Genomic DNA, 110475 nt, shown 5'->3' with positions numbered 1-110475 from the left:
TCTTTTCTTACGAATTTGTTTTCGAGTCATTAGTCGATAGTCATTACGATACAGAGAATAATCCAAATTATTTTATTTGGTATAGTTGAATGTTCCACTTCTCTCAACCGCAACAACTTGAATCAACCCGACCAAAGAGAACCTTCACTCAATATAAATCATCTATGGATGAGTGAAGATATTACCATCAATTGGACGAAGATTCAAGCACAGTACAACAAAGATCAGTCAAAAAACTTTCTGATTTCAACACTTCCTTGATCTGAAAGCGCTGATCTGAAGAGCGAGCAAAAGGATTTAAACAAAAAGATATATTTCCAAAACAAATTTTTCACGAGGACGGCTCGACAGAAATCATATTTTTTTTTTCCGTCTGTTTACACGAACATATTTAAATAGGGAGAATTACTAGTTTGACCCAAATTGAACAGTTAATTGCTAGATTAGCTCCTAAAATTTGAGGGTCAGTTGGGTTAGTTTCATACCAAAAATACCCTTTTTTGCTTTGTTAGGAAAAAAACAAAAGTCAATATTACCCTTTATAAAAAATTCCTGCAATTTCGTTTTTTTTATTTATTTATAAAAGTCTGCCATACATGTAATGGCAGACTAATTTGTAAGTGGCAGATTTATTGTTGATGGCAGTTTTTTTTTGGTAGACTATTTTAGATGGCAGATTAATTTGCAGAATTTGACGGCAGATTTGTTTTATATGGCAGATTTATTTGAAGTGTGTAGCGACAGATTTTTCATGGACAGCAGATTTTCTTAACACGACAGACTTATTTATAAAGTCATGACAGATTTTCATTGTTTTAGAGGGTGTTATTGGAAGAAGTATTTTAATGGATTTCACTTATTAGTGGATTTTAGGATTCTATAGCTTTTTAATGCATTTAACGTAGATTTGTTGTCATTACTAGTGGATTTGAATGACATTACTAATGGATTTGAAAGTCATTACTAGTAGATTTTATTATTTTTGAAGTTAAAAAAAAAGATTTGAAGAGGTCGTGTTTATAAAAACACTCATGTACCTTAATTACTTTTCTGATAAGCACTTGCAGCCTGGGGAACCAAAATTCTCATCCGTCACAAATGGAAAAGTAATATTTAAGTTTCGACACCACAGAGTTCTCAAACTAAAATGAGCAAATAAAATAAACCTGCAAATTAGTAGCTGCGTTGGAAGCTTGTTTGATAAAGGTATTTTCCTCTGCAGTAATATGGTTGTATACACTTTTTTTTTTTTTTGAAAACCCTTAATTATATTAAGATAAACTCAAACTCCAATGAAGGAGGAGACGTAACAAGAAACAACAGTAGACTGCAGTACAAGATGAAAGGAAAATGTGAGAAACTTGGTCTTTTGAAACCCGATAACCACAATGATACCGTCGACTTCATTGCTTGGCCATCGACATTGAGAAGAAGGATGAATTCTTTGCAATCCGAATAATAGGCCAGCCTTAATACACCCGACGCTAAAGCCACGCTGATCGCCGCCTTCAAAGCAGTGCCTCTGCTACTAGAACAGAGGAAACAAAGGGTCTTGAAAATGATTCTTTCTTGATTGTTGCCTTAAGTGGATCCTTTATGATCCACCCAGAATTGCAACCAATACTTGTAGCCATGTCCACTCGATGAGCTTCTATCTTCTGTGGTGGTAGCTGGATTGATTGGGTCTTTTTGACACAGAAGTTATCTTCCGTCAAGCCTACACCTCCACCCAACCTGTTTACAACACAAGAAACACCAACGCTAATATTCGGGACTAAGCCCTTAGCCGCAGAAACAGTTAAAACAAAGCTAACAATAACCTCAACACAAGGCAAAACGGAATCACCATTAAGGTGATCCGAGGGATAAGCTGAGCCGTTCAAATCCACACCAAAGCCAGGAACATTAGCATCCACAGACTGTCTAACAGGAGACAATACACCCATTTTAATAAAGCTTTGATCAAACTCGATAAAACGAACATCCTCATACTGTGGTAAACAAACTTTGCGAGCCCTCATAATGAGGTAATAGGGAACTAACAGAAGGCAGTATCTAGACCATTGCATCACAAGCAAGTGGGTCACAAAGAACATACCTTCCGACGTCATATTAGGGGAGAAGGGAGACCGTGAAAACCGAAGCTGCCATTTGATAAGAGAGTAGATCTGGGACCTTGTAAAAGCTGAAGTCTTGACGAAACCGGACCATAATCTGCGTACAGCATGAGAGGAGGCCCATGGGAAGGCTACAAACGTATCACTGTTGGACCCGATAGGCTGAACCAAACCTAACCATCCCAACGAGTTCACGACGAGAGCAAGCAGGCCGAAGTCTTCTAAAGAGTCACTCACCCTTACGCCTAGATGAAGATACGCGGCGGAGGCAGAAGCGGAGAAAACCTCGGAGAGGGCTAGAGATGGTGGCTTGGCCGGTAGAGGTGCAGTGTAAGTAGCTTGTTTGATAAGAGTATTTCCCTCTGCAGTAATATGGTTGTATACACATTCAACATAAGTAATAAAACTAAAAAGATTTGTGAAATCCTCTAATTCCTAAGTATGATGCAGTGCAAGAACCTATAACACATATACGAAATATAAAAGAGCAATAGCTAGAAGAGAAAAATTGAAAAATCTCATATGTATCACAACCTTTTTTCTAACTAAATACTACAACAACAGGTCTATTACTGAAAATCTCATATGTATCACAACCTTTTTCTTGGTTGAACATCAAATCATGTAAGTCAGAGGGACATAGTTTATATTTAAAACAGAGCATAGACAGAGCATGGCATATGTCAAGGCCGAGACTGAAACCAGACGAGGAGGGCGTCATCCAGTTTCGTTGATCCAGCTTGGCTTAGGGATAAAATACGATGTCTGACCATACGGTCAAGCTGAGTTATAAGCTGAGTATGAGATAGAGGGAGCTCACCTTGCCGCGTCTATTTCTTTCCTTCCAAATAAAGTAGATAGAGGCCTGGAGAGTATAACGGAGGAGGAAAAGTGTAGAGCCCTGGTAAGTGAAACTGGAGGCCAGCAAAATAATCTCCGTGAAGCAAGTCGAAAAATGTGGATGGATGAGCTTCTGAATCAGCCCTTCCCAAACTTGTGTGGAGAAACTGCAGTCAAAGAACAGATGCGATAGATTATTTCTTCAAGTACAGGAAACATAGCTTCCTCTGCATCTAAAGACATGCACTTTGTTTCATCCATATTCCATATGTTCCAATCAAATTCAGCAGCTCTTTTAGCGTCCTCTGTCTCGCGTAATCACAGTCCATTGGTAATTTTTTTTAAAAAAACATGAAGAAACAAACTGATGAAACAAGAAAGAGATAAACCTGAAGAAAGTCTCTTGATCAATATAACGACGATGACGATGACGATGACGAGACGACGACAACGACAATGACAATGACGAACGACGACGACGCCGACGCTGACGCCGACGACAATAAAGACGAAGACGACGATGACTATCGATTTTTATCGGGAGAGATACTCATAAGAAGTATGAGAGAGATGAAATACTTCAAAAATTGTTAGGATTGTGTTTGTTCATGTTTTGGATGTAAAATACATTAAAATCTGAAGTGAAACAAAATCTATTAAAAATGGAATAACGGCGATTTTACAAATGCTTTAAAATCATCTAACAAATGTTTAATCCAATAACAGCAGATTTTATTGTATTTTCTAAAATACCTAATTGAATAACGCTGAATTTTGAAATCCATCAAACTCCATTAAAATACAAGGTTGAATAACACCCTCTTAGTCAAATTTCTAGGAATTTTGTGACAGATTTTTTATGATTGTTGCAACAGTTTTATTTTTCACTTAAAAAATCTGTCACATTGCGACAGATTTATAAACATAAAAATAATTGCTAGTTTGACATCTAGTGGTGACAGATTTTTTTTTAGTTATGACTGACTTTTGGATTGAAGGGAAAATCTGTTGTTTGATAACAGATTTTCAAAAGTCTTTTTAAAATTGTTATATTGACCCACATGCACAATATACGTTATGGCAGATTTTCTTATGTTATGACAGTTTTTTTTTCTTACTAAAAAATCTGCTGCTTAACAACAAATTTATTATATATGAATACAATGATAACAGTTTTGTTTTTTGTTGATATAGTGACAGCAGATTTGTTATCTGTAATGACAAATCTATTATTTCGCGTTTGATAACAGACTTTTTATAACAGATTTTTTACAGAGTAATGACAGATTTATTAGTGCCTTTGGTGACAGATTTTTTTTTTAAGTTAAGCGACAGACTTTTGTAGCAGTTGCCATATATGGCGAGAATCTAGGGTTTACCCTTTTTTTCTCTTTTGTATCGTGCCTCCCCTCCCCTATATCGACTGAAATTTTTTTCTTTTTTTGGTTCATCTTATTTATCCATAAATTCCTTCTTCTTCCTCTCTAATATGGATTTAATCATGCTTTCTTCCTTTTTGGGGTTCATAATCATACCAAACAGGTTTGCTGGTTTGGAATTGTTAGAAAGTATCAAACATATATGAATAAAACAATTTCAAAGGTTCTCTTTTGTTCTTAGTTGTAGCGAAGGAGAAATAAGAAACTGAATGTCGTTTTTTTTTGTTATGTTTCAGTATTATTAGTTTTATTTAGTATTTAATTCTATATTTTTTATTTCCAGTTTTAATTTTTGTTGGCTTTTTGGTAATTTAAACATAACATTGTGTCAATCTAGTTTTTCTTTAAAGGAGGATGTCAATCTAGCAATATTTTTCCAATTTTGTGTCAATCTGGTCTATTTTTACATTTAAATATGCACAATTTTCTCATGTGCTGAAATATAACCAGATGGAATATTTAAACATATTTTTTTGTTAAGATAGTCAAACACGTATTCTTTCTCATTTTAAATTCTTCTTTTCTTACGAATTTGTTTTCCAGTCATTAGTCATTACGATACAGAGAATAATCCAAGTTATTTTATTTGGTATAGTTGAATTTTCTGTCCTTCAACATGGTAGTTGAATGTTCTGTCCTTATTGTATAACTCGAAGATTTTCGCGCATTTGTTTTAAATACTTTTTTTTTTGTTTTCTAATTTGGCATAAAGGAAACGGTGAATGTCGAATTAAATTTGAATTTTGAAAATGATTAGATATCATATGTGTTATATCATATAGTTGTATGGATATCTATTATCGGTCCATTAGTATAAACCTTAAACCCTAATATTGCATTATTATAATATAGATCATATATATATATATATATTGTATCCTATGGAACAGATAAATAACATGATAACTATTCCCCTAAACCTCTTGTTTCTAACAATATGTACATTTATCCTATAGTTTCTATACTCCTTTTGTTACAAAAATATAATGTTATATTTAAGAATATAAAGAATGAATACAATAGTGGAGTTTAAAGAGTATAAATTATCCAATTTTAAAAAATATTGTAAAAATTTAGCTAGACATAAATTTGCATTATATTTCTTTTGTTATTCATAGCAGATGTGTTTTTCATACAACAATATTGGACCAAACAAATAAGGAGAAGATTTGTTAAAACAATACTGGATTTTAATGCTTTTTAAATCTTAAATAGACTTTTACATGTCATTAATTTGTTTATAAAACTTTAACTCTTACTATACTAATGTTCCAATGATTTTGAATACATTTTATATAATTGTAACACGTGTTGTATTATTTTATTTATTTTTATTTTGTTTTGACAAAGGTTTTGTTGTATACTCACCCCGTTTTTTATTAGTTATCGTTTAAGGTTGTTTCACACAAATTAAAAAAAACTATTAATTTTATTGTTTTATCTTTTCTTAATATATTTTTCTAATTCTTTTATTGGTCAAAACATTAAAATAATTAGATAAAATTGAAATATTTACTAAACATTTGCATTGTAAATCTAAAATGACACAAAATTTTAACTCTAAAATGACAACTAATAAAAAACGGAGGGAGTATCGTTTATAAAACACGTTCGCGTGAAAACTCACGTCATATGCAAACAAACACGTTATTCTTGACTATGGAAACATTACATGTTTCAATTTTTTCTTCTGGTTTCATAGCAAGATGGTGAGAGATACACAATAAACAACGTACAAAAACTTATAATTCTATTCCGGTCCAAGTATTCATATATGTTTAATCAAGAGCATAGTTTATAATACTACACAAATTAAACATGAGTAATGAGTCGAAGACTCGAAGTACTCGGGACTCGGGATAATAAGTAGATATGCTTGAGTTTTAAAATCAACGAAGCTTTGACCTCCTTATTTGAAACCTCATCTCTATAAGAAAAATGTGTGTAATCCCCAGTGTTCAAGCAATCGGTATAGGCGGCCGCCTAGGTGCCGTCTAGGCGCTAGGCATTCAGCAGACGCCTAGACGACCGCTTAGACCGTATAAAAATTACATAATATTATTTTAATATATATTTATATTTTTAACTAAATATATTTAAATTTTAAAGTTATATATTCATATACATATTTATAAATGTTCAAATGTTATTAATCTAAATTAAATAAATGTATTTTTACTAATTTTAGTTTATAATTTATTATTATATATTTATTTTAACATATATTTTATATAATTTTATATATAATATCATATATATAATGTTTTTTTAATGTAAACGCCTAAACCGTCTTAAAACGCTTAAACTCCGACTAGTCGTTCTAGGCGCTAGGTCACCGCTCACATACCGCACTTTCTTGAACACTGGTAATCCCTAACTTCTACCAAATTATAAAAACCAAAAAAAAAAAAAGATTTCAGCAAAATGAAATAAAATAATTCGGGGTTGAACCTGTTTTCTTTTCTTGTTCTTCCCTATTGGTAGGTACCATGTAACTGAGACTCCAATTTTGATTTATTCACGGAGATAAATCAGTTCTTCGACCATGAAGTCGGGATCTCAACCGTCGCAATCCGTTCTTTTATGCCTTAATTCCTAGTTGACGCGATCTCTCCATCGAGTTGTCGTCGTTCATGTCAGTAACTTTCATTTCTCTGATTGTTGTGCTCACAAAACTTAGAAAACCACAAATGAAAATCCAGCCAGTGTATATGAAGCTAAAGCAAGAAACAATACAAACTAAAGGTTCTTCGGATTGAGAAGTGTTTGGGATGGTGGCGACGTTGATAAACTTTGGTGCGAAGAACAATAAAAATGATACACATATATGGTTTACTAGAAATAAGTAATATTTTTATCAAAAAAAAAAGAAATAAGTAATATTTGTGGATGTAGAAAACGAAGAGGCATTAGTCAAATGATTCAGTTAATGATAACACATTGAATTTGAAAAAAAAAACGTATTATCAATAACTGTAATGAATTTTACTCTTTTTTTTAAAAACAAATACTGTAACAAATATCAATGAAGAAGCGCGAATTGTTAATTCAGTTCTCGAAAGAGCCATGGTTTTTTTTTTTTTTAACCATTGGATCAAAATTGGCCGGTTCATTAGCCAAATTCCTACATTCGTAGGAATCAGGATGTGATGATGTCTTCTACAAATAGACTTACCTCCTGCCACTGCACTAATGTCACTTCACAAGCTGCAATTTTCTTAAAATTAAACTTGAAAATATTGATATGGATAGTTTGAGAAGCCTCAATTAGCCCCTTTTATTAGTAAGTAAACATTTTGGTTATGATGTTACACATGAACAAAAAATATTAAACAATACTAAGATAGTACCCGTGCTACGCCGCGGAGAGAGTTTTTGTGTGTTTTTGTTTAGTGTTTTTTTGTTTGTTGTGTTTAATTTTAATTACTGTGTGTGGTTTTTTTTTTTCTTTTTTCTTTTTATTATGTGTTGGTTTTTTTTTTTTGTATGTTTGTGTTGGATTTGTATAGTGTTGTGGTTGTGGTTGTTTGTTTTGTTATGTTGTTATCCAGAAAAAAAATTGTCACTGCACACCTGATGGAAGGTATATTTTGAATCATAGTATTTTAGACGCATCAGTAACTTAACAATATGTGAAACCATGTTAGTCGTACTCAGTAAACTAAGCCTGCAAAGGTGTCTCATGACGCATCTTCGTTACAAATCTAGGAGAAAAACATTGAACATATTTCACTGAACATATATGAATGTGAAGGCATCACTGAGAATCAAATCTTTGGGACTTTTGCCGTAGCTAACATTACACTTTTAGAGCTACAACTTTGAACAATATCACTCTGAGTGCAGAACTACTTCGGGTTGATTTTAGTTTTTTTATTTTCTTATTTTTTTGTCTTGTAATTTTTGAAATAATATTTGTTTTTACGTTATTCCTTTTATTAACAGTATGAGTTACACTTTGAGTGCAGAACTACTTCGGGTGTTCTTTCTCCTTGCTAAGTGCCAATTGTGAATTTGTGATATATCTTCGATAGGATGAAATATTGCTGCAGGAGTCAGAAAGACAATGGTGTGTTTAGAACCTTCTTCTTTCATATTAATATAATTTCAAGTCTTTGTGGTGTTTGTTTGTTTGTCAGTTTGCTACTATCATGCTCTTGTTCATATCATCACATCCAGTCAAAGTATTAATTAACTTACTTTTGTAAGCCTTAGCTTTGCTAGTTTTTCAAACAGATTTTTATTTTCTGATACTTCAACCTGCTACTTATTCTTATTTTTTTTTTATAGTTTTCCTTATACTTAACTTGTGGAGATTTATCTTGTACTTTACTCATGGTCTTATGGGCCTGAACTATGATCATTGTGGAGATCGCTCCTTTCTATATTGCACAGTTTCTAGAAGATCCGGTGAATAACCTCCGTAACTGGACTAAATCACTCTTCTCAAATCCTTGCTCCAGCTTTGCCTCTTCCCTCCACGGAGTCACTTGCAACAACTACAAAGTTTATAAACTCTCATTAACAAACCTCTTTCTCATTAACAAAGACTTAATTATTGCATTAACAAACAGTTACAACAAATTCAGAAACACTAAAATGGTATATCACAAGAAAATCTGTAGGTTATTGTAATCTATCACAAACAGATATTGTAATGTATATTGTTGAAACTCAAAAGGGTTTTTAAAGCTAAAGTTGCAGATACACTAAGCTAAAGTTGCAGAGACATTCTAAATGCTTTAGAGTTTTTTAAAGTCTTGCTTTTGTTCTCATCGATCAACAAAAGCTTCACTTCTTTTTTAGACAATCCAACTTTCAAAATCGCACAAGTCTTCTCCAGCAATGCTCTAGCTTCTTTCAAACCCAAATCAGTAAACAGAGAGATAAATATATCACATTGGTAAAGTCACAACAAAAGTGAAGCCACCAAGCTTAAGAAGAAGAAACTAACCACCATGAAAGAGAAAAAACATGAGCAAGCTTCAAAGCAAAGACGCGTGAAGGAGAAGAGCAAACAAAACGCTGAAGCCGCTTGAAAGACTTATTGACTCTTCTCTTCACCACCATTCATAATTTCAAGTTTCAAACACATAGCTTATATCAAAAATTTATCTCAAATTCACAGCTTTGAAATCTTCCTCAATCCCCCAAAAGTAAAACACATAAAAGCATAGAATTTTGTTAAATGGAAATTCAAAGTAGAAGAATCATAGTTAGACCAGAATAAAAATCAAGCACCAACATCGTCATCCGAACTTTGTGCGATTGGCGGAACCGACACGTCATCGTTGTTACCCTTCTTCACCCACATCATAGCCCGTGTGGGTATAGACGACTAATCATATCTCTAGTTTCGGTAATAACCTTGTCCAACATGCTCTCCCTTAGACGTGTAAAATCTCTGAGTGTCCTCTTTCACCGGATTACTCTTCTTTATCTCACTTGGATCTCCTCCAATTTCAAGTGTCAAACACATAACTTATATCAAAAATCCATCTCAAACTGAAAACCTAGAAATCTTCTACAATCCCCCAAATTAAGAGACATAAAAGAACATAATTTTGTTAACTGGAAACAAAGGTAGAAGAATCATAGTTAGACAAACTAAAGCAATCACCGTACGCTTATGCGATCGTCAGAATTGTCAAGAATAAGAGTTTTAATTGAGATGCGCAGAAGAGAAACAATTTTGTTAGGTTGAAATAAGAAGAATAAACTAACTTCTGAAATTGATTGATGAAGAGGAGAGAATTATTACGTGTCCACTGTGGCAATTTGTAAGATGATCTGTATTATTTATTTTAATTTAATTGATCAGTTATTTTAACTGATGTGTCAACACCAGCTTCAATGTTGAGGCTGATGTGTCAGAAGAGGAGAGCAACCCATCCTTCTTTTATTGTATTGATTGTATCCTAATAAAAAAAAGAATCCGTCGATTCCATCGCTGCTCTAATATATATATGTCTAGCTAGGAGTTTACAAAGGTGAAGAAACAAGAGAAAAAGAAGAAGATAGCAATAGAGATGGACTCTCACTCTCCGGTATGTTTATCTCTTTCTTTAATTTACTGTGATTCGAGGGCTATGAGTCTATGACTCTTCTTCTTTTATTGTGAACCAAACGTTTTGAGCCGAATCTACATCACAATCTCATGGACAAGGGATAAGAGTGGTCTTAATTGCCTTCCAAGGGAATTCGAAGTGGAGTTTTAGTTATTCTCTCTCTCTAAATCAATTTTTGTTCACAGATTTTGGTGGAAGAGAAATCGAGTGCTAGAATCTTGACATTAAACAGACCCAAGCAGCTGAATGTTCTGTCCTTCAACATGGTATTGAATCTTTCCCTTGCTGTTCCTTCGTCTCTTTCGTGCACTATACTTACATATTGGGATGAATCAATCTTTTCTTAAGATGACTCGGTTACTGCAACTGCTCCTTGCATATGAGGAGGACCCTAGTGTGAAACTTGTCATCCTAAAGGTAATATCATCATATAGTACAATAATAGTAATCTACATAATAATAACGATTAGTGTTATTGTTATAAATTAGCGCATAACTTTGCCACAGGGTCAAGGAAGAGCTTTTTGTGCTGGTGGTGACGTTAAGCCTGCTGTTCGTAACATCGTACAAGGTATATCATTATCATCCTCCTTATGAGTTATGACCTTTTGCTTATTTTCACACTCTTTCTCTATTTTACGTTGACTAGGAAATTGGAAACTCTCAGCTGATATATTCGCTGAGCTATACATGCTCAACTATGTTATGGCCACGTATAGCACACCTCAGGTCTCAACATACACACTATTCTTTTAGTGAATTACTCAAAGTATATAATAAGCTCATTAATTCGTTTTGAAATTATAGGTTTCAATTTTGAATGGTATTGTCATTGGAGGCGGAGCTGGAGTCTCCGTCCATGGTCGATTTCGTATTGCAACTGAGAACACGGTACGTGTTCTTTACTTGAACATGTACATAGATGGATAGGTGGATAGATGCTGAGTTTGCCAAAAAAAAAAAAAAAAAAAAAAAAGGATAGATGCTGATTATTGTTCCCATATCTCTTGAGCTTCTGCAAGGATTTTGCAATGCCTGAGACAGCTCTAGGTCTCTTCCCAGATGTAGGCGCCTCCTACTTCTTGTCAAGGCTCCCTGGATTTTTTGGTAACAAAACTTATTTGCTTTTTTGCCTTATAATATAATCTCTTAACTAATATTACAGAAATACAGTAAAACCTCTATAAATTAGTAATGTTGGGACTAAGATATTTTATTAATTTATAGTTATATTAATTTATCTATAAATTAATAATTATTATTTTATAGTGTAAATTAATAATTATTAATTTATAGATATATTTTTAATTGTTTATTTTTAAAAAATTATGAATTAAGAAAATTTTAGCAAAATAAGATTAGAATTTTGGATATTGTAATATTTATGGTATTGGAATTGAATTTGAAATATTTAAAAAATATTATTGAAAATAAATTACAAATACTATAGACAAATTCACTTATACACATGACATACATAAATTCAAATTTATAAATAAGAATATCAATTGTCGTATTTTATTAGTCTATCAAAATATCAAAATATAAATAATGTATATTTAGAAATTGAAAACTTTAAAACTGTGACAACCCGTCCCGTTGACCCCACAAGAGCACGAAAGCGAGGAAGAAACAACAAGGGAAGGAATCAATACCATGTTAGAGGACAGAACATTCAGCTGCTTGGGTCTGTTTAATGTCAAGATTCTAACGTTTGCTTTCTCTTCCACCAGAACCTATGATCAAACTGATTAGAAAGAGAGAAGAAATGGCCGTCGGCGATTCACAGTAAAGAAGAGTAAACATACCTGAGAGTGAGAGGCCATCTCGACTGAGACCATTTTTGACTATAAATTAATATTAGTATCATCTAATTTACGTGATAAATCATATATATATATATATATATATATATATATATATATATCTTAACTCCTAAATTTTTTTAGGTATAAATAGTATTATCTGTACAACACCGTTTTCGAAAACAATCAATTCATAGGTTAGGTGTGTACATAGAATAGAAGCCAAAATACTAATGAACATAAGTTTGGTACTTTGGTAATCTTGCTCACAAAATTTCAGGTCGGATTAAAGTCATAGCAAAAGAATAAAATAAGAGATGTAAAAAAATGAGAAATTGAGAGGACACAAAATATTTTAACACGACTTAGCCAACATGGTGGAAACAAGTATAAAGGAAGACTCAAATGATCGTTAAATTAAGACTCAAATGAAAAAGTTGACAGATAGAAAACAAAGACTGGAAAAATCCGTGTTTTGCTGAGTAGATTTTTTGTCGTATATATAAAAAATAGTAATTTGTCACGAGGGCGACTCATTAGAAAACTATATATTCATCTGTTTACAAGAAAATATTTAAATATACTAATTTCTCATGTGCTGAAACATAAACTATTACATACGAATTAATGAACACAAAAAAAAAAAATTAAAATTATCGAAACCAAAGAAACAAAAAAATATTTCTCCCTTGATTCCATCGCTGCTCTGTTATATATATGTATAGGAGTATACAACGGAGAAGAAACAAGAGGAAAAGAAGACGATAGCATTAGAGATGGACTCTCAGTCTCCGGTATGTTTTTCTCTTTCTTTATATTTATTTACTGTGAATCGACGGCTATGATTCTTATTGTAAAACCAAACGTTCTGAGCCGAATCTTGTACATCACAATCCCATGGACCGGGGATAAGAGTGAAGTTTTAGTTATGCGATCGCTCTAAATTAAATCAATTTGTTCACAGATTTTGGTGGAAGAGAAATCGAGTGCTAGAATCTTGACACTAAACAGACCCAAGCAGCTGAATGTTCTGTCCTTCAATATGGTATTGAATCTTTCCCTTGATATTCAGCTGTTTCGTTGTGTCCCTTACGTTCACTACTTACATATTGGCATGGAATCAATATTTTCTTTAGATGACTCGGTTACTGCAACTGTTTCTTGCGTATGAGGAGGACCCTAGTGTGAAACTTGACATCCTAAAGGTAATATATATCATCATAGTAATAAATTTATTTAATTAGTTTCTTTTTTTGTTATTAGCGCATAGGCTCTGAATAAATTTTTCCAACAGGGTCAAGGAAGAGCTTTTTGTGCTGGTGGCGACGTTAAACCTACTGTTCGTAACATCGTACAAGGTATATCATATCTACCTATGACAATCATTCTTTTTTCCTTTTTCTTACTTTCACGCTCTTTTCTCTATTTTACGTTGACTAGGAAATTGGAGACTCTCTGCTGATATATTCGCAGAGGAATACATGCTCAACTATGTTATGGCCACGTATAGAAAAGCTCAGGTTTCAGTCAACATGCACACTATCCTTTTTAGTGAATTACTCATAAGTAGTATATAATACCATTAATTCGTTTCATTAAGGTCATTAATTCGTTTTGAAATTATAGGTTTCAATTTTGAATGGTATTGTCATGGGAGGCGGAGCTGGTCTCTCCGTCCATGGTCGATTTCGTATTGCAACTGAGAACACGGTACGCATTCTCTACTTCAGCATGGGCATAGATGGATGACAAATAGTGATCCTTCTCGCTTTAATATGCTGATTATTAATTTTCCATATCTTTTGTTTCTCAAAGGTATTTGCAATGCCCGAGACAGCTCTAGGGCTCTTCCCAGATGTAGGCGCTTCCTACTTCTTGTCAAGGCTCCCTGGATTTTTTGGTAACAAAACTCATTTGTTTTTGCCTCATAATGAGATGAAAAAATTGCTATCGCAATTTAATAAAGAAGATATGTCAACGACATCATATAATCTCCTTATTAATCTTAAAGAACTAACTAATTACCATTACAAATAAAAATTACTATAACAATAATCTTTAGGAGTAAAAAATACTACTTATATCTGCAATTTAAATACATTCTAAAAATGAAAAATATTTTAAAGAAATTTCAAAAATATTCAATAACTAATAAATTGCACAAAACAAGATTTTCTATCTTACTTAGCATATCAATTTTTTATATTAATCATTATATTTCACCTATCATCTTTGTTTGATTCTATTTTGTGAAAATAACAAATCATTACATCATCCATATAATTAAGAAATATTTTTTCCCTGCATATGTCATGGTTCAAATTAGAAAATTAGAGAACTAATATAAATTATTTAACCTATAAGAAAGAAGTATTGCATCAATAATTTATATGGAGTATGAAAATAAGTGAAAAGTATAAAAACAGATTACCAAAAAGTTTTTTTTTGAAGAGTATGAAAATTTACTTTATGTACATCGAAATTCGAATATTTATAATCAGTTTCATCCATTGCTTTAGTTGAAATGCATAAGTATATAAAATAAGATAAATATTTAAATTTTTTTAATTTGAAAATAAAAAGTATTTTAATTTAATATTTGTTGAAGCGTATGATAATTATTTACCAGACCACAGAAATTATAAATACTTTAATTTGATTTTTTTTTATAATTTAAAAATATTTTTTATGATGAATTGTTTTTTCTATTTAAAATTTCAATTTGATTATAGAAATTTTGTTTGTAAGAGCTCACACAAATCATATAATAGAATAAGTTAGAATAGAGGCAGATATAAAATTATGGATAATTTTCAAAAATAACTTTTTTTCTATGTCACTTTACAAAAATACCCTATCATGTTGTTTATTTTCAAAAATACCATTTTTCTATATAAAAATGATTAAATTCTAAGTCCTAAACTATATCCTTTTAAACTATAAATTTAACATATGTAATTGTGTAAAAGAGATCAAAAATGAAAATTGTCGAAAATGGTATTTTTGAAAAAAGTATCTTAAAAGATACATTTCTAACAAATTCTCTAAAATCATATGGTGAAGTACTTTAAATAAGATTTGACACCTCTAAATGTTTGCAAATTTGATTATTAAACTTTCTCATTTGTCCCAATAATTTCCAATTGGATGATGGCATAAATTTAATTGTAACCATTATTTACAAATTGTATAATCAATCTAGTTCAACTATGTATAATTTAGTATACAAAAATAACTAATATAAGATACTTTTGTGTTTAGAACATATTACATAATTATACCTATTTATTTTTTAAGAATTATATTTTCCCTCATATAATTATAACTAGTTTTGAATAAACCTTAACTAAACTTAGAAACAAAACAAATATTATACGACAATATGGTATTATAAAATCGAATAATATACAACAAAACATAGTCCAACTAAAATAAATATTTAACAAAAAAAACACTATAATTCTATCACTTCTTTTTCAAATATAAAATTGAAGAAAAAATCAACGTGTGTTCTAGCACATATCATAAACTAGTAGTAGAATATAGCGGCATGCATCATGACGAGTATAGTGGCATCCCCATAAGCATATAACACCTAAAATGCCGCGTGTTTCTGCCTCAGCTTTGAAAGTGACAACAGTTACCTCTTTTATATTCAATTGTAGTATTTTTTAGTTAAAATTATTTTTTTAATTGCAGGTACCATCTATTTATGCATATAATATGTTTACTAGTTTATTTTAATTTGTAAACATATCCTAATTTTAGAGAAAAAGACATCCTAATATAAATATGGGAATTTTAATAGATTTCTTTAAAGAACTTCTACATTGATTAATGATAATATCCGTATGGTTATTAAAGCTTGTGTCGAATTGACGATCATATCAAGTAATTAATCAAGGGCACGTTTATGGTTTAGGAATTTTAACTTCAGGGCCGTCCTGTTGTACATGTCCATAAAGTTCGAGCTTATCTCCTGTTATCCTTACCTAGTTACCTGTCTTCTTTGATCAGGAGAGTATGTTGGCCTCACAGGAGCTAGGTTAGATGGCGCTGAAATGCTTGCTTGTGGTCTTGCAACTCATTTTGTGCCTTCAACGGTATAAATTTACTTTGCATACGTCTTTATTATATATTCCTAGTCACGGCCGCAGGCATAATAGACAATAAAGGAAAATGAGATATTTTTTTTGTTTGTTGGGAACTAATGGGGGTATAATTAACAGCTAGTGTTGCAAAACTAATTCTTGTGGAATTTTAGTTGAACTAGCACAATGGACATAAGAATTCTCTGTAAGATCTTGAGACTTATCCCTGATTGGTACTTTTCTTGCCAAGTACTATTTTGACGTTTCTCTCTGTCAATGCATGTCCTACCCTATATATAGTTACATGTCTTTGGAACAATACTTCCAGATGCTTATTTTCTTTGCTTTGATTACGTTGACTATATTGTAACTTCAGTATGGATAACCAAAACGTGCGGTATGTCAATTTTTTTAGAGTGTCTATTTCCTCCGACATTATTCCCTTCAGATATTTTTTATCGCTACTACTGTTGAGCACTATTCCCGTCGCCAAGAGGATCGTTATTTAGTAAGGTTATTCCTTTTGACAGAGTTTGACCCTATTAGAAGCAGATCTTTGCGGAGTTGATTCAAATGATCCGAACTTTGTCCCAACAATTCTGGACGCATACACTCAGCATCCACACCTTAAACAAGATAGTGCTTACCACAGGCAAGTGTGAATGATATTAATTGTTTAATTTCACTCTTTCTAATTGTACCTGAGTTTGCCGAATACCTTATGTCGGGCCAACATTGCAAAAACATATTTGTAGGTAATGCGCTAAAATATTTTCTCTGTTATTTACATTCTAATTTAGTACGTTACATGTTTTATAAACTTTCAACCTTGTATTGGTATCAGCTTTTAGTTTGTGTAAACTATTTCTTATCTTTCCGGTACTTGTTTTTTTTATACGTAGGTTAAATGTTATTGATAGGTGCTTCTCTAGAAGAACTATCGAAGAAATTATATCTGCACTTGTAAGTCAAAATAGCTAGTATACTGATTTAATATCCTAATTTACCTTTTGACGAAGCACTTTACCATCGTATATTCGTATGTGTTGGTTAGGAGAGAGAGGCCACTCAGGAACCAAATGATTGGATCTCAACTACCATTCGTGCATTAAAGAAGGCTTCACCATCAAGTCTTAAAATCTCTCTTAGATCGGTTAGTTCCAGAATGTTTCACACGCAGTGATGGGATAGAGCTAATTTAATTTTGTATATAAATTTCAGATAAGAGAAGGAAGATTGCAAGGGGTGGGACAGTGTCTTATTCGTGAGTATAGAATGGTGTGTAATTTGATAAAGGGAGATATAAGCAGAGACTTTGAGGAGGTTTTTTCAGCTTTTCTAATTTTATCTTCATCCTGAAACTGTCTTTATTGTAGACCATAATTACAAAAAAAACGTGTATTACTTATGCAGGGGTGCAGAGCCATATTGGTAGACAAAGATAGGAAACCAAAGGTTTGACAAATCTCTCCATTTAGTACAAAAGAACTAATCCCCTTGTACTACTACTAAGCCACCACTTCGTGGGTTCCAAATAATATTTGTTGTTGTGTCATATTTTTTAGTATAATCTTGTATTGTTGAAATTATAGTGGGAGCCAAGGCAACTAAAGGACATGAAGGACAGCATGGTAGATCAGTACTTTGAGCGAGTGGATGAAGAAGGATGGGAAGATCTTAAGTTTCCGCCAAGGAAAAATGTCCATGTTTCACGAATCATAGCAAAGCTGTGATGAAATGGAGAAGGGAATCTATGAGACAACATGTCAGACATTAAACCAACGACAAAAACAGAGCAAAGAGACCAAACCCGAAATACCAAGATTTATAAGTCTTCGACCAGCCAACTCTTTTTTTTTGTTTTTTTTTGTTTGTGTGGCGGCGAATAAGATTGGACGTTCTCTATTTCCTCTCTCCGACGGGAATATCTAAGTGTTTCAATTATTGTCCTTTCTGTAATTTCCCTACATGTATGTAGGAACTCGAACTTGTAGTTCCAAATTCCCTAGTTAACTGTTGTTCGTTTGTGCACATGACTGGTTTGTTTATATATTTGGTTATGCATCTAGGAGCTCCATGTGAATGCATTTGATCTTTTTGCTTTGTTTATATATTATATCAAAAAATGGGCATGCCTCTATCTTAACGACGGAAAGCGATATTCCAATATTGTTGAGTTTTCTCTTATATTACAAAGTGTTAAATTGAGATCATAAAGCAGGTTAATTATGTATTTTTCGTTAAAATCTACAAATCGTTGAAAATCGCCGAATTTTGTTTTTTCTCGCAAAAATTGTATATTACTGTTTTCTTATACAAACAAAAAATTGTGGAATACCTTTTTTCACCGAAACAAAAAAGTTGTGGAATTTTGGCAAAAGTAAATAGACTCGTATGCTGCATCACCGACACACAGAAGTCTCGGCTCAAGCATGTGGCTTATGGCCTTATAGTATTATTTTTTGGGTGAATTTGGGAGATGACCAATATCTGATAAGTTGTTAAGAATATAGCACATTAAACGGAGAAATTAAGTGAATGACAACAGTCCATCGTAATATTACCATTTTAGGTCTAGGTGGCTTACACGCGCTATGAAGGTGCCAGCGAGAGGGAAGACGTGGCAAGCTATTTGGGTAGGTTGCTTAGTGACCAAGCTTAAATGGAATTATGTCAAATCAGTAACATAACCGAGATAAAATTTACAGTTTGAGTTAGCAGTTCCCTAATACGAATATCACAGTCATTTAGCCCATAAATAGTGTAGACAGGTCGATTTCTATCTCCACAAAATAATATAGAGCTGCGAATGGTATGAGCGAGGGTAATAGTAGGTGGACAGTGGAGGCAGTTTGCAGAGGACTTAAGGTGAAAAGCTTCTTTTTAACCTTATACACTTATTGCATGTCTTTAATAGCTACACAACAAACCTGACTGCCATGTCCAGATCAGCCTGTTTGTTCCTTTCCATTTCGATCTGTCTTATTCCAAATCCTGACCAAAATTTAATAATAATTATGATCCATCTGTCCAGATCTATAATTTTTCTATTTTTAAATGTAGCTGCTTTTAAATGTGGTGTATAAATCATTCCCTCTGATACCTTCTGCCCTTGTTCTAGAATCACTCATTTATGTAGCTTGTCACTTTGTTGTGTAGATGTCAGTAAAAGACGAAGTTCGAGTTATTTTGGGGGAGTGGATTCAGGTTGATACTGCAGTGTGGAACTTCAAACCAGAGACTGCCCCAGGCAACAATTTTGTTAGGCTCCGCGATGGCATGACGTAAAAGCAGTTGGTTGCCAAGGTAAAAGAGAAACTAGTCTTGCATGCTCATGAAGTTGTCACAAAGATGTCGTACCAGCTCCCTGGGTGGTTTGAGCTCGATGAGAATGAGGGAAACGGATCAGCGCCTCAATATATAACAGACGATGAAGAGGTGGGTGTGTTTATACGTATGCGGCGCTTCATAGAAAAGGTTGACCTTTGTGTAACCGTTGTCAAGAAAACGCAAGCACATGCACCTACTCCACCGAGTCCTGCCAGGCATTGGATGCGATACATGTCTGCAAATGACGATGATGATTCAGACTCTGATTCTGAAGACATCTACTGGCATGAGTTTGCACTGGACGCATCACTTCGGTCAGACACAACGAAACCACACGCACCCAAAGCCGCTGGTACAGAGGACATCGTTATGGCTTCAGTTCCTGCAACAAGAGGGAGAGGGATAATAATAAGTGAAAGAGGAGATACCATCCTTCAAGCCAAACCCACTTGTGGTAGCCGTGATAAGGGAAAAGCTGTTGCGAACGCAAATGGAGAAGGAACAAGCAGCGATAGTGATGATAATGACTTTCAGATTGTCCCATTTACAAAACCAAACGACCCGATGCTAGTTGAATGTAGCCAAGCCAGGCCACAAGTGACAAACGTGGCCTCTCATGACACGCAACGGGGACCCCCTCTGTACCTACTTCAACTGGGAGCACGAACGCGGGCGGTGATGAAATTGAAGTTAACTCTTTAACAATGTGGGGGTGTGTTGAAGAAGCATTGCACAACATGTTAACATACATGAGTGACGACCCTGCATTGTTTTGCCGTGATGCACCACCTGTATTTAATGATGGAAAAGGTGAAGGTAATTCCCATGTACTTCTGCAATTCATAAACATTCAAAATTTTACTATAGTGTTGGTGTAACAGAGATTTCGTATAGATGACAACATTTAATGTATGTCTTAATATCCAGGTGTTGAGACAGCTTTGGAAGAGATACAGTATGAAGGAGACAAGCTTTTTGTGGGACGGGTATTCAAAAGTAAAGCTGACTGCAAGATAAAGCTGGCAATCCATGCTATCAATAGGAAGTTCCATTTCAGGACCAGTCGTTCAACACCCAAGTTCATGGTGTTGAAATGCATTTCGAAAACTTGTCCTTGGCGTGTGTATACAGTCAAAGTCGATTCAACGGAGCATTTTCAAGTTCGTCAGGCGAATCAAAAGCATACGTGCACTGTCGATGAGAGGAGAAGCTATCATCGGTTGGCAACAACACAAGTAATTGGAGAATAATGCAACACCATTTTGTTGGAATCAAAAGAGGCCCGAATGCAGCTGCAATTCGGAAAATCTTACTTGATGAGTACCATATAAGTATCTCATATTGGAAAGCATGGCGTGCACGGGAGGTGGCAATGGAGCTGTCTCTAGGTTCTGTCGCTGGTAGCTACGCCCTACTCCCAGCCTATATTGGACTCTTACAGCAAACCAACCCCGGCTCTCTCTGCTACACTGAGCATGTAGATGATCCCCATGGTGCTATGCGTTTCAAATATCAGTTCATAGCTTATGGAGCTTGCGTGAACGGGTACCAATACATGAGAAAAGTCGTAGTTGTTGACGGTATATCAATGAAGGCGCGATATGGTGGTTGCCTCTCAACAGCCAGTTGCCAAGATGGAAATTTCTAAATATTTCCCCTAGCATTTACCATTGTCGACAGCGAGAATGATGATGCGTGGGAGTGGTTCTTTCGCCACCTTTCTGCTTTCGTCCACGACACAACAGAGCTGGTTTTCATATCGGTCCGGCATGCTAGCATATATGCGGGAATGCGAAAGGTAAAAGTACTTCAACTTATTGTCCAAAACCAACGTCCAACTATATATAATAACCAACGGTTCGGTGTATCTTCTACTCGCAGGTCTATAATCAAGCACACCACTCTGCGTGCACTGTTCATTTTTGGCGCAATGTACGTCACCTATACAAGCCACAAACACTAGCTGGCCTTATGTTTGCAGCAGCGAGAGCATTCGTTGTAGATGACTTCAACAAGAAGTTCTTGGAAATTCAGAGGGTGAACCCTGGGTGTGCAGCATATCTTGTCGATATTGGTAAGTCCAAAATTTTTTGGAGGTAATAGAATTTGGTTTTTACCCAAAACAACTTATATAATACATATATTATGTACACTCCGAGGGGAAGAGGTACAATATTATGGACAGCAACATTGCAGAATCGTGGAACCAAGTCATCAAGGAAGCAAGGGAGTATCCACTCATATGCATGCTAGAATACATCCGGACAACGGTGATGGAATGGTTTGCTGTCTGCAGGTCAAGAGCTGCACGTTCTGTTTCTGTTATAGCTCCAAAGTGTCGTAAGATTGTTGATGAGAACTTTGAGAATGCTATGGCCATGGCGGTGAGGCCAATAAGCGACTTCGAGTTCCAAATTCAGATCAGAGCTGGTGAATGTTACACCGTCAAATTGGTTGAGGGAACTTGTTCCTGTAATGAGTTCCAGTGTCTAAGCATCCCTTGTGCTCACGCTATCGCGGCAGCGACACGCCTTGGTGTTTCAATTGAAAATTTCATTGATGTTGCCTACTATGAAGAGACAATAAGGCATTCCTATGAAGAGAAGATAACCTATTCCATCTGTGGGTGGAAACTCTTCGGCAGGATCAACCTCTAGCACAAGGGGCGATCTTAATCCACCATTTACCCGGCGTCCACCAGGGAGACCCAAGAAAATCAGGATTTTATCTCGTGGGGAGTTCAAGGTATGTTCTGAATATAGTAGCACATCTAAACAACTATGAGTCCAATAGTCCCCTTGGTGCAACTCTAATCTACTTACCATTTTATTTTATAGAGACCTCGCCGTAAGTCTACAAGGAGATGTTCACGTTGCTGCTGCACTGGGCACAACAAGGCATCTTGCAAAAATGCCATCTAAGTAATCTGCTATAACCATGGGGTTGGGATTAGGTGTTCCCCGGAATTTTTTTGGAATGGGCTAAATAATGGAAGGATCCAAGGTCGGAAAACGCATTGATGTACATAGTAAATCCGTTTGGGGTCTAATTTTGACACAAAATACCATCGTATATAACTAGACAGTTATATACCTTTGTATTTTGATGTATAGGTGCCCCAAGAAATGTATAAAGTAATGTCTGGTATGAGGAAGGTGTATGTATGTAAGTGCTGCCCATGAACACCATAGTTTGTTGTATGTGAAATATCAATGGAAACCCCATGGTGGCTTTTTGTATTTAAATGTTCTTAGAGTAATTTAGTTAAATAACCATTACCAGCAGGGGACACTAAACCCTACACGATACTATATTGTCAACCCAGACAGAGAGGTAAGAAAATAATCGTCATTTATTAGTAGCACAAGGGCAACAGTGACAACGGCTCAGTAATGGTTGCCCTGTTTAAGACAATAAACCCTACATGATACTGTTGCCTCAACCCATTGAAAGGTTGTTTTTTGTATTAAATTGTTCTTAGGGTCATGATGTTCAATACCCAAAACCAGCAGGGGACACTAAACCCTACACGATACTATATTGACAACCCATTGGAAGTGTGATTTTTTTATTAACTTGTACTTAGGGTCATATTGTTCAATAACAAATACCATCAGGGGACACTATACCCTATACGATACTATATTGTCAACCCATCCAGAGATTTTCAAAAATTGCGGTAATTTATCTGTAGCAGTTGAATCCAACAGTATGTGATTCCCGTTAATGGTTACCCTATGTGAGGCACTAAACCCTACATGATGCTGCCTACACAACTCAATGGAAGATGGTTCGTCTATTTGTAAGTGATTGATTTTGTGTTGCTAAATGGTATAGAACTGTATATAAATAGTATGGATTACATAGAAATACAAACTAAAATAGAATGGAACAATCCAATTAGTACTTCTACTGTAACGAAACGGTTCTAAAACCCAACAAAGGCAAATACACTGACACGAGGGACCATGAATTAACGTTAATTCATTCAAAATGTACCAATACCAGCAAGGGACATCATATTGGTACTCAACTGTCATTGTCTCTTTGATGGAAAAAATTACAGCAATGGTTATGCTGTTGGTGAAAACGTCTCATAGGCACCTATAGCATACTGTTTTGCAGCCGTTTGAACCTGTTCCTCATCAAGAATCCTATAATAGGTGGCTAGAGAAGATACTGCATGAAGTTCAAGCAGAAGTAGTGATGCGATCCCAACCAGAGCTGCAAGTGAACAAAACAACATGTTTAGATCAATATAAGTCACCAAGGTTGTAACTTGATGGAAAGAAGGGACATGTATTACATACCCGTGAGGAACAATGGAAAGGAATGCTTGGTCTTAGTATCGCCATCGGATCAAGTCCCACCTGAGTAGCTTTAGCATTCACCACGTACTTGCGGATAAGATACGGTAGCATGACAGCAATATGTTCCAGATATTTACTGACCTGTTGGTCAGTTAAGCATGATCTGTTGCAATCAAGGGGCGCGAGGCTTAAATGCCATAAAATGAAAAAAATTAATCCGGCGTGCCATTTTTTAGTCTGGATGCCACTAAAAATGCAATTTTCCCGAAATACCCTTAATGAATAGTACAACTAGTACAACTAAATGATAATAGAACAACTGGTACAAATGATATATAAACAAAACAATTAGTACAAATGGTACAACTTTGATATATTATGACCAACGGTACAATTGAGATATAGTAGGACAACTGGATACAACTGAGATATAAGAGGACAACTGGATACAACCGAGTGATAAATAGGACAACTGGTACAATCAAGATATAATAGGACAACTGGTACAACCAAGATATAAAATGGTACAAATGTTACAGACGCAACTTTTACAATTCTAAACCCTAGGGCTGCCAGATTCACTAATTCGTTTCTTCTTGCTTCATTCACTATTGTTATCGCCGATTCTTTGCTGTCAACCTTTCACTACTCCTCCGTCGTCAACCTTCCACTACACCACTTCCTCTGCCGCCAACCTTCACTACTCCTCTTCACCGCTTCCGTTGCAAAACACAGATCCGCCGTCAACAAGCCGTCTTTCACCGCCGGATCTGAAGCGAACACAGATCCATCAACGACTAGGATCTCATCACCTTTCTTTACTCATTCATTTGATTTCATGTTCATCTCTCTCGATTTCGTAATCTTCTTCTTTGTTCTAGATCTAATTTTGTTTCATTTGGGAGAAAAAGACGTGTTTAAAGTCATTAGGTTAAATGAATAGAGTAAGGAGTTTTTGGTCTTTTCTATACTTTTTAATTTAAAATAAATTATAAAATAAATTATAAACATAACGCTGGCATTCTAGCTCTTATTACAAATTATGGCTTTCTGGACATTGATTCCAATCAAGGACCATGACCTGCCACGATTTGAAGTCTATAACTACAGCAATCCAGTGTTGCCTTTCTATCTGCATCGGGCTGTATAAGATATCCACTTCCTTCAGCCATTTAGGCCTAGTTGTCATAGGTTTCTCGGTTGACTGAGAGAAGACAAAGTCTACTTTATCAGGGGCTCTTACGAAGCTATTATACTGGCGGTATAACTCGGCCAGAAACGAGGCAGGGACAAAATCAAAACGTTGTGATGGGTCTTCATCTCGACGTGTCTGGATGAACCTAACCAACAAATCTGCTCCCTGTTTAAGAAAGAGGAAAAGATGAAATTATCTTATAGCAATACAATTAGTGAAATAATATATATTGTCTGAATAATCAACTAACATACCGACTCATCGAGAAACGCGGATGATTCATAAATTTTGAGAAAATCAGTGTTCTCGGCGACGATCCCACTTGTCAGTTCGTATGATCTGTACACGGTAGGAACAATGTGTTCAGTTATAAGATAATACACGTTAGTTATTATTGTACACTAAGGTGGTAATGCATACTGGCTTACCTAGCCTTTTCCATCGTGCGCAGAAAGCCATCAACAACCTTTGCATCTGGCGTAGAGAATGCAGCGAAATCACCTACAAGCCGCATGGGCAATGAGTGCTTGGCTCCATGCGGCGGCAAGGCACTTGCTGACTTATCCGATTCAGTTCAACGCTTCTTACGGCTTTTGTAGACTATATCAGGTTTGTCCTGATTGCTCATTGAACTTGTATTTGGAATATCACACTCAGGAGGGGTAATGTCTGAATTACCACGGATGCACAAGCTCATTCGGGTAGGTGTTTGTTTTACATGCGATGCAGCTTTACCCTTTCTAGCTGACCTCCTACAAGAAACGTGGAATCCAATATCCGAATCTTGTGTTAGGTCAACAATAGCAGGCGGCGAGTTGCAGTTCACTTTGGAATGAGTTTGAGCTGCACTTGATCCCTGTTAGATGGGCATAACATGTTAGCATCAGCACAAGACATAAACATCAGTCATCTCGCAAATGGGTCTACCAAACCAACTTACTCTTTTTCTCTCATCCGTAGTAGCTTCTTCAGATATCTGTGTCAATCCAATCAAAAATGTTGGAGGATCCATATCCAAGATGTTGCCAACGTTACCAGTTGTTAGTTTGTGGTTGGCCGAGTTATCTGTCACCTACTTGTCAGAGTAAAGAGCATCACCATAGAATTTAGAATAGCAACATGATTAGAAGTTTAGAGCCACCTTAGTTAGTATGCTTTGACACCTACCTGCGAGTGGTCAACTGAGGCAAACGTCCCATTCACGTCAACTTTGGAGCATGGCGGAAAGGTGTTTGTTCCCTACAACATGAGGTCAACATGTTACACATAGTTTACGATATGTCGGTGGAAACCAATTTTTAGAGTACCCAAAGCATACTTACACTCCCGGTTTCCAAAGGTCGTGCAGTCTCTTCCTGGGTCAATCCAATAGAAAACGACGGAGGATCCACATCGAAGATATTGGAAACATTAACAGGTGATTGTTCTGCGTTGGCCGAGTTCTCTTTCAGCGGCGGCTAATAGTATACAGGAATAACACGCATGTTTTAGTGAATACTATGATGATTGCTAACGGTAGGAATGACCATATTTAGCATAACACATACCTCTTCTTGGCCATCAGCATCTCCATTAAGCTGAGTTGGTCCAGAGCTGGTATCCGAAGTCCCCTAGTTTGGAACATCAAATAGCATAGGACATCACCAAATAGAAATTACATAGTGGAAAAACTGTTAAGAAGCTTTGGCCATATATATTTTAATAAAATCTAACGACACTAACCGGCATATGATCATCCTTTCCGTTTGGAACATAATGGGTAGACGCCTTCCCAGGCGTCCTTGCTGTGATCAGTGTGGCTATACTTTTCTCCAAACGAGTAATGCCAGCGTCAAAGTAAGCTTTCAGTTCTGACTTAGTGTTGTGCTGTTCTCGCATAAGTCGTTTCCAACTTATCTACCGCATCTTTCAGTAGTTTAACCACATTCACGATTTCACCTTCATTAGACGAACCAACAACGTTATTGGTTTGCTTTGGACCATGATTCGGAACTCCAAAACTGCAGCCGTTCTCGCCATCTTCTACCTCGTCTATTGGTGCTCCATTCACCGGCTCTTCATGTATGGAATCAACATCTATCCCCCCAGACCAGCTGTTGTGTTCGAACGGATGACCATCTGACAACAGGATCAATAAGATTGATACATCTTCATTTTCTTCCTCGTCAGAGAAAGACATATCGTTATCAGCATCAGCGGAAGTCGACTGAAGGAGTGATCAAACCCTCGCCTGAACAACAAAACATCTAGGTGGTAAGTACATGTTATGAGGAAAGATAATAATATACAGAAGCATTTACAGAGGATATACCTGACCCGTTTGATCAAGCACCCGCGCTGCCTGCACGTTGATTGCAAGGCTCCGTTCAATGACATTTTGAACAATATCTTCCACCGGGAGAGAAGGGTCATTCATGTCAATACCGAATATAGGTCCCTGGATGATATCGGGACAGCACGCAGCAGTAACAAGAACCAACGCGTGTGAGAACCCTTGAATGGCACATGTATCTTGCGCAAACTGTTTGACAGTTCTTGCCTTCGCACTCCTAATTGTTTTTAGGAAAGAGTCACGACCCCATGGATACTTCATGAAAGCATCTGTATCCCCAACCATCTCAACATGTTCTGGGCTGATATTAGTATTCCCACACGTTGGGCATAATATGCCATCAACTATAAGCAGCAACACAAGTCTGAAATGGGTGTCAGCATCTTTGTATTTCTTCCCCAGTAGGAGCTTCTGGAAAATCCATGAAACGGTTGGTTTAGGCTCTACTCCAAACAAAGTTTTCCACGTCGGTGATGCTGCATTGGATCCCTTCTTAACATCTTTACCTCTACGCATGTCCAACTTGAAACCAAGCTTCTCACAATTCAACCCTGTCACTAGGGCGAAATCATCAAGGGCGTACCTTATCGGTTTACCCGCGAAGACCCACCAGAACTCATACTTTTTCTTCGTAACTAGCTGTCTTTTAAGGAGGTAATGGACAAACATCACCGAGAAAGTGTGGTTTCCCATTGACATCAGATGGCCAAACTGTGAACTCGCCAACTGCTCCAAATGTTTATCATCTAGAGCCTTTTTAATGTTTTCAATCCATTGCAAGTTGAAGTAGTTATTTACTCTATTTCAGCCTGAAGGCTCACAGCCTGCCAAGAACAATCTCTGAGGTAAGCGGCATTCGTCCATCACAGCCAACAATTGGTAAACCTGCATAATCACGGCGGGAAAATAAGAGTAAATCAGCGTTTGAGATGGTGTAGGGGTCACAGTTTTCATCTAACCATGGTAATTGGCCAGTTATGCAAATCGAAAAATAGAAGCTTCTCTACACGCGTGTTATAGTATTCATTCAAATAGTATGGAATAAGACGGATATCAAACTCAAGAACCCTAAACGACTGTTCCGTTGCATAAGTCTGGCGGCTATTGTATCCAAATCGCAATACAGACTACTGAATGATGCGGTGATGGTATTAACACACAACAGAGTCTTTAATGCAGTATGGACTAAGACGCTTATCAAACTCTAACCGGTTCATTAGTTATTCAAGACTGTTATATAACGTATGCAACAACGGCGGTGTATCCAAATCGCAGGACAGACCTATTTATGAGGCGGTGATGGTATTAATGCAGGACGGAGGCGATAAGCGGATAGAAGCGAAAAAGTTGGTCACTTACTTTCACCTAGAGAATCGCGAATTCAGATGAATACCCTACCGGAGTTGCTCGAGAGCCTTCTAGTGACCAATCGCCGCCACTCTTGTCCTCCACACGTAAGAAGGTAACACGTAACAACTAGAGAAGGGGTTTTCTTCACCAATCATCACTAATGGTTTATTCAGGGTGTGCTGTTTGGTGGGTTGCGGAAAGTCGCAAAACAATCTTGGTGCAAAGGTAACACGTAAGCCCTTGCTTTATGACTTTGTGTTCGCCAGGCGTCTTTTCGACTTCAATAATGTACAGTGGGGAGAGAGTGAGATAGTAGACAACTAGTGATCATGCATAAAGGCTAAAGAAGTAAATATTATACAAAATATGGTGTGTATAAGCTTTTTATAGTTACTATAGTCAGCCAGTTTTTTTTTTTTTTTTTTTTTTGTCGACGTTTTTATATTAAAAAGCCCAACTCGGGCAAACACAAGGGTACAAATTTAGGCCCAACAAGCCACATATTGCAATACATATGATTATGAAATAAGCATTAAAAGTAAAGGACACGTGTATAGCATCGTGGAAACTTCTGAGCAGATCTGTTCCACACACGGCATCACCGACTCAAAACAGATTCCATCACCGGAAATTCACCGCTGGCCGATGGCCGATTCTTCAAGCTTCTGCACAGATTTTCTGTTGTAGCTAGCCTTCAATTTGTACTGATCACCTTTTGCTAAAAGTTTCTGGAAGTTATTGACTGAATTTAAACTCTGTTCACTGGAATTTAATCTCGATCGATCGAAACTGAAGTATTCTTCAGAGAACTATCTAACACGACAAGGACTCCAAATCTTCATATTCCACTTCTCTCAACCGCAACAACTTGAATCAACCCGACCAAAGAGAACCTTCACTCAATATAAATCATCTATGGATGAGTGAGGATATTACCATCAATTGGACGAAGATTCAAGCACAGTACAATAAAGATCAGTCAAAAAACTTTCTGATTTCAACACTTCCTTGATCTGAAAGCGCTGATCTGAAGAGCGAGCAAAAGGATTTAAACAAAAATATATATTTCCAAAACAAATTTTTCACGAGGACGGCTCGACAGAAATCATATATTTTTTTCTCCGTCTGTTTACACGAACATATTTAAATATGCACAATTTTCTCATGTGCTGAAATATAACCAGATGGAATATTTAAACATATTTTTTTGTTAAGATAGTCAAACACGTATTCTTTCTCATTTTAAATTCTTCTTTTCTTACGAATTTGTTTTCCAGTCATTAGTCATTACGATACAGAGAATAATCCAAGTTATTTTATTTGGTATAGTTGAATTTTCTGTCCTTCAACATGGTAGTTGAATGTTCTGTCCTTATTGTATAACTAGAAGATTTTCGCGCGATTTGTTTTAAATACTTTTTTTGTTTTCTAATTTTGCTTAAAGGAAACGGTAAATGTCGAACTCAATATGAATTTTGAAAATGATTAGATATCATATGTGTTATAAATAATTAAATAGTTGTATGGATTTCCATTATCGGTCAATTAGTGTAAACTTTAAACTCTAATATTGCATTCTTATAATATAGATCGTATATATATATATATTATATCATATGAGACAGATGAATAACAAGAGAACTATTTCCTTTGAACAAAAAAAACAAAAACAAGAGAACTATTCTCCTAAACCTCTTGTTTCTAATAATCTGTACATTTATCCTATAGTTTCTATATTTTTTTTTGTTACCAAAATATAATGTTATATTTAAGAATATAAAGAACGAATACATAGTGGAGTTTAAAGGGTATAGATCATAGGATGGTGAGAGATACACAATAAACAACGTACAAAAACTTATAATTCTATTCTGGTCCAAGTATTCATATATGTTTAAATCAAGAGCATACTTTATATGCTTGAGTTTTAAAATCAACGAAGCTTTGATCTCTTTATTTGAATTCTCATCTCTATGTTGATGTCCAGATCGGTCATAATTAGTATATTCTAATTCGGTAAAAAGGAGGTCGAAGTTCTCTTCTATTAAGTCGGTGTCGAGGCACAAAATACGGGTTACAACACACTTAGACGAGTTACAAAGACGGACAAAACTAAAGGACGAGTGTCAAGCTCGTCGACTCCTGCTCGATGAGATCAATCCTCGTACTTGCTATATGACTCCTCTTGCTTTTTCCGCGATCCCCACTTCTGAAGACCGTACGCCTGTATTTATAGGGAATCGTGTCGGTTCGTCTATTTAAAAGACCGTAATACCCCTCCTTTCTTTGGAGGTTTATTATGGGCTTTTCCTGGGCCAGACCTCTTGTTTGGGGTGGGAATCTACCCCCAACACTCTATAAGAAAAATGTGTGTAATTCCTAACTTCTACCAAATTATAAAAACTAAAAAAAAAAAAAGATTTTAGCAAAATGAAATAAAATAATTCGGGGTTTGAACCTCTTTCCTTTTCTTGTTCTTCCCTATTGGTAGGTACCATGTAACTGAGACTCCAATTTTGATTTATTCTCGGAGATAAATCAGTTCTTCAACCATGAAGTTGGGACTCAACCGTCGCAATCCGTTCTTTTATGCCTTTATTCCTAGTTGACGCAATCTCTCCATCGAGTTGTCGTCGTTCATGTCAGTAACTTTCATTCCTCTGATTGTTGTGCTCACAAAACTTAGAAAACCACAAATGGAAATCCAGCCAGTGTATATGAAGCCAAAGCAAGAAACAATGATACATATATATGGTTTACTAGATATAGTAATATTTCTAGATGTAGAAAACGAAGAGGCATTAGTCAGATGATTCAGTTATTGATAAGACAATGAATTTGGAAGAAAAAACGTATTATCAATAATTGTAATTAATTTTACTTTTTTTTGTAAAAAAATATTGTATAACAAATAATAATGAAGAAGCGCGAATTGTTAATTTAGTTTCCGAAAGAGCCACATGTTTACTAAAAATTAAACTTGAAAATGTTGACATGGATAATAGTTTGAGGAGCCTCAATTAGCCCTTTTATTAGTAAACATTTTGGTTAGGATGTTACAAATGAATAAAAAAAAAACAATCCGTTGATTCCATCGCTGCTCTATTATATATATATGTCTAGGAGTATACAAAGGCGAAGAAACAAGAGAAAAAGAAGAAGATGGCAATAGAGATGGACTCTCACTCTCCCGTATGTTTTTTTCTTTCTTTAATTTACTGTGATTCGTGGGCTATGAGTCTATGACTCTTCTTCTTTTATTGCGAACCAAACGTTTTGAGCCGAATCGACATCACAATCTCATGGACAAGGGATAAGAGTGGTCTTAATTGCCTTCCAAGGGAATTCGAAGTGGAGTTTTAGTTATTCTCTCTCTCTAAATCAATTTTTGCTCACAGGTTTTGGTGGAAGAGAAATCGAGTGCTAGAATCTTGACATTAAACAGACCCAAGCAGCTGAATGTTCTGTCCTTCAACATGGTATTGAATCTTTCCCTTGCTGTTCCTTCGTCTCTTTCGTGCACTATACTTACATATTGGGATGAAATCTTTTCTATAGATGACTCGGTTACTGCAACTGCTCCTTGCATATGAGGAGGACCCTAGTGTGAAACTTGTCATCCTAAAGGTAATATCATCATACAGTACAATAATAGTAATCTACATAATAATAACGATTAGTGTTATTGTTATAAATTAGCGCATAACTTTGCCACAGGGTCAAGGAAGAGCTTTTTGTGCTGGTGGCGACGTTAAGCCCGCTGTTCGTAACATTTTACAAGGTATATCATTTTCATCCTCCTTATGAGTTATGACCTTTTGCTTACTTTCACTCTTTCTCTATTTTACGTGGACTAGGAAATTGGAAACTCTCTGCTGATATATTCGCTGAGCAATACAAGCTCAACTATGCTATGGCCACGTATAGCAAACCTCAGGTCTCAACATGCACACTATTCTTTTAGTGAATTACTCAAAGTATAAAATAAGCTCATTAATTCGTTTTGAAATTATAGGTTTCAGTTTTGCATGGTATCGTCATGGGAGGCGGAGCTGGAGTCTCCGTCCATGGTCGATTTCGTATTGCAACTGAGAACACGGTACGTATTCTTTACTTTGAGCATGGACATAGATGGATTGATGGATGACAACTAGAAACCTCTCTCCCTCTAATATTCTTTACCTTGTTCCCATATCTCTTGAGCTTCTCCAAGGTTTTTGCAATGCCTGAGACAGCTCTAGGTCTCTTCCCAGATGTAGGCGCCTCCTACTTCTTGTCAAGGCTCCCTGGATTTTTTGGTAACAAAACTAATTTGCTTTTTTTTTTGCCTTATAATATAATCTCTTTACTAATATTACAGATGTACATAATTTAAAATTTAAAATAGTCTTATGCCTTACAAGAAATATACATCAAAATGCCATTACAAATAAAAGTTACTATAACAATAATCATTAAGAGTAAAAAATATCAAACACTTATAATTATGTTATTTAGTTACCTTCAAAAACAATAATACTTTAATAATTTTCAAAAATATTTAACAGCCAGTTAAATTGAACAAAATAAGATTTTATATATAACTTACCATATCATTTTTTATTAATCATTATACTTTTCTTTTGCTAAAAATTAATCATTGTACTTCACCTATCATATCTTTGTTTGATTCTATTTAGTAAAACAATTAAACAGTCACATCATCTATATTATTAATAAATAGTTTTAAGAATTAATCATTATACTTCACCTATCATATCTTTTTTTGATTCTATTGAGTAAAACAAATAAACAGTCACATCATCTATATTATTAATAAATAGTTTTTTTAATGCATATACCCTGATTTTGAATTTTAAAACAAATATTAATTATTTAACCTATAAGAAAGTAGCACTAAATGAATATTTTGTTTTAATAGCATTAAAAGATAGTAATTTATATACTTTTTTCTTGGGGGTATTTTTGAAAGATAACATTTTTTATGTCACTTTTCAAAAATACCCATTCATGTTATCTTCTATGTACAAAATGACTAAAATCTAAACCCTAAATTCCAAATAGTAAACCATACCCCTATGACTGGTCTTATAGTTTATGTGGCTTAAAGAAAATGTATAGAAGTTAAATTATTTAAAATTATGAAACTTTTAAAAATTAATTTGTTACTATATATCTATTTTTTTTTAAAAGGTGTTTTAGTAATATTTATCAAGTTGTATATGTATATATGTGGACAAGAAATAAATTTATATGCATTATTAGTTTATATTTTTTATGTGTTTTCGTATTTTAGTTAATATATTACAATTTTGGTTTTAAATTAACAAGTGTAGATGTGAAATTTGATTAATAAAAGAACGAAGTAATAGATGAGAAAACTAGTAGAAGAAAAGTATGTAAAGGATGGGAGACCAATAACATATACAACAATATGGCCTCAATTTTTTACTCAATATTGTGTGGCCTAAAGCGTATGCTTTACTTGTCTTATACTAGTGCTGGACATTTGTAAATAGAGAACCCAAACCTAAAGTATATGATATATAATTTAAAATTTTTTATAAAGTATTTTAATTTAACATTTGTATAGAATATGATAAATATTTAGATAAAAAATATAGAAACTATAAAAACACTACTTTGATTTTAAATATTTTTCATGATGAATTGTTTTTTGTAAAATTTTGATTTGGTTAAAGAGAATAAAATTGTAAAAGCTCACAAGTCATATAAAAGAATAAGTTAGGATAGATGGTGGGTTAAATGAAAAATGTTAAGATCATGCGGTAAGATGATTTAGAGAAGTTTGACACTTCTAAATGTTGGCAAATTCCTTTTTAAAAATTTATCACTTTTCCCACATATTTGCAAGGGTTAGACGACATAAATTCAATTGTAACCATTATATATGTTTGATCAAACTGCGTTCTAGCACATATCATAAACTAGTAGCATGCATCATGCCGAATATAGTGGCATCCCCATATGCATATGATATAACACCTAAAATGCCGAATATAGTGGCATCCCCATATGCATATAAAGATATAACACTTAAAATGCCGCGTGTTTCTGCGTCAGCTTTGGAACTTGGAAGTGACAACAATTACCACTTTTTATATTCAATTGCAGTTTTCTTTTCTTTTGTTAGGTTATTTTTAATTGCAGTTACCATCTATTTGTGCATAGAATATGTTGACTAGTTTATTTTGTAAACGTATCCTAATTTTAGAGAATAAGAGAATCTAATATCAATATGGGAATTTAGTAGATGCCTAAAGAACTTCTTCATTGATAACATCCGTAGGGTTATAATTTTGCAAAGCTTATATTATGACGATCATATTAAATATAACTATTATGTCATAAAAGGTTTTGAAAAAAAATTGATTTTTTTTTCTAAAGAAATTTTTTTTTTAAAAGAAATTTAGTTTCTGAAGTATTTACATTCAGCAAATTAAAATATAAAATTTCATGAGTATGTATATACATGTCCATATTTTTTTTTTTTTGAAAAATAAAAAATTAACATGTCCATAAAGTTCGTGCTTATCTCCTTCTCTTATCGTTACCTGTCTTCTTCATCAGGAGAGTATGTTGGTCTCACAGGAGCTAAGTTAGATGGCGCTGAAATGCTTGCTTGTGGTCTTGCAACTCATTTTGTGCCTTCGACGGTATAAATTTGCTTTGCTTACGTCTTTAATATTCAAAATGCTTATTTTCTTTGGTTTGATGGTCTATATTGATAACCACAAAACTTGTGGTTTGTCTATTTTTTTAGAGTGTATTTCCTCTGACATTTTGAATGGCTCTAACCCTTCATAATTTTTTATCGCTACTATTGTTGAGCACTATTTCCGTGGCCAAGTCTCGTTATTTAGTAAAGTTATTCCTTTTCACAGAGGTTGACCGCATTAGAAACAGATCTTTGGGGAGTTGATTCAAATGATCCAAACTTTGTCTCAACAATTCTCAATGCATACACTCAGCATCCACACCTCAAGCAGCATAGTGCTAATCACAGGCAACTGTTTATGATTTTAATTATTTTACACTTTTCCTACTTGTACCTTAATTTAGTTTGCCGAACATCGCAAAAACATTGTAGGAAATGTGCTAAAACATTTTCTCTGCTATTGAGAACATTTTACGTTACATGTTTTATAAATTTCAACATATGTATTGGTATCAGCATTTAATTAATTTCTGTAAAGTATTTCTTATATCTTTCCGTTTTTTTTTTTACGCAGGTTAGATGTTATTGATAGGTGCTTCTCTAAAAGAACTGTCGAAGAAATTATATCTGCACTTGTAAGTTTGTCATTAATATATAGGATATAGTATATACTGATTTAATATCCTAATTTACCTTTTTGACGATGCACTTTACAATCGTATGTGTTGGTTAGGAGAGAGAGGCCACTCAGGAACCAAATGATTGGATATCAACTACCATTCGTGCATTAAAGAAGGCTTCACCATCAAGTCTTAAAATCTCTCTTAGATCGGTTAGTCCCAGAATGTTTCACACGCAGTGATGGGCAAGAGCTAACTTTGTCTATAAATTTCAGATAAGAGAAGGAAGATTGCAAGGGGTGGGGCAGTGTCTTATTCGTGAGTATAGAATGGTGTGTAATTTGATGAAGGGAGATATAAGCAGAGACTTTGAGGAGGTTTTTTCAGCTTTTCTAATTTTATCTTCATCCTGAAATTGTCTTTGTTGTAGACCATAATACAAAAAACGTGTATTACTTATGCAGGGGTGCAGAGCCATATTGGTAGACAAAGATAGGAACCCAAAGGTTTGACAAATCTCTCCATTTAGTACAAAAGAACTAATCCCCTTGTACTACTACTACGCCACCACTTCGTGGGTTCCAATTAATATTTGGTTGTTGTGTCATATTTTTTAATATAATGTTGTATTGATGAAATTATAGTGGGAGCCAAGGCAACTAAAGGACATGAAGGATAGCATGGTAGATCAGTACTTTGAGCGAGTGGATGAAGAAGGATGGGAAGATCTTAAGTTTCCGCCAAGGAAAAATGTCCATGTTTCACGAATCATAGCAAAGCTGTGATGAATTGGAGAAAGGGATCCATTAGACAAAAATTTGTCAGACATTACACAAACGACAAAAACCGAGCAAAGCGACCAAACCCGAAATACCAAGATTGATAAGTCTTCGACCAACTCTTGTTTTTTTTTCTTTTTTTTGTGTGGCGGCGAATAAGTTTGGACGTGTTCTAGTTCCTCCTTTCTACAACGGCAATATCTCCTGTTTCAATTATTGTCCTTTCTACATGTATGTAGGAACTCGAACTTGTAGTTCCAAATTCCCTAGTTAAGTGTTGATAGTTTGTGCACATGAGAAATGACTGGTTTGTTTATATATTTGGTTATGCATCTAGGTGCTCGTGCTCCATTTGAATGCATTTTTATCTTTTTGCTTTGTTTATATATCGTATCAAAATTGTAACATCCCTCTCCCACATTAATGGGCCAATTTGGTTGATACTACAATACATCCCATTAGTGATCCAAAGGTACCCTCCACGAACGACAAAGGGTTTTGGTGTGCGTGCCTTTGTGAATATATATAGGCGTAATATCTCTCCTTCTTCAACAAGCCGCTTAACAAAATCAAAGGAAACCGAGAGCACGAAATCTAGAGAACCCTAACCTATGCCAAGTTGTCGAGAACCAAATATCGCTGCATGGAAGTTACCGTCTTGGTTATTGTCTTATTGACCGGAGCTCACCGACAGCGTCTTTACGTTGATTAGCGTAACGCAGTCTTTGTCCTTGTACGTGTCTCGCTCCATCATTTTTGACGCTAGGACATGTACGTGAGTTGTCCCAACCAGAGAGAAAACGAGGTGTTTCATGAAGAAGATCGGACCTGACATCACCATCATTATTGTTATATCTGCCGGGTGTGTCGTTGCATTCAATCGGAGATGGCGGTGGAGACGTGACGGAGAAGAGAGAAATAAGAAAGAGGAATAAAGAAATAAAAGCATTGCGGTGGGGGAAGTTTAAGGGCTAGTCGACACCGGATCTGACATTGGTATGGCTATGTGAAGATATCGGTGTGATCACCACCAAGCCAAGAGTCCACAGCAATCAACAGACTTCAATAGGAGTTACATTCGAGAAGATATGCACATTACTTTATGTCCAAGTAACTGCTGGAAAGCTGTGCAAATATGTGCCACATATGAACCAGTAAACAGTTCCGAGTTAGGTTATTGATGACGTCGTCTGGAGATCTACAAATTCTCTGTTGAGACGAAATTTTGTGACAAGCTTCATGGTACTAATAGCTAAGATCCAACGATGGGATTATATTTTCAATGGTTAGTTCTTGATTTATTCGTATGTTTCAGAAACTGACATGCATAAGAGTTAATTGTGACAAGTTGCATTGTTTGGTCTGGAAAACGATGTTGGATTGAGCTGAAGCTCTACTGGAGTATTCATGAGGCATGTTTATATATTTTGGTTGATGGAGAATCAAGGTGGAAGTCTCCAACAAGTTAAGACTAAGGTGAGGGTGGTATTTACGGGATATGCAGTAACCTTTTTTTTTCTGTATACTTTTCGATAGTGGTTGAGTATAGACTCGAGAATTGCTTGTTGATTGAAAGTGTTTGTGTGAATTTGTGTGCATGGTAAAATAGATTGTTAGTAACATGACATATGCAAAACACATAAGTGACATGATTTGATGTTATGAATTAACATATTATCTATAAAAATAAATTTTGAATGTGAATGTGAATGAGAATGAAAATGAAAATGAAAAGGATACTTGAGAATGTTGGACCGACGGGTTCATTAATGGTCATAAACCGTTGACAAGCAATACAAGAAGAATTGAACTATGGGCCGTGGTTTCCAAGGAATGAAGTTTGTGAGTCAGAAAAAGTGACAATTGCCAAACCAATAAGGAAAGTAAAACTTTTTAAGTATTGTAAAGAAAAAAAAATGTTTGAATGTGTAATTGTCATGAAAGTGCATAAAATAAAATAAAAGTTATTGATGAAAAATAAGATGTTTGATTGTTGTTTGATTTATAGTCATTCTGAATTTATGTTAAGTAATGATTGTTGATTATATTTGGAAAGTGATTACTGTATGTGCAACAGAGTAGTTCACCAACATCGGTCACCACTGTCGAGGCCATTAAAGGTAAAGAAACCCTAGATTTCTTTTGTAACTTGTGTAGAAAGTTTCTGCTCATTGTCTTATGATTCGTTTGCCTTGTTTTTGGTTTTGATTCACTCCTATTTACAACATAGCCAGAAAAATCAGATCCCTATTAATTTTTAATTGACTGTTTCAATTGAATTTTTTAAAACAAATCCAATACTTATATTTTTTAAATAGTTTTATTTTTGTTGAGAAAATTGACCTCAAATTTATCACCAGTTACGAGCACCTTATACTAACAAAAAAAAAGGCATAGCAAATATAGATTAAACTAAAATATACAGCGTGATCACCACAACCTAAATAACTCCTCAAATTTAACCCTTACGTATCATTTTACATTTCTATGAGTTACTTACTATATTATCAACACTCACAATATATTGTAGCCCTCACATAAATCAACAACTTTAAAAACTAAAAATTAATTCTAAACGCAATATGAATGATTAAAAAAGTTGTCCCAAAAAACAATTTTATTATGTAAGAAATATTTAACCTCTAAAGTACTGCATATCCTTTCCCACTAAAATTTTACGTTACAAAATAATTAAATCACTCAAAAAAACTAAAGATCACATTTACAAACAGTGATTAGACTTAACATATTCTCCAACTGTTCAGAATTCTTCAATTATTTTACACAAATTTTGTTAACATTAGCTCCCGTCTCCATTTCCCCACATTATGAATAATTACAGACAATTAGGGTAACCCAAAAAAACACGAAAGAAAGAGTTAGTGGTGGAGGCAACAGAAAGGAAAAAGATAAATGCAGTTAAAGAAAAGAAAGAGTGATGATAGACAAAAGAGAATTCAAGAAACGTAAGTTCTATAATGTTCATGTTAATATGGTAAAGGCTCTGTCATACTAAAATATGTTAATATGTTCATGTTAATATGGTCAGCCAAACAAAAACTAAAAACCCCGTACCAAACAAATAATCAGCCACACCATCAAAACTGATTACACAAAAAAAAAAACCCAAACGTGATCAGTATCATTCAAACAATCAAATTATGCTTGTCGAAATGGACCTCAACTAAAAAAAAAAAACCACATACTTATAGAAACAAACACACTTCAATCCGTCATCAATCACTCATAACACATAGCAAATTACCCAACTTAAAATCTACCAACATCAGCAAAAGAAAAAATTGGGTTTTTGGAGAGGAAAAATAAATCACAGAACAATAAAACGAAAAACCTAAAGTGTGTAAAGAAATAGAGTCAATTGACTATATCTCGGGTTAAACCCAAGGATATCATGCACCGAAAATGGTTTCTATAGGGTGTATGTTTACGTACAAAAGTTTACAATAACCATTTCAAAAACTTCTCTCAGATTATAATGCAACAATTTTACCGAACTTTTTTTAAAACCCCCCAAAAAAAAGAAACCGAGAAACCACAATATAAAAACAAGAACAAAGTGGATGAAATAAAACTTTCTATTTTATATGATAGTAATCTAATTATTTTATATGATAGTAATCGAATTATTGATGCTCACGCTTCCTTTGGTCAACAATTGGTTTATTTGTCTTTCGTTTATAGGGATCCAATCCCGCAAAATCGGGCAAAGGTTTGGGAGAAGCTAATGGATATTGGATCTTTCCGGATCGATCCTTGGTTTTTGATTGGTGATTTTAATGAACTGGTTGGGAATCACGAGAAAAAAGGTGGGGCTTTACGGCCTGCTTCCTCTTTTGTGCCTTTTCAAACAATGATTCGGCACTGTGGTATGCTTGAGTTCCCGTGTTATGGAGAGCAGTTATCCTGGAGAGGTAATCGTTGTAATAACAGGTGGTTCGGCGCCGCTTAGATCGTGCCTTAGGTAACGAAGATTGGCACTGTTTTTTCCCAAATTTGAGGGTTGATTATTTGGAGATGGTTGGGTCTGATCATTGTCCTATTTTGGCTACTTGTCAGAAAACAGCCTCTCGTCGGTATAGGCAGTTTTGGTTTGATAAACGCTGGTTGGGGAAGGATGGACTTTTAGGGGCGGTAGAGTCCGGTTGGGCGCGCACAAATAACTTTCGGGTTCCGGCTTTTGTGGATAAAATTAGGAATTGTCGAAACTCGATTTCGTGGTGGCGAAATGTGGCTTCTGGTTCGTCCCTTATCTCTTCACTTAAGGCTGCCTTGCAGGAGGCAAAGATGGATGATTTGATTTCTCAGGATGAGATTCGGGACATTGAGAGAAAACTAAAAGAGGCTTATCGGGATGAGGAGTTGTACTGGCAACAGAAGAGCAGGAAATTCTGGTTACGGGTGGGGGATAAGAATACAAAATATTTTCATGCTTCGACTAAGCAGAGGAGGGTTCGGAATAAGATTGTTGGGTTATTTGGTCCGGATAATGTCTGGGATGAGTCACCTTTGGGAATGGAGCCTATAGCCTCCATATATTTTGAGGATTTGTTTAAACGATCTGATGTAAGTGGTATTTCAGATATACTTCAAGAGATTTCACCTATCATTACAGATGCTATGAACCGAAGTCTAACAAGGGAAATTACGGAGGCGGAGGTTCGGAAAGCTTTATTTGCTATGCATCCTGAGAAATCTCCATGCCCTGATGGTATGACAGCTTTATTTTTTCAACGATTCTGGCCTTCTTTAAAAGGAGATTTGGTGGCCTTGGTTAAAAACTTTTTCAGGACGGGTGGTTTTGATCCTCGCCTCAATGAAACAAATATCTGTCTCATTACTAAGGTGGATCAACCACAACGTATGACGGAATTTCGGCCTATCAGTCTTTGTAATGTGAGCTATAAGATTATTTCGAAAGCTTTATGTTTTCGGCTGAAGCGGTTTTTACCGTCGATGGTCTCAGAGACACAATCGGCCTTTGTGTCGGGTAGGTTGATTACTGATAATATCCTAGTTGCCCAGGAAATGTTTCACGGGTTAAATACTAATCCACGCTGCAAGTCGGAGTTTTTGGCTTTTAAAACGGATATGAGTAAAGCGTATGACCGGGTTGAATGGGATTTTTTGGAAGCGGTGATGATTAAGTTAGGTTTTGATAGGCGGTGGATTTCATGGATTATGTGGTGTGTTTCTTCGGTGTCGTATCAAGTTCTCCTAAATGGTCAACCTCGGGGATCCATTTTACCAAAGAGGGATTTACGTCAGGGTGATCCTCTTTCTCCCTATTTGTTTATTCTTTGTACAGAGGTCTTGATAGCAAATATTAAAAAGGCTGAACGGGAGAAGAGACTTACAGGAATTTCAATTGCTCGGGATTACCCATCGATCTCACATCTTTTGTTTGCAGATGATAGTCTGTTCTTTTGTAAGGCAGAGGAGTCTGAATGTAAAGTGGTAATGGATATTATAGGTAACTATGGGAAAGCCTCGGGTCAAGAGGTAAACTTAGAGAAATCGTCCATCATGTTCGGTAAGAAAGTGCCGTCTGATGTAAGGTCTCGGATTAAAACAGTAATTGGTATCTCCAGAGAGGGTGGAATGGGTTCTTATTTGGGTATTCCTGAGAACCTACAGGGTTCGAAAACTGAAGTTTTCAGATATGTTAATGATCGCTTAGATGATCGAGTTAATGGCTGGTCGGCGAAGATCCTATCAAAAGGAGGTAAAGAGATTATGATAAAATCAGTTGCGTTAGCTCTTCCGACGCATGTCATGTCATGTTATAAATTGACTCAGGAGTTAACGTCCAGTCTTACGAGTGCTATATCAAAATTCTGGTGGAAGTCTAATGATAAGGCCAGAGGTATGCATTGGGTAGCTTGGGATAAACTGTGTAAGGATAAATGCGATGGGGGCTTGGGTTTCCGTGCTCTGGAAGAATTTAATGATGCAATGCTGGCTAAGCAGTATTGGAGGCTGATCCATTACCCAAATTCTTTGATGGCTCGGGTGATGCGCGGTCGATATTTCAGGAGAAAACATCCTTTATTGGCGACTAAACCTTATTCTCCATCCTTTGCATGGAGGAGCATTTTCTCGACAAAGGGATTAGTGGAAAGAGGGGCAAGGTGGCTCGTAGGGTCGGGGCGTAACATTTCGGTTTGGCGAGATTCGTGGATCCCGGATCATCAGACAAGACCGGCGAATAGCAGGGGGAGAGTACTTCATCCTAACCTGATGGTAAACCACCTAATTAATCCCCTAACATTGGATTGGCACTTGCCTATTTTAGAGGAGTTCTTGGATCCAGCGGACATTCAGCTTGTACGGAGTCTGACGGTCAGTAAGTCATTGATTCCGGACAGAGTGATTTGGCATTACACTAAGTCCGTCAAGTATTCAGTAAAATCTGGTTATAGACTAGCACGGGATTTACATAAGGAAGTCGTGTACGGGCCGACATGCACAGCTTTACGGGCACAAGCATGGAAACTTGATGTTCCCTCAAAGGTCCAACATTTTTTCTGGCAGATGGCGTCTGGGACACTTCCTGTGAAGGAACGGCTCGCGCACCGGGGTGTCCGATGCGATGATATGTGTCTGCGGTGCGGTTCAGAGGTGGAGACTATCAATCACGCTCTTTTTGAGTGTGTTCGTTCGCGTTTAATTTGGGAGTTATCTCCGGTCCAGTTGTCTTTGACTGGCTTTCCTTTTGGATCTGTGTACTCTAATTTAGATTATCTTTACTCCAACACCTTTTCTAATTCTGGGGGTTCAGGCATTTGTTATATGTTGCCTTGGATATTATGGACAATTTGGAAAGATAGGAACAACAAGGTGTTTCAAGGAATTGAAGCAGAGCCTATGGATATTATAAATCAGGCGTTAAACGATAAACTTTTTTGGGAGGAGGCCAAGTCTTTCTCTGCGAATTATTTGGTCCCCCAGCCTCCTCTGGAGGTAAGGAACTCTTCGATTCGCTGCCAGGTTGATGGCTCCTGGAAAGGTTCGGATCCTTTGGAAGGTTTGGGATGGTGGTATGGTACTAATGATGATAGGACGATTCTTTTGGGAGCTCGCAGTTTGCGACGTAGTCCCTCCCCTCTCCATACGGAGTTTCAAGCCTTGATATGGGCTATGGAGTCTCTTCGTGCGGCAGGGATAGATTGTCCCAATTTTGAGTCTGATAGCTCAGAGTTGGTGGCGATGGTGCAGGCTCCCGAAGATTTCTATTCGCTAAGTTCATCCTTCTCCTCCTTGACTCTGACCCAGATTCCGAGGACTGCTAACGGGCGAGCTGATTGTCTGGCGCGCTCTTCTAGATCTTTAGTTTCTGCACTTACTTTTGTAAACTCTTCCCCTCCAAATTGGACAACCAATTCTGGAGTCACCTTTTAATTTATTTAAATGTTTGGTTGAAAAAAAAAAAAAAAAAAAAAACAAGAACAAAGAAAACGACCAAAATTAAATAACAAATAAATTTAAAAAATACCTACCAAAATAAATACTCCCTCTGTTTCAAAATATATGATGTTTTATTAGAAACACACATTAAAAAAATGTTACTTTTAAAAAGTTTAACCAATAGGTGAACAAAAAAAAAAAAAGTTTAACCAATCATAACCATTACTACATAATATAAAATATAAAATTAATCTAAAAGTTAATAGAAATTTGAAAACATCATATATTATGAAACAAAAATAATCTTCTAAGTATCGTATATTATGGAACGGAGGGAGTATATAATAAAACTCCTGCGCTACAACCCCTAGTAATTGTTATTGTTTAGGAAGGTAAATACACCTCTTTGAGTATATAATCATGTAGTCATCTCTATCAATATTATCATTGAAAGTTCTATCAATATGTTTTTTTCAGACTAGTCCACACAAACTCAGTCCCAACAATATATCCACCTCGGCACCTCTAATGACAAGTGACGTTCACGTTAAATGCGCGTCCATCGACCATACAATTTTTTTTTTTTCTACACCTTTTATCTTCCTTATCTCTTTACATTTACTATTATTCATCCTATCACATCACTCCTTTAAAATCTTCATGACTTTGTTTTGCCTTATACTTTTCAGGCTATCAGCATTTTCCAATACAGTTTTTATCTTGCTTTCCATTCACAAACAACAGTAGACGAGTTGACGTAAAATGTTTGTATTCTCCGGTCTCCTATTGCATATATAGACTTCTCAATCAATTTTAAGTTTTTTTTTCCAATATTGACAAAAAAAAGTAGACTACACAAAAATGACATCCAAAAGAAAGCCCAAAAAACTCAAAAAATTTAAAACAAAACCCCTTTATTTTGAGTCGACTTGTCGTCTGTTCACAATCAACGTGTATCTTACGGTTCTTAACGTTAATATTACGTTAGAAAAATTCATATAAACAAAACCCCTGATGTGAGAAACCCAAATCATAGAAGTCGAACGATGTCTTCTTTCGCCTCTTTCATCTTCCTTTTCGTTTTGTTCTTCCTCTCTATCATCAGAGCTTCTGCTCAGGATCTTACGCTCTTACAGTATGTTTGTCCAAATACGACAACGTATTCAAGGAACAGCACTTACTACAACAATCTCACAACTCTTTTGTCTTTCTTATCTTCCCGCAACGCTTCATACTCCACAGGATTCCAAAATGCCAGAATTGGTCAAGACCCCGACATGGTCACCGGACTTTTCCTTTGCGGAGGCGTCTCGCCGGAAAGATGTCGTGACTGCGTCGTCTTTGCCGTCAACCAATCCTTAAATCGGTGTCCGAATCAGAAAGAGGCCGTGCTCTATTACGATGACTGTATGCTCAGATACTCTCATCGGAATATTCTCTCGACCCTTCGGACGATAGAAAGATACACCTTACCCAGCCTCATTAATATTCCAACAAACCAACAAGAGAGTTTCCGAGGATTGGTTTTATCCTTGATGAACCAAGCAGCAAGTGAAGCCGCGGCTAGTTCCAGAAAATTGGGTGCGATAAAATCCAACTTTAATGCGTCTCAAGCATTGTACGGACTTGTTCAGTGCACCCCTGATCTGACGGCACAAGACTGTTCGCTTTGTTTGAAAACGTCCATCAATCAATTACCCACTGAAAGAATCGGGGCAAGAGTTCTTTTGCCGAGCTGTAATTCAAGATACGAGTTATACCGATTTTACGACGAATCCGTCATTAGCAGTAGCACACTTCAGTCACCACCACCGAAGCCTCCTCCCCGAGATGGTCAGACCTCTCTGTCTACTTCCTATGCTTTTTCATGTTCGAAGCCCAAATTTTTCCAGAATTAACTTTTTAATTTTTTTTAGTAAATGATTCCCTATTAGTAAATAACTAAATACCAATATAAAAAATTAGTTTTTCGATAAAAAAAAAAAAGGTTTTGTCCTTCGACCAGAATTTCAGAGTTCTTCTTTGTCTGTCATTTGTAATTAGCAATACCAAAATAGAAAGTTTCCTTTTTTCAGAATTTTGGTTTGTTATTAAAAAGGGCACTACTGATTTTAAACGCAGGGAAAGATGGGAATTCATCTGTGTTAGTGGTAGCCATTGTTGTGCCTATTATAGTGGCTGTTCTGCTTTTCATAGCGGGTTATTGTTTCCTTGCCAAAAGGGCAAAGAAGACTTATGAGACAACACCTTCATTTAATGGTAAAGATTCAAGTGATTAACAATCTTTACTGAGTTTACTAATCTCATTGTTCAGCCTCTTTTCTCCTGACTACTAAAACTTTTATTTTGTAACAGAGGATGATATAACAACCATAGAATCGTTGCAACTTGATCACAAAACAATTCAAGCTGCAACAAATTATTATTCAGAGGATAATAAGATTGGTCGTGGTGGATTCGGTGAGGTCTACAAGGTATTACTTCTTTAACTGCTTGTGAGGTTCACTACATCTTATTGAAATTTTGTGTAAACACGATTGGAAAACAAGATGATGGGACACATGACAGGGTATATTTTCGAATGGGACTGAAGTTGCGGTGAAGAGACTGTCAAAATCATCAGAACAAGGTGACACAGAGTTTAAGAACGAGGTTGTTCTTGTTGCAAAGCTTCAGCATAGAAATCTGGTTAGGCTTCTCGGATTTTCGTTAGAACGAGAAGAAAGGATATTGGTCTACGAGTATGTTCCAAACAAAAGCCTTAATTATGTCCTCTTCGGTGAGTTGCAGTTATTTCTTTGTTTCAATGATTCTTTAGCCTCTCTTCAAGCTTTGGGGAGGGTTGCAAAAATTAGGATCTAACTATAATTCATGGATGTGCACAGACCCTACAAAGAAAGGTCAGCTGGACTGGACTAGACGATTTAATATCATTGGAGGAATTGCTCGAGGGATTCTGTATCTTCATCAGGATTCACGACTCACAATCATACATCGTGACTTAAAAGCGAGCAATGTCTCTTGGATGCGGATATGAATCCAAAAATTGCAGATTTTGGAATGGCTCGGATCTTCGAATTAGAACAAACCGAGGAAAACACAAAAAGAATAGTTGGTACCTAGTAAGTATTCCTCTCAACTACCTTTCTCTAGAAGAAAAAACCTAGAGGTTATATGATGGAACCAAACTAATATTACGAGCTATAGTTTTGGATTTGAATTTTGTTGAACAAATGAGATAGAAATGAATAGCCATCAAGAAGAGACTCTCACTGAAAAATTCCCACTGGACATATTTTGCCAACGTAATGAATTTATGTTGTGGATTCCAGTGGTTACATGGCTCCCGAATATGCGATGCGCGGCCAGTTCTCAATGAAGTCTGATGTCTATAGCTTCGGAGTGTTACTACTTGAGATTATAAGTGGTAGGAAGAATAACAGCTTCCACGGGACGGATGATTCACACGACTTGATCACATATGTAAGTTTAAAGGCAATCAAGTATTAATTGCTATGGTGGCAACTGATTGATAAATTGACTTCTATTGTAGGCTTGGAGGCTTTGGAATTATGGAACACCGTTAGACCTCGTGGATCCAATTATCATAGATAAGTGCCCGAAGAGTGAAGTGGTTCGATGCATCCATATCGGGCTTTTGTGCGTTCAAGAAGTTCCTGTAGACCGTCCATCCATGTCAACCATATTAGTGATGTTCACTAGTAATACTATGAATTTACCAGTGCCTAGGCCACCAGGGTTTTCCAATCATACTAGACCCGAAGACACGCTTGAAGATAAATCTACGACGAGTACATCTGTTCCAGTGTCTATTAACGATGCATCAATCACCAGATTATATCCTCGGTGAATGTGATCTTAAATTTCGCGCGTTAATCAATTGCTATGTATCAAACTCAAATTTAAAAATATATTTGAATACTTGGAGAGGTTGGCAATCCTGTTTATTGTTTAGTTATGTTTTTGGTCTTTTTATACCATCCATAATTTGGATTGATTTTGTGATTTAATATTTGTATTGTACTAGGTGATTTGCGCAGGATTTTGTTTATAGTTTTTTTTTTTTGCTTTAATTATGCCATTGTGCTTTTTTTAGAACTAACAAAAGATTTATGAAATGAGATAAGTCAATATTTTTGGTTTTTGCTAGAATCATTCGAAACTAATAATAATTGCCTAAATATTTTTGGTGATCATGTTTGAGTAATTTAGTTGCCTTAATATTCAGTATGTACATTTATCGTAATAATTATTATAGTTTAGGAAGGTACTTTGAGTACATAATAATCATGTAGTCATCTCTCTATATTATCATCCATAGTTCTTCATGTTTTTTTCAGACTAGTCCACACAAACTCAGTCCCACCGATATATCCACCTCTAATGACAAGTGACGTTCAAGTTCAATGCGTGTCCGTTGACCATCCAATTTTTAGTTTTTTTTACACCTCTTATCTTTCTTATCTTCCTTATCTTTACATTAACTATTATTCATCCTATCACATCGCTCCTTTAAAATTTTCATGACTTTGTTTTGCCTTATACTTTTCAGCATTTTACTATTGTCTCCTACCATTCGAGGGGACATATCCTGACACTCATAATCTTTGAAATTTCCTCATAAAAGATATACGAAATGAGATAAATCAATATTTTTTTGGTTTGTGATTCAATCATTCGAAACTAATAATTTTTTTAGGAAAAAAGATGGTTAGTTACATGAAATATAAGAAAAAACATGGTCACACATATCAAGTATACTATTGTATCATCAACTACACGAAGTATATGTATTACATGGCCACATGCATGAACTATATGATGTTATGTGGTCAACACCATAAACATATAATCTGGTACACCGGTCGACTGACTCCGGTGAAGACTGACATTGACTCCAGCGAAGACCGACATTGACCAAAAAAAATGTATTTTTTTCTATTAAACATCAAAAATAATAAAATATTATATATAAACAATTTTAGTTTTTCATGATTAAGAAACATATTCAATTCAATATCTAAATATTTTTTATATATCTCTAATGTATTCATTCTTTTAATTAGTTAGTTTTTATTTTTAAAGCTAAATTAATGATTAAATAAAAATCATTAATAATTATTTTCAAGATATATATATATATATATATATATATATATATTTATAAATCTTTGATAATCAGATTATATAAATACTACAAATCAATAAAATCAAATTCAACTACTTTCATTAGAAAAATAATATGCAAAAGATTGAGTATATGACTCTTTACTCTAAAGTTTGCATGGTAAATGTTGTATAAAATTTTAGATACCTTTACTATAAAATTTACATACTCTTAATAACATTTAAAAAACAAAAAAATAAATTCGCAATATTTACTTCTAATATATAAAATAATTAATTGTAGCAAGATAATATATTTGATTTGAGGGTATGTTTGCAAAAGGGTATAGAATAAGAGTATTTTTGCAAATACTTTTATATTACATCTTGGAAATAATTATCAATGATTTTTATTTAACTATTAGTTTAGCTTTAAAAATAAAAATTAACTAATTATAAGAATAAATACATTAGAGATATATAAAAATATGAAGATATTGAATTGAATATGTTTTTAACCATGAAAAACCATTAATGATTTAATATAAATTTTTTTTAAAGAGAAAAAATGTTAGACTACATTTTTTAGTCAAACGCCGGAGTCAACATCGGTCTTCGCCGGTGTCAGTCGACCGGTGTACCGGATTGTATGTCTATGGTGTTGACCACATAACGTCATATAGTTCATGCATATGGCCATGTAATACATATACTTCGCGTAGTTGAAGATACAATAGTATACTTGGTATGTGTGACCATATTTTCTCTTATACTTCATGTAGATAGCCATCTTTTTTCCATTTTTTTAAGGCCGAAAACGAGTCATACATTTGCATTTTACATCTCCTATTTTACCTATGACATAGAAAAACAGAACTGAATAACTAAAGTTAACCTACAACAGTTGAGATAGTGTATCTTGTTTTTAGTTTCATCTCTCACACGATTGTTGTCTCAAGTGTTAGACACGACACAGTGATGGAAAAGCTGAATCCTCTTCATCAATCTCAGGCAAACATTGAAAAATCCCTTTTTAAGATTTCTACTCGGTTGGATCTTTTGGTCGCAGGACTCGACCGGTGGGAATCCGTGTTTGAAGGGCAATATTCTTCGGTTCTTGGACGTAGAGGGCTCATGTCACAAGACCAGAACCATAACATCCATTGTGACAATCCGTCCCGCGGACCCCACTAATCCCCCGCTAGCTGCCACAACAGACCGTCTGTGGATCCTGCTAGCCCCCGCTAGCCGTCAGGTCAATTGGTGGCAACTTGTCATGTGGGAAGGTTGTTAAAGGGTGGGGACCAGGGTTCGAGGAACGCCTGGCGCACCAATAACCTACTGGTGGATTGGGATATCCACAGTGATAGGTTAGGATCGATGCCCTGCAGGGCCAGCTTGGGGTCCGTTGGGGCAGCTAGCAGTGAGGCTAGTGGGGTCCACGGGACGAGTTGTTACATCCATGGTAGGATCGTCTCTGGACACCTTCTTACCAGTGCCCAGAAGAGGAGGTTTAATGTGATCGTTGGTGGCCCGGTTCCCACGTACGCTCGGGCAGGTTGGTGCAGACTCGAGTCGAACCGTGTTCCCGGCTCCGTGGCGACAAAGTACTCTATGTCCTTCGCAGAAACGGATACCTTATACTTCGTAAAGCCCCGTGATGACTTACTAATCGTAACCATGGTCCTTATCAATTGCAAAGTGTTTCGATTCTTGGTTGACACGGGAAGTTTAGTGGACCTCATATTCCCTGGGAACTTTCGGCGCATGGGGTTTAGAGAGAAAAACGTCATGGGAGCCCCAGTTCCCTTGACCACTTTTGCGGGTGATACCTCAGTCGCTCGGGATCATTAGGCTTCATCGTTCTTGATATTCCTTCAGCGTATAGTGTTCCTCGGGACATCCTGGATAAACCGGGTGAAAGCAATCTCTTGGATGTATCATCAATGCGTTAAGTTCCCAACTGAGGAGGGGGTGGTGACCATCAGAGGAGATCAGGAAACCGCTCGATCCTGCTACTTGACGAGTTATCGGTTGATGGATCAGTTCCAGATTGAGGTTTCCCCGAGGGGAGAGCTTCTCATCTACCTTAATGGACAAAAACAAGCAGGAATAGTCAAAGTTTAAATCGACCCTAAAAACCCTAAACAGAAGGTCATGGTCGGTTTGTTCCTATTCGCAGAAGTCCGGGAGAAGATCTGACGTTTTTGGCGAGGAACATGGCGACGTTTGCATGGTCTCTTGAGGATATGCCAAGAATAAATACAGGGATTATCTCTCTTGAGTTACAGGTGGATCCGAGCGTCAAACCTATTAAGTAGAAAAGAAGAAGGCTAGGTCCTGATCGAGCCAAAGTAGTACACGACGAGGTCAAATACCCAGACTGGCTTGCGAATCATGTGGTTGTCAAGAAGAAGAATAGGAAGTGGAGAGTCTGCGTAGACTTCACTGTAATCAACAAAGCCGGCCCCAAGGACGCCGAGTTACCCATTGGCAGTGGAACCAAGCCGGGTGCTTTCCTCTTCTTACTTGCAGATGTGTCCTTCTTCTCTAGAGCACTCTCTCGGTGAGCTTGGGAGGACTCACATCGGAGAGTTTGACAGGTTGCTTCCTTGGACTTTTTACCCTCAAGGGACCCATTGTTTACTAAGAGGGTCTTATTATAGATCGTTCTCAGGAATCTCTGCAAGCCGGCTCTTCTTCTCTTGGAAGATCTCATCTGCCCGTTTCGAGATAAGACCAGTTGTTGCCTTAATTTAAGTGTATCTATCTCGGGAAAAGTGAGAGGACACGACTCAAGCAGAGAATATTCTATAAGCCTGGTTCATCCTTCTCTAACAAGCGCACCGGCTCAATTTCTGCGGTTGAGGGTGAATGAATTCCGGTGGTGTTCACCCTAAAAAAACTTGGGGAAGAATTCTAGGAAGTCTTACAAGATCATGGGGTGATCCTGCGCTGCTGGAAAGAGTAACCATGTGTTACAATAGCAAATGAAGAAAAGGTGTAAGTCAAAGTGGAAGAGTTCCTAACCTGGTGATGGGGACCACTTTTGCGACAATTCTTCCTGGCAATCTCCCAACATAGCTACACTAACTAGGACAAACAACAAGTAGAGTCGCTAGTTCTCATCCTTGGTGGGAAGCCCATAAATTATCCTCCGTTTAGCATATGAATAAGAAGCAAAGATCCCGACCGAAAGGTTGCAGGATCGGATCTGAAAGAGTTCCAGTAGATCGATCATCCACAGGGTGTACCCTACCTTAGCCGCAACGGTGAGTAGGCACATGATAACCCGAAGGAGGTTCGGGGAGAGTTGCACAAACACAATTTTTAGGTGGTGATGGAGATTTCGTTATGATTGATTCTCAAAGATGAGAAGAAAGCGAGATTGATTCGAATTCGTTGGAAATTCTTTTGTTGCGGTTTGAAAATTGATTCCAAGACAAAGCGGAAAGGGCAAAGTCTCTTTCTTTAACTTAGGGTAAAACCGCCTTGAGAATCAGAGGAAGAGAAAAAGATTTTCGTCGAGGGAACGACAAGTGTCAATCCTGAGATTTTCAGGATCTATCGAAGGGACATAATGTAATTAAAGAATTCAAATAAGTGAGTTTTGCGTCCACACTTAATACTTAAGTCCCCCAAGATTGTCAGCTCGCAGGACTTGAGGTACAAATGTTGGCATCAAAACCTCTCAGCGGGTTCGGATCTCCGGTCAAGGGCCAGGTTGTTGGTCACATGTCAGCTTTTGGACACGTGTCATAAGCGGTTTGGGAGGAAAGAGAGTTTGGAGCTCACCAGGTTCGGCTCAGAGAAGATAGAGGGAGTTCGGAAAGGAGATAGAGAATCCAAGATCGAGGAGCGTGATTCTTGGCTTGGGGAGATATTCGTCAACTATGAAGATCCGACCGTTACATGCATTCATGGAGAATTTTTACATTTAATGTGTGAATTAATTGTATGTTTTAGTATAAATAGTACTGTTGTAACCTTTCTCAAGATATGCGAAAAATCTTAATAAAATACATTCTTTCCTAAGCACTTGTACTTGAGATCGGACTCGACTTCAACAACTAAAGTCATCGAGTGAGGGATCCAACACACACACATACTAATTTTTTTGGTGTGGATTCCAACGGTTAAATGTCTCCCGAATATGCTATGTGAGGCCAACTCTCAATTTAGTCTGATGTTTTAGCTTTGGGGTGTTACCGTGTTAGTACTTGAGATTATAAGTGGTAGGAGGAATAATAGCTTCCATGGGACGGATGGTTCACATGACTTGGTCTCATATGTAAGTTTAAAAGAAGTCCAGTTTTATGCTTAAGCTATGGTTGCAATTGATAGATTGATATTATAGGCTTGTAGGCTTTGGGATTACAGAACAGCATTAGACCTCATGGATCCAATTATCGTATATAACTGCCAGAAAGAGTGAAGTGGTTCGATGCATCCATCTTGGTCTTTTATGTGTTTAGAAAGATCCCGTAAACCATCCTAACTTTTGAACCATATTGATGATGCTCTCTAGTAACACTATGACTTTACCAACACTATGACTTCACCACTGCCCAAGCGACCAGGATTTTTCGATCATACTAGACCCAAAGACTCGCTTAATTCAGATACGAGAAAGTCTGTTCCAGTATCTACTAACGATGCATCGATCACTAGTTTATATGGTCGTTAAATGTGATTATTGTAGTAGAAACTACAATTATCAAAATTCGTAAATCAGAAAAACACAAGGAAAATTATTTTTTTTGGAAAATATCTAAGAGTTTGAACCAAGAAACGAGACAAGAGAAATGAGACAAGAATTGAGAGAAAAGTAATCAGCTTTTAGCATTGATGACTCTGTAGCATTTTCACAAGAATCATGATATAAGTACAAGAAAAATATTCTAGTAGAGAATTGTATTGATTGTGTATGTATAGAGAATGTTATGTCTTCGTCCTTCATCTTGTTTTTATAGCTCAAAATCAAATTTAATGTCTCCATTTACTCCGGTGATTTGGCAATTATTGATATTTTACCTTAGTGGATTCGGTTGTTTAGAGTGCAAACATTTTCTTACTCTTTTCAGTAAGTTGTTTGGCTCACTTCAGGGTGTTGGCAGCTTGTTTGACCGCGTATCATTCACTTCTTATGATTAGAGTTTGCAGTTTGACTTCACCCCATGCTTTTCCACTTTTGTAATGACTTTTATTTGTTTATAACTTATTAGGTTTAAAGTAATAGGCTCGGATTTGCACTCCAATTGTAAACTACCCCTCCGGCCCTCTCCCATCAAATTCCTCAAGTTGGTTATTTTTAAAAATGATACTACAAAAAGTCTATTTGATAGCACATTTTAATAGCACGGTTGTGTGAACTACTATTAAAAATGAGTTTGTAATTTGGTTATTATATACTAATAGTACTTGATAAATGCTAAGATAGAATTTCAGTAAATGGGAAACTAAAATCACTTATTCCACCAAACACTTAACCAAAATTTTTCACTTTAGTCTAAACACTTCTTCATTTCCAGTAACCTTAGATTAGGTCGATGTTTTCAAAGTGTGGCACTGAAATCGTCAGTCTCTGTGAACTGACCACCCCTTTCTTCCCTGAACTCTCTTTGGTAATAAGGCCGCTTTGAGACATTGTTATGAGACTTAACAACATCGGGTAGAGAAGAACCAAATAATAGAGCAATGGAAATAGGTAAACGTTTTCCAGATGCAAATACAAATTCACAAACAAAGAAAATTGCATTTAAATGCAATAGTTAGATGCAAAAAAAAAAACAGAAAACAGAAATAAACACCATTTAGTCATACATATTTAGATACTGCATATGAATGCACCATTTAAATATATACAAACGAAAATGCCCAAAAACACTTTTCTTTAGAAAAACTCAATATGCATTTATTTCTTATTTACTTTTCAATTTATACTGGAGTTTAACTCCTACAAACATGAAATCACAAAAGTGGAAACGTGGGTTTTCTCCTAAAACTTATATAGAAGCATAACATTATTTGCTACATTGTAATAAAATGAGCGGTGGAGGTTAATTGCATATGATATCTAAATAGTTTTCATCGATGCTTTGTGTAGTCACATCAAGTGGTGGTTTGTGTTCTAACGGCGGATTCGTTGTAAAACGGATAAAGCTCGTATCTTGAACCACAGCTTGGCAAAAGAAGTCTTGCCCCAATTCTTTCCGTAGGTAACTGATTGATGGACGTTTGCAGACAACGCAAACAATCTTGTCTAGTCAAATCAGGAGTGCACTGAACAAGTCCGTACAAAGTCTGCAACGCAGTAAAATTGGCTTTTCTCGCGTCGAATTTTCGGGAACTATCCACGGCTTTGGTTGCTGCTTGGTTCAAGGTGGACAAAACCAACTCTCTGAACCTGTCTTGTTGGTCATGTGGAATATTATTGAGGTTAGACAAGGTATATCCACCATCGGTTCTAAGGGTCGAAAGAATATTCCGGTGAGAGTATCTGAGCATACACTCATCGTAATAGAGCACGGCCTCTCTCTGATTCGGACACCGAGTTAAGGATTCGTTGACTGCAAAGGCGACGCAGTTACGGCAAACTTCTGACGAGACATCTCCGCGGCATAGGAAAAGTCCGGTGACCCTGTCGGGAGCTTGACCCGCTGTGGCGTTTTGAAATCCGGTGGAGTATAAAGCGCTGCTGGAAGAGAAGGAAGTCAAAACTGTTTTGAGGTTGGTGTCGTAAGTGCTGTTCCTTGAATACGTGGTCGTGTTTGGACAAAAATAGTATAACAGAGAAAGGTTTTGCGCTGAAGCTCTGAAGCAAGTGAGAATGGATAAAAGGACAAGGAAGATGAAAGTGGCGCACGAAGACATAGTTGCGTTTTTTTGTTCTGTTGTAGATTAAACAGAGGATGCTATTGATAACCAAAAACGTTGACTAGTCAAGGTCAAAGTAAACGCAAAACTTTTTCCGAAACTTTCATATCCATTACTTTTTTATTATTTCAGTAGTTCGTTCTAGATGATACAGAAAATGAGAATTGTGCAATATCGCTATTGATATTATCAAAACAGTCCAAAATTAAACCTTGAAATCTTAATTCCTAGTTTTATAATCCTGAAAGTTAAATTTAAACCATCAATCTAAACTGAACTGCAGAAATTTTTAAAAATTCAGGATTTACATATCTAAAAATAAAAATCAGAATTAATGTGAAAATAATGAAATTCACTAAACGACATTCCACAAACTACAGTTCGATTTGGTTTTTTGTATTGAAATTTGAATGAATGGTCATGTCCAACTTGTGTGTTTCACTACTATTCCAGTTTTTTCGTTTGTGGATGATATTGAAATGAAAACTGGACTTGGGCAATATGGCGCAACGTACGTTATAAACGACTATATAACAAAGATATTTTATGTAATAACTAGATTTAATATAAGAATTGGGTAAATTTCTAAAACTTACAGAATAGTAAAAATTCAAACTTCTAACTCTTAATTTAAACCTTAACCCTATAAAGTAAAACGTAAACTTTAAATTTGAAACGAAACTGCTGAATATTATTGTGGATTATTTAAATTTCTAATTTTATAGCAAAAGAATTTTAAAATTATGGTGAAGTCTCATTGGCATAGCCGCAAACTCCGACACAAATCTCACCTCTTTTCATAGTCAATATTGACTATCTATGATCATTAATGAATCTATCTATGATCATTAGTGCCTAATGATCATCCCCTACTTGTCCAGACATTTATCGAGATTTGTCAATATATGATGTACATCAGCCACGCGGACATATCAGATGGAGATTGCATTTTCTGCCATAAACTTTATTCCACATTTTTTTTTGGGTAGAATACCTGGAGGCAAAAGCCTTCCATAATTAATTAATTTTTTTTAAAATTTACAAATATATTTTTTTGAGTACGTGAAAGTCTTTGACGATCATCTCTCAAAAAAAACAAGAAAGTCTGGAGCAGAAATAAAAGCATGAAAATCTAACAGTAGTGAAAATATATAGTTCGCTAATCCGTTGACAAGACAATTAGCTTTCTTATATACATAAGAAATATAGACTATTAGTCTCTAAAAATATAACCATGGAAAGAAAAAACGTAACGGATGGCGATGGCGAAGACGATTCTGGGTTTCTAACCTTATCTTTGATGCGCGTTGATTTTGGACTCTTGTTTCTGGATTTTCGTGGATTTCAATGGATTAGTGGAGACTCTCAGATTTGCTATCAACGATGGTATCTGATTCTACTTGATTTTGGAATTAAGGATTACGATTTGGGTATCTTCTGGATTTATAGTTATTTTCGCTATCAGCGGTGTATTGGGGATTTGGGGTCGGATCTGGTCCTCTGGGGATCTTGTGGTGGTGTAGTTGGAAAAGGAATACGAATCTTTGGGTTTCACTTCTGGGGTTGATTTGATTTGCGGTTGTTATTACTCTTTGTTGATTTTGGATGGATCTGGCAACGATGTATCCGGTCTAATCAAGATGATAGCGGTGATGAGGGATTCTCTGAGTATCTCGAGAGGATCGCAGGAGATAAGGTTTTCAATGGTCGGATTGGGTTGTTATTGTTGATGATACGGGTCATGTACTTAAGGGTTCTTCGGGACAGGGGAAGAACTCATTCGATTCTCCACCATTTTTTCTCTCTTGTCCGTTTTGGCTTCATTGTACGATCTCTTAGTCTTTTTTTCGTTTCGACAATGGTTCAAAGTGTGTCGCTGGGACAGAGTCAGTTGCTGAGTGTTATGGTTCCTGCTGTCAACAAGAGGAAGGTGAAGATCCCTTTCTTTGACAACATGGCTTTGATTGAGGGTTATTCCAAGACAGTGGTTGGACGGTGCTTCAATCCTCGCCGTCAGGACATGAAGTCTCTTCTCATCATGTTCCCGCGTATCTAGCAGCTAGAAGGGAAGGTGGTTGGAGCAGACCTGGGTATGGGCAAGTTCCAGTTCGATTTCGATGAGGAGGAAGACATTGTGAAGGTGTTGAAGATGACTCTGTTCCATTTCGATAATTGGATGGTGTCGATGGTCAGATGGACACCGACGGTGGATCCTCTGTATCCTTCTTGCTTAAGGTTTTGGGTCCGCATCATGGGGGTGCCATTCCAGTTTTGGGCAGAGCCAACCTTCAGAGGGATCGCTGCGGATTTGGGTCGTGTTGAGGCAGTCGATATCGATGGAGGTCGAGTTCAAGTCACAATCAACGGTCTCAAGCCTTTGAGTTTCGAGACTGAAGTAGAGTTTTACAATGGTGAAGAGACTGTTGTCTCCCTGCGTTATGAAAGGTTGTACGGATATTGTAGGCATTGTTTCAGCCTGTGCCATGATGATGGTCATTGCCCGTTGTTGAAACCACCAGTGATCCCTGATGGTCCGGTTCTGCATCATGATGACCCTAAAGATCGTCAAGCTAAGAGCTACAGAGGGGCTGTTCTCTCGGAGGGGAGGCAGGGTGCTGGCCATGAGCGTGGGTATAAGAGTGGTCCGTAAAGTAAGCACACAGGGGAGAGCTCGCATGCGGAGGGTAAGCGGTCTTATGAGGGGCGAGGGGTCGAAGTCCAGGGCTGATTTGTCGGCGAGAGAACCGGTGGCTAAATAGAACAAGGATCATTGCCACTCAGGTGCGGTGACTAAGGATACTGCGACTCAGGAGGCTATTGAATTACCAGCGGTGATGGAAGAGGGTGAAGTTTCTGCTCCTCAGGGGGTGATTGGTGTTCCTGTCCCAAATAAGGTGGTTCGCAAAGCCTTGTTCCAGAAGGAATCTATTGAGGGGGTTGCTTCTATGGATACGAAGGAGACAAAACTTCAGGTGGAGATGCCTTTGGTGGCTGGTGAAGGCGGTCCGGTGCGATCTGGAGATCGGATTTCACCAGATATTAGGGACGAGGATGCGAGCCATGAGACTGGGTTAATTGGCGAAAGTATTGTTAATGTTGTTGCAGGGTTAGTTGGGGAATGCTCTCTGACTTCCGAGGCACTTGGTGTGCTTAGCGATCAACAGAAGGTTGATGAAGATGTGTTTGGGGGATCCGGGGGTTCGGGTCCAGCTGCTGAGACACAAGATGCAAACTTGTCAGATGATGTTGGTGTCGAGGGGATGGAACCGGATCAGCAGGTCGTGGAGGGTGACACTATGCCCAAGCAACGCAAAGGCAAGGGCACCATGGGACTTAAGGGTCTGGGGTCAAAGAAGCTAAATGTGTACGTCCGCACTCCTCGCAAGCGTCCCGCTTTGAAGAGTACAGTGCCTCCTGGGGTTCCAAACAATCCTAAGCCACAAGGTGTGGAGAAGGAGGCAATGGGTGGTACTAAGCCACCGCTTCCAAAAACTGATAAATGAAGGTTCTGAGCTGGAATTGTCAGGGATTGGGTAATAAGGCAACTATTGGCTATCTCAGAGATTTGTGGAGGAAGCATCGTCCAGATTTTTTGTTCATTTCTGAGACTAGACAGTCTTTTTCTATTTTAGAACCTTTTGTTGGGAATATTGGTTATTCATATTTAAAAACAGTTGAACCAGTTGGTTGTAGTGGCGGTTTAGCCCTATTTTATAATAATATTTTTAATGTTTCAATTTTATTTGCATCCAATAGATTGATTGATGTGGAAGTTGATTTAAAAGGAACCACTATTTTTTTGTCTTTTATTTATGGTGATCCTGTTCCAAAGAATAGGGAAGCGGTATGGGAACAGTTAACAAGAATTAGTCTAAATCGGGATTCACCTTGGTTCCTAATTGGGGATTTCAATGAACTGAAAGGTAATCATGAGAAGCGAGGGGGCAAATTGCGTCATGCATCTTCATTTGTGCCTTTTAATACAATGATTCGAAATTGTGGATTACTTGAGTTTCCATTGATTGGGGATAGCCTTTCTTGGCGAGGTTGGCGGGATAAGAAGCCAATTAGGTGTAGGCTAGATAGAGCCTTAGCTAATGAGAAGTGGCATGAATTGTTTAGTAACTCTTTTACGGAGTACCTGCCGATGGTTGCATCGGATCATAAACCCATTATAGCTTCTTTGGATGATAAAGTACGTCGCGGCAAGAGTGCTTTTCGTTTTGACAGGCGTTGGTTGGATAAAGAGGGTCTGCTTGGAGCTATTGCTTCGGGTTGGGCGTCGGATTCAGGCTCTGCTTCGGGCAATGTTTTTGTTCTTGAAGTTCTTGAAGTTCTTGAAGTTCTTGAAGTTCATGATATATTTTAAGTTCTTGAAGTTCTCCAAAAGTTGCCCGTACTGTAAAGCTCTTGAACTTTCCTAAAACGTATTTTCTTTCCTTTTTGGTCCAAATAGCTATTAAACCTGTAAAACCTTGTTGAAACCTGAAATACTTGATAATAGACCTTTTATACCTAAAATCTCATCAAACTCTTCCTAAATGCATATGAAAACTATAGCTAATATGAGTAAAATAATGATGTTATCATTATGCATAGGTAAATGCAAAGCAATCTGAGACATATCCCAGCCTAGCCCATCTATCCATAAATATCATGCCAACATGAACTCATTGTCAGGACCAAGTCCACCCATACTTCTCTCTGCTAGTGTATCCCTCGATAACCATCTATCTGCCCAAAATCATATAGTTCTCCCATCACTAACCACCCAACTATGTCCTGGCCCAATAACCTCTCTCAAACCATCCCCCACACTCCTCCATATTGAAGAAAAAGTACTCTTCACAGCAATCCACGACCTGTTATGATGATAACCCACTTTCTACTTGTTTTTCACCACTCTAGCTCAGAGTTTATCTTTATTATTAATCAATTTCCAACCTACCTTTGCTATGAGTGCCATATTCATATCCTTAGATGCTCGAATACCCAAACCGCCTTCAGATATAGGTAGACACACCTTATCCCAACCGACTAAGTGTTAGTTTCTTTTTTCCGTTGTACTCCCTGCTAGTTTCGATGAAACACGTTCAAAAACATTACTAAAAATCTTTTTATTTGTGCGCTTATGAAACACTAACAACCTCAGGTATTTTCCCAAATCTCTGGTAAAATTGAATCCCGCTTTCATCACTTATCAACTTCCCCAAATCTCTAGAAACGTTATGAGAGAAAAAAAAAATTTGATTTCTGTTATGCGACAAGATTCACTGTCTCCTCCAAGAACGATTCACTCCGCATCACTATTTCACTCGTCATCAAACTGACTCCCAATTCCGACCCGAGTAATTCACCTAAAACCACCATACTTTGCATCTTATTCTCACCTTCAATGAGAGAATACCCCTCCACATTCTCAATAAAACCTCTCGCTCGACCCATGTTCTCTCTCTCAACTCTGAGTCGTTTTCCTTTTGCAGACATCTCAATTTCCTTTCTTAATGGGCTAAAAACCATTCCCCCATAGGCCGATAATTTGTTGATTTTTAGGCCTAGATCCATTAGTTTGTTTTGATCCATTAGGCAGGCCAATGCTCCTCTCTTGGGCCTCAAAACGTGTGATCCCTTTATCCTTCTTCAAACTCAATCCCACTAAACCAGATTTTGCTTGTGTGATACTCTTTCCAATCTCTACATGATTCGATATACACTTGTTCTCCTTATTCTCCTTATTCTCCTCTGATATATTTGACCCTTCCATTATCGCCTCAATTATTGAATCTTTGATAAAGTTGCCAAATCTTTTTGAGACCGTAATATTGGCTGCATCAGTACGCCGCAAAGGATCCTGAATATTCTTTCCCAAATTAAGACCGCCCCACTAGCTGAGGGCACAACCTTACTCGTCGCCATCTCAGACCGCTGGCCAGATCTCCTAACCAATGTAAAGCCATAATCGATCTGCTTACAATTCTCCATCCTCGTACCCTCTGGTACAACCATTGGCACCAGAGCCACAACTCCCCCGTGACAACTTTCTCTGTTATGACTTTCAGAAAAGCGTGTACCATATGACCATAAATTCCACATCCTGAGCAAATATTGGATAGTCCCTCATAAGTCACAAAATAACGGTCTCCATTAATCATAATCATGCCCTTAAGTGGTTTCTGTAAATTCACTTTCCCACAAACCCTTGCAAATCTTGCTCTCTCAAAATTCAAGGTAATTAAATCCACTATGATTGGATTCCCCAATCCTTGAGCAATCCATATCAAATTTGACTTATGACAGAAATTCACCGGGATATAAGACACCTTAATTCACACCGGCGTTGTCACAATCTCATCCCGTAAGGGATCAAACTCCGGTGACCAATCATGCACCATAAGATAACTCCCAAATATCCTCCACGGTCCACCAGTTAGCAGCCATATACTCATCCTCAACCTCAAAACGAATCATGAAAAACTGATGCAGAAGATCTAAGACATACATCTCACCGCGCGGCTTCCATAGCTCCCTCAACTTCTTACTCAAAACAGATAGGGATACATGCCTGCTTAACACCTTCACAATCATGCACATTTTCCATAAACCATTTATCACATCTAACACTTCCTTTTCTATGGTAACCACCGGTTCTCCATCCTCTCCATCAGAAAACTCTAACCTTCTCCTTTCATCCACATACACCTTGTCCATGATCTCTTCCGGTATCGGCATCTCTCCCGCTATACTCTATGTGAACTTCTGCACCCACATGCGAGAACCATCTTGGGATCCTCTGGAGCCCGATCTCTCACACCCACATCCATGATAGTTACGTCCTTTTCAGTTGAGCCCAAAACCCTAAAATCATCTTGCGTAGCTATGACTTAGAATTGTCTTTCTTTGTTAAACAAAGAAACTTTATGATTTCAAAATTACTCTATTCCACATTTTTGTTCTGCCATTTTTTATAGAAATTAGTTTTTCACAAAATGTGTTTTTTTCCGCAAAGAAAAAACTATTTCAAATTTTCTTAATGAAAAAATGTAAGTTTTTCAGCAATTATATATACATTACGGAAAAATATTATTCATTTTTTCTTAATAAAAAAATGTGATTATTCTTGCAAAAGTCAGAAGTGGAAACGGAAACATTTATGCGATGAAAGAAATGTGATAAATTATATAGAGCCCATATTTACTATGTGCATACAATAAACTTTTTTTTAGTGTATACACAATAACACTTTTTACTTTTATATAAACTATTCGATCAATTGTAAAACCATATCAAACATTCAAAACTTATAAAAAAATTAAAAGAATTGTCTCTAGCTTCTTCCTTTTTTATTTTAGTATCCCAAAATTCTGCGGATATAAATTTTTTCTTTACTTATATTATTAATATTATTAGCACAATCATATTATGATACGACTAAATATATATGTAACATTTACTCTATTATAATGACCGGAATACCCATATATGTAATAATTTATTATTTTGTAATGGCTGTTTAGGCACCATTATTCTCTTAATATTACAGTGGACGGTTTATCAGCTTGTTGATAATTTACCGGCATTATATCATGGTTGATTGGGAGATACTTTAAAAGCTTTAAAATTTATTTAAAGACTTAAAAGTTAAAATTTTACCAATTATGTTTTTGTTGTTTTGTTATTTTTAACAGTTTTTAAAGTCTAACTGCCCATTTTTATAGTTTGTACGTGCAATTTTTTAAAATATCAAATGTGAGACTTTTTTGGTTGTAAAAAATAAATAATAATAAAATTGTAGTTACTTTTATCTTTCTTATTTTCCATGGTGATTGAATATTCGTTTTCAATCTATGTATAATTTCTCACAAATACATTTTGATTCATTAAAAATAAATTTTTTATTTCTGTTGAGATCTATTTTTCATAATTATTTTTATATCAAGAACTATTATAACCCATAATTAATTATGTCATATCTTTATATTTTTTATTTGTTAAAAATATTTATTTATTCATTTTAATGAGTTTTTGTATTTTTTTAAATTTTTTCTTTTTATAAAATTTACTATGTTGCCACATAACTTTATTTTTTGCACAATTTATATTTATGAAAACATCGAATAAATAACAGTTGGCGCATCTTGGTAGTCCTATGGCTCTTGAGGATCAACTTGAAAAAAATTTTGGGGGTCATCCTAATGACTACAGCCGCGTTGTCGATCAACTCGAAGGTAGTGAACCCTGTCTTTCTCTTATTGAGGTGATAGAAAAAATAATTCATCAAGAGAACAAGTTGAAGACACTGCTGACCACGTCTTCATCGCTTCCTATGTCTGCCAATACGGTTCAGTACCGTGGCAGAGGCAACAATCGGAGTTAGTCCCGACCATCCTCTCGACAAAACCAAACGTTGCAGCAACAGCAGTTTCAGCCACGTTCGTCTACTCAATCCGGTGGTGGATATCAAGGCCGGTACCAGCTCTGCGGTGTCCATGTCCATAGTGCTAAACACTGTTTGTAGTTGCAACTCTCGGCTGCTCAGTACAATCCTTGGTCTGCGCCTTCTATGGCACCTGTTCCTTGGCAACCTAGGGCTACTATGGTTGCTGCTTCCACTGCTAACAATCTGTGGCTTCTTCACTCGGGTGCAACACATCATCTCACAACAGACATGAACAATCTCTCTCTCCATAAGCTCTACAACGTGAGTGAAGAGGTTACTATTGCCTATGGCTCCAGACTTAACATCTCGCATACTGGTTCCACTTCCCTCTTCACTCCTTCTAAAAACCTACTTTTAAAAGATGTTCTCTATGTCTCCAATATTGCCAAAAATCTTATCTCTATTTATCGTTTGTGCAATGCTAACCAAGTGTCAGTGGAATTCTTTCCGGCTTATTTTTAGGTAAAAGATCTCAGAACGGGGTTTCGGTTACTCCAAAGGAAAACTAAAAATGAGCTGTATGAGTGGCCAATTCAGAATCACACACCCATCTCGTTCTTTGCTTCCCCATCACCAGAAGCTTCTCTTCTTTCATGGCATTCTCGACTTAGTCATCCATCACCGCATATTTTACAATCTCTTGTTTCAATTTTCTTTACCATGTTTTGGTTCTCCAAATAAAGATTTTCCTTGTTCACATTGCCTTATCAATAAGAGTCACAAACTGCCTTTCTATAGAAACACTATCAATTCCACAAAACCACTTTAACATCTTTATTCTGATGTCTGGATGTCTCCTTTTGTTTCACATGACAAGTATTATTTGGTATTAGTCGATAATTTCACATGGTACACCTAGATGTATCCCTTAAAACAAAAATAGCAAGTGAAGAAAACGTTTATTGCGTTCAAGGCCTTGGTTGAAAACCGATTTCAAAGCAAGATTGGGACATTGTACTCCGGTGATGGTGGTGAGTTTGTCGCCTTACGACTGTACTTAGTAGCTCATGAGATATCACATCTCACAACGCCGCCACACACACCTGAACATAACAGCGTTTCTGAGCGTAAACACCACCACATCGTCAGACGGGTCTCACGCTCCTCCATCAAGCTTTGGTCCCGAAAGCATATTGGCCATATGCGTTTGCTACGGTGGTGTACCTAATCAATCAAATGCCAATTCTGGTCCTTGATAATGTCTCTCCTTATGCAAAGCTGTTTCAACAACCACCAAACTATCTCAAACCTCGGGTGTTTAGTAGTTTGTGTTGTTTTCCTTGGCCCTGCCCCTACAACACTCACAAGATTCAGGACCGTTCTCTTCTTTGTGTTTTCATGGGCTATTCTCTCACTCAGAGTGCCTATCTCTGTCTTGAAATTGCTACTAAGCGCCTCTACACATCTCGCCATGTCCAATCTGTTGAATCGAGTTTTCCTTTGCTACCTTCACTTCCAAGTCATCTCCTATTTCCATTCCCAATTCGTCCTCTCTTATCTCTAATGCTCTTGCACATCAAATCCCCATCTGCTCTTCGTCACTCGTACACGCTCAGAACCCGGTCATGGTTCTTCCCTCTCCGTCATCTGAGTCTCTCAACGCCAACTCTGTCTCCCGAAAGTCACGTTGGGAGAGATAATGAAGATTCAGGACAAATGGGCCGGACTGAACAAACAGTCCCACTAAGTGGCTCACCTGCACAATTGAGCCCAACAACCTCATCTTCCTCTTCACCCCCTTCTACAACCGCGACATCTCCGCAACCTCAACCACAATTGGAATTCAATCCGCAACCCAATCCACCTCCACAATCAGTCCCCCAACATTCACCGGTACACGCACCTCCACCACCACCTGTTAACCGTCATTCCATGCAGGCTCGACACAAAAATAATATCCACAAACCTAAAACCCGTTTTACCCTGTCAGCCATAACCACCAAAAATTCCATCCCTACAACCATAAACCAGGCTATGCGAGATGAGAAGTGGAGACATGACATGGGAGAAGAGATCAATGCTTAAATCCGCAGTCATACGTTTAACTTGGTTCCACCAAAACCGGGTCATAATGTTATTCCCACAAAGTGGATTTATACACTTAAGTACTTACTCGATGTTTCTCTTGACATGTACAAAGCAAGGTTGGTTGCACACGGTTTTAACCAACAATATGGCCTGGATTACTCAGGACGTTCAGTCCAGTGGTGAAGTCTGTCATGATTCGCAGTGTCTTGCAACTGGCGGTCAATAACTCTTGGTCGATCAAGCAGCTTGATGTGAACAACGCCTTTCTTCATGGCATGCTCAACGAAGAAGTTTATGTCACGCAACCACCAGGTTTTTATTGATAAAGATCGTCCTCACCATGTTTGCCGACTCAATAAGGTCTTGTATGCCCTCAAACAGGCACCGCGAGCCTGGTATCAAAAACTAAAAACATATCTGCTACGTATGGGTTTTAGGAACTCGCTAGCCGACACTTCTGTCTTCATCTATGAACGAGGTACTGATGTTATCTATACACTGGTTTATGTCGAAGATAACATTTTCACCGGTAACCATACTGATCTCATTCACGGCTTCATTGATGCCCTTGCTCGTCGGTCCTCTCTGAAATCACCAACGGACCTCCGTTATTTCCTTGGCATTGAAGCTACTCGTACATCGCAAAGTTGACATCTCATGCAAAAGAAGTACATCATTGACCTCCTCGCTAAACCAAATATGTTGAATTCCAAGCCCGTCACTACGCCGTTATCCCCTCATCCGCCGTTAACACCTACTTCTGGGGAGCTTTTCGATAATCCAGCTCAGTATCGCATAGTTGTTGGCAGTCTTCAATACTTGTCATTCATGCTGCCTGATCTTGCCTTTGTGGTTAACCGTTTATCTCAGTTCATGCATTCTCCCACTGTTCTACACTGGCAGGCTGCCAAGCGCGTGCTACGCTATCTCGCCGGTATAGTTTCACATGACCTACTACTCCGTCCACGTACTCCTCTGATGTTACATGCATACTCCGATGCAACTTGGGGTGGTGGCTAGATGGATATGGTATCTACGAATGCATATGTTATTTACCTCGGCACCACTCCTATTGCATCGTCTTCCAAGAAACAGAGCGGGGTTACTCGCTCTTCAATAGAATCCGAATATCCAGCTATTGCTAATGCCACTTCAGAACTTATGTGGATCTGCTCCTTACTCACTGAACTTGGAGTCCGCTTGCCAACAGCTCCAGTGGTCTACTTCGACAACATGGGTGCTACTTACCTTTATGAAAATCCAGTGTTACGTTCACTCACGCATGAAGCACATTGCCATTAATTTTCATTTTGTTCGGGAACAAGTCCAGTCGGGAGCATTACGGGTGGTTCATATTTCTACAGATGATCAGTTAGCGGATGCGTTGACGAAGCTACTTCCACATCTGCGGTTCATCTATCTATTTAATAAGATTGGAGTGACTCAAGCTCCTCTATTTTGAGGAGTTGTATAGGATATAAATGAAAATGATAACATAGTAAATAATTATCTATTGTAAACATTATATATAATGTAACCCTATTATTTAATAGAATCATTCAACCTCCTATTCTATATCATGAATCATAGCAAAGCTGTGATGAAATGGAGAAAGGAATCTATGAGAGAACATGTCAGACATTAAACCAACGACAAAAACCGAGAAAAGAGGCCAAACCCGAAATACCAAGATTGATAAGTCTTCGGCCAACAATTTTTTTTTTTTTTTTGTGTGTGCCGGCGAATAAGATTGGACGTGCTCTATTTCCTCCTTTCTACGACGGCAATATCTCCTGTTTCAATTATTGTCCTTTCTGTAATTTGCCTACATGTATGTAGGAACTCGAACTTGTAGTTCCAAATGTCCTAGTTAAGTGTTGATTGTTTGTAAAAGATATAGAAAACACTTGAATATAAAGAATAACTCTCTTTATATATGTTTAGAAAATCTTCTCTCAAAACTAAACACTTCTTGAGCTCTCTCTTAATCTCATATCAATGTTACAACTCAACACTTGATATATATAGAGGCTTCTTATTCCTATTCCTATTAAGACTTAGAACTAAATAACTCCTATTTCTATTTGAACATATCTTGAGTCTCTCTCTTGTCCTTATCTCTCACTTATAAGGATATCTTGGACTCCAAGATTCAAAGCTTATCCAACAGTTTGTGCACATGAGACATGATTGGTTTGTTTATATATTTGGTTATGCATCTAGGTGCTTCATTTGAATGCATTTTATCTTTTTGCTTTGTTTATATGTATGTACTAGGTAACAACCCGCACTATATGAGGGATAAATCTATGCATATAAAATCAGAGTTATGAGTAAATTTATTTTTTAGGATCTAAAATTTGTTTGTGTGAAAACAAAATATATAACCCGTGAGAGTATGTTTAAATTAAAATATTATGTATCAACTGATCATATAATCCGCTCTTTCTTCAATCTATGCAAGATTTTTCATTTTGTTTAAATTTTCTTTTATTTTGTGTAAAAATATGTTTCACCCGTGAAATATTATACCAATGGTATTAAATAAGTCAACTGTCTATAATAATGATTATTGCGATAATTTTATTTTAGAAACTTTAAATATGTGAATAGTAATCAATTTTTTTCAATAGGTGAATAATTTCGGGTTTTGAAAACATTTTAATCTAATAATTTTATATTTTAATAATTAAATATATTATAAAATGATTAAAATAAATTTTAAAATTGAAATGTTTGATTTTTTATAATAATTTGAAAAGAAATATTCATGAATCATTCAATAGCAATTATGTGTAAATATCTATAAAAATGAGGGTAATAAATTCACCAGTGTTTCGAGCTCTCTAACGATAACACATCAGCAGTTTCTTGAGAATGCTTCTCTATTAATATATAGGAGATATGCATCTGCATCTAAATGTATATCATATCAAAATGATTAAAATGGACATGCCTCCATCTTAATGATATTTTTATGATCTTAATTTAATTTACAACTAAATAATTTTAACGAAAACTAATCGCAATTTTAGGTTTTGACGGAAAGCGGTATTCCAATATTGTTTTACCAAAATTGTGAATTCACATTTTGACAGATTTAAACGCAATTTCACAATTTTTTTTGTTGTTTTGGTGAAAGACGGTATTCTACATTATTCTTCCCTATTTGTTTATTATATGTTTTTGGCTAAAAAATGCAGTCGACATTTCTTTTGTTTCGATGGGAAAACAGTATTTTGCGATTTTTGTGAGAAAAACAAAATTCCGCGATTTTGGTTTTTGACAGAAAAAAATCAATTATTTGTGGCTTTTAGCGAAAATGATATAATTAACCTGCTTTATGATCTCAATTTAACATTTTGTAACATAAAAAGAAAACCCAACACGTAAATAGACTCGTACGCTGCATCACGACACACAGAAGTCTCGGCTCAAGCATCTGGCTTGTAGGAGAAACCATTGACAGTGAGACCTCCATCAACACAAATGGTCTGTCCAGTAATATACGACGCTGCAGGTAGACACAGAAAAGCCACAAGTGACGCAACCTCTTTAGGCTCTCCGGCGCGACCAAGTGGAGTTCTACTAACTAAATTCTTCTCGTAACCGGCGTCTTCAAAAAACTGATTTTTTTTCACAAGATTTGTAAGTAATAAGAATGAAAAGTGTATGATGTTAACTGGAAGTTAAAAACAAAATTTAAAAAAAATGCTGGAGAGAGTTTCATTAATTACTGGTTCAGCCATAACAGTGTGGATAAAATTAGGAGCAACGGAATTGGTTCTGATGCCATCTCTTGCCCATTCACATGCCAAATTTTTTGCTAGTTGATTCAAAGCAGCTGCACATACAGACAACGAAAAAGATAAACCACGTACGAGACATCTATTAGGAATCCCAAAGAAAATTAGACCTTTATTGAAACGAGTGTAAGTCTATAGTGATCCATTAGTATAATTAAATAGCTTAACTGGTCTTGCTTACGTACCAATCGATACTTCTGTCTAAATTTGACACTGTATTCGTTTGACACTAAGATCATATATATATATATGTTGAGTTGTATTTGTGTTTTCTGGGTTATGAATATAATTTTAAATGATTAGAATTAGTATAATTTTGCAATTCCTATTTTTTTTTTTTTTGAGTAAATACGTAGTTTAATTTTTTTTTTAATATAATTTAAACAATTTTTCTTGTTCATATACGTAGTAGAAAGATTTTTAAAGTTAGAATTAATTTTTTTTTTAGAATTATATAAGAAGATATCAATAATAGTGCATCTAGTATAATAAAAATTCTCTCTATTGATTGATAGTCAGTGTATGTACCTTTAGTTAAACTATAGATGGATCCACACTCCATTGATACAACCCCTGCAACTGAGGAAATAAAGATGATGCTTCCAAATTTAGAAGCTTTAAGGAGAGGATGTGAAAGTTGGCTAAGATGATAAGCAGATTCCAAGTTTGTTGACATATGGATGGAGAAATCGTGTGACACATATTCAATTGTTGGCTTTGTACGAACCATGCCAACGTTGTTAACCTATGTTGAACGAAGATAAATCAATATGTACTTAGTATGTATATTTCCTATACGAGAATATGCTTAGTTTCTTTAAGGTAAGATTAACTCACAAGAATGTTCAGCTTGCCATCAAACGTCTTTGAGACGGTTTGCATAAGTGTTTCCCTTTCAGAACGAGAGGATACATCACAGATTGAACCGCTGACTTGAAACCCTTTCTTTTTCCATTCGCTTAAACTTTGATTGAGGATTGTTTCAGATATATCGCATACATAGATTCTAGCTCCAAGACCAGCTAGCTCCTCTACGATAGCATGCCTACATCATTCCCAAAAAAAAAAAAAGGTATATATAATAACATCTTAATAAAATCCAGAACAATGGGTCACAAAAATGATTTAGCTCGAGATTAGAAAGACCAACCCAATTCCGATGCCTCCACCAGTTACAAGAGCAGTCATACCTTGAAGACTCCATCTTTTATCCATTTTTTGTGTGTGTGCCTATGAGTATCAATGACTAGAGATATACCACATGTTATATAGAGACAAATAAAATAATATAATACTAGCTGGTGACCCTTCGGAGAGCGGAGACATGATGCGGCAATAAAAGAAAAATGTCAATGACGCAAAGTAAAAAGAAATTATATCAAAAGGAAAAAAAATTGAAATTTGGTAACGATAAATCAAGTAAATTATTTACACAAAAAAAAATAGTATTCTGATTTATATTCGTAAAAATGGTTCAAAATAAATGAATTTCTTGTCTGTGTTATAATATTTTTATGTGAATGTCGAATTGCTATATGAATGATTTGAGTGTTAAATGTTTGTTATGTTATTGCTTTTCTTGTACATTACTATCATCTACGTACGTAATAAATAATACTCCCTCTGTATCATAATAGATGATGTTTTAGGATTTTTACATGAATCAAGAAAAACATTTATTATTTAACAATAAGTGTATTATCTATTTATAATAATATATTTTTATAATTATTAACCAATAGTATTTCATCAAACTCTTAAATTTCCATTTAATGATTCTTGAACTTTACAATTTCTTAACATTAATTGATAAAAGTATACAGAAAATCATCTATTCTGATACAAAATAAAATCCTACAACATCATCTATTCTGATACAGAGGGAGTATTAATTATGTATGTAATAAATCATATTAGTTATTCCCTTCTTTAGTTCCTTCACTACAAAATATACGGCTTCTTACGTCACTTTTTTCAATATCTCACGTCGGTAATAAACCGACTTAAATATATACACGTCGGTTACGAAAGCGATGTAACTTTCATTGACGTAAAATTTTTTTATGTCGGATTTAAAACCGTCGTTATGTTTAGCGACGAAAATTTAGCGTCAGTTGTTGAAATAGTAACGTCAGTTAACATCCGACACTATCCAATCATTGATTATATACTGTTATTTATTATATTTGTATCAAATAAACATAAAATTCAATTTAAAATAAACTTTGAAACAGCAACTGATTCATATAAAATTTAAATGTAGTTTGTACATTAAAACATCAATATCATGGCTGTAAAAAAAAAAAAATCATGGAAATACAAAATACATAACATAATTAAAACTGGAGCCTTGCTATTTGTCTGAATTCTGAAGCTTAAAAAACAGCAACACGGTGTGCAGCTCTTCCAAATTCAAACCAGAGCTCTTGTAAGATCTGAAATCAATCATAAAAACAGTCTTATAAATCATGAGCAGCTTAAGAATCAAACCAAATCCAAAATGCAATTCTGATTTCATGAGCACTTTAAGAAGTAATGATAACTTGCTCTATCATACTATTTATTGCTTTAAATGAAAACATATAGATAAAAGGACAATACTAATACATATCTCATGAAATAAACATATGCCTAAAGATTACAGAACACTTGTTGTACCTTTTTACGGAGAAGGTTGGCTTCATAGAAGTTTCACGCAGATGCAGAGACCAACGAAAATCACCATGCTACAATGTTGAACAATTCAACAACGACCATAGAAAATATAAGATCATCCCATCTCCAACACCTATATCAACCAATTTCTAGCTCAGTTCTTCATGCTAATACCATACTATATGTACCTTGGAAAACGCCACGCTTAGCCTCCCAAAGTGCATGACATATGTGTCCTGTGAGTTCATCAAACAAAAAGAACACAATATTCCCTGCCAAGCAGACTGAGGCTTCGTAAGTATGTGAATGATCTCACAAGAGTTCTCAATCAAATGCAGTTCATCAAAAAAAAAATCATAAGAGAACATTAAATACATAAAGCTTTGAAAAACAAATAAGTTCCTGACCCAGATCACATCAGCATCCTGGAGACCATAAAGGGAAGACAATGAATCACTCAATATACAAAACCAATAAGTTGTGGCTTTAAGTTACCAAGAGTGTAAGAAACATACCGTGAAAACAAAGCTTTAACCTTTTCAAGAACAATCCGAAGAAAAATGATTCTTCTGCATATCATTTTCAAATAAGAACGAGTCATGAAATTAGCCTCACCACCAGAGAAATCAACACCTTTTGTTTCAAGTCTGAAACAATGCTTATGCATTTCAACGTGAATACTCTTTAGCATCCAAAGAAATTATCACCAGCGTTAGTTGCAGCTCTACACAGCACATCAAAAGCTTTCTTGATCATTTACCAATTCTAAAACTCTCAAAGACGAGATCGATTACAGATCCTGAAGCTGCCCAAGCTTCATTCAAAGTTATCAAAATCATTGTACCATCTTTAGTTGCAGCACTAGTAGTGCACTACGCATCACATCTTCTAGCTTAGGTTCCTCAATTTACTCCTAAGTAATTAAACCAAAAAATCAGAATACATAACACAATAACGTCACGAAGAACACTTCGTAAGATCCAGAAATCAAACTCAAATGCGACTACTAGCACCATAAACAAGAACACGATTTCAGAATGTGGAGCTATTCCCAAGCACGAAACACACAAAGAGCACGATTCCAGAATCTTTTACGGAATCGTCGCCGAATTGATTCCAATTTCATCGACGAACCAAATCAAATCCCTAAATCTAACACCAAATTATATAACACTCAACGGAGACGAAGAAGAATCGCTGAAAGAGGGAAAAATGCGAGAGAGCATAGACAAGAGCCATAAACGATGTTGAGAAGACCAGTGGAGGATGAAGGGAACAAGATGACGAAAGAACGGCTTGGGCCTCCGAGTACATTGCCGGAGACGGGGGATTATAATGAATATACTACGGCGGAGGAGAGTTAGAAATTTATAACATTCCTCTTTTTACATTCATTAAAAATAATAAATTTAAAGTCGGTTTATCAAATGACGCCAAATCCTGTCTTATTAAAAAAGTTAAAGTCGGTTTAACGAGTGACGTTAATAAACTGACGTCTTCCATCCTATTTCTTGTAATGCTTTCATAATATTAGATGTTTTCAAGTTTCTATACAAATTTTAAATTTATTTAATATTTTATATTATGATTAGTTAAACTTTTTAAAAATAAATACTTCTTAATTTGTGTAGTTTTAGTTAAAACATCATGTATTTTAAAACGGAGAGAATATATGATATAGTTGGAGTACATCTTAACTAAAAGTTAATAGGTATAAAAAGTATTATCTGACAATATTTTCCAAAACAATTAATACATAGGTTCGGTGTATATATACATAGATTAGAAGCCAAACTGGTACATAGGTTAGGTAAGTAAGTACCTGGAAAATAAAGAATAATGTAATCATTGCGGACAAATTTGCATGGGGGATTAAAGTAATAGCGAAAGAATCGAATAAGTGACAGCTTCTATTACGACTTAGACATAGATTAGTAACATGCAATGCATGCATGGTCGAGAAAAGTACAAAGGAAGACTAAAAAAAAAAAAAAGACTCCAATGAAAGTTGAACAAGACTCCAAGGTTCCGTGTATGAAGATACGCATCAATTTTGATAATTATTTAAATAAAAGGTATAATGAATATATATTTAGAATATTGCACGTTTTCTAAAAAAATTTAGGTGAATATTCGACTTATAGATATATTCTTTTGGTTTTAGTGGCCAAATTATTATAACATTGATTGGTTTATCTATATTTATTAAATTAGCAATAAAAATAAACAAGGTAAATAGAATAAGCACAAAAGACAAAACTACTCGCCTTCTCTACTTCAGCAGAAAATTTCAGATTTTTCAATTGTTGCTAAGAAAGAAAAATAAATAAAACTTCTAAGAAAATTTGTAGAAAGCTTGAGAGAACTTAGAAGAGAAAAATTTGATATTTGAATTTTGGGATGAATTATGAAGTAATAGATCAGAAGGGATTTTTGAGCCCTCATATTTCTAACACTTAGAGCACCTCCTTTTGACAAAGGCTTGCTTGTACATGTTCTACATTCACCATACCCATATTGCGGGTGCCTATTAAAGTTTTAGAACACATTCATTATTTATTTAATATAGTTTCAAAAGGATCAATTTTATTATAGTTCTTGTACGATGTGTTCGTCACCAACACACACAAGTCTCGGCTCAAGCATGTGGCTTATAGGAGAAACCATTGACAGTGAGACCTCCATCAACACAAATGGTCTGACCAGTAATATATGAAGCCGCAGGTAGACACAGAAAAGCCACAAGTGATGCAACCTCTTTAGGCTCTCCAGCGCGACCAAGTGGAATTCTACTAAACAAACTGTTCTTGAAATCGGCGTCTTCCAAAGTCTGAATTATATTTTTCACAAGATTGTAAGACATAATAATAAAATGTGTATATTGTTAACTGAAAATTAAAGAAAAAAGAAAGAGCTGGAGAGTATCATTAATTACGGGTTGAGCCATTGCAGTATAGATAAAATTAGGAGCAACTGAGTTGGTTCGTATGCTATCTCGTGCCCATTCACAGGCCAAAGTTTTTGCCAATTGATTCAAAGCTCCTTCAATTACCAAAACGAAAAAGATAAACTACGAGACGGTTATGAATCCCAGATAAAACTAAACTTCTTAGGACAACCGATCCAGTAATCGTTGGAAATAGCTTTTGGAGTAAGACTAGTGATCAATCAAGATAATTAAATAGCTTTAGATATGTCATATTTGTGTATCAATACAAATAAATACCTCTCTGTAATTTTGTTACTGAATATGAATGGAAACCCGAAACCCCTATATTTAAACTGAATATGTTTAGAAAAAATGTATTTCCAAATATCTCAATGCATCAGTTTACTATGTTATAAATCTCATATATGATTTACGATGAGATCATAAAGCAAGATAAATGTCTCAATCTAATCATTCTAACTATTAATTTTGTCATACAAGACTAGCTAAAAGCCTAAAACAACTTAATAAAGTAACCCAGCATAAAATCCAGTTTTCATCAAACATCATTTAAACATTATACACATATATGAAATTCTCTTATATGTTAACTCAACATATAAAGATAAAGTATTTATATGTTTCGTATATATATATTTATATTCACAATACTATTACGTACATCTAGTATAATTGAGAATCTCTATATTGATTAATATTTACTCAGTCCATATGTACCTTTCGTTAAGCTATAGATGGATCCACACTCCATTGATACAACTCCTCCAACAGAGGAAATAAATATGATGCTTCCATATGCAGAAGCTTTAAGGAGAGGATGTGAAAGTTGGCTAAGATGATATGCAGATTCCAGGTTTGTTGTAATATGGAACGAGAAATCGTCTGCCACGTATTCTATTGTTGGCTTTGGACGAACTACACCAACGTTGTTCACCTATGTTGAACAAAAATGGGTTACAAAATAATCCTACATGTGACTACTTTTAATAGGTATACTTTTCCTATATGAGAATATGCTTACTTTGTGATCGATATATATGTAGTTTAGAAAAGTAAAATTAACTTACAAGGATGTTCAATTTGCCATCAAACATCTTTGAGACGGTTTGCATAAGTTTTTCCCTCTCGGAATGAGAGGATACATCACAGATTGAACCACTCACTTGAAATCCTTTATTTTTCCATTCGCTTAAACTTTGATTCAGCAGTGATTCAGATATATCGCATACATGGATTCTGGCTCCAAAACTAGCTAGCTCTTCTACTATAGCATGCCTAAATCATTCCAAAAAAAAGTGAATAGATATATAAAACAACATCTTAAATATAACACAGAACAATGGGTCAAAAATATGGTATAGCTAGAGAGAAGAAAGACGCACCCGATTCCGCTGGCTCCACCAGTTACAAGAGCCGTCATACCTTGAAGACTCCATCTTTTATCCATTTTTTTTGTGTGCCGGAGAGTATCAATTATGTAGCGATACCACATGTTAAGTATATATAGAGTTAAGTAGATAAAATAAGACAGTACTTACTAAATGACCTTTCGGAGATTAGAGACACTAAGCAGAGACTAAAGAAAGTTAGTGCAATTACTTCAAAGCCATTAAAATAAATTTTCATGTTAAAAGAAACTTAGGAGACTTTTAAAAAATTACTTTAAATCAACTGGAACATAAATTTTACATATGCTAATTAATTAAAAATAAATATGTTCAACACATCTACGTACTACACATACTGTAAAACACATGATAAATAATAGCTCATTATATATTAGTGGTTATGTGCTCATTATATCTAAGTTATGTGCTAAATCATATATCTTAACTTCAAAAAACTTATTGGTATAAATAGTATCATCTATAAATTATCAACATGGTTAAACTATATATATAGGAAGACTCAAATGATCGTTAAGAAAAAGAAAAAAAGACTCAAGCGAAAGTTGACAAATAGAAAACAAAGACTGGAAAATCCGTGTACCATGCCGAAGGTTCCGTGTATGAAGATGCAGCATGTTCTTTTCAACTTTGTGCAACTCTCTTTCTTTATAATTTCATATTAATAAAAATATTTCACAGTTTGGTGTTTCTTCAAAATTGTTTTTCCTTCCTTAGTTTTTTCTTGATAATTAAAGCTTTAGCGAACTATAATGTATTAGGCACATGTAGTGTCAACGTTTTCATGTGTAATTGATGCTAGAGTAGGAATGTGTAAGACATGCCAACGTTGACACTACATGCATGTGCCTAACAACCTTCGTCATGATATATTGGTAATTTTTCCCTTGTTTTCCTAAAACATGTATTTTTTTATTGTCTCAGTTTACTTAGAAATATGTCTTGTACATCTTAGTCGACCCATCTTTTCAAACAAACAAAAAATTACGTTATCAAAAGATTTCTTTTCCCCCCACAATCATAGTCGACCCTTATTTGTGGGTTGGATTGACGCGTAACACCGAACACTAAAAACGTGGTTTTGCTATCATGGTCCAATCAGTCATATACTCATATTATTAGCACTAATTTCGAGAGTAACAATTCATATAAAGATTAGACGTTGTTAACGTATACGAAAAAAAATTCGGAAAGACTAGGAAGACTTAATTGAATCATGAGATATTGTGCTCCTAGAAAGAAAGGAAGAAATAACGCACGTTTATTCTTGTTTGATACAATATAAAGAAACAAAAGGAGTTCAAACACTTAATCTTGATATTTCGGGTTTTGGTCTTTTCGCTTGGTTTGGTCAATGGTTAATGTCTCATCACACCATTTCTTCTTCACAGCTTTGCTGCGATTGATGAAGCACGCAAGTTGTTCCTTGGCGGCAACTTTAGATCCTCCAATCCCTCCAATCTCTCAAAGAACTTATCTACCATTCTATCTTTGATGTCCTCAAGTCGCCTTGGCTCCCACTATATATTTCAGCAATATATCAACAATATACATATCAAAAAAAAGAAAAAAACCAAATAAAGAAATTTATTAAACCTTTGGGTTCTTATCTTTGTCCACTAGTATGGCTCTACACCCCTATATTAGTAAGGAAAGTTATAATATGACGAAATGAAGATATTAGATATATATATATATATATATATATATATATATATATATATATATATATATATATATATATATATATACAATCGGAAAAGCCAACAAAACCTCCACTATGTCTTTGCTTAAATCTCCCTTCATCACATGACACACCATTCTATAGTCACGAATAAGGCAGTTCCCCACCCCCTGTAGTCTTCCTTCTCTTATCTGAAATATATAAATACAGTCAGCTTTTTCTCATTATATTGCATGTAACACATTTTGGGAACTAACCGATCTAAGAGATATTTTAAGGCTTGATGGTGAAGCCTTCTTCAATGCTTGAGTGGTAGAGGAGATCCAGTCATCTGGTCTCTGAGTAAACTCTCTCTCCTAACCAATGCAATATATGAAGGTAGAGTGCAATGTTAAAGGTATCTCAGTGAACTTATGACCGCAAAGCCATCATTTCCTATATCATAATGAAAAAAAAACTTACAAGTGCAGATATGATATCCTCCACTGTTCTTCTCGAGAAGCACCTATCAATGACATCTAACCTGCGTAAAGAAACTAATTTTTTTTTTAAAGAGCTACTATGACATGAATGCTATAAAGGGCGACTGAAAGTTGATACCAATACAAAGGTTGTAATTACTAAAATATGTAACGTACTCATAACCAATAAGAGAGAAACACTTTTGCACATTACTTAGAATGCTTGTGATGTTGGCATGACAAAAGTTTTTAGGAATAAATACACTTGCCTGTGGTAAGCACTGTTCTGTTTAACGTGCTGATGCTCAGTATATGCATCAAGAATTGTTGAGGCAAAGCTTGGATCACTTGAAGCAACTGTACAAAGTTCTGCTTCTAGTGCAGTTAACCTCTGTGGAAAGGAGTACCTTACTAAGTAACGATCCTTGGCGAAGCAAATAGTGTTTTTACAGTAGTAGCTAAAAATAAAAATTTGCAGTATATCGTCTTTCAGAATGTCGGAGGAAATTTGGACTTGCGATCCATTACACTTATATAAGTGAAAACAGTCAACACAAACCATTAACCCGCAGAAGATAAGCACCCCGAACAAGATTGTTCCAAAGACACATATAACTATAGTGAAGGATATGATTGAAATACCTCAAATCGTCATTGGCAAACAAATCCAGTCAAATTAAAGGATAGATTTGTTACATATTATTAATTTGTACAATATAATGTGCGAGTTCAACAAAAACCCCACAAATTTTTTTGCATCACCAGCTGTCAGTGTCCATTAGTTCGAAAAAAAAAAATGCTAGAGACCAGATTACAAAAATAGTTATGGTTATTTTATATAGTACATATGAAACAAGTTTGTTAATACTACAAAATATCATGTAGTAATTAAGTCTATAATAATATAAAATAAAAATAAAATAGTATTTACTGAAAAGGAAGAACTACTAAAAGTCTAAAACCAAGAAACTTTGGTTACGTTGAGGCAGAGCCAAAAATTTATCAAATTAAAGGCCACATTAAGTTTTGCTCCGTATTTACTTTAAATTTTACAAGAGCCCTAATTTGAGCGTAAACATGGGAAATTCTAATGATGTAAGAAAGGGAATTTCATACCGTTGAGGGCACAAAATGAGTTGCAAGGCCACAAGCAAGCATTTCGGCTCCATCTAACCTAGCTCCTGTGAGGCCAACATACTCTCCTGGTATAAATTAATGAACAAGACATGAAAGATGAGAGGGCTATTTATAGAGGCTCGAGTTTTGTCGACATGCAAAACATATTAATGACTTTCGTTACCAAAAAAGCCAGGGAGCCTTGACAAGAAATAGGAGGCTCCTACATCTGGAAAGAGCCCAAGAGCTGTCTCAGGCATGGCAAAAACCTAGGAAAATCTCATAAAATATGGAAGTGACATGAGCATGTTCTAGAATTGAGATCGATATCTATCTGTCATCGATGCCTGGACATGTTTAAGAAAAGTATACGTACCGTGTTCTCAGTTGCAATGCGAAATCGACCATGGATGGAGACACCAGCTCCAGCTCCCATGACAATACCATTCAAAATTGAAACCTATAATGTCGAAACGGTATGGAAAATGAATGAATGAGCTTACACACTCTGAGTAATTAAATTCACTAAAAGGACAGTATGTATGCTGAGACCTGAGCTTTGCTACACGTGGCCAGAACATAGTTGAGCGTGTATTGGTCTGCGAAAAAAGCGGCACCAAGTCTCCATTTGCCTAGTCCACGTAGTATTGACAAAGAGTGTGTAGAAGCTAAAAATAAGCACAAGGAAACATAAAGATGGTTATGGGAGAGTGATATTGACATATACCTTGTATGACGTAACTAAGAAGAGGTGGAATGTCGCCACCAGCACAAAAGGCTCTTCCCTGACCCTTTAGGATGACAAGTGTCACACTAGGGTCCTCCTCATATGCACGGAATAGTCGCAACAATCGGGAGATCTAGAAAAGATTGGTTCACACCAATTATGTAGGAATGGAGGAATAAACAACAAGAGGAAGAATTCAATACCATGTTAGAGGACAGAGCATTCAGCTGCTTGGGTCTGTTTAATGTCAAGGTTCTAACACTTGATTTCTCTTCCACCAAAATCTGTGATCAAATATTGATTGAGAAAGAAAGAAGAGCTGATCATCGAGCGTAGTTTTTTTTTTTTTTTTTTTTTTTTTTTTTTTTTTTTTTTGTAAACCATCGAGCGTAGTTAAGAGGAGAAAACAGACCTGAGAGTGAGAGGCCATCTCGGTGGACGTTGTCATCTTCTCCCCTTCTTTCTTGCGGGGAAAATATATACCAGAACAGCTAGGAGATTCAAGATATATATAGTTCTTTCTTCCTTATAGTTAGGTCAATTTTAAATGTTTTTTTGTTGATTAATAAAAACTGATTGTTAGCAGGATGGTGAAGTGTACAAATAAACATATGACCCATACATCTAAACTAAATAAATGCATCAGTACCTACATGAATAATCGAATTTGTATGGTGACATATATATAAACAAACATAAGTTATGTGACCAACAGAATAACCACTATTTATTTTATTTCGATTTAACCCGATATTTCCAATAGATGTTGTGTCATTTGTGAGGGATATGATTTTAACTTGATCACTAGTACTTCTTTCTTTTTAATGTCTATTTAAGCGACAAAAATTCATGTGATATATAAGCAATTAGATTCATTGTCTTTTACAATTTTCTCATCGTTTTCGTCTTCTGTATTGATTTTGGTACCAATGTTGTAAGAAAGAAGAATATGAGATCATTTCAAAAGATAAAATAAGATAGTTATTATGGTGTTGGTCACAAAACTTATACATGTGATCAAGAAAATTCATACTGTAGTAACTAATACACTAACTTAATCTATATATGTAACCATGTGCTGTGTTATATTTCGTATAACTTACATTGTATTAAAATTATGTATATGACGTCACCGCCCAGTCCCCAGTGAAAGTGCATCAGAGCTCTAAAGGTGACAGGAGTCTTCGAAATGTCTCAGAGTGCTGATATGCTGACGTGGCGTGATGTGCTGGCGTGGAGAAAGATTGCGGGACGCGATGACAAAATGCGTGAGAAGGAAGGGAGAAGAGATCGAGATATACTCGAAGTTATTGAGAGTATATTTGATCGAGAGAGATAAGGAAGGATATTTCTTAGGAACAAGGAATATTTCCTTTTAGTTAGGATTCAGAAAGATCTAGGTTATAGATCGTTTTGTGGGGTTAAAGTGACGAGGGCTAGCCGCAAAAAGAGCTAGCACTCGTGGGGATAAAGTTGTGAGAGTTGTAAACCTTTAAGCATTCGAAAAAAGACTTAGAAGGTGAGTGTGTGTTTTACTCTTTTAGATCTACACAGGGTGTTGTGTTAGATAAACAAGAGAGAAGGCTTAGGTTCATATCTTGTAACAAACGGAGGTTTTTATAAGATTGAATAAAAGCGTTTGCTTGGCGCGTTTCCAAGCGGTTTGATTGATCTGTGTTCTCTATACCTTTACAATTGGTATCAGAGCAAGCACCTGATAAAAAGTTCTGATATCCTTTTTCAACAGGTGAGATCTTGCGACAAGGGTTTGGAGAAATCACTGGATTTTGTTGCGGTTCAATCACCATTGAAACTCGATCCTGAGTGCTTTGGTTTTTGGAAAGTGTCAATCAAGCAGGCCATCTCAAGCATCGACATGGAAGCTTGGTTTGCGGTGGAAGATGGTTGGTCACATCCGACAGAAAAGAATGAGGAAGGAGAAATGGTTCCTAAACACAGGAAAAAATGGACAGTCAAGGAAAAAGCAGAGTCCAAACATAACTCACAGGCACTGTCAGTTATCTTCAAGTCTCTGCCTAGGGCTATCTTCAATCAAGTTCAAGGATGTGAAGCCGCCAAGGAAGCATGGGATATTCTGGTAGTCATGTTTGAGGGTACAAGTAGGGTCAAACGTACAAGGCTGGACAATCTTGCATCAGATTTTGAAAACTTGCACATGACTGAAACTGAGTCAGTCGCTGATTACAGTAGTCGGTTGAGTGGTATTGCACAAGAAGCTGTAGTCTTGGGTAAACGGCATAAGGACAAGAAGCTGGTGAAGAAATTCCTCAGAAGTCTGCCTAACAAGTTTCATCCACACAGGTCTGCTACAGATGTGTCGCTGAATTCTGATGAGCTCAAGTATAATCAAGTGGTTGGGATGATGCAGGCGTTTGAGATACAGCTGAAGAAGAAAGAAAAGGTAAATGAGAAATCTTTTGCCCTTAAAGCCATAGAAGAACAGAAGCTTGCAGAGTCTCAGGAGGTTGCAGATGAAGAAAAAGTGGGCTTGTTGGTTAAGAAGTACTTTCGCAAGATGGAAAGGGGTCAGCGGAAGGGAACACCATCGCTCATGAAATCCGATACTGATAAGGAGATCAGGAAGAGTGACAAGCAAGAACAACAGTGTGCTGAATGTGAGGGTTTTGGACATTACAAGTCTGAGTGTCCAAACAACAAACGTAAGAGTTCTCTGCAGTGCTATGGGTGCAAGGGTTATGGTCACACCAAGTTTGATTGTCCTTCACGTGAGAACAAGCAGAAGTCTTACATTACTTGGAGTGAAAGTGACTCAGATGAAGAAGTCAGCAAAGGAGAGGTTCTGAACAGCTTCCTTGCACTGCTGGGTGTCATTGAGGAAGACGAAGAAGATGATGTGGTGTTGGAAACCAAAGACTTAGATGAGAAGGTGCAATCTGATTCAGATGGAGAGGAGGCTGATTTGTCAGTAGAAGATCAGATAGAGCTTCTCATCAAGACAGTGGTACAGAAGACTCAAGACAACACCCAGTTAACTTCTGAAAGAGATATCTTGCAACTACACATTGCAATGATCACTAAAGAACTAAGTGAAGAGAAGGCCAAGACTCTGCGTCTTGAGAAGCAGTTAGAAGAACAGATGAAGAATATCAGAATGCTGAATAAGGGAACTAAAGATCTGGATACTCTGCTTAGCGCTGGAAGATCTAGCAATCTGAAGCGGGGTCTGGGTTATCAAGGAACAAACACCAACACGACCACTCAGTTTGTCAAAGGGATGGGGTCTAAGCCCAAGCTGAACGAGAAGAAATTCTCTACAACGACTAGATTATATGATCAGTGTTCTGTGAATCAGAATCCAAGAATCCCAAGGATGAGGGTGCATCCTGAGTTGGACACTAGACCGCCATATGCCTCAAGTGGGTTTCAGCAGACAGCTCAAAGACCTGTTAGGCTTAGTAGAAGAAGAGGATGTTGGTACTGTGGACATCTAACTCACTACAAATCCTAGTGTTATCAATTCAAGAATCGTGTGTCTAGCCTGGTGCAACGTGGTGAGTTTTATCCAGCTGTGAGAAGGAACACACAGGGATATGTCAGGAAAGATGATCTTTACTGTCAGGTGGCATTCACAGCGGAAAAAACAAAGGTTGATCAGGCCAAGTGGTACTTTGACAGTGGATGCTCCAGGCATATGACTGGTGCCCTTGACAATCTATCCTATCTAGAAGATGTTGCTGGAGGAAGAGTTACTTTTGGTGATGGAGGAAAGGGAACTATCCGAGGAAAAGGTACAACTAGTGGTGATTCTCAACCACATCTTAGGGATGTTTTCTTGGTCGAAGGGTTGAAGGCAAACCTGATAAGCATTAGCCAGTTGTGTGATGAAGGCCTGGATGTCACATTCACCAAGAAGGGGTGCAAGGCTGTTGATCAACAAGGATCAGTGCGACTCAGAGGCAGGAGATCTGGTAATAACTGTTACATGTGGAAGTCATCAATGAAGTGTTTTAACACGACTACTGAGTTGGACACAGAGCTGTGGCATCAGAAACTTGGTCATCTTAATATTCGCACAATGATGAAATTGGCAAATCAAGAGGTTGTGCGTGGAATTCCTAAGCTGAAAGGTGATCCACATTTCACATGTGGTCCTTGCAACAAGGGCAAGCAAGTCAAGGCGTCTCATGGGCCAGTGGCAGACATTCGAACTAGTCATGCACTTCAGCTGGTTCATATGGATCTGATGGGTCCAATACAAGTCCAAAGCATTTCTGGGCGAAGGTTCATCTTTGTCATGGTTGACGATTTCACTCGTTACACCTGAGTACAATTTCTGCGTGAAAAATCGGATGCCCTTGAATGCTTTCGCATACTTGCCTTGCAGATTAAGAGTGAAAAATGTTCCGTCCAAGCTATTCGGAGTGATCATGGAGGAGAGTTTCAGAATGACAAGTTTGATCAATTATGCGGGCATCAGGGCATTGTTCATCAGTACTCTGCTCCAAGAACTCCAGAGCAGAATGGTGTTGTCGAACGAAAGAACTGAACATTGCAAGAAATGGCACGAGCTATGCTGCATGGGAATCAAGTTCCTCATCGTTTCTGGGATGAAGCTGTTAACACCGCTTGTTACATCATCAACCGTGTGTATGTCCGACCAGGGACTAGCAAGACTCCCTATGAGTTATGGAAAGGAAAGTCTCCAACAGTAAGCTACTTTCATGTGTTTGGCTGTCTATGCTACATTCTGAATGACAAGGATCAGTTGGATAAGTTTGACTCAAAGAGTGATGAAGGGATCTTCCTTGGTTATTCAGGACACAACACTGCTTTCCGTGTTTACAACAAACGCACAAGATCAGTTCAGGAAACGGTAAATGTTGTCTTTGATGATACTTCTTTTCAACGAGTTGATATGGTACCTGTTATCTCTGACAAGGATCTAGTAACTGATGATGAGAAGCAAGAGCAAGGGTCTAACAGCCATAGTGACCATGCCAGCCCTGGGTTGTCAACAGACGCTCATACTGTATCTTCTCAAGTTCATCAGAATCACTCCTCAGGCAATGTTATCGGTGCGATTCAGGGGGGTAGAGTTACTAGAGGCAAACAGATTGACTTTGCTAAACTGGCTGGAAAGAAACAGAAGGTTGTAGTTCCAGACACTATCTCTCAGGACTCTGAGATCGTTCAATTTGCCTGCTTTGTTTCTACTATGGAGCCAAAGAATCACAAAGAGGCTCTTCGAGATGAGTTATGGGTCGCTGCGATGCAAGATGAGCTGGAACAATTTGAGCACAGCAATGTGTGGGAACTCACTAAACGACCTGCTAATGTCAATGTAGTGGGAACGAAGTGGATCTTCAAGAATAAGAGTGATGCCAGTGGATGCATCGTGAGAAACAAAGCTAGACTTGTGGCTCAAGGTTACTCTCAAGTCGAAGGAGTTGATTTTGATGAGACTTTTGCACCAGTAGCAAGGTTAGAATCTATTAGATTCATGTTCGGTATGTCATGTGCTCTCAAGTTCACATTACATCAGATGGATGTCAAAAGTGCATTTTTGAATGGCATTTTACAAGAAGAGGTGTTTGTAGAACAACCGAAAGGCTTTGAGAATCCACAACATCCTGAGCATGTGTACCGGCTGAAGAAAGCGCTATATGGTCTCAAGAAGGCTCCGAGAGCATGGTATGAGAGGTTGATTACGTTTCTTCTGGATCAAGGCTATGTTCGTGGAAGTGTAGACAAGACTTTGTTTGTTCTTAACAGTGACAATGCGCTGATGTTTGTTCAGATCTATGTGGATGACATCATATTTGGTTCTACTTGTCAACCTCTGGTACAAAGGTTTGTGAAAAGCATGTCAAAGGAATTTGAGATGAGTATGGTGGGAGAGCTGAAATACTTTCTGGGTTTGCTAGTGGAACAATCAACTGATGGGATCTTTGTGTCTCAAAGCACCTATGCCAAAGAGTTGGTACAGCGATTTGGTTTGGGGAAGAGTAAAGAAGCTAAAGTTCCTATGGGAGTCAATGACAAGCTTTCAAAAGATGAGAGAGGAGAGGATGTGGATGAGCGACTATACAGAGGTATGATTGGAAGCTTGCTCTATCTGACAGCAAGTCGGCCGGACATATGTCTGTCAGTGGGGATATGCGCACGGTACCAGGCCAAGCCTAAGATGTCCCACTTACTAGCAGTCAAGAAGATCATCAAATACGTCAAAGGGACAGTGAATTTTGGTATTGTCTTCACCAAGGATACCAATACCAGTCTGAGCGGATACTGCGATGCTGATTGGGCAGGGTCTGTGGATGATCGTCGAAGTACAAGTGGAGGATGCTTCTTTATGGGCAACAACTTGATATCGTGGCACAGAAAGAAGCAGAACAGTGTCTCACTATCTACCACTGAGGCTGAATACATTGCCTTGGGCAGCTGTTGTACACAGCTCCTGTGGATGCGTCAAATGTCCTCTGACTATGGTATGGATTCTGATACTCTGTTAATTCATTGTGATAATTTGAGTGCAATAAACATCTCTAAGAATCCTGTCCAGCATTCTAGAACTAAACACATAGATATTAGACACCACTTTGTTCGTGAACTAGTTGAGGCGAAACTGATTGAGATAGACCATGTGAGCACCGATTTTCAGCTGGCTGATTTGTTTGCTAAGCCTTTGGATTTCAACAGATTCATAAATTTGAGGAAGTCTATTGGTGTCTGTGAACTCTAACTTTTTCTCTGAGTTGTGTTGGTCTAAGACAGGAACTAAAGCTAGGACAGATCATGGAAATCCTGGAATATATAGAAGATCAACATTCTGAAAGGTGTGGGAAATAGCTGCCTGTCATGCCGGTCTGTCCATCCTATTAAACGTTATCATGATTTAAGGAGGTCAAAGAGCTGTGAAGAGACATGCACATGCATTCTGAGGTTCAATAACCTGGGGAATGATGAGCTTAGTTTCAGTGACTAACACAATCAAATGATGTCACTGAAGCTCAAGATGCTGAAGCAGTCATCATAAGGCTGTTTGGAGAAAAAAAAAAAAAGGTGTGCTCTTCAAAGAGATGAACTCCAGCTGCCTTAACATGTTGGGATGGACTGAAGGCTAAAGGCATGCCAGTGTGAAAGACTACCCACATGCAACAGTCCTCTGATCTTTAAAAATTCAAGAGGTTGTGATAGTTCCTAGTGAAGGTTCTGAACAAGTGGCTGATACGACAAAGATCTGGTTAGTGTTCTGATTCTTACCCTGTTTGATAAAATAAAAAATATTAATGCTCATGTGTGCTTAATTCTCGATCTGGGTCCCTTAGAATTTATCATTAGTGGTTGTGTGTATCTGTGTCTTTTTGATTCATGAATCTGCTAAATTGAGTCGTAAAAGAGGAAGAATGAGATTTACTAATGCGTTGTCATTAATTGTGATTGAATGAATTAACGATTGAATGTAGTCAAATGAGGAAATAGATGCGGTGTACACTGATGTTTAATTGAGTAGTTTCAGGAAGTCTTTAATGTTTTGGGCCGAGTGTGTGCAGCCCATTGTGACTCACGGGTGTGTATAAAGAGGAGCAGCTAGGGTTTTGGCGTTTTTCTCATCACCTCTGCAATTTCAATCCTTTGTCAATTAAACTTCTATTCATCTCTTTCCTCTCTTGTCGATCAATCCTCTAATCATCATGAAGTCAATCTTTAGTGGTTTCCACTATGATTCCAGTTCCGATGAGGAGCTCCACACTCCACCGTCTTCGTTGCCTCCGCTAACTCCACACGTTCCGATTGATCCCGCGACAGCAATGCTGGTTTACCAGCCTCGCAATGAGTCCGCCACTGCAACTCCGACTCGGGTGGATCCAATACCCTCACCTTCTCACGGGAATCACGAGACATGCGACTCTTCGTCTTCTCCGCCAAGAGAGGTGTCATCTCGATTTCCGGTGGTAGATCTTACCGGTGATGTGCCTGTACCTACTCTGCCGTCTCAGGGAGTCTCTTCGCGTCTACGCAAAAGACAACCGCCTGCTGATCTCGATGGTCGTGACTCCAAGCGACCATCTTTCCCAGAGATAAGGGCACTTCCACCGCGTCTCTAGGAGCCTTGTCAAAGGACTTCGATGCCAAACGGTTCATCTCCTCAGAAGCTGCACGACGGTATGGGTTCTTTGCCTCTCGAACACTCGCTCCAGAGGTCTGTTATTCACTAGACGTTGCTGATAAGGCTAGGGAATTCTTAGATAAAGCTGGGCTGCTTAAGACTGTTACACAAATTGGGTCCTACGATTCGGATATGGTCTATGAATTTTGGGCGAATCTCCCAACTGTCAAAGTTGAGGGAGAGTCTGTCGATATGCTTATTCGTGACTGGGTCTACGACTTCTCTCCAAGCCATATCAATGCTCTGTTTGGTCTGCAGTCTGTTGATGTGCGTGAACAACGGTTGCAGACGGCTGCAATTCTGGAGGAGGATCTTGCTCTCTTTCTCTCTGACGGCAAGGTCAAGTTCTGCAAGCAGTTGGTGTCCACGGCAATCAAGAATCCTGTCATCAAGGACTTACATCAGATCTGTTGTAGCAATTGGTCTCCAACAGTGAACACGGGGTATATCTCGGCAAACAGGGCTCTGGTGATCTACATGATCATGCATGGGATTCCTTTCGACTTTGGAAGGATGATCTATGAACAGATCATGCAGTTGGGGCTGCAAGCTCAGTCAGGCTTTCGGTTGCCTTTTCCCAGCATCATCTACCAGCTGTTGACGGCTCAACGATCTGTTCCAATTCTTCAGTCTCACGACGCAAAGAAGACAAGGGGAAGAACACAACTTCAGTTCCTATTGAGACCGTGTCAAGAAGTGGTTCGTCTGCAGAGCGCAAAGCCATCCGGTTGGCAATCAAGATCCTGCAAGATGCCATGGAAGTTGGTAAGTAGTTTCTCGCCTTGGTGTTCGCTTCAAATTCTGGTTTATTCTATTGGTATTTTTGACTAAACTGTGCCAAACAAGCAGGGGGAGATGAGTCTGATTCAGAGGCCTGAGGGGGAGATTAGGCTATGGGGGAGCAGTTGTTTTTGTTGCGCTGTTGTTTTTGTTGCTCTTATTTGTTTTCTCCCTGTTAAAACTTAAGACTTGTTTCGTTTTAGTCTTGTTTTGGTTTTGAACAATTTATTTTAACAAGTCCCTATTAGTTAACCGTCTTGTTTTGAGTGCTGGAATATTTTGCTAGTACGGTTGTGTTTTTGTCTTGGTTGTATTGTCTGTGCATTTTTAGGTTGGATGCAGTGGGTACTTGTGTGGCAAGATTCAGTCAAAAAGGGGGAGATTGAAAGTGCATCAGAGCTCTGAAGGTGAAAGGAGTCTGCAAAATGTCTCAGAGTGCTGATATGCTGATGTGGCGTGATGTGCTGGCGTGGAGAAAGATTGTGGAACGCGATGACAAGATGCGTGAGAAGGAAGGGAGAAGAGATCGAGATATACGCGAAGTTATTGAGAGTATATTTGATCGAGAGAGATAAGGAAGGATATTTCTTAGGAACAAGGAATATTTCCTTTTAGTTAGGATTCACAAAGATCTAGGTTAGAGATCGTTTTGTGGGGTTATAAAGTGACGAGTGCTTGCCGCAAAAAGAGCTAGCACTCGTGGGGATAAAGTTGTGAGAGTGTAAACCTTCAAGCATTCGAAAAAAGGCTTAGAAGGTGAGTCTGTATTTTACTCTTTTAGATCTACACAAGATGTTGTGTTAGATAAACAAGAGAGTAGGCTTAGGTTCATATCTTGTAACAAACAGAGGTTTTTATAAGATTGAATAAAAGCGTTTGCTTGGTGCGTTTCCAAGCGGTTTGATTGATCTGTGTTCTCTATACCTTTACACCGAGGCGGGAAAATAGGATGTCTGTATATTACGTTAATAGCAGTAATACCTATATGTTAAACTTGGATTTGTGAAACTATGATAAGATGAGCTATCAAGATTTTGACATTTTTGTTGATGCTGCCATCAACGAAAGTAACAGTTTTGTTTCCAAATTCAACCTAAATGGATATATATCACTATATCAGTTTGCTAATGTTTCTCTTTTTATTTTTTTTTTCACACAAACTTTTGGCATCAAAGTAAGCATATAGACCTTTCAGATGGATCACCCCACTGGAAGTAAAGTGACTACAAGGATCTGAAGTTGTTCGAAACTTGAAAGATATAGTTTTGATCAAGATAACAAATCATGGTTCGCTAACAAAAGGTTTTTTCTTTCCTTCCAATATCTCTATTGATACCTTAATAATTGAGTTGGTAACGTTTTAGAAATTCAATGAATTTTATAAAAATAAATGAAAGCTTAATATACATGTGAAGCCTATGCTAATAAATCTCATGGCTTTTCCACACCCTGTAGGTCTGTTGCGTACATGGAAAAATAAAGGAACGTGTAGATTTGTGTCTCTCGCAAGATATATATATATATATATATATATATATATATATATACACATATATAGCAAAAGAACCAAAGAAGTGAAAAATGAGACGACAAATAGATGACTTATATCAAGATTTTTTTTTTTTTTTTTTTTTTTTGACAATGACTTATATTAAGAATTTAGAAGAGTTGAATGAGCATTCATCCATTGTTTTACCATTTGAGATGAAAAAGTTAGAAAAAGGATTTAATTCATTTAACTAAACAGATAGAAAAATAAACAAACTGTAAAACAAATTTTTATTCAATTCATTCATTTTCTATTTTGCAGGGAAATGAACATTCATTTTATTGTTAACTCAATATTTTTCAGTTATTCATCCGCATGCAACCATCCACATGTGTAAAAACGACTAGTGCATAGACTAGTAACATGGTCAGAGGAATACTCAAATGATCGTTAAATAAAATAAAGACTCGAATGTTAATAACATATTAAATAAAGAGAAGACTCGAATGAAAGTTGACAATGGAAACAAAGAATAAAGAATCCATGTATGCAAAGGTTCCGTTCCGTGTATACCGACGCCACTCGATCTTATATTTTATAACAAAATTCACGATTATATTAGGCTATCTTGTTGTATGATTATGAAATGATTACGATTGAAATTGTAGTTTGGAATGTTAGAATTTTTAATATAATCCTCGAATTTTATATGAAACATCAAAAAATAAAAATTGTAGAAAAAAGAGCAATTGACATAGCATGTGTTTTTCTCCTAAACATAAAACAAAAGTCTTTGATTAAAATCAAAGTTGCAGTACTCTCCAAGGAATATACAGTAAGTGAGAAACTATTACGCAAGTTGCTTTAAAGATGATTGACGAAACTAACAAATTACAAAGAGTTCACATGCACAAGTTGATGTCACTTGCAACAACTTGTGTATAGGTTAATTTTGCTACTATTAGTTGTACAGTGAAGCGATATTTTAAAGAAAATACGACATTTTTTTTTTTGTTAAAGGATCAAGAAGAAGACTTATTCAAACAAATGCTGTACTTGATGTAAAATGTTTTTTTCCTGAATAATTTTAACATTTTATTTTTAAAAAAAAGAAGAAGAAGATTTATTAGATTGAAGAAGTATGAAAGATGAAACAAGAAAGTATCATCTTCTTTAAAATACGACATGATTCTTGTACAAAACGAGTCGATATTAATTTTCTTTGTTTTGTTACATTTTTGTTTAACTTCAAAAACAAACTTGTGTAATATATTATCGTTTCCTTTGACTGTGAATGGTTGGCTTGCAGAGGAAAGCCGGAGGATGGTATATTTTATTTGATCCAACATTTTTATTCTTATTTGACTGAGAATAACCAATAAAAACTAATATTTTAGAGCAAAAGAGCGACTCAATATCAATTATACTTTTGTACTACTACGACACTAGCCAAACAAATTTGGGATGGTATGAGAGGGCTGCGTATAAGGGCTTCCGACACATATTTCTATCAAAACAAATATTTATGGGGGATGTTTGAAACTGATGACAATCAGATGATCAATTTTGGAAGAAAAATGACAATCATCAAATGATCAATTTCTTACAAATTATTTATGTAAAAGTATTATATATTTTTTGAACTGTATATATTTCTTTTTAGATTTTTTTCTTTTTTGGACAAACAATGATTCTATTCATTCAAACAGAAACATTACAAGTAGGGAGACAAAGTATCCCAGAGTTTAAAAGATTACAAACATAGACTTTTTCCAAAGCCATAAACATAAACAAGAATAAAGGGCTAATCAAGCAATAATCCATGAGAGTTATGAAACAAGTGCTAAAATGCAGTTGGAGACATGTGGGATCATGGTTGCAGGATTGGACATCATCGAGAGTCTCGAGAGATGACAAGTAGGTCACGGTCAAAGGACACAGTGCCATTGGTAGAAGGATCAGAGCCAAGGATCTCACTGGAGTGAGGAGCATTAGCAGAAGCAATGCCATGGCAGAGATTCGGGGGGCAATAACCCGGGAGGTGAAGGAGGTGCTGATGATTGTTTTCTGAGTAAGGTGGTACCTGAAGTAGATAGCTAGAATCGTCAAGGGGTGGTTGTTGGTATAGAAAACTCTATGGCCAGAACCGCAGCCTCGACAATTTGAATTCAGACCTAGCACGCCCTGAAACTTCAAAGACGTGAGAGCAGTAACTTGCAGGATTGAAGCTAATACCATGATTCGCATGAGATAAGTGTAGAGCGGTAACATAACAGGTGGATCCTCTCTGCCATGACTATGGTGATCAAGAATTCCACATAAAGTTTATAGTCGGTAAGACACTGACGAATACAAAGCAGACCTGAGCTTCGGAGGAGAGGTTGGTTGCAGGGAATTGGGAGCATGAGAGATCATCAATGAAGCTAAAACCAGGCACAAAGCAGTAATGTAAAGTTGTAACAGCCCAGGTGGATCCTCTCTGCCATGAAAATGGTGATCAAGGATTCCACACAAGGTTTGTATTCGGCAAAACACGGGAACATAAACAAACAACCTGAGCTTCATTAGGGGGTATGGTTGCTGGGAATTGAACAAAACATGATAATTCCAGATTTGGGGACCAAACGACAATGTCATAAGTTGAGCAATGGCCATAGTTCCAACATACCCTTTAGACATCCTAGACACACTAGCTAAATGGTTTCTCTGATGCAGTCTTCGAACATCGAGAATAGCCAAACAAACTAAGAGTAGTCTATCGGACAGTAGAGGGCTAGATAGAGAGAACCTGGGCTTTTGGATGTTGGGCAAGACCAAATGGGGTGGCAACAAACCGAGTTCGGGTCCATGGCTCATCCGCAGAGATCCAGTGGATGTTGTGGATGGCCAGGGGAGTTGAATCGTGCAGCGGCTAACCGGAGAGGAGAAAAAGATCTGTTTCTCTGGTGGGTGTGGCCAAGGGTCTGCGAAGCTCTCACGGTGACATGTCTTTGTAACAGGAGTCCAAAAACGGAGGCAAATCGCAGCTCTACAAGATTCCCCGTTAAACATCAACTCCAACGCCGCCTGGGGAGGTTCGGATAATGTTGCGGAAGAAACTTCTTCAGAGGCGGAGCACAATCCAGATCAAGAAATCGGGGAGTGTAGGGACTTTGAGCAAAACGACGGTAGGACTGGGCGAGGGTAGATGAGGATGGGGTTTGCCGGACTCCACATCCTTCAGTATGAGCATAAAGGCAAGTCTTCTTCGTCTGGATCTGGGGTAGCGGTCGAGGACTGGAAAAGATTTAAAAGGGGAAAATAAACGGGTAAAAAGCCTTAAAAGAGAGAAAGAGGGAAAACAGGAAGCAACAGAGTGACGTAGAGGGTGAGAGGACCCGACGCCAGTGAGCCGGAGCCCTGCTAGCGTCGGAGAACAGAGGTGATGGCGGCGCCTCAAAAATAGCGTCTGGGAGAGAGATATTAGGGCGAACTGTAAGAAACAAAAATCTATAACTCTTTTTAGATAAGTACATACAGAACTTACTGAAGTAATTGCCCAAGGCCACACTGAAAAAGAAAATATATACAGTTCAGAAAATATATTTCTCACTTACTGAAGTAATGGCAATTGCCTAAGGCCACACTGGAAAAAAAAAATAGAAGGCCACGTTTTGTTCAAAATTAGTTTTTTTTTGACAATATGTATTTGAGCTTTTAGTTTTGAGAAATGAATGATATAAATACTATTTTTTTGTCACAAAGGGGTTCGATCTTATCATATATATATATGTAGAGGGAAAGTTAGTTAAAATTTGAAAAATTTAATTAGGTGAGTTTCGTTAATGAAAATAAAAAGAAATTTTGAGCTTAAAATTTTTTCTATTATATATAGGTTTTTTTTTATTATTACTAGCTAATTGCTTTTCTAAATGAAGCTAGGCTTCTATGAATCTGGGCACGTCACTAAGTACACATCATATCCCCTTGTCGTCTTAATTAAAGTCTAGTTAGTTGTATAGATATTTGACATAAGGGTTCATGAAATACAAGATATATATACGAATATTCAAAATTATTAAACTGATCATGGTATGGGGACCAGGTTTTATAATAAATTCAAAAATCTAAAACTTGTTATGCATCAGCGTTATGAAAATAATTTCGGAGATCATAAAGATAATAAATACATTACTGAACATTCATAAAGACAAAAAAATTTGTATGGCTTTTACCATATTGTCTTCTTTAATAATGGAGTGTGGATCCATCTATCGCAGCGATGTTCCAGGGAGAGAATTACCAAAGCAAGAAACTTAAAAGATTACGTTAAGTTTTATTTCAAGTAAAAGGATATATTTGTGTTTTAAATCTTGAAGACTCATTATCATATTATGCCGTTTCGAGTCAGTATTATGATAATTTTATTAGGAAATATAACAAGAGTTATACTGATTTAAATCATCCTAGGCCTTAACACGACACGGTATGCCGACCATGGAGATTACTAAATTTGACCCATTGAAGGCACAAAATGAGTTGCAAGACTACAAGCAAGCATACCTAGCTCCGGTGAGGCCAACATTCTCTCCTGAATAAGAAGACATGAAGCATGAGAAAAACGAGATAGGCTCGAACTTTTGTGGACACGGAAAAAAAAAAAATTTGTTAAAAAGTAAGACCTTTGTTACACAAAAATTGACTTTTGTGGAACTTTGACAAGAATAGGAGGCGGCTATATCTCATGCATGAAAAACGTTTGGAGAAACTCAAAAGATGGAGACACCATAAATTGGATCAGCAACAAGATTTATGTATTTTCTGAACATATCTCCAGTCGAAACAAATGAATACTTATCAATGTGATAGTAACACACCAGGCAACATGATAAACTAACGAGGAACCAACTTGGTTACGATACCAACTAATAGAGAAGAGTGACCAATATCGCGTTAATAATTAACATTAATCAGTCTTACGAATTATTTCAACTAAGCTCTCGTAAATATGTTGAATTTTTTAAAAATGCAAAAGTTATGGGAAACTAAAATTCCTGGTTTTTTTTTGTAAATAGGTATTTTATTGAATTGCAAAGTTTACAAGAAACAGAATACAGTAGAACAACAATAATATGAACCAAATGAAGAGTTTCCTCTTTTTGGTTTTTATTAACGACAAAAAAGCAAAGGTGGAAACAAAAATAAAACAAACTAATGACTAAAACACCTAAGCAAAACCAAAGTAGGAATCTACTTAGGGATAATCATACAAACATAAAACAAAACCCAACACATAAAGTAAATGGACTTTTACGCTGCATTACCAACACATAAGTCTCGGCTCAACTCTCAAGCAAGTGGCTTATAGGAGAAACCATTGACTGTGAGACCTCCATCTACACAAATGGTCTGTCCAGTAATATACGAAGCTGCAGGTAGACACAGAAAAGCCACAAGTGATGCAACCTCTTTAGGCTCTCCAGCGCGACCAAGTGGAGTTCTACTAACTAAACTCTTCTCGTAACCGGCGTCTTCAAAAAACTGGGTTTTCACAAGATTGTAAGTCATAAGAATGAAATGTGTATGATGTTAATAGGAAACTAAAAAAAAAAAAAAAACTGGAGAGTGTCATTACTGATTCAGCCATAGCAGTGTGGATAAAATTAGGAGCAACAGAATTAGTTCTTATGCCATCTCTTGCCCATTCACATGCCAAAGTTTTTGCTAGTTGATTCAAAGCTCCTGCACATACCCACAACAGAAACGATAAACTAGGTACGAGACATCTACTAGGAATCCCAAACAAAATTATACCTTTATAGGTATAAGTGTAAGACTTTTATCTATCAAAGAAAAAGCTTAATTAGTACATTTGACATGCTAAGATCATATATGTTTGAACTATAAGTATTTGCGTTTGCTAAGTTATGAATCTCATGCATAATTTAAGATGAGACTGTAAACCATATATATTACACATATCACACTAGTTAAAACTAATTATTAATATAACAACATTAAATTCATTTTCTACAAAGCAGCATATTAAAACTATACATATAAATAACAGGAAATTCCCTTAATCAATTATAAAATCTGTATTAAGTTTCATGTATATAACAATACTATTGCATCTAGTATAATTGAAAATCTCTCTATTGATTAATAGCCACTGTATGTACCTTTCGTTAAACTATATATGGATCCACATTCCATTGATACAACCCCTCCAACAGAGGAAATAAAGATGATGCTTCCAAATTTAGAAGCTTTAAGGAGAGGATGTGAAAGTTGGCTAAGATGAAAAGCAGATTCCAAGTTTGTCGTCATATGGAAGGAGAAATCATCTGCCACATATTCGATTGTTGGCTTTGTAAGAACTACGCCAACGTTGTTCACCTATGTTAAACAAAACTGAGTTACAAACATCCTACTAACTATGCCACTACTTAGTAGGTATTTTCCTATATTAGAATATGATTAGCATGAATGTTGTCCAAAAAATAAATTAACTTACAAGAATGTTCAGCTTGCCATCAAACATCTTTGAGACGGTTTGCATCAGAGTTTCCCTTTTGGAATGAGAGGATACATCACAGATTGAACCGCTCACTTGAAACCCTTTCTTTTCCCATTCACTTAAACTTTGATTGAGGAGTTTTCCAGATATATCGCATACATAGATTTTAGCTCCAAGTGCAGCTAGCTCCTCTACTATTGCATGCCTACATCAGTCCACAAAAAATGCTATACATAAGAAAAGTCTTAAATAAAAAACAATGGGTGAAAAATATGATATCGCTAGAGAGTAGAAAGACGAACCCAATTCCACTGCCTCCACCAGTTACAAGAGCATTCATTCCTTGAAGACTCCATCTTTGATCCATTTTTGGTTGCCTGTGAGTATCAATGGCTGGAGCATTATTTATATAGAGACAAAATTAGATAATAATACTACAGCTAATGACCTTTCGGAGAGTGAAGACATGACGCAGCAACTAAAGAAAAATGTCAGTGACAAAATAAAAAGAAATTAAATTGGAAGTAGTTAAATGACAATTTGCTAAAGAAAATAATCAAGCAAATTGATTCTTATAAATAATTATTTCAATATTCTGTTTTTTCTTTTTATTTACATGTTTCAGAATAGATAAATGTCTTTTCCGTGTTGTATTATTATTATGTAAATGACAATTTTCTTGACAAAATAAAAAGAAATTAAATTGGAAGTAGTTAAATGACAATTTTTCTTGACAAAACAAATTGGAAGTAGTTTTTTTTTTTCACAAATAAATTGGATGTAGTTAAATGACAATTTGCTAAAGAAAAAAATCAAGCAAATTGATTCTTATAAATAAATATTTCAATATTCTGTTTTTTCTTTTTTATTTACATGTTTCAGAATAGATAAATTACTTTTCCGTGTTGTGTTATTATATGTAAATGTCAATTTTTTTTTTGTTTTTTTTTTGTTAAATTTCAGTTTTCCAATGAGTGATTTAATTTTATTTCTATTTCTACTTTCTCCATTTAGCTAGTTAATCAGATGTCTTTATAACAAAATATTATATACAAAAAAGTTACATGTCATATACTCCCTCCGTTTTATATTACTTATCGTTCTAGGTAATTTCATACGTATTAAGAAAAACAATTAAATTCTCTGTTTTATCCTTCATTAATACATTATTTCATTTGATACAAATAATTAATAAGCTAAAAGTTAGGGATAAAACTAAAAATTTGATTCATAAAATTACATCGTAAATATAAAACGACAAGTAATATAAAACAAAAAATTAATTCTAAAACAACAATTAAAAATTAACAGAGGAAGTATTAATAGTTAAATAAAATATATATTCGTCCCAAAGTACTGTAACCTCCACTTTTTAAAAGAAGAAAAACAAATATCACTCAATTTTTTTCTAGTAAGTGATCATATTCGCACATTTTTCTTATAAATATGACAAAGGGAGGTGTTCTCTCCCATTTGTTCTATTATTAACTGAATAAAAATTTGCGCAAATTTCCAATGAAATTACTTCAAATCCATTAGAATATCTTTTCATATTAATAAATTGGGAGACTAAAAAAATACTTTAAATTAATTGTTAAAATTATCATAAACAAAAACCTCATATATTACGTTTTTAAATCTCTGCAAGTATTCTAAGATTTATTCTAATAAACGAATATATTTTAAGAAAATTTATTTATGTCACACTTATAAAAGTTCACAATATTTAATTTATTTATTAAACATAATTTTGTAAATATATCATTTTCCACTTATTTAATCTTTGATTTTTCTAAACAAAAATCATAGATATTCTCCCATCTCCGAATTAAGATTATATCATTGGAACAAAGATTTTGACACATGTTGGCTTACTAGATATAGAAATACGTTCAACATCAATGTACTATACATATTTTAAAAAGTCTAAAAGGCATAAATACATGATAGTTTATTAAGTTATTGTTTCTTGTACGATACTATCGTTTACATAATAAATCATACATGTATTACCAAAAAAAAAAAAATCATACATGTATAACTCCCAAAAGTTTATAGGAATAATAATAAATAGTATTATCTGACACTATTTTCCAAACAATTAATACATAGGTTAGGTGTGTACATAGATTAGAGACGCCAAAATGGTACATAGGGTAAGTGCGTAAACGGAAAATAAAGCAAAATGTAATCAATAGCGAAAGAATCGAATAAGTGAAAAAGATGAGACAACTGCTGTCATAGCAGTTCTATGTGAAGATGAGAGGATATTTTATGAGGACTTAAAAATAGATAAGTAACATGCATGCATCATGCATGGTCGAGAAAAGTATAAAGGAAGACTCAAATGATCGTAAAAAGGAAAAAAAAAAAGATTTAAATGGAAGTCGACAAATAGAAACGAAGACTGAAAAATCGGTGTCTTTAATGCCAAAGGTTCCGTGCATGAAGATGCCACGCAATCTTTCCAATACAGTACTAGAGTTTGGGATTGAAATATAAAGTTGACTAATTAATAAGTGACCTTATACAATGCGACATTTAGAGTTTGGGACCTTTGGGTGATTGAAATTCATTTGTTAAAATAACATACACTCTAACACAAATAATAAATTTAAAAAACTCATAAATCACAAAGCCTACAATCATAGCTTCAAATTGATAGTTCAGTCTCGAAAGACAAAAGAGCGAATGGAAAATGAAAAGGAAAAAAAAGGAAAATGAAAAGGAATATACATTTTTCTATTAATAATTAAGTAATTTATCTGGTCTCTTTTTAAGCGTCATTCAAACCGGCAACTTTCTAGGTGTTATCTGAGTCTTTTACCAATTGACCTATTAACACTTCAAAAGATGACTTACATCTTTGATCCCACGTGCTTACTGATGAGTAAACAACGATCAAGTACTCGCTCATCTTAATATAATCTTGAGTTAAAATCTTGGAGGCTTCTCTCTGGTTGTCATAGTGCACTCGAGGAGGCATTGAGGTTAGAACGTGTTCTCCAGCTTAGGCATCCACTTGTGAATTGGAATGAAAGGGCATATCTACCATCTTTTCATTTCCTCTTATTGTGCTAATTACTAACAAATCTTTTCCGAGGAATTCTTATTCAGTTTGTCTTCATATTTAATTTTCCAAAAGATTCAACAACTGGACAAGGAGAATGATCTCGTCAAGAATAATGAGAATGCAAAAGTTTGAGAGACATATTAGCTGAAAAAGAAAAGAAAAGGCTTTAGAGGTCTAGATCTGATAGCTGAGCCATCGTTGGAAAACATCATCATATCGCCGATCTTGCAATCATAGAATCATCAACAACTGATCACAAATTTGCCTATCAATCCATCCAACAACTTGAGGTTGCGAGTTTGGCGGCTCATCACCATGTCGACGTCAATTTCATTCTCTCCATAAAGGATAGATGACTGATTGAAAAACATACCGTAAGAGAAAAACATGTCGATAATCAATTTTTCACTAAGGCCGAAAAAGGTGATGAGAAGTTTACCTTTGAAAAAAACAAGTGGAAATCCATTAAGATGAGAGGGAAAGCTTTAGGTGTTTCAAAAGTCGAAAAAGAAACAGATGTGAAAAGCCTAAAGAACTGGAATTTCGACTAGTTGAGGTTCCAATCATTCAAATGAAGAGCTGAGATGATGAAAAGGAATTCTACAGATTTGAAGGGATTAATGATTTAGTTTTCTAGTCAAGACAATTTCATTAGCGCATTGGAAGCCTAATAGTAATTTTTTTTTTTAATGAATGTAAAAAAAAATAGCCTTCAAATGAAAATAATAGCCCATTTCAATACAAGTCACTCGAGGAGGTAGATTACTAGAAACACTTTACTGAAATATTAGGCCTTCCTAACATGTGCATGGGTCGATCACTTCAAAATATATACGTTAAATCATAAAATTAGTTAAAACGGACGTATCAAAGGATATGTCGACATCATTAAAACACTTGTTTTGTCTTTAATGATCGAAACTAACGCTTGAGCTAGTATAAAAATGAAGTAAGGTCATCAAGGAGGATAAACTTCTTTGTAATTGTACGCAAAAAAAACCTACAATTAAGATACATTTGTACTACATGTATATATAAGACCAAGAGCACAAATTTCTTTACCTTTATTTTTGTTTTCTATACAGTTAAAGAGGAAATTTAGAAGCACAAGTTCTTATACCAAAGGAGGAAAAAAAACACGTCATATAACATAGGTTTGGTGTATTTGTGGGAGTTTTTGTAAGAAGCGATTTTTACGCCGGTTGTCTCGTTAAAATTATGGGGTTCCGGTGAAATTGTTTTCCGTGGATCATATATGAGAATTGGAAATTCGAGTGCGGTCGTTTCAGCGACCACCAGCCGAAGGAAGCCAACTGCCTAGACTATCCATTTTTCAACCCGGTTCCGACCCAGTTCGTCTTGTTTTTCTTATAAATACACTAAACCTAGTCTAGAGAGATCTTATCTTTTGTTTTAGCAATTTTTAGGGTTCTTAAGCTTGTGTATTTTAAGTTTGTTGGATCCTTTATATATTTTCAAGTTACTAATTGTGATTTCTCTATTATTTTCTCTAATATACAGTCTCTAACTATGATTACACAAAGATCAACCCTCTACTTTTGTGTGATCATAACCATGAGTAAGTAGATCTTTTTAGAACTTTGGGTTTGGTAGATCAGGGAGATAGATGATTGATCTTTGATATTTAAGGTTTTATTTACATGAATTTTTTCTTGTTTAGTGATTATAATTCTAGATAGCCTTGATCAAGCTTGAATATAAACATTTGGATTTCCATGCTCAGAAAGTGTTAGATGAAATTTATGAACCAAACTATTCAAGAGCTTTGCATTCTTAGCCAATGGAAATTGATGATTAGGGTGTTTAGTGGTATTTAGATGTGATTATAATGCATGTTTATCTTGTGATTGCCTATGAAAATTGTTGATTATTACTTGATTTGCATAGAGTCTTTATCATTGAAGTGAATTGATTTACATAAGTTTTCTTAGCCTAAGGATTGTTATTGATTGTTTGCTTAGACATTCTATGATTGATTAGCTATCTCCCAAGTCAATAACCTTGCCCAAAGTCGTTTGTTAGTCTTGATTTAAAACTGTTTTCAGTTAGTGTTTGCTTTCTTTAAAGTTGTTGATTAGCTAAGTTGTTACTAAACCAACCTTTTGTTTGAGTTTTGTGTATTCTTAGTGAGTTGAATCGTTGCAAATTTGTGGTTCAATATTAATTGACTAGCTAAAATACTACATCAGCAACCACATTCCAAAATTTACACCACTTGTATAGGTTTTGAAACTTGTCAGCTCATACCTTTTCTACAAGATAGCTTTGGCTCAATTTCACATTCCTATTCATCAACCAGGGTTAAGGACCTGTCTCCCTAGAAATCAAGAAAACAGAGGTATGAGCCTATAGAACATATCTTGTTCAAGTAAGGTCGTTGCATTCCTACTCTTGCTAAATTAAACATGAAAACATATGTTGACCCTAAATGTACCTAACCTTCCTAACTTTCCTTTCTTTTATTAGACATTAGCTTTTATTGTCTTATTTTACTCAAAATATAGATACTTTACATTTGTCATTTGTGCAGAGTAAAATGAAAAAGATAATATTTGTATGAAGATTTCTTGTTGTGAAGAAAGAGAAAGAAAAAAACTTCTAAGAAAATTTGTAGAAAGCTTGTGAGAACTTAGAAGAGAAAGATTTGATATTTGGATTTTTGGATGAATTATGAAGTAATACATTTAACCTTTTATTAGTAGACCAGAGGGGATTTTCCAGCCCCTCATATTTCGACAAACATACGTTGTAAATTTTCTAACACTTAGAGCAAGAGGGAAGACAAAGGCTTGCTTGTACATGTTTACATTCACCATACCCATATTGGGTATTAAAGTTTAGGAACATAGTCCTTATTTATTTAATATAGTTTCGAATGGATCAATTTTATCATAGCTCTTGTACGCTGCCACGCTGCGCCACCAGCACACACAAGTCTCGGCTTAAGCATGTGGCTTATAGGAGAAACCATTGACAGTGAGACCTCCGTCCACACAGATGATTTGACCAGTAATGTATGAAGCTGCAGGTAGACACAGAAATGCCACAAGTGATGCAACCTCTTTTGGCTCTCCAGCGCGACCAAGTGGAGTTCTACTAAACAAACTGTTCTTGTAACCGGCGTCTTCCAAAGCCTGATTTTTGACAAGATTGTGAGACATAAATAATGAAAACTTTATAATGTTAACTGGAATTAAAGGCCCAAAAACAAAAAGCTGGAGAGTGTCATTAGTTACAGGTTGAGACATTGCAGTATAGATAAAATTAGGAGCAACAGAGTTCGTTCGTATGCCATCTCTTGCCCATTCACACGCCAAAGCTTTTGCGAGTTGATTCAAAGCTCCTTCACATACCAAAACGAAAAAAATAAACTACGGACAAGTGGACAACCGATCCATTAATCGTTGGGAATAGCTTTTGGAATAAGACTATATGATCCATCAAGATAATTAAATACCTTTAAATTTGTAAGGTTTGTGTATCAATACAAACAAATACCTCTCTGTAATTTTGTTGTTTAGACAAAAAGTATTTCCAAATATCTCGATCGATGCATCAATTATTTTTTATAAATCTCATATATGATTTAAGATGAGATCCTAAAACAAAAGATATTTCTCAATCTAATCATTCTAAGTTCTAACTATTAATTTTGACATACAACACTAGCTTAATTAAACAACTTAATAACATAACTCAACATTAAATTCAGTTTTTTATCAAACAGCATTTAAAAATTATACACACCAAAGACTCCTGCGTTTCTTCTGTTGGACTGCTGGGGGATCGGCGCTATGATGAAGCATTTCAAATGTGGCTACAGGCTCGACTATAGATGTAGAAAGCGCAGACTAAGTGTATGGTTTCAGCAATTTTGATTTTCTAAAAATGTTGCACAAGTTGTAAAACAATATATTTTTTCTTTGAATAGAATTTAACATTAGATTCAAAAAAAAAAAAATTATATACAGATAAAAAATATAATTGAGAATCTCTCTAAAGATTAATTTATAGTCAGTCTAATTGAAAATCTCTCTACTGATTAATAGCCCGTGTATGTACCTTTCGTTAAACTATAGATGGATCCGCACTCCATTGATACAACTCCTCCAACAGAAGAAATAAAGATGATACTTCCATATTCAGAAGCTTTAAGGAGAGGATGTGAAAGTTGGCTAAGATGATAAGCAGATTCCAGGTTTGTTGAAATATGGAACGAGAAATCGTCTGCCACATATTCTATTGTTGGCTTTGGACAAGTTACACCAACGTTGTTCACCTAAGTTGAACAAAAATGTGTTCCAAAAATCCTACTATATAAGTCATTACTTAGTATGTAGGTATGTTTCCTATATGAATATGGTTAGCTTCTTTAAGGTAAGATTAACTTACAAGAATGTTCAGCTTGCCATCAAACAACTTTGAGACGGTTTGCATAAGTATTTCCCTCTCGGAGTGAGAGGATACATCACAGATTGAACCATTCACTTGAAAACCTTTATTTTCCCATTCGCTTAAACTTTGATTGAGCAGTGTTTCAGATATATCGCATACATGGATTCTGGCTCCAAAACTAGCTAGCTCCTCTACTATAGCATGCCTAAATCATTCCACGAAAAGAGAATAGGAATATTAAACGACATCTTAAATAAATCCAGAACAATGTTTCAAAACTCAAAAATATGATATAGTCATATAGCCAAAGAGTAGAAAGACGAACCCGATTCCGCTGGCTCCACCAGTTACAAGAGCTGTCATACCTTCAAGACTCCATCTTTTATCCATTATTTTGTTTGCAGTATCAATGACTAGAGATACCACATAATATATATAGAGGCAAATTAGATAAAATAACACTTGCTAATAACACTTGCTTAAAATAAAATAATACTTGCTAATGAGCTTCCGGAGATTGGAGATACAAGCAGAAATTAAAGAAAGTTGTGAAATTACTTGAAAGCCATTAGAACAAGTTTTCATGTTAATTAAAACTTAGGAGACTTTTAAAAATGAGAAATATCTTAAAATAGTACTAAAATAATTTTTATAAATGTTAATATATGTTAATTATATGAACTACATAATAAATTAATAAATAAACATAGGTTAATAAATTAACAATCATCTAAGTTATGTGCTAAATCATATACCTTAACCCCTAAAAGTTTATAAATATAAGTTGTATCATCAGTACGTCCAATACCATTTTCAATTTTTTTTTAATACATAGGTTAATTAGGTTTGTACTTAGATTAGAAGCCAAAATATATACAGCATAGTTTAGGTGCTTACAAGGAAAAACAAAGAAAATGTAGTCTTGCTCGCACGATTTCAGGACGGACTAAAGAAATAGGGAACGAATCAAATAAGTGATGTGAAAATGAGAAGAAACAAAATATTAATTATCAAAAAAGAAAACAAATAAACAAAATATTTAATGACGACCTGAACATAGATTATCAACATGGCCAAAAAAAGTGTTAAGGAAGACTCAATTGATCTTTGAAAAACACAATGCGACTCTGCTGACGTGTGTAACAAAAAAAAACTCAAAAAAGACTCAAAAAAACTCGTTTCGTGTGTAACAAAAAAAGTCTCTGCTGACATGGCAGGCGATTTCGAAAGCAACTAGGGTTTCTTTGCTTTTTCTACACGTTTGATGTTACCGGCAGATCCGCTGCCGGTTAGAGAGGATGGCGCTTTGTCGGAGGGGTCTCAATCCCCTCTTCGGGTTGCGACTGGGTCAATGGGGGAGGGTATGGAGAAGTTGTTGAGCGAAGAGGTTTCGGTTTCAGTGGACGGTACGGTTTCTGCATCAATAAAAACTACTGATCTGTCTCAGGCGGTCTTATCACCTAGTCAAAGAGGTTTGGGATCTCGGACGCAAAAAACATGGGTGAAAGTGGCTCAGAAGCATATGTTTACAAAGCAACCTTTAGTGGTTTCGGAAGTGGAAGGTAAACAACGTGTTGTGGTTCCTAAAGGAGTTTTTGAGGGAGCAAAACCTCTTTGAGAGGATTTTATTGTAGGTAAATTTTTGCATACAACAACGCTGCATGTGGGTAAAATCCATATGATTGTGAACAAGATATGGAGGCTTGGTGATCGATCTTCTTTGATTGATGTGTTTGTTGTGGATGGTACAACTGTCAAATTTCGCACCGGAATGATGGTAACCACGAGAGGGTTTTAAATAGAGGCATGTGGAATATTAATAGTGTCAAAGTGGACTCCCTTTGCAGAGGAGGCTCAACCTGCAATGAAGTCTATACCTCTGTGGGTGGTACTAAAAAATGTCCCACATTCCATGTTCAGTGATAAGGGTTTGGAGTTCTTTGCTAGTGCTGTGGGGAAACCAGTGAGGCTACATCCCAAAACGGAGACTTGTGCTAGCTTTGAGGAAGCCCAGCTTCTGGTGGAAGCAGACCTTACCAAAGCTTTACCCACAGATTTTCATCTTGCGGGTGAGGAGGAGGGTGAGTTGGATGTGGTGGTTTGTTACACATATCCATGGCTTCCTCCAAGGTGTGGTCATTGTCATAAATGGGGACATTTGGAAAAGGCTTGCCTTGATGTCGCCAAGGGGTGTACTAACCCGCCTGTGGCCGATGCTTTTTCCAATCTTGCTACTCATGTTACAGAGGTTGATCTCGCAGAGCATTCTCGACATAGATCACCCATTACCAGCCCTACAGTCGCGGTCGCAGCACCGGATGAGGGAGCAACGGTACCTAATGTGCAGGACGCTGAGGGTTGGATTACTCCGCAAAAGTCTGCACATAAAACTGGCTTCAGCCCAAACAAGAAGAACGACACACTCAGTTTGGGAGAGACTTCCTTAATCTCTAACTCCTACTCTGCTCTCAGTGGTACGGGGGAGGATGAGGATGAGGAATTAGCAGAGCAACCCTGCAGAGAGGCGGCTAAATCCAGTTCTTTGGTATTTGATGCCGATGTCTCTGATATTGATCCGCCTCCTAAAGAACAGGCTCAAAACTCTCGAGTGCCTACACATGAATATTTGCCTCGTCTCTCATAGGATTCTCACAAATACGTCTCCAACACCTCTACTCTGGCTTCTGCGAAGCCGAATAAGCCCCCCCCCCTCCCATCATTAAGAATATGTCGAGCTTCTTCTGGAATGTCTGTGGTTTCAATCAAACGTCAAAAACCTTCTATTGTTAGAAGCTAGGTGCAACAAGGATACCTGCAGTTTGGCTGTCTTCTTGAGACACGAGTGAGGGAAAGGAAGGCAATGCGTATTGTGGAGTCGGTTTTTCCGGATTGGTCCTTCATATCCAACTATGCGGATAGCCGTAGGGGTAGTATTTGAGTTGTTTGGAGCCCACAGGTGCGTTTAACTCCTTGTTTCACAAATAGTCAAATGGTTACTTGTTCGGTTCTTATGGAGGATATGTCGGAGGAATTTTTTGTTTCATTTATCTATGCTGCAAATGTGGTGGAAGATAGAAAGTTGCTATGGCAAGACTTGAAAGATAACCAAGATTCTCCTCTGTTTAGAAATAAACCTTGGATGATCTATGGGGATCAATGAGATATTGAAAGGGGAGGAGCATTCTCACTATGCCATTAACCCTGTTATCCCACCGGGGATGCAAGACTTTCAAGACACGGTCAGGTACTGCAGTTTTAATGATATGCAGGCTCACAGTCCGCGATGTACCTAGTCGAATAAGAGAGATGATGGTGAGTTGATTTGTAAGAAACTAGATCAGGTGCTTGTGAGTGATTCTTGGCTCATCAAGTACCAACAATCGTTTGTAGCTTTCGAGGCTGGAGGCTGTTCTGATCATCTAAGGGGACGTATCAAACTGGGTGCTGATAAGCTGCACATTCATAAGCCTTTCAATTTCACCAACGCTTTAACCAGTGATAGCGGATTTATACCAATGATTAAAGAGTTCTGGGATAACACTGAGACTTTGTTTCATTCTATGTATGCTATGTTTCGGTTTTCTAAAAAACTGAAGGCTCTTAAACCGAAGATAAAAATGATGAGCAAGGATAGACTTGGTAACTGGACAAAGAAAAAAAAGGAGGCGTATGCTGCTCTGTGCAAATGTCAGCTCGAGACGATGACAAATCTGACTGACTTATCCATGCAAGCTGAATCTGCAGCTTATAGTAGATGGTTATTTGTCTCAGGTTTGGAGAAGAAATATCTAAAGCAGAAATCTAAACTGCACTGGTTAAAGGTTGGTGATGGCAATAACAAAGTGTTTCACAAAGCTGCCAAGGTCAGGAAAGTTCGTAATGCTATCAAAGAAATTCACTGTCCAGATGATTCAGTGGTCACATCCCCTGAGGGTATTAATCAAGAAGCAGTGAGGTTCTTTCATGATTTCTTATCACATAATCCTTCTCACTATCACGGCATCACGGAGGAGGAGCTCAAAGCTCTGTTGCATTATCGATGTTCTGAAGCGGATGGGGAACAATTAGAATGGGAGGTCTCTGCAGAGTAAATTCGTGATGTTCTATGGTCAATGCCGACAGATAAAAGTCCTGGTCATGATGGCTACACGGTGGAGTTCCTTAGGGAAGCCTGGTCAATTGTTAAGGCTGATTTCATAACTGCAGTCCAGTCTTTCTTTGTCTATGGTTTCATCCCTAAAGGTATTAATACTACCATCCTCGCACTAATCCCAAAGAAAAAAATAGTGACAGAGATGAAAGACTATCGGCCAATCTCCTGTTGCAATGTGATATACAAGGTTATCTCCAAACTTTTAGCAAACCGACTCAAGCAACTTCTCCCTGAGTTTATCTCTCTGAATCAGTCGGCTT

The 110475-nt window shown here is 36.3% G+C and overlaps 13 protein-coding genes, 2 long non-coding RNA genes and 4 pseudogenes across 28 annotated transcripts; 8 read left to right on the top strand and 11 right to left on the bottom strand.

Annotated features, from left to right (window-relative positions):
- Window positions 1–10348: 10348 nt before the first annotated feature.
- Window positions 10349–18391, top strand: LOC147943638 (putative 3-hydroxyisobutyryl-CoA hydrolase 3). Of its 4 annotated transcripts, XM_087449962.1 has the most exons (21): window positions 10389–10443; window positions 10650–10730; window positions 10813–10881; window positions 10972–11035; window positions 11114–11193; window positions 11272–11355; window positions 11487–11571; window positions 12995–13063; window positions 13234–13314; window positions 13406–13474; window positions 13564–13627; window positions 13710–13789; window positions 13896–13979; window positions 14085–14169; window positions 16287–16372; window positions 16891–17012; window positions 17263–17323; window positions 17415–17513; window positions 17582–17683; window positions 17774–17815; window positions 17953–18391. In XM_087449962.1, the coding sequence occupies exons 8-21, from the start codon at window positions 13046–13048 to the stop codon at window positions 18091–18093; spliced, it is 1134 nt and encodes a 377-aa protein (XP_087306088.1). In that variant the 5' UTR covers window positions 10389–10443; window positions 10650–10730; window positions 10813–10881; window positions 10972–11035; window positions 11114–11193; window positions 11272–11355; window positions 11487–11571; window positions 12995–13045; the 3' UTR covers window positions 18094–18391. The 4 variants fall into 4 exon arrangements, 3 of the variants coding, with proteins under 3 accessions (XP_087306090.1, XP_087306088.1, XP_087306089.1); XM_087449964.1 differs by lacking the exons at window positions 11114–11193; window positions 11272–11355; window positions 11487–11571; ... (2 more) ...; window positions 13406–13474; window positions 13564–13627 and having other exon boundaries at window positions 10349–10443; XM_087449963.1 differs by lacking the exons at window positions 11272–11355; window positions 11487–11571; window positions 12995–13063; ... (2 more) ...; window positions 13564–13627; window positions 13710–13789 and having other exon boundaries at window positions 10392–10443.
- A 2003-nt stretch (window positions 18392–20394) lies between these two features.
- LOC147943637 (uncharacterized) lies at window positions 20395–21338 on the top strand (annotated as a pseudogene).
- Window positions 21339–23762: 2424 nt separating this feature from the next.
- On the bottom strand, window positions 23763–25709 carry LOC147943636 (uncharacterized). Its single transcript, XM_087512305.1, has 5 exons — window positions 25624–25709; window positions 25450–25534; window positions 25074–25360; window positions 23997–24178; window positions 23763–23914 (listed from the first exon to the last, which is right to left on the bottom strand). Exons 1-5 carry the CDS (start codon window positions 25707–25709, stop codon window positions 23763–23765), a joined length of 792 nt encoding a protein of 263 aa, XP_087368431.1.
- Window positions 25710–25769: 60 nt separating this feature from the next.
- On the bottom strand, window positions 25770–28391 carry LOC147943635 (uncharacterized; annotated as a pseudogene).
- A 3528-nt stretch (window positions 28392–31919) lies between these two features.
- LOC104786585 (putative 3-hydroxyisobutyryl-CoA hydrolase 3) lies at window positions 31920–37339 on the top strand. Of its 2 annotated transcripts, XM_087449961.1 has the most exons (14): window positions 31924–32069; window positions 32276–32356; window positions 32436–32504; window positions 32595–32658; window positions 32735–32814; window positions 32893–32976; window positions 33091–33175; window positions 35469–35554; window positions 35783–35904; window positions 36131–36191; window positions 36290–36388; window positions 36452–36553; window positions 36641–36682; window positions 36821–37339. In XM_087449961.1, the coding sequence occupies exons 1-14, from the start codon at window positions 32040–32042 to the stop codon at window positions 36959–36961; spliced, it is 1146 nt and encodes a 381-aa protein (XP_087306087.1). In that variant the 5' UTR covers window positions 31924–32039; the 3' UTR covers window positions 36962–37339. The 2 variants fall into 2 exon arrangements, 1 of the variants encoding a protein (XP_087306087.1); XR_015556732.1 differs by lacking the exon at window positions 35783–35904 and having other exon boundaries at window positions 31920–32069.
- A 3651-nt stretch (window positions 37340–40990) lies between these two features.
- LOC104789164 (uncharacterized) lies at window positions 40991–44374 on the top strand. Its single transcript, XM_010514902.2, has one exon. It carries the CDS (start codon window positions 40991–40993, stop codon window positions 44372–44374), a length of 3384 nt encoding a protein of 1127 aa, XP_010513204.2.
- Window positions 44375–45316: 942 nt separating this feature from the next.
- On the top strand, window positions 45317–47503 carry LOC104786584 (cysteine-rich receptor-like protein kinase 7; annotated as a pseudogene). Its single transcript, XR_015556730.1, has 5 exons — window positions 45317–46213; window positions 46502–46639; window positions 46736–46854; window positions 46949–47159; window positions 47266–47503. The product of XR_015556730.1 is annotated as a cysteine-rich receptor-like protein kinase 7 (transcript).
- A 7891-nt stretch (window positions 47504–55394) lies between these two features.
- Window positions 55395–56485, bottom strand: LOC104786583 (putative cysteine-rich receptor-like protein kinase 9). The gene has a single exon (XM_010512015.2). It carries the CDS (start codon window positions 56378–56380, stop codon window positions 55619–55621), a length of 762 nt encoding a protein of 253 aa, XP_010510317.2. The 5' UTR covers window positions 56381–56485; the 3' UTR covers window positions 55395–55618.
- Window positions 56486–58475: 1990 nt separating this feature from the next.
- LOC147943634 (uncharacterized protein At4g02000-like) lies at window positions 58476–59033 on the top strand. Its single transcript, XM_087512304.1, has one exon. It carries the CDS (start codon window positions 58476–58478, stop codon window positions 59031–59033), a length of 558 nt encoding a protein of 185 aa, XP_087368430.1.
- Window positions 59034–59882: 849 nt separating this feature from the next.
- LOC104789162 (uncharacterized) lies at window positions 59883–60752 on the top strand. Its single transcript, XM_010514900.2, has 2 exons — window positions 59883–59998; window positions 60140–60752. Exons 1-2 carry the CDS (start codon window positions 59883–59885, stop codon window positions 60750–60752), a joined length of 729 nt encoding a protein of 242 aa, XP_010513202.2.
- A 9375-nt stretch (window positions 60753–70127) lies between these two features.
- On the bottom strand, window positions 70128–71895 carry LOC104786582 (tropinone reductase homolog At2g30670-like). Its single transcript, XM_010512014.3, has 5 exons — window positions 71805–71895; window positions 71492–71699; window positions 71183–71399; window positions 70586–70692; window positions 70128–70474 (listed from the first exon to the last, which is right to left on the bottom strand). Exons 1-5 carry the CDS (start codon window positions 71867–71869, stop codon window positions 70283–70285), a joined length of 789 nt encoding a protein of 262 aa, XP_010510316.1. The 5' UTR covers window positions 71870–71895; the 3' UTR covers window positions 70128–70282.
- A 978-nt stretch (window positions 71896–72873) lies between these two features.
- LOC104786581 (uncharacterized) lies at window positions 72874–74721 on the bottom strand. 6 transcript variants are annotated; one of them, XR_015557022.1, is made up of 5 exons: window positions 74154–74721; window positions 73825–74033; window positions 73498–73581; window positions 73313–73380; window positions 72874–73089 (listed from the first exon to the last, which is right to left on the bottom strand). It is a non-coding gene; the product is annotated as an uncharacterized LOC104786581 (long non-coding RNA). The 6 variants fall into 6 exon arrangements; XR_015557021.1 differs by having other exon boundaries at window positions 73498–73593; window positions 74154–74719; XR_015557019.1 differs by adding an exon at window positions 73717–73734 and having other exon boundaries at window positions 73825–74718.
- A 954-nt stretch (window positions 74722–75675) lies between these two features.
- On the bottom strand, window positions 75676–78366 carry LOC104786580 (tropinone reductase homolog At2g30670-like). 2 transcript variants are annotated; one of them, XM_010512012.2, is made up of 5 exons: window positions 77642–78366; window positions 77327–77534; window positions 76977–77193; window positions 76245–76351; window positions 75676–76139 (listed from the first exon to the last, which is right to left on the bottom strand). In XM_010512012.2, exons 1-5 carry the CDS (start codon window positions 77749–77751, stop codon window positions 75948–75950), a joined length of 834 nt encoding a protein of 277 aa, XP_010510314.1. In that variant the 5' UTR covers window positions 77752–78366; the 3' UTR covers window positions 75676–75947. The 2 variants fall into 2 exon arrangements, with proteins under 2 accessions (XP_010510314.1, XP_087306086.1); XM_087449960.1 differs by lacking the exon at window positions 76245–76351 and having other exon boundaries at window positions 77642–78301.
- Window positions 78367–78831: 465 nt separating this feature from the next.
- On the bottom strand, window positions 78832–82217 carry LOC104786579 (putative 3-hydroxyisobutyryl-CoA hydrolase 3). The gene is made up of 13 exons (XM_019245470.2): window positions 82066–82217; window positions 81857–81937; window positions 81654–81786; window positions 81479–81558; window positions 81303–81386; window positions 81111–81195; window positions 80927–81012; window positions 80080–80201; window positions 79812–79872; window positions 79607–79705; window positions 79439–79540; window positions 79262–79303; window positions 78832–79185 (listed from the first exon to the last, which is right to left on the bottom strand). Exons 1-13 carry the CDS (start codon window positions 82099–82101, stop codon window positions 79051–79053), a joined length of 1146 nt encoding a protein of 381 aa, XP_019101015.1. The 5' UTR covers window positions 82102–82217; the 3' UTR covers window positions 78832–79050.
- A 625-nt stretch (window positions 82218–82842) lies between these two features.
- LOC104789161 (uncharacterized) lies at window positions 82843–86181 on the top strand. Its single transcript, XM_087512303.1, has 4 exons — window positions 82843–82959; window positions 83401–85109; window positions 85173–85932; window positions 86020–86181. Exons 1-4 carry the CDS (start codon window positions 82843–82845, stop codon window positions 86179–86181), a joined length of 2748 nt encoding a protein of 915 aa, XP_087368429.1.
- A 10930-nt stretch (window positions 86182–97111) lies between these two features.
- LOC104786578 (tropinone reductase homolog At2g30670-like) lies at window positions 97112–99077 on the bottom strand. Its single transcript, XM_087449959.1, has 5 exons — window positions 98876–99077; window positions 98571–98778; window positions 98236–98452; window positions 97689–97795; window positions 97112–97594 (listed from the first exon to the last, which is right to left on the bottom strand). The coding sequence occupies exons 1-5, from the start codon at window positions 98938–98940 to the stop codon at window positions 97403–97405; spliced, it is 789 nt and encodes a 262-aa protein (XP_087306085.1). The 5' UTR covers window positions 98941–99077; the 3' UTR covers window positions 97112–97402.
- A 2577-nt stretch (window positions 99078–101654) lies between these two features.
- Window positions 101655–102397, bottom strand: LOC147943633 (uncharacterized). Its single transcript, XR_015598135.1, has 2 exons — window positions 102086–102397; window positions 101655–102002 (listed from the first exon to the last, which is right to left on the bottom strand). It is a non-coding gene; the product is annotated as an uncharacterized LOC147943633 (long non-coding RNA).
- A 1500-nt stretch (window positions 102398–103897) lies between these two features.
- Window positions 103898–104045, bottom strand: LOC147943632 (small nucleolar RNA U3; annotated as a pseudogene).
- A 293-nt stretch (window positions 104046–104338) lies between these two features.
- On the bottom strand, window positions 104339–107109 carry LOC104786577 (tropinone reductase homolog At2g30670-like). Of its 3 annotated transcripts, none has more exons than XM_010512007.2 (6): window positions 106960–107109; window positions 106388–106475; window positions 106060–106267; window positions 105730–105946; window positions 104904–105010; window positions 104339–104801 (listed from the first exon to the last, which is right to left on the bottom strand). In XM_010512007.2, the coding sequence occupies exons 2-6, from the start codon at window positions 106450–106452 to the stop codon at window positions 104610–104612; spliced, it is 789 nt and encodes a 262-aa protein (XP_010510309.1). In that variant the 5' UTR covers window positions 106453–106475; window positions 106960–107109; the 3' UTR covers window positions 104339–104609. The 3 variants fall into 3 exon arrangements, with proteins under 3 accessions (XP_010510309.1, XP_087306083.1, XP_087306084.1); XM_087449957.1 differs by lacking the exon at window positions 106960–107109 and adding an exon at window positions 106818–106928; XM_087449958.1 differs by lacking the exons at window positions 104904–105010; window positions 105730–105946.
- Window positions 107110–110475: the final 3366 nt, after the last annotated feature.

Source organism: Camelina sativa, chromosome 5 (genome assembly GCF_030686135.1).
Source record: "Camelina sativa cultivar CO46 ecotype springtype chromosome 5, ASM3068613v1".
Lineage (NCBI taxonomy): Eukaryota > Viridiplantae > Streptophyta > Magnoliopsida > Brassicales > Brassicaceae > Camelina > Camelina sativa.
This window is presented reverse-complemented; position numbering and strand designations above follow the sequence as displayed.

What these genes read in the sequence shown, in the direction of transcription:
- LOC147943638 (XM_087449964.1), top strand. An exon ending in AAGAAATTATATCTGCACTT is followed by an intron (nt 17,324 to 17,414) that starts GTAAGTCAAAAT and finishes TGTGTTGGTTAG; the next exon opens with GAGAGAGAGGCCACTCAGGA. An exon ending in TTAAAATCTCTCTTAGATCG is followed by an intron (nt 17,514 to 17,581) that starts GTTAGTTCCAGA and finishes TATAAATTTCAG; the next exon opens with ATAAGAGAAGGAAGATTGCA.
- LOC147943636 (XM_087512305.1), bottom strand. Translation starts at nt 25,709, where the DNA reads ATGCGGCTTGTAGGTGATTTCGCTGCATTCTCTACGCCAGATGCAAAG. An exon ending in AAATCGTGGCAGGTCATGGT is followed by an intron (nt 24,179 to 25,073) that starts CCTTGATTGGAA and finishes AAGCCTCGCGCC; the next exon opens with CCTTGATTGCAACAGATCAT. An exon ending in CCATTGTTCCTCACGGGTAT is followed by an intron (nt 23,915 to 23,996) that starts GTAATACATGTC and finishes GTTCACTTGCAG; the next exon opens with CTCTGGTTGGGATCGCATCA.
- LOC104786585 (XM_087449961.1), top strand. Translation starts at nt 32,040, where the DNA reads ATGGCAATAGAGATGGACTCTCACTCTCCC. An exon ending in AGATGGACTCTCACTCTCCC is followed by an intron (nt 32,070 to 32,275) that starts GTATGTTTTTTT and finishes TTTTGCTCACAG; the next exon opens with GTTTTGGTGGAAGAGAAATC. An exon ending in CAGCATAGTGCTAATCACAG is followed by an intron (nt 35,905 to 36,130) that starts GCAACTGTTTAT and finishes TTTTTTACGCAG; the next exon opens with GTTAGATGTTATTGATAGGT.
- LOC104789164 (XM_010514902.2), top strand. Translation starts at nt 40,991, where the DNA reads ATGGTTGGGTCTGATCATTGTCCTATTTTGGCTACTTGTCAGAAAACA.
- LOC104786583 (XM_010512015.2), bottom strand. Translation starts at nt 56,380, where the DNA reads ATGTCTTCGTGCGCCACTTTCATCTTCCTTGTCCTTTTATCCATTCTC.
- LOC147943634 (XM_087512304.1), top strand. Translation starts at nt 58,476, where the DNA reads ATGGGCAAGTTCCAGTTCGATTTCGATGAGGAGGAAGACATTGTGAAG.
- LOC104789162 (XM_010514900.2), top strand. Translation starts at nt 59,883, where the DNA reads ATGAAGGTTCTGAGCTGGAATTGTCAGGGATTGGGTAATAAGGCAACT. An exon ending in TTCATTTCTGAGACTAGACA is followed by an intron (nt 59,999 to 60,139) that starts GTCTTTTTCTAT and finishes TGCATCCAATAG; the next exon opens with ATTGATTGATGTGGAAGTTG.
- LOC104786582 (XM_010512014.3), bottom strand. Translation starts at nt 71,869, where the DNA reads ATGGATAAAAGATGGAGTCTTCAAGGTATGACTGCTCTTGTAACTGGT. An exon ending in GGTGGAGGCATCGGAATTGG is followed by an intron (nt 71,700 to 71,804) that starts GTTGGTCTTTCT and finishes GGAATGATGTAG; the next exon opens with GCATGCTATCGTAGAGGAGC. An exon ending in ATGGCAAGCTGAACATTCTT is followed by an intron (nt 71,400 to 71,491) that starts GTGAGTTAATCT and finishes CGTTCAACATAG; the next exon opens with GTTAACAACGTTGGCATGGT.
- LOC104786580 (XM_010512012.2), bottom strand. Translation starts at nt 77,751, where the DNA reads ATGTGGTATCGCTACATAATTGATACTCTCCGGCACACAAAAAAAATG. An exon ending in ATGGCAAATTGAACATCCTT is followed by an intron (nt 77,194 to 77,326) that starts GTAAGTTAATTT and finishes TGTTCAACATAG; the next exon opens with GTGAACAACGTTGGTGTAGT. An exon ending in CATCTATAGCTTAACGAAAG is followed by an intron (nt 76,352 to 76,976) that starts GTACATATGGAC and finishes TGGTAATTGAAG; the next exon opens with GAGCTTTGAATCAATTGGCA.
- LOC104786579 (XM_019245470.2), bottom strand. Translation starts at nt 82,101, where the DNA reads ATGACAACGTCCACCGAGATGGCCTCTCACTCTCAG. An exon ending in CCACGTGTAGCAAAGCTCAG is followed by an intron (nt 81,387 to 81,478) that starts GTCTCAGCATAC and finishes TCGACATTATAG; the next exon opens with GTTTCAATTTTGAATGGTAT. An exon ending in TTAAAATATCTCTTAGATCG is followed by an intron (nt 79,541 to 79,606) that starts GTTAGTTCCCAA and finishes TATATATTTCAG; the next exon opens with ATAAGAGAAGGAAGACTACA.
- LOC104789161 (XM_087512303.1), top strand. Translation starts at nt 82,843, where the DNA reads ATGTCTCAGAGTGCTGATATGCTGACGTGGCGTGATGTGCTGGCGTGG. An exon ending in GAGATCGAGATATACTCGAA is followed by an intron (nt 82,960 to 83,400) that starts GTTATTGAGAGT and finishes CTTTTTCAACAG; the next exon opens with GTGAGATCTTGCGACAAGGG. An exon ending in GAAGGTTCATCTTTGTCATG is followed by an intron (nt 85,933 to 86,019) that starts GTTGACGATTTC and finishes CTTGCCTTGCAG; the next exon opens with ATTAAGAGTGAAAAATGTTC.
- LOC104786578 (XM_087449959.1), bottom strand. Translation starts at nt 98,940, where the DNA reads ATGGATCAAAGATGGAGTCTTCAAGGAATGAATGCTCTTGTAACTGGT. An exon ending in ATGGCAAGCTGAACATTCTT is followed by an intron (nt 98,453 to 98,570) that starts GTAAGTTAATTT and finishes TGTTTAACATAG; the next exon opens with GTGAACAACGTTGGCGTAGT. An exon ending in ACACTGCTATGGCTGAATCA is followed by an intron (nt 97,595 to 97,688) that starts GTAATGACACTC and finishes GTGAAAACCCAG; the next exon opens with TTTTTTGAAGACGCCGGTTA.
- LOC104786577 (XM_010512007.2), bottom strand. Translation starts at nt 106,452, where the DNA reads ATGGATAAAAGATGGAGTCTTGAAGGTATGACAGCTCTTGTAACTGGT. An exon ending in GGTGGAGCCAGCGGAATCGG is followed by an intron (nt 106,268 to 106,387) that starts GTTCGTCTTTCT and finishes GGAATGATTTAG; the next exon opens with GCATGCTATAGTAGAGGAGC. An exon ending in ATACTGCAATGTCTCAACCT is followed by an intron (nt 104,802 to 104,903) that starts GTAACTAATGAC and finishes GTCAAAAATCAG; the next exon opens with GCTTTGGAAGACGCCGGTTA.